Consider the following 144,179-nt stretch of genomic DNA (forward strand, 5'->3'; position numbering starts at 1 on the left):
TGGGACCCCACGGAGGTCAGGGGTCACCAGTAAGGTGAGGGCAAAACAAACCCCACCCCCAGGCGGCACAGCTGCACTTTTATGGAAGTTGAGTCGGTTCAGCACTGGGAGACCAGAGGTAAAATCTTGCAATTCAGTGCATCTATTGGAAAATAGCAGAAAGACCTCTTCAGAAATAAATGCCTAAGGAAACGAGGACAGCAAACACCATGAAGAACCGCAGTACTGAAGATGGCCAGAAAGAAGATGAAAAATACCCAGAGAGCAGGGTGGACTCTTGAGAATATGTGATATAAGTGACAGAGATTTCAAGACTGCAGTTCTGAAAATACTCAGTGAGACGTGAGAAAATACAAACAGGCAATTCAGTGCACTTAAGAAACAAATCAATGAACAAAACAAGGAAATTGAAACTTTAAAAAAGAGCCAATCAAAAATCCTGGAAATGAAGCATGCAATTAAGGAGATTAAGAGTGAACTACTGAGCAATAGCGATCAGACAAGAAGAAATAAAAGGCATCCAAATTGGAAAAGAAGTAAAACTTCTTTTATTATTCCCAGATGACATGATATTGTTCATAGAAAGCCCTAAAGACTCCACCAAAAAAGTACTAGACTTAATAAATGAATTCAGCAATGGTGCAGGATACAAAATTAATACCAGAAATCTATGGCTTTTTTATACACCAATAATGAGCTGACACAGAAAGAAACTAAAAACACAATCCCATTTATCATTGCACAAAAAATTTAAGATACCTAGGAATAAACTTAACCAAGGAGGTAAAAGACCTATACTAGGAAAACTATAGGACATTGAAAAAAGCGATAGAGGAAAACATAAACAAATGGAAGAACATACCGTGTTCATGGATTGGTAGAATCAACACCATTAAAATATTCATAATACCCAAAGCAATCTATAGATTCAATGCACTCCCCATCAAAATACCAACAGCATATTCACAGACCTAGAAAGAACTCTCCAAAAACTCATCTGGAATAAAAAAATACCCCGAATAGCCACAGCAATCCTGAGAAAGAAGAACAAAGTAGGAGGGATCTCAATACCAGATTTCAAGCTGTATTACAAAGCCACAGTTCTCAAAACTGCCTGGTACTGGCACAAGAACAGATATATAGACCAACCGAATAGAATAGAGAACCCAGAAATGGACCCAAGCCATTATGCTCAATTAATATTTGACAAAGGAGGCAAAAGCATACAATGGATTCAAAACAGCCTCTTTACTAAATGGTGTTGGGAAATTTGGTCAGATACATGCAAAAAAATGAAACTAGACCACCAACTTACACCATACACAAAAACAAACTCAAAATGGCTAAAGGACTTGAATGTAAGATGGGAAACCATAAAAATCCTACAAGAGTTCATAGGCAGTAAAATTGCAGACATATGTCGTAGCAATATCTTTACAGACACAAATCCTAGGGCAAGAGAGACTAAGAAGAAAATAAACAAATGGGACTACATCAAAATAAAAAGCTTCTGCACAGAAGAGAAACCATCAACAAAACAACAAGAAAGCCCACTGCATGGGAGAACATATTTGCCAATGTTATCTCCAATAAGGGCCTAATCTCCAAAATTTACAGGGAACTCATACAACTTAACAAAAGGAAGATTAACAACCCAATCAAAAAATGGGCAAAGGACCTAAATAGACACTTTTTAAAAGAGGACATTCAGAAGGCCAGGAGACTCATGAAAACATGCTCAAAGTCACTAATCATCCGAGAGATGCAAATTAAAACGACAATGCGGTACCATCTCACACCTGTCAGAATGGCTATCATCAACAAATCAACAAACGAAAAAGGAACCCTCTTGCACTGCTGGTGAGAATGCAGACTGGGGCAGCCACTGTGGAGAACAGTATGGACTTTCCTCAAAAAACTAAAAATGGAACTCGCATTTGACCCAGTGATTCCACTTCTAGGAATATATCCCAAGAAACCTGAAACACCAATCAGAAAGGATATATGCACCCCTATGTTCATAGCAGCACAATTCACCATAGCTAAAATTTGGAAACAGCCTAAATGTCCATCAGCAGATGAGTGGATTAGAAAACTGTGGTACATCTACGCTGCGGTAAAAAAGAAGGAATTTTTACCATTTGCAACAGCCTGGATGGAACTGGAGAGCATTAAGCTAAGTGAAATAAGCCAGGCAATGAAAGAAAAATACCACATGGTCTCACTTATTTGTGGAATACAAAGAACATTATAAACTGTTGAACAAAAATAGATAAGAGGCAAAGAAGCATCGAACAGACTGTCAAACTACAGCAGGAAGGTAGGGGGGTGGCTAAGAGATCAACCGAAGGACTTGTATGCATGCATATAAACACAACTAACAGAGGTAAGACACTGGGTGGGGGGTGAGGGCAAGTGCTGGGGCGTAGGGGAGGCTGGAGGGGGGTCAATGATGGGGGGGGGAGACATACGTACTACTATCTGTTAAACCATAAAATAAAATTTAAAAAAGAAAAATGTGAGATGCATGCACAGATTTGAGAGCTACAAACAGGAAGCTGATAGTTGAAACCAGAGAGAGTATAAATTCCCTTCCTTAGAATCATGTCTACTGCTATGATTTTATCCTTTTTATGGGATTTGTGCAATCATGTGTGGTCTATGTTTTAGATAGTTGCTGTGACCTGAATGGCCAGGAGTCCCTTGTGAAAGAAGCCCCAATGGGCTCCTCAGTATGCACCTGAGGACACAGCAGGAAGTCTGCTCCGGGAAAAAGGCCCTCTCCCAATCATGCTGGCGACCTGGCCTGGAAGCCAGCCTCCAGAATTCCTGTTGTTTATACGCCACCCAGACTGTGGTCTTCGTTATGGCAGCCCAATGAACTAAGTATATTTCTATGTTTGTAAATCACAAATCTTAACTTCCACAGTTGATTCCTTTTTATTATTTTTTATTTGTTTAACAGAGAGAGGGAGAGAGAAACATCCATCAGCTACCTCTCCCACATCCTCACTCTGACCAGGGATCGAACTCACAACCTGATATGTGCTCTGACCTGGAATTGAACCCCCTACCCTTCAGTGCATGGGATGATGCTCCAACCACCTGAGTCACACCGCCCAGGGTCTTTTACTGAAAGTCTTTTTAAAAGAAAGCGTTTATTGAGCCATGTGCTAGCAAGAAAAAAAGAACAGGGTTCTGGGACGTGAAGTCTAAGCCACCAGCAGCAGCAGCACTGGGTGCAAAGGCAACATGCCGGCCTTCCTGGAGGTGAGGGCTCTCTCTAAGTACAGGTACCAGGAAGAAAGTTCTAATCTGTCTTGAGAGAATTTACGTCGGCTGCAGATAAGGAGGCGGGAAAGACGAAGCAGGGCTGTTCTAGGGCAGCGCCCTCTGAAGGAACAGTTACTGCCTCTGCCTGGTTACAGACAAGCATCAGTGCGTTCGTGTGTGTGGGACGCACTGCCCTTGAGCGGTGTGGATCCAAAGCCTGACGCTCAGGAAGGGGCCCACCGTCAGTATCACCTGGTCCACTCTCCGCCTCTCTCTCACTATCCAGCTGCTGTAATTTAGTTTAGACCCAGGATGTTATATTGCAGCCCAGCCAATATAACAGTATGTAAGAACATTTTAATAAAAATTTCATAACTTAATGTTTACAATATCCCGTTACACATAATTATTAAAATAAATGACAATGTTCGGTAATGACTACGATAATCGTGTTGCATTCATTTCTCTTATGCGCAGGCGAACTATTTCTCTCCACTAACACCAGCAGTGAATATTTTAGCAGCCGATGGCCACATCATTAGTTTTGTTTGGTGTGCGCAATAGGAAATATTTTGCTTCCGTAGAACAAGAAAAATAGGTTTACTTGCATTATGCTTATTAATTTGTGCAGTTATTCAGTGTCTGGTAAGTTACTATTTAAGAAAAAATATTAATTTTTATTAAAATGTTCTATTATTTTATGTTAACAATTACTTGTTTATTTCAGCCCTTTGGATTCAAATGTCTCTATCGAAATCAAGTGGTAGTAAAAATAAACGAAAAATTGCTGATGAACATCGAAATTTCCAAGAAAAGTGGGAATTGGAGTATTTTTGCTGTGAAGTAAAAAATAAAATAATCTGCTTGATATGTAATAATGCTGTTGGTGTACCAAAGTTATACAACATCCATTGTCACTATGAACAACATAAATCAAAATATGATAATTACGAGGGATTAATGAGACAAGAAAAGTTGAAAGAGCTCAAGTTGGGACTGAAAACACAACAGTGCATGGTTACTACAGCATCACAAGAAAGGGGAGCGGGGGTGCACGCGAGCTACGTCTTGTCGGCGTGGATAGATAAACACCCGAAACCTTTTACTGACGGTGGTTTCATCGAGGAATGTCTAATCAAAGCTGCAGAAATTGTTCTGGAAATGTGAAGTCTTTTCAAACAATCTCTTTGTCTCGAAATACAGTTGCGGGAAAAGTTACTGATTTGGCCCACAATTTAAGTGTTCAGATCAAAGCAAAATCATCTAGTTTCAAAGCTTTTCCATTGGCTGGGACGAGAGTATGGACATTGGAGGCGTAGCTCAGTTAGCTGTGTTTCTTCGTGCTTGCGACACGGATTTCAACATGTTTGAGGAGTTATTGGAACTAGTACCGATACATAACACCAGCACAGGACAAGATGTATTTAATTATGTTTTTAAACTTCTGCAAAAATACAGTCTACCTCTCTCAAAACTAACTTCTGTAGCTACAGATGGAGCTCCTTCAATGACCGGAAAAAACAACGGTTTCGTGGCATTACTGCAAAAAAAAAAAGTGAAATTTATGATGAATCCAAGATTCATCATAGGCATTGCATTTATACATCAAGATTTATTATGCGTGAAGATAATAAACATGGAAAATGTGATGACATATACCAAAAAAATTATCAATTTCATAAGATCTCCAAGTTTAAATCAGCGACAGTTCTCTGCTTTCTTAAGCGAATTAGCGAGTATTCCGGCTTGTCCTACTCCAAGGTAGGGTGGCTATCCTGCTCCAAGGTTCTTACACAATTCTGGGACTTGGAAGAAGAAATATGTCAGTCCTTAATAACTAAAAATCAAGACACAAGCCTGTTTTTTGACTCTATATGGTTTCAAGATTTATCCTTCACGGTTGAGATAATAAACCACTTATACAAAATAAACTTAAAACTGCAAGGAAAAGATCAGATTATTTACAAATATGTGTGACCAAGTCAAAGCATTCAGATGTAAGCTAGTTCCTTGGGGAAAGCAATTGAAAAATGAAGATTTAATACACTTTCCGACATGCAACATGAACAAATTAAATTTAGGTGAAATCGTATCAAAAATACGCAGAAAAAAATTTAAGTCATAGAACCGAATTTGAAACAAGGTTGCAGATTTTTAAATTTCTGGAAAACAAGTCTTCTTCAATTTTTTCAATAAATATAGAATCAGTACCAAATCAAATGCAAATGGAGGTCATTGAAATCCAGTGCGATTCAGATTTAAAGGCAAAATTCAGTGAAGTTGGCATGCCTGAATCTTACAAATATTTACCTGCTAGGTTTGAAAATACTAGAAAATTCACATATGAAATTATTTCCATGTTTGGAAGTACTTATCGGTGTGAGCAGTTATTACAATTATGAAAGGAAATAAGCCTCCTGTCAGGTCCAGGATTACTGACGCTCACCTGGGTCCGTTTGGAAGGGAATCTCTGCGAACAAGATTTCCGCCCAAGTGGGAAAGACAGTCGCAGAGAAGACACGCCGAGCGTCAGGAAGAGAACATTAATTTTATCACTGCTCTTGTCCTTTTTGTTTCTACAGAGTACTTTTTGTATTTTGTATACTTTTGTTTTCTTGCAGCCCACATAAACTTAAACCTTGTCTACTTGGCCCGCTAGCCTTCGAGTTAGCCCAGCTTGGCTTAGACGGTCCCGGGATTTTTCTTGTCACATCACCGCAGGGATGCAGTGCAATAAACCACACGAAAACCGAGCTCCCTAAAAGAAAAAATGAAGGTCTATGTCATAGGTTTCAGAATGCTTATGAGCAATAATTAACAAAATTTAAAGGTACCGTTTTAATTAGAACAGCAAAGAAGACAGCTTTGGGCCGGGGTGACTAAGTCCCTCCCCGGCCACCAGGAGGCGCAGCGCTCGGCCCGGCCGCCGCCGGTGCGGGATCCCGCGGAGCAGCTCGGAGGGCACCTGCGTCCCGCAGCCTTCTGCTCCCCAGTGCGGTCGGGCGGGCCGTCACAGGGGGTTCCGATGCCGTGCTTCACAGCCGGCGGCCCTCTCACGGCTGCACTCCGAGGCGCCGGAGGCAGGTGGAGTGCACGGACAGCTAACCGGCTGCCCTCCAGCCCCGGTCACGCAGGGCCTGGGATAATCTGATGAACAAACCGCCACCTCTCCGGGGACGCTCCCGAACTTAGGCGGGGCGATTGGAAAAGGCAGGCTCAGCCGCCAGCCAGGACCCGCCCGGCTATCGCGAGAGCACCCTCAGCCTTTCCCACACAAAACGCAGTGGGACTCGAACTCTCGCGAGAGCAGCCTCTAAAGCGGAGCGCGGTGACGGAGAGAAATCTCGCGAGAGCGAGTGCGACACAACCCCCCCCCCCCCACCCACCCACCCACGAGGGTATTTGGTGCCCGGGAGTCGAGAAACATGGCGCGGCCGGAGCCGTCCTGGCGCCGGCTGAACCCGCACCTGGAGCGCGACGTGCGGGAGCTCGTGCGCCACGTGGCGGGCCTCCGGGACGATGCGGACCCCAACTTCCAGCTCTGCCTGCACTTCGCCTGGTCCAACTTCAGGTGCGGGGCGCGGGGCGCGGGCGCGGGCGCGGGCTGTGCGGTGTTCGCTCCTCGCGGCATCGGCAGCAGAACGGTTCCTGCCGCAGGCGCTGCGTCACCTGAGGCACTAGCACAGCTTCCGGATTTATCTAGTTTAAACACTTCAATGAAGTCAGAGCTCCTAGTGTCCTTTCTGGAAGATGTAAATTAGACAATACTGTTAGGATTATTATCTGTGATGGAATTTTATTACTAAAAGAATGTCAGTGTTAACATACCAGATTAATTTCAATAGAAATCTTGAATACCGAACAGTTTTTCAAAATCAGTGATCTTGAGTTCAACCTTAATGATCATACATGAAGTTCCTACTTGATTTACAATGAGAATAGACAACGAGGTAGAAGCCCGCCAAGTTTCTAAAATAATAAACTCAGTTCTTAAATGTAATTTAGTAGAATGTTTTTTTCTACAGATTGAATGAATTATTTTTTATTTTCTTTTTCTTATTTTTTATTGAGCGTATTGGGGTGACATTAGTTAATAAAATAATGTAGGTGTCAGGTGTACAATTCTATACTACACCACCCCAAGTCAATCTCCTTCCATCACCGTTTATTTCCCCTATACCCTCTTCTTCCTCCCCCAACTTATTTTTATTTTTCAGTTACACGTGACATTCAATATTATTTTATTAGTTTCAAGTGTACAGCATACTAGTAGTGATTAAAGTGATCTCCCTGTAAGTTTAGTGCCCACCTAGCACCATACATAGTTATTGACTGTACTAGAGGCCCAGACCCGTAGGGGCCCCTCAGCCAGACCTGCGCCCTCTCACAGCCTGGGAGCCCTCAGGGGATGTCTGACCTTCGCAGCTGGGGAGGCGGGAGAGGCTCCTGCCACTGCCAGTAAGCCTGGCATCCATGAGCCTGGCTCCTGCATTGAGCATCTGCCCCCTGGTGGACAGTCAACGTAATAGCAACCGGTTGTTGGGCCATTCGGTTGATTTGCATATTAACCTTTTATTATATACGATTCCTATGCAGTACTTTACATCCCCGAGACTATTTCATAGCTGCCAATTTGTGCTTCTTAATCTCTTTCACCTTTTTCACCCAGTCCCCCTCTGGCAAACATCAGTTTGTTCTCTCTGTCTGAGTTTGTTTCTATTTTATTTGTTCATTTTGCTCTTTAGATCCCAAATATAAGTGAAATCATATGGTATTTGTCTTTCTCTGTCTGACTTTTTCACTTTGAATAATACATTCTAGGTCCGTCGCTATTGTCACAAACGGTAAGATTTCATTCTTTTATTTTATTGATTTTTTTTAAGAGAGAGAAACATTGCTTTGTTGTCCCTCTTATTTATGCATTTACTGGTTGCTTCTTATATGTGATTGGAGATTGAACTCACAACCTTGCTCTAACTAACTGAGCTACCTGGCCAGGGCAAGGTTTCATTCTCTTTATGGCAGAGTAATATTCCATTTTATATATGTATTACATCTTTCTCTAATCATCTACTCATGGGCACTTGGGTTGCTTCCATATCTTGGCTACTGTAAATAACACTGCAAGGACAGAAACTAAAATGTGTATTTAAAGTAATTTTTCTTTTCTTTTCTTTTTTTTATATTTTATTGATTTTTCACAGAGAGGAAGGGAGAGGGATAGAGAGCTAGAAACATCGATGAGAGAGAAACATCGACCAGCTGCCTCCTGCACGCCCCCTACCGGGGATGTGCCCGCAACCAATGTACATGCCCTCGACCGGAATCGAACCTGGGACCTTCCAGTCCGCAGACCGACGCCCTATCCACTGAGCCAAACCGGTTTCGGCTAAATTAATTTTTCTATTAATCTTTTTAAATGGCAGTAAGTAGATGGACAACATCATTTTAGAGTTGGAAAAGGACTAAGAAGTTACTGCCTCCTTTTATACAGTGAGCAACTAAATTATAATAGGTGAATTAGTGTTCCAATAAGCCATTTAGGGGGTAGAATTAATGTTATTTAGTAGTGCAATTGACTTCAAAGTTCATATTGTTGGCTTTGATACAAAAAAAAAAATGGAAAACAAGAGCCAATGAGCTATGCTATCTATATCCTCCTATTTAATAAAAGAGTAATATGCAAATTGACTGTCACTCCAACACACAAGATGGCCTCCCCCATGTGGACAAAGATGGCTGCCCCCATGTAGACACAAGATGGCCACCATAAGATGGCCTGCAGGGGAAGGCAGTTGTGGGTGATCAGGCCAGCAGGAGAGGGCAGTTGGGGGTGACCGGGCCAGCAGAGGAGGGCAGTTGCGGGGGACCAGGCCTGGAGAAGAAGGCAGTTGGGGGGAACCAGGCCAGCAGGGGAGGACAGTTAGAGGTGACCGGGCCGGCAGGGGAGGGCAGTTAGGGGCAATTGGGCCGGTAGGGGAGCAGTTAGGTGTTGATCAGGCTGGCAGGGGAGTGGTTAGGGGGTGGTCAGGCTGGCAGGCAGAAGTGGTTAGGGGCAATCAGGCAGGCAATCAGGCGAGCGGTTGGGAGCCAGCAGTCCTGGATTGTGAGAGGGATGTCTGACTGCCCATTTAGGCCTGATCCAGTCAGACATCCTTCAAGGGGTCACAGATTGGAGAGGGTGCAGGCTGGGCTGAGGGACACCACCCCCCCTCTTGCACGAATTTCGTGCACCGGGCCTCTAATATATATATAAAAATCTAAGCAACTGGCCTACTAGCTGGCAGGTATGATGTGCACTGACCACCAGGGGGCAGATGCTCGACACAGGAGCTGCCAAGCAACAGCAGTTTTGCGGAGTGCCCTCTTACACTCCAGGACCCCTCGGGGGATGTCGGACTGCCAGTTTTGGCTCAATCCCCGCAGGCCAGGCTGAGGGACCCCACCTGCTGGAGGGATCCTGCTCACTCTGCAGACACCCTTTGAGCCGTGGCCCCAGGTGTGGCCGGCCGGGAAGGGACCACGGGAGGTTGGCTCCAGGGCATGTCCAACCCTCCTCAACCCTCCAGCCCCCTTCTAATTAATTTCCTTTCAATGTGCACAGATATGTGCACTGGGCCTCTAGTAATTTTAAGATGCTTTAATCTATCAGAAAAATGAACAATTTGCATTTGCTTTTTTAGAATTGTGGCCATGTTGTAGGCCCTAGAAGTTCAGAGAGAGGTGAAATGTGGTCTTTGTCCTTAAGGAAGAAAGATATGAAAGTTAATTATATATGATGATAATAGGGGTTCTTAACATTAGGCCTGAAGATAGAATTCAGGTGTTCTAAATATGGACAAGAAAAAGTTAACACTAACCTTTAACTAAAAGGTAGCATTTCTTTCCATTATGAATGAAAGCAACAAGCAATATTAGCTTACCTATGAGTGTGTCACTATTAGAAATCACATTTCACATCCTATGTAATGAAAGAGTAATATGCAAATTGACCATACCTCTGCTACACCCACCAGCCAATCAGGAACGAGTATGCAAATTAACCCAGCCAAGATGGCTGCGGCCACAGAGCAAGCAGGAGGCTTGGGTTTCCCCAGCAATGGAGGAAGCCAAACTTCCTGCACACCATGGCTGGCCCTGGCCTCCACTTAAGGCTACAAAGTTTCAATTATAGAAGACAAATAAATCCCAACAAAAATGGCTACGGCCACGTACCAAGCAGGAGGCTTGGCTCCGCTCCAGGCTACAAAGTTTCAATTATAGAAGATAAATAAATCCCAGATACCAGGGCCTCCGCTTGGGTCGCCAGGGGGCGTGGCTGGCTTGCAAACCACCACAGGCCCCTCACTCAGGCCACCCCACGCCTCAATGGAATCCCCACCCTGATCCGGGACACACTTCAGGGCAAACCAGCCGGCCCCCACCCATACACCAGACCTCTATTCCTACCTAATAAAAGAGTAATATGCAAATTGACCATCACTCCAACACACAAGATGGCTGCCCCCATGTGGTCAAAAATGGCTTCTCCCATGTGGACACAAGATGGCCGCCACAAGATGGCCAGCAGGGGAGGGCAGTTGGGAGGGACCATGCCTGTAAGGAAGGGCAGTTGGGGGCGATCAAGCCTGGAAGGGAGGGCAGTTGGGGGGAACCCAGGCCTGCAGGAGAGAGCAGTTAGGGGTGACCAGGCCTGCAGGGGAGGGCAGTTAGGGGCAAACAGGCTGGCAGGGAAGCAGTTAGGCATCAATCAGGCTGGCATGGGAGTAGTTAGGGGGTGATCAGGCTGGCAGGCAGAAGCAGTTAGGGGCAATCAGGCAGCCAGGCAGGTAAGCAGCTGGGAGCCAGCAGTCCTGGATTGTGAGAGGGATGTCCCAGATTGGAGAGGGTGCAGGCTGGACTGTGGGATACACACACACACACACACACACACACACACACACAAACACACCCTGTTCACGAATTTCATGCACCGGGCCTCTAGTCATATTATAGTTGCAGATATTGCTAATATTGTTTATGTCTCACTTTAATGGTAGTTATGGACCCACTGCTAGATCTTAACCCTTTGCACTCACTTGTTTTTTTCTCGATTCCTTTATTCTACTCGGGATTTAATTTTTTAAATACCCCAGATTTTACAAAGTGCGGCAATAGAATAAAAAACTGGAGTTTCTTTTCATACAAACTTATTTATTTGGATTTTTTTATATCTCAAATTGTTGATACATTCGAAGAGTAATTTTAATCTCGATGCTAACCGTGTCGAGTCACACTCGACATCCGAGTGCAAAAGGTTAATGCTTTAAAAATGTTTCTTACTTATCACAAACTTAACAATACTTCACAACTGTATTTCAGTATACTTGGTTTCCTTTGTATTTCATTTTATGATTTAAGAGAGGGGATCCTGACTTCACTGGGCTTCATTATGCCATAATAAAAAAATTAGGAAAAGTATAGGATGTGCTATGCTGGGCTTAAATACAGGCCATTATGGGAAGACAGAGGGTCCAGAGGACAGGTGGGGGTGGCTTGGGATGGCCTGCGTCCTGAAAGGCCCTTTGAGCACTCCCTGAGACGCGAGGTGGTTTGCCTGGATGACGGGGTGAAAGAGCGAGAGGTGCGCTCTGAGCATGGCTGAGTGTAGGGTGTTCGGAGACATGGAGGGCAGTGATACTGGTCTGCTGAGCTAGATGACAAGGTTGATGTAAGGATTGCCTTTTGTCTTCTAGATTTCATCGTTTCTTGGATGTCAACAGTCACAAAGTAGAAAAGACAGTAGAAGGGTAAGTTAGTTTATATGTGTGTGTGTCTATGTACATATTCAAAATATGTGTGTTTTTATAGATCTTTTTGTTAATTTAACTTTCTATCAGTACTTTTTTTAAATATGTTTTAGAATTTATGAAAAATTCATCATTCATTCTGATCTCGGTAAAGCTGCCAGTTGGAAGAGATTAACTGAGGAATTTCTAAATGCATCGCTCCCGAACATACAGGAAATAAAGGTAGGCGTTTTATTGTGAGAGCTCTGTTGTGTATTTTGCTATTTTCAGTCTGATTATTGTCAACTACTTTCTGTTAATTAAACATTAATTCTCTTAGTATTGTTCACGGGCTAGAGCAGAATACTCTGGAAACTGACATAAGTATCGCCATGAAGCCCAGTGTGCTTCAGGCTCGAAATGAAGGAACTTCAGCATGTGCTTGTTGAGTCAACTCAGCCCCAGGTTGCTGTGAAAATTGAGAGAAGAGCCCTGGCCGGTTTGGCTCAGTCGATAGAGCGTCAGCCTGCGGACTGAAGGGTCCCAGGTTCGATTCCAGCCAGGGGCACGTGCCTGGGTTGCGGGCTCGATCCCCCCTAGTAGGGGATGTGCAGGAGGCAGCTGATCAATGATTCTCTCTCATCATTGATGTTTCTATCTCTCCATCTCCCTTCCTCTCTGAAATCAATAAATAATATATTTTTTAGAAAATGAAAAGAAAATTGAGATAAGAAATTGACATAAATAATAGCACTCTCTAGCTATCTCAGGTCTTTTAAATGGCTTCTCAGCACTTGGCAATGGGAACTCCCTGTAGAATGCTCATTAGATGCCAGGTGCTGTTGTGAGCACTTTCAGTCATGGGTCCCCAAGATCACCTTTAGGCTTGATGATGCTCTAGAGAAATTCACAAAACTAAAAACAGCTGCTCTCCTCATGGTTACAGTTTATTACGTGAAAGGATCCAGTCAGCGATGAGCAAAGGGGAAGATGCCCAAGGTGAGGCCCAGGAGATACCAACCACAAGCTTGAACATATTCCTTTCCAGTGAGTTAAATGGGAATGCCCTTAATCCACCCGGTGGCTGTGTGACAACACATGCAAAGTGTGCAGACCAGGGAAGCTCACCTGAGCCTTGGTGTCCAGGGTTTATATTGGGGTGACTTGTTGCATGGATGTGCAGTGCCCATGAGGCTGACCTTAGCAACTCAATCTCCAGCCCCACAGCAGTCAAACTGAGACCTCTGGCATAGGAAAACAGGCATGTGCCATAACTCCCATTGTTAGCATACATGGTCTGGTGTATGGCCCAAAGCCTCTAGCATACAAAAACCCTCTTCTCCACAGGATAGTCCAAGGGCTCGGGTACTCTCTCAGGAGCCAGTCGAAAGCCAGTCCTGCAGACCTTTGAGGTGTTCACAGTTTGGCCAGTCTATGCCTCCTGAGTTAACTTGTTTAATCTTCGTGGTAACCTCTGTTATTATTGTTTTTAATATATTTTTTATTGATTTCAGAGAGGAAGGGAAAGAGATATAGAAACATCAATGATGAGAGAGAATCACGGATTGGCTGCCTCCTGCATGACCCCTACTGGGGATTGAGCCCGCAACCGAGACGTGCCCTTGACCGGAATCGAACCGTGACCCTTCAGTCCCCAGGCCGACACTATGTACTGAGCCAAACCGGCTAGGGCAGTACCCTCTATTGATACTGATAGGCTTTCCCTTTGTCTGCACAAAGGTGTGGAATTGGTGTCCTAAGAAAGAGGGCTTTAGACATTTTAAGGAAGGGCTATGAAGGTATTTCTGGAAAAGAGAGCTGCAGCCTCTGAGTCCATGCCGTGAGGGTGAGCGGCACACCCCATGTATTGTTCCTGCAAAAGCAGAAGGCACATCTTTTTTTTTTTTTTTAATAAATCTTTATTGTTCAGATTATTACTACAATTGTTTCTCCTTTTTTCCCCCCATATCTCCCCATTACCCGGTTCCCTCCCCCCCGTTGTCCTTATCCATAGGTGTATGATTTTTGTCCAGTCTCTTCCCATACCCCCCACACAGACACCCATTTCCCCTTGAGAATTATCAATCCACTCCCATTCTATGCCTCTGATTCTGTTATGTTCACCAGTTTATTCTGTTCCTCAGATTTTTAATTCACTTGATTTTTAGAATCACTTGTTGATAGATATTTGTTGTTCATAATTTTTATCTTTACTTTTTTCTTCTTTTTCCTCTTTTTAAAGAATACCTTTCAGCATTTCATATAATACTGGTTTGGTGGTGATGAACTCCTTTAGCTTTTTCTTCTCTGTGGAGCTCTTTATCTGCCCTTCAATTCTGAATGATAACTTTGCTGGGTAGAGTAGTCTTGGTTGTAGGTTCTTGCTATTCATCACTTTGAATATTTCTTGCCATTCCCGTCTGGCCTGCATAGTTTCTGTTGAGAAATCAGCTGACAGTCATATGGGTGCTCCCTTGTAGGTAATTAACTGTTTTTCTCTTGCTGCTTGTAAGATTCTCTCTTTGTCTTTTGCCCTTGGCATTTTAATTATGATGTGTCTTGGTGTGGTCCTCTTTGGATTCCTCTTGTTTGGAGTTCTGTGCGCTTCCTGAACTTGTAAGTCCATTTCTTTCACCAGGTGGGGGAAGTTTTCTGTCATTATTTCTTCAAATAGGTTTTCAGTATCTTGCTCTCTCTCTTCTGGCACCCCAAAAATTCGGATATTGGTACGCTTAAAGACATCCTGGAGGCTCCTTATGCTATCCTCACACTTTTGGATTCTTCTTTCTTTCTGCCTCTCTGGTTGGGTGTTTTTTTCTTCCTCATATTCCAGCTCTTTGGTTTGACTCTTCGGGTGCGGTGGTCTACTCTGTATATTCTTTATTTCAGACAGTGTATGCATAATTTCTGACTGGTCCTTTTCCATTTTTTTGGTATTCTCATTAAGGTCCTTGAAGGTCTCTTCAAGTTTCTCAGCAGTTTTTAGAAGATTCTTGAGTAACCTTATAAATATGGTTCTGAACACTGTGTCGTCCATTAGTTTGCTTTCATCTATTTTTCCTACTTGTGACATACTTCGATGTCTCCACATTTTGGCTGCCTCCCTGTGTTGATGGAGTGGCTTTGTGTGGTCGGTGACCTATAGGGGCCGGTAGCTCAGCTTCCCCAATCACCCTAGGTGGTCGCTCTTGGTACTCCCCTTTGTGGGCTGAGTGGAAAGTCTTGGTGTAGTTAAAAGCCCTGATTGCTGTTGGGAGGAATTGACCTCCGGTCCAATTGGTTGTGAGGGCCTGCTGTATCTATAACGGAAGAATTGCTGTGCTGGAGACACAGTAGGGCTTTGGTGCTCACTGAGTCTGCCTCTTGAATGTGTCCCTTATGAGAGTGGTTGAAATCTGGTTTCGTCCACACCGACATGAAAGTCACTCTCACTCTCCGACCGACCGAGAGTCCCTCCCGTAGGCGTCTGGGTCTCCCGCGTGTCCACAGAAACGAGTTCAGAGTGGTTGGGATTGTTGGTATCACTGGCGGGAATTGATCTCCAAGCCAGTTGGCTGTGAGGATCAGCAGTGTCTCTGCTGGGAGAGCTTCTGTGCTCAGCTTGGATGGGGCGGAGTCTCAGGGTGGCACAGACAAGCTTTGGTTTCCCGTCTGCTCCGCCCTAAGAGGGGCGGTTTCTCCGTGCCCGAATTAATGGCTGCGCGCCTCTGAGAGAAGGCAGCTTCCGAGCCTCTCCCGCTGCCTAACAGACCAGTTTCTCCCCAGCTGGGGCTGGATTTCAGTGCAGACCGGAGGTTTTGTTTTTCTTCCAAATGAGAAATCCAGTCACTGGGAGAGCCTTGCTCAGCTTGGATGGGGTGGAGTCTCAGGGTGGCGCAGACAAACTTGGTTTCCGTCCGCGCCGCCCTAAGAGGGCCGGTTCCTCCGTGCCCGAATTAATGGCTGCGCACCTCTGAGATAAGGCCGCTCTCAAGCCTCGTCCGCTGCCAAACAGCCCAGTTTCTCCCCGACCGCAGCTGGACCTCAGTGCAGTCGGGCGACCCTGCTTTTCTCCCAAACGAGAAAGCTAGCCACACAGCATCAGCTGCCCTCCCTCTCCGCGCGCACACCGCGAGCAAGCCTGCCGCGTATTCAGCCGCCCGCCCTTTCCGCGCTCACGGATCTCCGCACCTCCACAGCTCCTGAGGCTCAGCGTCCCCCTCTCTGTTTTTCTCTAGTTGTAGGTTTTCCACTCTGCCAGCTTTCCGGTGGTTCTGGACGGTGTGCATTCTGTTTTCCAGTTGTAGTTTCAAAATTGTTGTGGTAGGCAACAGTTAGGTGTTTACCTTATGCCGCCATCTTGGTTTCCGGCACATCTTTTTTATATCTCTTGATTCATTTTGGATAGCTTTCTGGTAGCCTGTAAAATTTAATAAACAGACCCTATGACACCATAATAGTAATAATAAAAATAACGCAAATGTTTTTACAGCACTTATTACATGCCAGGCACTGTTACTCCCATCACCACCACAATCAATAGATACTGTTAAAGGACTCATTTTGGGAAGGCAAATGCTTTATAGAACCTCAGTTTCATCTATGCCAATGAAGATACCTGTGTTTTGCAAATAATTAAAGGAAACAGTGAGTGTCACTTGTGAGTTTTTACCTTGACCTTTTCATGGTCATCCCCGGTCATCCTTCTGTGTGCCCAGCAGTCGGGCTCCCTGCAGTGGCACATCCTGGGTGCTGCCCTGCAGTGCCCTTCCCCTCCTCTCCTGGTGAGCCACCCCACCCTTTCATATTAATCCTAGGCACCTGGAACAAAGAAGATAATCAATATTTGTTGAATAAATAAATCTGTGTGATCCTTTCTGCCCCACTGTCCCTCTCTGCCCCCGTTACACAGGCAGAATTGGTTCCCTTTCTCCCTTCCTGTGGCACCTTTGACACATCTGTGGTAGTATAGCAATAACTTACCAGTACATGCCATAAAATCCACCCATTGTGAATGTACAGATTACCAATGTTCAGTAAACATGTAGTTATACAGCAGCAGTTCGGTTTTAGAACGGTTTCTGTTACCCAGAAGTTCCCCTCAGGCCCATGTGAAGTCAGTGCTGCTTCCATTGCAACACGAGAACTCCTGATGTGCTTGCTGTGTTTATGAATTTGCCTTTCTGGTCATTTCATAAATGAGGTCATATACAGTTCTTGTGTCTGCTTTTTTTCATGATGTTTTTGAGGTTTATCCATATTCTATTTCTTTTAAAAGCTGAATAGTGTGGCATTTTCTGAATATGCCACATTTTTCTTCACCTGTGGGTGATATTTGGATTAGGCTCTACAGCAGCGGTTCTCAACCTGTGGGTCGAGACTCACAGGTTGAGAACCGCTAGCAGGGTCGCCTAAGACCATCAGAAAACACAGATCTTTACATTACGATTCATAACAGCAGCAAAATTACAGTTATGAAGTAGCAACGAAAATAATTTTATGGTTGGGGGTCACCACAACGTGAGGAACTGTATTAAAGGGTCGCGGCATTAGGAAGGTTGAGAACCACTGTCCTAGAGAGTATCTCATTGTGGTTTTGATTTATGTTTCCCTAATGACTGATGATGTTGGGTGTTTCTTTCATGTATTTTTTAGCCACTGATATGTCTTCTATGATGTCCATTCAAGTCTTTCATCTATTTTTAAATGGGATTTTTTTTTTTAAGTACAGACCACGTTTTTAATCCATATACTTAAATACCAATCTTGGCAACAGCAAAATGAGAAGCCTACATACTCAAAAAATATTTTTGTAGACAACCAGGACATTTTGAATACATGAATGAAAAGCTTGTCGTTATATCCTTAGATACTAGACCTTGAATTTAAAAACTTTTCATTGTTTCCTGTTTTCTCTGTTCCTGACTTTCCTTTATCATAATGTTATTTCTTTCTTTTGGCCAGTCTACAGCTAAATTAAAATTTACAGTCAGATTTACTGAGCCTGTCTAAGAAATTTTAGCTGTCCCCCACCCACACTATATACGCATCACAGAGATTTACCATTGTGATTCAAAATAACTGAATATTCTAAAGTTTCTTTATTCCAAAAAAATAAATTATATAGCTCTTTTAGGCTTAGGTGTTTTCAATACTAAATGTTAATATCACCCATCCTGTCCACCATAGGACTGCTCTGAAGAGGAAAAAAAACAACAAGAGAGCAACCTGAAAGGGGCACCCAAGTTCTCTGTGCGCCCCTGTGCACCAACACACAGACACACACACCTCTCATAATATGTCCACGATTTGGGGGAAGTTGTGAGGGGCGTTCTAGAAAGTTCAGTGACCCTACATTAAAATGAGCTCACAAAAGAAAAGGCCAAACACGCAGATCAGTGAGATCTTGAGTTGAAATCATGAAGTGTATACATGATCGAAAATGTGAAGACTGACCACCCTATACATTTCTGTGTTTAATCAAAGAAGTTCTGCATTAAAAAACCAGATACACACGAAACCTTCCAGATCAGTGATATTTCCACTTCTGAGAATGATTCAGTCCAATTTGAGAATTTCATTTCTGGGAGTACGCTGTACAATCCAGCTTAGGAATTCACTCTGTACAGATGAGAATACATCTGCATTCTAGGCTTTTCCTGCAGGCCACTTGGAAGGTGATACTGTCTGGCTAAGTTGCAGTGTCTCAAATTTATATTTTTATCTATAAAAACATGTCCTATTAGTTAGCACCTTAGGCTTAAGTGAAGTTTTTTGGCACAGAATTCTCGAGTCTTCCTATATAATCTGATAATTCTGATGTCCTTGCCAGAAAATTATGCATCAAAGTACATTTTGAAAATCCTGGTATCATTTACATCTTTGAATGAGTCCATTCTTTGGAATGGTATTTTTCTTCTTATTGAGTCATCAGTTACTTATATATTCCTCATACAAGTTCTTCATCAGAATAGTGATTGACAAAAATATTCCTCCAGTTTCTATTTTATCTTCTCAGTAAAATGTTTTTTAATATTTATTGGGGTCAATGTTACAGATGTCCCCCATTCCCAGGCCTTCCCCACACTATTGTCTATGTCCATGGGCTATGCATATTTGCATATTCTAACACTAGAGGCCCAGTGCACGAAATTCGTGCATGGGAGGGGGAGTGTCCCTCAGCCCAGCCTGCACCCTCTCCAATCTGGGACGCCTTGAGGGATGTCTGACTGCCCGTTTAGGCCCAATCACAATCCAGGACTGCTGGCTTCCAACTGCTCGCCTGCCTCTGCCTGATTGCCCCTAACCGTTTCTACCTGCCAGCCTGATCACCCCAAACCACTCCCCTGCCATCCTGATCAACACCTAACTTCTCCCCAGCCAGCCCGATTGCCCCTAACTGCCATATGCTGCTGGCCTGGTCACCCATAACTGCCTTCCCCTGCCAGTCTGGTCACCCCTAATTGTCCTCCCCTGCTGGCCTGATCACCCATAACTGCCTTCCCCTTGCTGGCCTGGTCTCCCCCAACTGCCCTCCTTTGCCAGCCTGGTCACACCCAACTGCCCTCCTCTGCTGGCCTGGTCACCCCTAAATGCTCACAACTGCCCTCCCCTGCAGGTGATCTTGTGTCCACATGGGGGCAGCCATCTTTGACCTCATGGGGGCGGCCATCTTGTGTCTTGGAGTGATGGTCAATTTGCATATTACTCTTATTAAATAGGATATTCTTTAGTTATCTCTTCCCTTCTACCTCCTCCTACTCTTGAGTCATTCTGTTCCATGTTTCCATGCCACTGGATATATATTATTCATCAGTTTACTTTGTTTGCTAAATTCCACGTATTAGTGAGATTGTGTGGTATTTGTCTTTTTCTAACTGGCTTATTTCACTTAGCATAATATTCTCCAGGTCCATCCATGTTGTCATTAAGGGTAAGAGCTCCTTTTGTACATTCGCATAGTATTCTATTGTGTAAATGTACCACAGCTTTCTTACCCATTTATCTACTGACTACAAGCCCGGTGCATGAAATTCATGCATAGGTAGGGTTCCTAGGCCTGGCCAGCAATCAGGGCCGGCCAGGACCTTCCTTGGTGGTCAGGGAATGTCATAGCAAGCGATCGAACTCTCGGTCGAACTCCCAAGGGGACACTTTGCACATTAGCCTTTCATATATAGATAGATATAGATATAGATGGGCACTTGGGCTGTTTCTAGATCTTAGCTATTGTAATTAATGCTTCTATGAACATAAGGTTGCATATTCTTTCTGATTGTGTTTTGGGATTTTTAGGATATATTCATAGAAGTGGGGTTGCTATGTCAACAGGCAGTTCCATTTTTAATTTTTTGAGTAAACTCCATACTTTTTTCCATAGTGGCTGCACCAGTCTGCATTCCCATCAACAGTGTACTAAGGCTACCTTTTCTCCACATCCTCACCAGCACTTGTGGCTTGTTAGTTTATTGATGATAGCCATTCTGGCAGGTGTGGGGTGATATATTATTGTAGTTTTGATTTACATCTCTCTGATGATTAGTAACATTGAGCATCTTTTCATAATTCTATTGGCCATCTGTATGTTGTCTTTGAAAAAGAGTCTATTCAGATCTTTTGCCCAATTTTAATTGCATTGTTTGTCTTCCTGGTGTTGAGTTGTGTGAGTTCTTTGTATATTCTGGAAATTAACCCCTTATCATATGTATCATTGGCAAATATGTTCTCCCATAATTAAGTTCCCTTTTAATTTTGTTGGTGGTTTGTTTTGCTGTGTAGAAGCTTTTTAGTTTGCTGTGGTCCCATTTGTTTTTTTTTTTTTTCTTTTGTTTCTCTAGTGATAGGAGATATATCAGTGAAAATACCGCTATGTGAGATGTCTTAGATTTTTAAGGTTTTGTGACACATTTAAGTCGTTTATTCATTTTGAGTTTATTCTTGTGTATGATTAAAGTTGGTGATCTACTTTCACTTTTTTTTTTGCATGTGTCTGACCAATTTTCCTAACACCATTTATCGAAAAGATTATCTTTACTCCATTGTATTCTCTTGACTCTGTTGTCAAATACTAATTGATATTCATCTTGGTTCATTTCTGAGGTCTCTTTTCTGTTCCATTGATCTACATGCCAGTTCTTGTGCCAATACTGTTTTGATTACAATGGCTTTGTAATATAGTTTGATATCCAATATTGTGACCCTCCAACTTTGTTCTTCTTTCTCAAAATTGCTATGACTATATGGGGTCTTTTTTGGTTTCATATAAATTTTTGGAATACATTTTCTAGATCTGTGAAACATGCCATTGGTATTTTAATAGAGATTGCATTGGATCTGTAATATTGCTTTGGTAGTATGGACATTTTAATGATACTAATTCTTCCAATCCATGAACACAGTATTTGCTTCCACTTGTTTGTATCTTCCTCTATTTCCTTTTTTCAGTGTCCTATTGTTTTCCCAGTACTGGTCCTTTACCACCTTGTTTATTTCCACATATCTTATTTTTTTGTTGAAATGGTATACATATAAGATTGTTCATCTTAGTTTCTCTCTCTGAGAGTTCATTATTGGTGCATAAAAATGCCATGGATTTGGGGGTGTTAATTTTGTATTCATAGGTTCTGAATTCATTTATTAAATCTGGTAGGTTTTATGGAGTCTTTAGGGTTTTCTGTGTATAGTATCATGTGAATAATGAGTTTTTCTTCCTCCTTCCAATTTGGATACCTTCTATTTCTTCTTATGTTTGATCGCTATCACTAGGACTTGCAGTACTATCCTATATAATAAAAGGCCAGGGACCATAAGTGGAACAACCGGTTGCCACGAGGTGCATTGACCACCTCTCGGTCCCGTGGCCCGTGAGCGGCGGCAGGGAGGGACTGGGGACTGGCAAGTGGGCTGAACGGCTGACCTCTTGGTCCCTCCCCCCAGCCCGCAGGCTTCGATGGATCAGCGATGGTGAACAGGGGAGCCGGGGTGGGTGGCGAGAGGACCAGGCTGGCTGTCAGGCCGTTGGGATCCCCAGCTCATCCCTGGCTGCTCCGGGGCTCAGGCCGGCGGGAAAGCACCGACTTCACCTCCATGCGCGTGCGCCAGGCCAGCCGCTGATGGAACACGCTGCCTGCTCGGGGCCGCTCACGGAGGCAGCACCGCTGCTGCTGGGGCTTGCAGCGCTGACGGAAGCTGTGGGGCGCACCCGCGACCTACCCACCCCGGTGGTGGAGGCCTGGGGACTGGCCAACAGTCAGAAGATGGTCCTGATCACAGGCTATGCCTAGGGACCCTACCCACACAATTCCGTGCGCTGGGCCTCTGGTGTTGAACAAGAGTACTGAAAGAGGGCATCCCTGTTTTGTTCTTGTTCTTAGGGGAAATGGTTTTCGTTTTTGCCCATTTAGTGGGAGTGTTGTTGGCTGTGGTATATGGTTTCTATTATGTTGAGGTATGAACCTTCTATTCCCCCTTTTCTGAGAGTTTTTATCAAAAAAGCGTGTTGGATTTTGTCGAATGCATTTTCTGCATCTATTGATATGATCATGTGATTTTTGTCTTGCAATATGTTTATGTGCTCTGTTATGTTTATTGATTCATGAATATTGTACCAGATTTGCATTCCTGGAATAAATCCCACTTGTAATGCCGGGGTCTTAATCCAGCATCTAGAAGGGTTCAGGAATCTGAAGAAGGCGCTGTATGTAAATTGATAAAGAGTCTAGAGACTAAACATAATTTTGGAAGGCATTTTGTGGAGCCAGAGAAAACTTAGCTAAAGAAACCAAGTTCTCCTGTCTCTCTAGACCTCTTGCCTTTTTTTTTTTTTTTTTGCAATTTTTTTTTATATTTTATTGATTTTTCAGAGAGGAAGAGAGAGGGATAGAGAGTAGAAACATCGATGACAGAGAAACATCGATCAGCTGCCTCTTGCACAACCCCCGCTGGGGATGTGCCCACAACCAAGGTACATGCCCTTGACCGGAATCGAACCCAGGACCCTCCAGTCCGCAGGCCGACGCTCTATCCACTGAGCCAAACCGGTTTCGGCAAGACCTCTTGCTTTTTATTAACACAAACTAGCTGCCCAATTGCAGGAATATTCCTGCAAGAATAGGGCTTCCTGCAGCCTGAGCGAAGCTCCCTCCTGTCTCCGCGGCCTCGCTCCCTCCTGTCTCCTCTGCCTGCTCCCTCCCGTCTCCTCTGCCTCGCTCCCTCCCTCCCGTCTCCGCTGCCTCGCTCCCTCCCGTCTCCGCTGCCTCGCTCCCTCCCGTCTCCTCTGCCTGCTCCCTCCCGTCTCCTCTGCCTCGCTCCCTCCCGTCTCCTCTGCCTCGCTCCCTCCCGCCTCCGCTGCCTCGCTCCCTCCCGCCTCCTCTGCCTCGCTCCCTCCCGTCTCCTCAGCCTCGCTCCCTCCCGCCTCTGCTGCCTCGCTCCCTCCCGCCTCCACTGCCTCGCTCACTCCCTTCTCCCCTGGCCCCGCCTGCTTCCCTCTTTTCTCCGCCGCCTCGCTTGCTTACTTCTCTGCAGCTTTGCTCCCTTCTGCAGTGCTTGGCTTTCTTCTCCACTGTCTTCAGTCTTCCCTCTGCGTATGGATATGCAAGTTAACCGCCATCTTGGTTGGGTTAATTTGCATGTCGCTCTTGATTGGCTGGTGGGCGTGGCTTGTGGGTGTGAGCAGAGTAATATGGTAATTTGCATATTACTCTTTTATTAGATAGGATTGTCCTAAGGCAAGGTAGATATACACATCAAAGGCCAAGGTTTAGTATACAGAATCCATTGTCAAATTGGGGAAACTGCATTTGGCTGTTCAGGTGTTTGGCCAGCAGGAGACAATAACGTGTAGATTGAAATGCTCTCAGCTATCTGGCAGCAAGCAATCATTTATGCATCCTTTTCAGGTTTGGGGAAGTGCCCTCAGCCATTTCCAACAGGCAATAATATGTATTTTCCATATTGCTGAAGGCTCAAGGTCCACCAACCTTTTGATGAACTTCTTGAATTTATGACCTGCTGGAATTAGCTTCTGGAACACTTGGTCGTGGTGTATGATCTTTTTAATATATTTTGTGTTCGATTTGCTACAATTTTTTTGTGAATTTTAGCATCTGTGTTCATCAGGGATATTGGCCTGTTGTTCTCTTTCTTTGTCTGAGTTTTGGAAGGTTGTATTTTTCTAGGAATATGTCCAATTTGTCCCATTTGTTGAAATAGAAGTTGTTCTTAGTATTGTTGTTTTTACGATCCTTTATATTTCTGTGGGGTCACTTGTTACTTCACCTTTTTCGCTTCTGATTTTGTTTATTTGGGTCCTCTCTCTTTGTTTCCTTATGAGTCTGGCTAGAGATTCATCAATCTTGTTTATCCTTTTTGAAGAACCAGTTCTTGGTTTAATTGATCTTTTGTGTTTGTTTTTTTATTTCTATGTCATTTATTTTCACTCTGATCTTTATTATATCCTTCCTTCTACTTCTTCTGGGATTTTCTTATTGCTTTGTTGTTTTTTTTTCCCTAATTCTTTAAGTTGTTATGTTAGATAACTTATTACCAGTTTTTCTTGTTTTTTTGTTTTGTTTCTTGAGGTAGGCCTGTACTGTTATGAACTTCCCTCTCAGTACTGTTTTCACTGTATTCCATAGATTTTGGATTGTTGTGTGTTCATTTTTATTTGTTTCCATGATGGTTTTTTTAAAAATATATTTTATTGATTTTTTACAGAGAGGAAGGGAAACATCGATGAGCTGCCTCCTGCACACCCCCTACTGGGGATGTGCCCACAACCAAGGTACATGCCCTTGACTGGAATTGAACCTGGGACCCTCTATCCACTGAGCCAAACCATACAGCTCCCTTAGTCTTTTTTTTTTTTTTTTTTTTTTTTTTTTGGTCTGCAAAGCTCCTGATTTCACCTTCAATTTTGAATGATAGCCTTTCTCTGACCCATTAACTTCTGGTGATTCATAGAGTATTCTTGGATTCAGTCCCTTGCTTTTCATCACTTTGTAACTTCATGCCATTCTCTTCTGGCCTGATGTGTTTCTGTTGAGAAATTAGTTGATAATCTAATGGGAGATCCCTTGTAGGTGGTTTTCTGTCTCTCTCTTGTAGTCTTTCTTTGTCTTTTACATTTGCCAATTTAATTATGATATGTCTTAGAGTAAGTCTTTTTGGGTTCATCTTGATTGGGACTCTGTACTTCCTGGACTTGTGTGACTTTTTTCTTCACAAAGTTAGGGAAATTTTCTGTCATTATTTCTTTAGACAGGTTTCCTATTTCTTGCTCAGCTTCCTCTCCTTCTGGCACCCCTTTGGTGAAGATGTTGTTTTGATTTGTGTTGTACCAAAGCTCCTTTAAACTCTCTGGCTTTAAACATTTTTTTTTTTCAGTTGCTGCTCTGCTTGGTGTCTTTTTCTACCTTGTCTTCTAACTTGCTAATTCGGTCCTGAACTTCTTCTAGTCTACTGTTGAAACCTTCCATCATGGTCTTTATTGCCTGCATTCTTCATTTCCTCTGGATTCTTTTCATGTTGGTGTATTTCTCATTCCGCTGTTTGTGCATCCTTATAACCATTCCTCTGAATTCTTTCTCTGACCCATTAACTTCTGGTGATTCTTCCTTATTTCATTTACAAGTTGTTTCTTTGTCTCTCCGTTTTTACTGTTCCTTTGTATTTGTTTCTATGTATTAGATCAAGCTGCTATGCCACCCAGATGTTTGGTGTTGGTCAAATGTTTTTTGGGACCGGTGGTGCAGTATCTCAGTCTCCTGGCCTCCTGAGCTGGGATTCCCCCCCCCCCCCCCCCCCCCCACTCAAGATATTTGGGTTGCCCTGTTGTGGTTGTGTCTTGAATGTTGTTGTCCATTTGTGGATGGAGTCTCCTCTCAGGGTGTCTGATTATGTGTCTCATTTCCTACCATGTCGTGCCAGCTGTTGAGGAGATGCTGTCTGAACAGCACAAAATACAACAAGACACAACACAGAAGGACGAGAACAAGAATATATACATGACCATATAGCCCCATGACCACCAGAGAAAAGATAACTAAGAAAGAAAAAAGAGAGCAAGAATGATGGAACAAAAAGAAAAAATATGTGGAGGAACACAACAAAAGAAAAACAAACAAAGCAAAAAGCACAAAAAACACCCAGAAAAGGTGGGTGGGGGCAGAATCTGTAGATATAGAGCTTAAATAAAAAAATATTAAAGAATTAGAGGAATAGGGGAAGGACCATGGTTTAGAATAAAGGGGTGGGGGGCAGGAATGAGAAGACAAGGAAAAAATTTAGATAGGAGAATAGAGCAGATAGACCTAAATTTAGGATATGAAACAAATTAAGAAATTAGAAGAAGAAAAGAAAGAGAAAAAATTTAAAAATTGAGTAGTTAAATGAAAAGAGAAAGGAAGAGGACATTAGATATATGAATACAACAGTAGAGACTAGAATAATAGCAAATCAATATAGCAGATAGGTAAAGAATATTTTTAAAAGTGTTAAAAAGAAAGAAGAAAAATGGGAGTAAAACAAGAGGAGAAGAAGAAAGGGGTGCAAAAAATAAGATAAAGTAAGTAAAAAATACAGTGAAGTCTCATTCCCTTCAGCCGAGTTTAGTGCCCAGGGAGCTGGCTGAGGACCCCTCTCTTCCGTTCTGTGTGCGGGTCCTGGGCTTCCTGTGAGGACTTAGTGTAACCACTGTCAGGCCCTGTCTTTTGCCTGTTGGCTCCCTGCTTGGAGCTCCAAGCGATCCACCAGTCCATGCTTGTGTCTGTCTCCATAGGCCTTGGCCGCCAGCAGGCAGGGCCAGTCTGCTCTTTCTGTCTGTCCACCAGCTGTCAGTCTTCATCTCTCAAGAGTCTGTTTCTGGCAGGGCTTTAGGGGGGGGAAGTGCTGTTTCGCTTCCAGGGAATAGGATGGGTGTGTTTCCTGTGTCAGAACTCCTCCTCCACGAGTGGCCCAAAACGTTTCTCTGCCCTCGGCTGGACAGATCTTGTACGGAGACCAATGAGGTCAGCTGCAACCCTGGAGTTTTTGTCAGTCTGGTTCTCAGAATAGTGGAGAGGTGGCTCCTCTTCCAGTCCGATCACTCGGGGCTCCTTGAGACTGCTCCAGCTTGTGAGCTTGGCCTCTGCCCTTGTTTCCTCAGGAAAGCTCCCAGTGCAGGTGTGGCAGGCTGTCCACGGGGAGCAGGGTTCTCCCCTTCACCTGCTCTCGGGGTGTTGGGAGCGGGTAGCTCCTCCCAGGGAACATGGCCTTTGGGTTTGGAAGCCCATGAACGACCCAGTGCAGGACTCCTGGCTACTGCTTTTCCGGTCACCCTGCCGGCTTCCCTCCCCGCCTCTCCTCAGGCACCTCACGTCCACACCGCCTTCCTGCGCCAGTGCCTGGGTGTGTAGCTGCAAATGAAGACCCCTGTGCTCTGGCTTAGAGGAAAAAAGGGCAATCGAAACGGCTGCGCTCTCCCCCGCTGGCTCTGGTCTGCTGGGTCTAGACTGCTGCTGCCAGCTGTCCTGCTCCCTCTCGTAGCTGCTTGGACGACATGGCGCAGCGAGTCACACCGCCTCAGGTTGGGAAGCCCCGCCAGTCAGGTCAGCGGCACTGCCACCACAGGTGGTGTGTGGGGCCCTCCTGTGCCCCGGAACAGTTCTCCCCGTAGCTCAGCACCCTCCTCTCTGGGCTCCCCACCTCTAGATCGCGCCCTTTCTACAGATCTCCAAGTGCCTTCTTTCTTCCTTGTTGTAAGTCACTCTTCAGCTGGACCACACTTGGAAATTCCAGGTGTATGTTCTCCAATTTAGTGGTATTTCCAGCCTGGCGCTGTGACGAGGTGCCCGACAGGTCTGCCTCTTCAGCCGCCATTTTCTCCTGCCATTATTTCTTCAAACAGGTTCTCGATTCCTTTCTTAGATTCTGCTCCTTCTGGTACACCGTAATGCGAATGTTATGACATTTCATGTTGTTCCAAAGCTTAGACTCTCCTGCTTTTCAATTTTTCTCTGCATGCACTGCTCTGAATGGCTGTTTTTTTCTACCTTGTCTTGTAATCCACTGATCTGGTCCTCAGCCTCTTCTGGTCCACTGTTGAATCCTGCCAGGTGTTCTTTATTTCAGCTGTGTCATTCCTCACTTCCAACCTATTCTCATTCACTGTTCCAACCTTTTTCATGTTGGTGTAGCTCTCTTTAAGACCTGTAGAATACTCATTGAGTTGCTTGTAGTTCTCACTGAATTGTTTGAGCACCCTTGTTACCATTACTCTGAATTCTTTATCTGACAAATGGTTCACTTCCATTCCATTTAGTTCATCTTCTGGTGATTCCTCCTTTACTTTCATTTGGGGGTTGTTTTTTATCTCCTTATTTTTGCTGTCCCTTTGATTTTGTTTCTGTATATTAGATGAGACTGCTATGCCTCCCAGATTTAGTGGGGTGGTTTTATGTAGCAGGTGCTTTGTGGAGCCCAGTGGCGCAGTCTTAGTTCTCCTGAGCTGGGTGCTCTAGAAAGCCCCCCTACTTGAGTTATTTGGGTTCTCCTGTTGTAGTGGGGTCTTGAATGTTGTAGGCCTGTCATGGATGGAGTCTCCTCTCAGGCTGGCTGACTATGTGGCTCACCCACAACCACACTGTGAGAGCTGTTGTGAAAGTGCTGCCCAAACAGAACAAAATACAACACGACAAAACATAAATTAGAAGAAACAAAACAGCTCAGACCGGTTTGGCTCAGTGGATAGAGCATCAGCCTGCGGACTGAAGGGTCCTAGGTTCGATTCCGGTGAAAGGCACGTACCGTGGTTGCGGGCACATCCCCATTGAGTGGGTGTGCAGGAGGCAACTGATCAATGTTTCTCTCATTGATGTTTCTAGCTCTCTATCCCTCTCCCTTCCTCTCAGTAAAGAATCAATAAAATATATTAAAAAAAATAAAATTCACTAACACACATGTAGATACATGTGGATGGATACACATTTCTTAAAAAAAGAAGAAACAAAACAAAAACATACACAAGACCCCTACAGCACCAACAAAAGCAATCACCAGAGAAAAGAGAATTAGGACAGAGGAAAGAGAGTAAGAGTAATAGAAAAAAAGATGGGAAAAGCACGAGGAGAAAACAAAAGCACAAACACAAAACCACAAGAAAAGGAGGGGACAGAATATATAGGTGCAGACCTGAAATAAAGAAAATAAGAATAAAGAATGAAAGGATATAGGGGAAGAAAAATGGTTTAAAATAAAGGAGGGAGAAAAGAAAAAACAAGAAAAAAAGTTGAAAGGGAAAATAGAGTAAAAAGCAGATATTCCCAAAATAAGAGAAAGAAAAAAGATGAGAAAGCAGTAGAAAACGAAGAGAGAGGGGAAAAAATTGAGTAATGAAAAATGGGGGGAAAGGTAGGAAAAGGGAAGTGTAAAGTTAGATGTATAAGTGAAACAACAGAATAGAATAATCTATACTGATAAAAGGGTAATATGCTAATTAGACCAGACGTCTTCCGGACGTCCGTCCAGACAAAGCCACAGCAGCTGCGAGCCGGCGGCATGGAAGAGGCACTGCTGCAGGAGAGGAGATGTCACCGCCGCCACCACCCCTCCCACAGAGGCCGCGGGAGAGGGGGCTGCGCGGTCCGGTCCCAGTGCTGCCCCTTCTGCAGAGGCAGCCACAGAGACAACACCCTCCACAGAGGCTGGACAGGGTGCGACCTGCTGTGCCCCAACCTCCCACAGCCCCTCCCCCAGCCGACCTGGCCCCAGATTGCCCCCCACCCACCGTGGGCAGGGGGTGGGGGACGGGGCAAGCGCTAAGAAGTGAGGGCCATGGCCCAAAGCCACCTCGGCCAGCAGTGGCAGCAGCAGGGTGATGGGGGCGGTGCCTTCCCATGATCAGCCCGGTCGCCGCCTGCAGAAGGAGGCCACACTGTGGCTTAGGCCTGCTCCCCTCGGGGCTCCCAGACTGTGAGAAGGGGCAGGCCGGGCTGAGGGACCCCCCCAATGCACAAATTTTCATGCACCGGGCCTCTAGTAAATCAATAAAACCGTTAGATAAGGTAAACTTTGGGAAAAAAAGAAAGGAAAGAGAAAAAAAAAGGGAGAGGAAAAAAGTAAAAGTGAAGTGGCATTTGTTTCAGCCGAGTTTGGACCTCGCTCTTCTGTTCTGTCTGCAGATTCTGGGCTTCCTGTTAGTGCGTAGGTACTGGCCACTGCCAGACCCTGTCCTTTGGCTTTCAGCACCTGCTGGAGGTTCTCCGGCTCCACAGGCCGTAGCTGCCAGCAGGGGGCCAGTCTGCCCTCTGAAGCAGGTTTGTTAGCAGCAGGGCACCCAGGGTTGGCCAGCACTTCCCCTGGTTCCTCAGGCCCCGCCTCTGCCTGTCAGCCAGCTGTCAATCTTTTTTTTTTTAATATGTTGATTTTTTACAAAGGAATGGAGAGGGATAGAGGGTTAGAAACATCGATGAGAGAGAAACATCGATCAGCTGCCTCCTGCACACCCCCCACTGGGGATGTGCCTGCAACCAAGATACATGCCCTTGACCGGAATCGAACCCGGGACCCTTCAGTCCGCAGACCGACGCTCTATCCACTGACCCACACCGGTTAGGGCTAGCTGTCAATCTTAATTACTCAGAAGTCTGTTTCTGGAAGGGCGTTAGGCAGGGAGGTGCTGGTTCGCTTTCAGGGAATGTGGTGGGCGTGTGTCCCTGTCCCAGAGCTGCTCCTCCGCGAGTGGCCTCGGCTGGACGGGGGTCCCTGCATGGCGACCAGCGGCGTGGGCTGGAAGCCTGCAGTTTTTATCGGTTCTCCCTGCGGGCAGTGACCGGCTGGTTCCCGGGATAGCGTGGCGGACGGCCTCGCCCCAACGCAGGCACTGATGCTCTGCAGACGGCTCAGCCCTGGCTCGGCTCTGCCTTTTCCTCTGAGAGCTCCTGCGGGGGCTGTGTCCCCAGAGCGGGGTTCCCCTTTGCCTGCCCTGTGGCTGCTGGCAGCGGCCCGCTCCTCGGAATCACGGCCGTTTGGGTTTGGGGGCCTTTGCCCCAACGCTGCCTGCCGCTGCTTTTGCAGGTCCCCCGCAGTGCTCCCACCCCGCCCCTCCTCAGGCACCTCCGTCCACGACTCCCACAGCTCGGTGGGGAGCTGCGAATGGAGACTCCTGTGCTCTGGTTAAAAAGAAAGGAGAGAAGCGGGCTTTCTTCCTGACGGCTCCAGCAGCCCCGCCGCCGTCAGGGCTGGTGTTGCCGGGGCTGCGGGGCTGGCCCTCGTGCTCCCTCCCGACCTGCAGCCATCCCGGCTCGGGCCTCCCCCCGCCCCCGCCCCCGCCCCAGGGAACAGCCCTCCCGCAGCCCAGCCTCCCTCCCCTCGGGCTGGGAGCTGGCTCAGCCTCTCGCGGCCTCGCCTTCCTACTGGCTCCAGGTGCTCGGTGTGTCCTCGGCGGGCCTCCGGGTAATCCCAGGTGAGTGTTCTCCCTCTCAGTTCCATTTCCGGTCTGGCCTAGGACGAGGTGCACGACAGGCCTGCTATTCGGCCTCAGTTTTCACACCCACGTTGTCTTTATTGGTGTAGCTTTACAGTAAGTTTTGGAATCAGGTAGTCTAAGTCCTTTAACTTTTTCTTTTTCAAAATTGTTTTGTCCATTATGAACCCTTTGAATTTCCAGACACATTTTAGGATCAGCTAAATTTCTGTAAAAAGCCTCCTGGTGTTTTGGCAGGCTTTGTGCTGAATCTGTAGATATGGGGGGGGGGGGCGGAATATTGCTTTGGTTGGCATGAACTCTGTCCCCCCAAAAATAGGTTCAAGTTCTGTCTCCTGCTACCTGTGAACGTGACCTTACCAGGTCCTTCACAATGTGAGCGAGTCAGCATGAAGTCATGCTGGAGCAGGACAGTGGACTGGTGTCCCTATCAGAAAACAAACATTTGAACCCTGCCACGCTGAGTCAGACACTGGAGCGGGAGGAGCGGTGCGGCCGCGGGAGAATCACCAGCGATTGCCAGCATCAGCAGGAGCTGGGAGGGGAGGCATCCTCTCCCTCAGCTTCAGAAGGGCCTGAAACTGCCATCCTTCCCCGAGGACATGTTCATTCCTTGTTAGAGACAGAGGGGAAGGGAGAGAGAGACATCAATCAGTTGCATCCCACATGCGTCCCAACCACAGCCAGGGATTGAACCTGCAACCCAAGTGTATGCTCTGACCAGGAATCAAATCTGCGACCTTCAGTGTATGGGATGACATGCCAATTTAACTGAGCCACACCAGCCCGGGCTGAGATGCCAACATCTTGATCTTAGACTTCAGACTCCCATATGTGAGAGAGTAAATGTATTTCAAGCCATTAAAATTTATTTTAAGCTTGTGGTATTTTCTTGTGGCAACCCAGGGAAACTAATACACACTCTTGTCAATATTAAGTCTAATCCGTGAATGTGACTGCCTCCTTTTAATGTGATAGATCATCTTTAATTGTTGCTTAGCAATTTTATTTTTCCAGGTATATATCTTGCATTTCTTTTATGTTTATTCCTAAATATTTTATTCTGTTTGGTGCTATTATGAAGGGAATTGTCTTCTTAATTTCATTTGCAGATTCCTTATTGCTAGCATATAAAAATATTGATTTTTATATACTTAGACTTGATAATAGCTTTATTCTTGCAAATTTCTTCTGGATTGCTTAGTATCCTATATAATAAAAGGCTAATATGCAAATAGACCGAATGGCAGAACAACCAAACAACTGGTCGCTCTGATGTGCTATGACCACCAGGGGGCGTGTGTGGAAAGTAGTGGGCCTTGGCCATGGCGGGATGGTGGAACAGGTGAGCGGGGGCGCCAGACCAAGGCGGGGTGCCAGTCACTGTCATTGGCGCAAGCCTCTGGTGGTTACTGAAAATTCTTTGCTCCCGCACACCACGGCCCCACCTGGTACTCACACCCGCCGGCATTGGAGATACTGCTAGCACCCACTTCCAGCACCGGCCCTGCTCACAGCTGGCACCAGAGCTGCCTCTCGCACCCACTGCCGGTGCCCGGTGCCAGTCCCAATCACTTGGCGCCATCAGCAAGTGCAAGTGGTGGCTGCTGGCCCTGATCACCCCTGAGGGCTTCTCCACTTTCCCCTGCTCCTGAGGGGCAATTACGGCAGCAGCCGCCACTTGCACCCACTGCGGGCGCCAGCCCCAATTGCTCTGTGCCATCAGTGGGTGCAAGCAGGACAGCGCCATCAGCGCATGGGAGCAGCGGTGGGAACAGGGCTGCCAGCAGTCAGAACCGAGGGCTGCGGCAGGAGGGGCTGGGCGGGGGCACAGATGATGAGCCACTACTACTCCTGTGCCTACTGCAACCTCACAACCCACAGTTCCTTTCAAGGTGCACAAATTCATGCACTGGGCGCCTAGTCTATATATATATATGGGCTAATATGCTAAGGCTAATATGCTAAGTGTCTGTCCAGGTAATGACATCACATAGCAACACCCAGCTTCCTCTCCCTAGCAACTACCCTCCTTGTAGTTTCTTCATCCCAGGAACAAGACTTGCTTTATAGCCAGATGGAAACATTTACACTTTAACCAATATCTGTGAAGTGTTTTCCCATGCCTCATCTCATTTGATCCTCACAAAAGTCCTGGAGTAGGTAGATAGGAGATACGATGGAATCCTATTTTCTTTCTTTCTTTTTTTATTTCTTTATTGATTAAGATATTACATATGTGTCCTTATTCCCCCATTAACCCTCTCCTCCCATTCATACCCCCACCCCCCTATTGTCTGTGTCCATTGGTTAGGCCTATATGCATGCATATAAGTCCTTTGGTTGACCTTTCCCCCTTACTCCCACCCTCCCCTACCTTCCCTGAGGTTTGACATTCTGGTTAATGTTTCTCTGTCTCTGGATCTATTTTTGTTCATCAGTTTATGTTGTTCATTATATTCCACAAATGAGTGAGATCATGTGATATTTATCTTGCTCTGCCTAACTTATTTCACTTAGCATAATGCTCTCCAGGTCCATCCATGCTGCTGCAAATGGTAAGAATTCCTTCTTTTTTATGGCAGCGTAGTATTCCATTCTGTAGATGTACCAGAGTTTATTAATCCACTCATCTGCTGATGGACACTTAGGCTGTTTCCAAATCGTAGCTATTGTAAATTGTGCTACTATGAACATAGGGGTGCATATATCCTTTCTGATTCATGTTTCTAGCTTCTTGGGATATATTCCTAGAAATGGGATCACTGGGTCAAATGGCAGTTCCATTTTTAGTTTTTTGAGGAAACTCCATACTGTTCTCCACAGTGGCTGCACCAGTCTGCATTCCCACCAGCAGCAGTACATGAGAGTTCCCTTTTCTCTGCATCCTCGCCAGCACTTATCATCTGTTGATTTGTTGGTAATAGCCATTCTGACAGGTATGAGATGGTACCTCGTTGTTTTGATTTGCATCTCTCTGATGATTAGTGGCTTTGAGCATGTTTTCATATGTCTTTGGCCTTCCTTCTGTCTTCTTTCAAAAAGTGTCTAGATCAGTAGCCCATTTTTTGATTGGGTTGTTTATCTTTTTTTTGTTAAGCTGCATGAGTTCCCTGTAAATGTTGGAGATTAAAATCTTTATTGTTGATACCATTGGCAAATATGTTCTCCCATACAGTGGGCTTTCTTGTTGTTTTATTCATGGTTTCCTTTGCTGTGCAGAAGCTTTTTATTTTGATGTAGTCCCATTTCTTTATTTTCTCTTTAGTTTCCATTGCCCTAGGAACAGTATCAGTGAAGAAATTGTTTCGGCATATGTCAGATTTTTCTGCCTGTGGATTCCGCTAGTATTTTTATGGTTTCTCATTGTATGTTTAAGTCCTTGATCCATTTTGAGTTTATTTTTGTGTATGGTGTAAATTGGTGGTCTAGTTTCATTTTTTTGCATCTATCTGTCCAATTTTCCCAACATCATTTATTGAAGAGACTGTCTTGACTCCATTGTATGTTCATGCCTCCTTTGTCAAATATTAATTGAGCATAGTGATTTGGGTCGATTTCTGGGTTCTCTATTCTATTCCATTGATCTATATGTCTGTTCTTATGCCAGTACCAGGCTGGTTTGAGAACAGTGACTTTGTAATACAGCTTGAAATCTGGTATTGAGATCCCACCTACTTGGTTCTTCTTTCTCAGGATTGCTGTGGCTATTCGGGGTCTTTTTTTATTCCAATGAATTTTTGGAGAGTTCTTTCTAGGTCTGTGAAATATGCTGTTGGTATTTTAATGGGGAGTGCATTGAATCTATAGATTGCTTTGGGTAGTATGGACATTTTAATGATGTTGATTCTACCAATCCATGAACATGGTATGTTCTTCCATCTGTTTACATCTTCCTCTATCTCTTTTTTCAGTGTCCTGTAGTTTTCCGCGTATAGGTCTTTTACCTCCTGAGTTAAGTTTATTCCTAGGTATCTTAAATTTTTTTGGTGCGATGGTCAATGGGATTGCTTTTTTAGTCTCTCTTTCTGTAAGTTCACTATTGGTGTATAGAAAGGCCATAGATTTCTTGGTGTTAATTTTGTATCCTGCTACATTGCCGAATTCATTTATTAAGTCTATTAGTTTTTTTGATGGAGTCTTTTGGGTTTTTATGTACAATATCATGTCATCTGCAAATAAGGACAGCTTTACTTCTTTTTTTCCAATTTGGATGCTTCTTATTTCTTCTTCTTGTCTAGTTGCAATGGCTAATACTTCCAGTACTATGTCAAACAGGAGTGGTGAGAGTGGGCATCCCTGTCTTGTTCCTGTTCTTAGGGGAAATGGTTTTAGTTTTTGCCCATTGATTATAATGTTGGCTGTGGGTTTATCATATATAGCTTTTATTATGTTGAGGTATGATCCTTCTATTCCCACCTTGTTTATAGTTTTTTATCAAGAAAGGGTGTTGGATTTTGTCAAATGCTTTTTCTGCATCAATTGATATGACTATGTGGTTTTTATCTCATTTTGTTTATGTGATGTATCACGTTTATTGATTTGCGGATATTGTACCATCCTTGCATTCCCAGGATAAATCCTACTTGGTCATGGTATATGATCTTTCTGATGTAATGCTGGATCTGATTTGCTAGGATTTTGTTGAGGATTTTGGCATGTATGTTCATGAGGGATATTGGCCTGTAATTCTCTTTCATTGTGTTGTCTTTATCTGGTTTTGGTATTAGGGTGATGCTGTCTTCATAGAAGGAGCTTGGAAGTGTTCCTTCCTCTTGAATTTTTTGGAATAGTCTGAGGAGGATAGGTTTTAGTTCTTCCTTGAATGTTTGGTAAAACTCTCTGTGAAGCAGTCTGGCCCCGGGGTTTTGTTTGCTGGAAGCTTTTTGATGACTACTTCATGCTGGAGCCTGCTGGCATTAGTCGAACAGTACCTGCAAGGGGGGTGAGGATGAGAAATGACAGACAGAGAACAGGATGGGATTGGGAGGATGGAAGCACTTCCCGCTTGCCATCCTGAGTTTATTTTTCTCCACACTTTTATACAGGGTCAGTTACATACCATACATTACATCATTCCTATAATGTAAGCGTGATTATACCCCTTTGTTTAAGGTTTCCTACTGACCTTTACAAAAAGCTCCTTATCTTATCTAAGATCCTAACGGCTATACCTATGCATACACCCCCGACACCACCTAAATTCCTTTCCATCATATAATCTAGCCATGCTTCTTGCTGAAAGGTAATTATGCTTATACATTAACTGTGCTTAAAGGTTAACTAAGCTTTAGGGGGCTGAATGTGTGATTACTAACTATTGTGCTTAGGGGTCTCTAAGCCTAAGAGGGGGGGCAGGATGTATGACTAACCTTGGGAACAGGCAGGCCACTTTGTGAAACCTGCCCTCTCAGGACTTTGTCAACTGAGGTCGCTCCCGAAAACTTCAATTTCTTCATAGTCATTGGCCTATTGAGATGTTTAGATTCTTCCTGATTGAGTTTTGGAAAGTTATATTTTTTCTAGGAATATGTCCATTTCCTCCAGGTTGTTCAGTTTGATGGAATAGAGTTGTTCATAGTATTTTTTAACAATCCTTTGTATTTTGGCGGGGCCTGTTGTTATTTCACCTCTTTCATTTCTGATTTTGTTATTTGGGTCCTCTCTCTTTGCTTCTTGGTGAGCCTGGCTAGAGGTTCATCAATCTTGTTTATCCTCTCAAAGAACCAGCTCTTGGTTTTGTTGATCTTTTGTATTGCTTTTTTGGTCTCAATGTCGTTTATCTCGGTTCTGATCTTTATTATTTCCTTCCTTCTGCTTACACTGGGCTTTTCTTGTTGCTCTCTCTCTAACTCTTTGAGTTGTTGGGTTAAGTAATTTATTACCATTGTTTCTTGTTTTTTGCAATAGGCTTGTAGAGCTATGAACTTCCCTCTCAGGACTGCTTTCGCTGTGACCCATAGATTTTGGATTGTTGTGTTTTCATTGTCATTTTTTGCTATGATGTTTTTTATTTCTTCCTTGATCTCTCTGGTAACCCAGTCATTGTTCAATAGCATGCTGTTTAGTCTCCATGTATTTGATTTTTTTGGATTGTTTTTATTGTAGTTGATTTCCAGTTTTATGTCACTGTGATCTGAGAAGATGCTTGATATGATTTCTATCTTCTTGAATTTGAAGAGACTTTGCCTATGACCCAACATATAGTCTATCTTTGAAAATGACCCATGTGCACTTGAGAAGAATATACATTCTGTGGCTTTGGAGGGAAATGTTCTGAAGATGTCAATTAATTCCATCTGATCTAGTGAGTCATTTAGGATTGATGTTTCTTTGCTGATTTTTTGTTTAGAGGATTTGTCCAATGGTGATAGTGGGGTATTAAAGTCTCCTACTATGATTGTATTGCTGTCAGTCTCTCCCTTGATATCCCCCAGGAGTTTCTTTTTTTATGTATTTGGGTGCTCCTGTATTGGATGCGTATAAGTTTACCGGAGTTATTTCTTCTTGTTGGATTGCTCCCTCTAGTATTATGAAGCGGCCTTCCTTATCTCTTTTTATGTCCTTCACTTTGAGATCTAATTTGTCAGATATATGTATTGCTACCCCAGCCTTTTTTTCATTTCCATTCGCCTGGAAAACCTTTTTCCATCCCTTCACCCTCAGTCTGTGAGCATCTTTTTTTCTGAGGTGGGTTTCAGATATATGGGTCGTGTTTTCTTATCCAATCCGTTACCCTATGTCTTTTGATTGGAGCATTTAATCCATTTACATTTAAAGCTATTATTGAGCCCTAACTGGTTTGGCTCAGTGGGTAGAGCGTCGGCCTGGGGACTGAAGGATCCCAGGTTCGATTCCGGTCAAGGGCATATACCTTGGTTGCAGGTACATCCCCAGAGGGGGTGTGCAGCAGGCAGCTGATCGATATTTTTCTCTCATTGATGTTTCTAGCTCTCTATCCCTCTACCTTCCTTTTTGTAAAAAATCAATAAAATGTATTAAGAAAACAAATAAATAAAAATGACGTTATTATTGATAATAACGTATCAATAATAAGGTACTTATTTGTCGCCATTTTTATTCTTTACCCCTGTGTTCTTTCTTCACTTTCTATTTCTTTTTTTTTTTACAGCAGACCCTTTAGCATTTCTTGCATTGCTGGTTTGGTTGTGATAAGCTCCCTTAGTCCTTTTTTGTCTGTGAAGCTCCTGATTTCACCCTCAATTTTGATTGTTAGCCTTGGTGTGTACAGGATTCTTGGATTCAGACCCTTCCTTTGCATAACTTTGTATATATCATTCCATTCCTTTCTGAACTGATGAGTTTCTGTTGAGAAATCAGTCACTAGTCTGATGGGGGATCTTTTGTTGGTAACTTTCTGTCTCTCTCTGACCGCTTTTAAGCTTCTTTGTTTTTGGTGTTTGCCAATTTACTTGTAATGTGCCTTGGCGTCGGTCTTTTGGGGTTCCTTTTGCTTGGGACTCTGTGAGCTTCTTGGATTTGTGTGGGTTTTTTCTTCCCTGTATCAGGGAAGTTTTCTGTCACTATTTCTTCAAATAGGTTTTCTATTCCTTGCTCAGTTTCCTCTCCTTCTGGCACCCCTATAATGCAGATGTTGTTTTGTTCCGTGTTGTCCCAAAGTTCCCTTAGGCTCTCCTCATGCTTTCTAATTTTTGTTTCTAGAAGCTACTCTACTTGGGTGTTTTTTTCCATCTTGTCTTCTAGCTCACTGATGCGGTCCTCTGCTTCTTCTAGTCTACTGGTGCTTTCTATTGAGTTCTTTACAGCAGCGATGTCATTTTTCATTTCTTCTTGGTTCTTCTTTATTTCCTCTTGGTTCTTACTCATATTGTCGAATTTTTCTTCCATCCTTTTCAGCCACCTTATGACCATTTCCCTGAATTCTTTCTCTGACAGGTTGCTTGCCTCCATTTCATTCACTTTCTTTTCTGGTGATGCCTGCTTTTCTTTCATATGCGGGCTTTTTCTTTGTCTCCCCATGGTCTCTCTTCTCTGGATATCTGGTTATATAGTTCTCTCTCTCTGCGTTGATTTAAAAATACAACACAACCAGGTACAACACACAAGGCACTGAACAGAAATGTATTCACGATATTAATAACCCCAAATAAAATGACCACCATCGAAAGATAAATTAGGGGATAGGAGAGAAAGAAGAGGAAAGAAAAACCAAAACAAAAAAGAAAGGAGTGCCAAAATGAAGTTGGGAAAAGGGGAAAAAAAGTAAGAGAGAAAAGAAAGAGAATAAGAAAGAAAAGGGGAACAAGCTATATATATATATGGAGAAAACTCCAATAGAACAGCCACTAATCCCAGCAGATGCCAGCAAAAAGTACCTGGAGATGAATACAAATTACAAACAACTAATATCAATCGCGTTGAGGGAAAACAAGAAGCAAAAAAACAAACAAAGCAAACAAACAAACAAAAATAAAGAATACGCAAAACAATCTCACAAATAAGCATAAATAATTGATATAATCAACATTCAGGCAAACAACAACAAAAGGACAGAGAGAAAAACAATTTTTGGATAGAGAAGACAGAGAAGAGAGGTGTGTATGGACTTGGAGCAGGGGATTGGAAATTAGATATATAAGTAGGGTGAAATTTTAACAGGGGGTATAAAGAAAGAATAGGGAATATCTAAAGCAGGAAAAGGGTAAGAAAAACAGGACAACAAAAGGGGAAAAGTTAGGAAGAGAGTGATGGCATAAAGGTAGAGTTGAGATAGAGTAGAATGATGCTAAAGGAAATATGAAAATAGAATGTAGGACACTTATCTCAAAGTAAAATAAAGAGAAAATAAAATGACACTTTTTAAAAAACGTAAAATAGTAGTAGTAATAATACTTATTGGAAATAAAAATGTAATAATTAAAAAGGTAAAATCAAGTGAGGAAAAAAAGAGAAAAAAATAGTTTCTTAAGTAAAAGCTGAAAAAAAGCCCTGACAGGTTTGGCTCAGTGGATAGAGCGTTGACCTATGGACTCAAGGGTCCCAGGTTCGATTCCAGTCAAGGGCATGTACCTTGGTTGCGGGCACATCCCCAGAAGGGGGTGTGCAGGAGGCAGCTGATCGATGTTTCTTCTCTCATCGATGTTTCTAACTCTCTATCCCTCTCCCTTCCTCTCTGTGAAAAATCAATAAAATATATTAAAAGCTGAAAAATAATAAAAATAAAATGTGCAGTAGTGAAGGTCATTCACTTCCTCTACTGTTCTGTGTGGCTCGCCTGTTTCCCAGTCAGGACAGTATTGCAGTTCCCTATGTTCCCCTGCTCCTCAGTGTTGTAAGCCAGTCCTGATTTTTAAGCAGGCAGTGTCTTAATTTCTCGTATTCCTTTATTTGTGATTACACAAGAGTCAATTTGTGATTAGCCCCTGGGTGGCAGTGTTTCTGGATTGACCTCCGGGTCTATAGGTCCTCTCTAGCCTGTGCTTAGATCCTGCTTTCCCTGTGGCACTCAATACCGGTTTGTGGGAATGGGCTGCCCCAGAGCTGGCTCTCTGACGGTCATTCCCCGCTCTGATCCCCAGGTTCCAGAAAAACAACTTACCCCTGCAGTCTCCTAGGGTGTCCAACTGGGCGATCTCATGCATTGGGCCTAGCATTCAGAAGCAAGGATTCAAAGAGGAAAAAGCACAAGTGTGCGAACTCCGGAGCCACGCGCAAGTCTGCACAGTCCCCTTTTCCCCACTGTGTCCAAGCAGCCGGCACATTTCCAAAACCTTCAGGCTGTCCTTCTGCATCAGATCAAAATGGGTTGCTTTTTAGAGATCCCCTCTGTTAGCAGCTCTAAGAACCCCCTTCCACATTCCCGGATCACGCCAGCCCCAACAGCCACGGATTTTTCTAGGTGCAGACTTCCCCCCGGTCCTCCAGCTCCCACAGTGCGCACCTTTCTCTGTCCTGCCAGGACCAGAGACCTCACCTTATCCGAGGCGAAATCTGACCTTTCCGAGGTGGAGTGTAGAGCTCCTCTGAATCCGCGCGTCTGCGCCAATTGGGGACCGGTGCTTTGGGGTCCGCAGCTGTTTGGTGGGTGCCGCAGTTGTAGATTTTTAGGCTTCCGATAACATCCACTTTCCCCTTCAAGATGGCGCGGTCTCTGCGTCTGAGCCGGTGGCTCCGGGAGGGAACCCAGCAGCAGTGGGGGCTGCCTGGTCAGGGGAGCCCCGTCCAGCAGTCCCCCACATTCTCCTGGAGTATAGCTGTCCCTTAACTCACCAACAGACACTCCCCATGAGACCCTCAGCTTTTCTTTCTATCTGCTCCAGGACAAGGCTCGGAACACATCTGTCTCTTCCGCCGCCACTTTTTCTCTCAGAATCCTATTTTCTTTTCATTAGCTGGAAAACGGAGATTTAGAAAGCTTAGAAACTTAACTCAGCTGAAAAGAATAAGAAATGGTGGACCTAGAAAATGACTTCAGGCTTTTTTGTCACTGCGCAGAATATAGTCAAACACTGCTACAGTTAAATATTGTACTCTTTGTTCTCTCTGTGTGATCTACAATAATAATCTGCTTCATGTTGATATTTACTGCTGTGTTGCTGACAATTACCTCAAAGAGAAGTTGGGGTGCTTCACTGGGCTGGGAAAAGTTTAGCTACATCAGAAAGCAGCTTTAATTAAGCAAGTTCATTCTATACGTATAAAAGACTAAGTTCATTCGCAAATGTGTGGTACATATAAAGCTCTCGCTGGCAACAATCGCATGCATGTGTTTTGATCTGTCATTGTCGATCATGAATTTGGTTGATACTTCTATTATAGAGACAGGGTGAATAGTGATATTAAAATATGTCTTCTAATTAATTTCCTTTCAGTGTGCATGAATTCGTGCACCAGGCCACTAATCCTACCTAATAAAAGAGTAATATGCAAATTAACTATCACTCCGCTACACCCACAAGCCATGCCCACCAGCAAATCAGAGCAACTATGCAAATTAACCCCAACCAAGATGGCTGCGGCCACAGAGAGCAAGAGGGAGGCTTGGGTTTCCCTGGCAATGGAAGAAGCCAAGCTTTCTGCACACCCTGGCGGGCCCAGGCCTCCACTCAAGGGTACAAAGTTTCAATTATAGAAGGTAAGTAAATTCCAACAGAAATGGCGGCATCCACGGAGCTGGAAGAGCAGGAGGCTAGGGTTGCCCCCGGCAATGGAGGAAGCCAAGCTTCTGCAGCCCTGGCCGGCCTAGGCCTCCACTCCAGGCTACAAAGTTTCATTTATAGAAGATAAATAAATCCCAACACAAATGGCTGCGGGCCTCAGAGGGAGCCCCAGGCTTGGCTCCACTCCAGGCTACAAAGTTTCAATTGTAGAAGATAAATAAATTCCAGATACCAGGGCCTCCGCTTTGGTTGCCGGGGAGCGTGGCTGGCCTGCAAACCACCACAGGCCCCTCGCCTAGACCGCCCTACGCCCCAAGGGAACCCCCACCCTGATCCGGCACACCCTTCAGGGCAAACCAGCTGGCCCCCACCCATGCACAAGGCCTCTATCCTATCTAATAAAAGAGTAATATGCAGATTGACCATCACTCCAACACACAGGATGGCTGCCCCCATGTGGTCAAAGATCCTGCCCCCATGTGGACACAAGATGGCCACCACAAGATGGCCATCAGGGGAGGGCAGTTAGGGGTGACCAGGCCAGCAGAGGAGGGAAGTTGGAGGCAAACAGGCTGGCAGGGGAGCAGTTAGACATTAATCAGGCTGGCATAGGAGTGGTTAGGGGGTGATCAGGCTGGAAGACAGAAGCGGTTAGGGCCAATCAGGAAGGCAGGCAGGCAAGCAGTTGGGAGCCAGCAGTCCTGGGTTGTGAGAGGGGACCCAGATTGGAGAGGGTGCAGGCTGGACTGAGGGACACCCCACCCCTCCCACCCCCCGTGCATGAATTTCATGCACTGGGCCTCTAGTTTTCTATGATCATGTCATCGCTGATTAAAGTCACTCCTTCCTTTCTGGTGTAGTTTTTGTTTTTCAGCTTACTGTACTTGCTGGAAACTTTTAAAAAATGCTGAACAAAAGCCAGAGTGCACATCTGTGCCTTGTTACCAGCCTTAGAGGGGAAGCTTCAGTTCTGGCCATTAATTATGATGTTAGTTGTAGGTTTCCACTGAATCCCCTTCAGCACATTGTGCATGCTCCCTTTTATTCCCAGTGTGTTGGGTTTTTGTCAGATATCTTTCTGCATCTTTGAGATGATAATGTTTTTTGGCCTTGTATTTTATTAATGTGATGTCTTGTTCAGCTGGAGCTGCCATAACAAAATACCACAGACTTAAAAACAGAAATTTCTTTTCTCAAGTTGAGGAGGCTAGAAGGTCTAAGGCAGGCATCCTCAAACTACGGCCCGCGGGCCACATGCGGGTGTTTTTGCCGTTTTGTTTTTTTACTTCAAAATAAGATATGTGTAGTGTGCATAGGAATTTGTTCATAGTTTTTTTAAAACTATAGTCTGGCCCTCCCATGGTCTGAGGGACAGTGAACTGGCCCCTGTTTAAAAAGTTTGAGGACCCCTGGTAAGGTCAGGGTGCCGGCCAGTTTGGTTGCTGGTAAGGACCCCACCTGACTGGTAAAAGGCCGGCTTCTCTCCAAGTCCTCACATGGCCGAGAGAGCTCTTTGGTATCTCCTTTTGTTGTTGCTGTTCATTCTCACCTGAGGATATTTTTCCCGTCGAGTTTTAGAAAGAATGGAAGGGAGGGAAGGAGAAGAGAGAGAGAGAGAGAGAAAAAACATCGAAGTTTCTTGATTGATTGCCTCCTGCACGTACCCTGACAGGGTCCGAGGATCAAACCTGCAACCCAGGCATGTGCCCTTGAACTGGAATCATACCTGTGACCCTTTGGTGCGTGGGCTTACTACTGAGCCACACTGGCCAGGGCTCTGGTATCTCTTTTTATCCCATCGGACCAGGGCTCCAACCTCATGACCTAATTATTACTTTCCCAAAGACCTTCTCCAAATACCATCAAATTGGGGGTTCAAGTTTAAACATGTGAATTGACATTCAGTCCGTGACATATGGGTTATATTACTTCAAATGATTTTGGATATTAATCTGCTTTGTTTGTGTGTGGACTGAGAAGTCATGCATACTTAAGGCCATTCTCAAGTCTGTCCTGGCTTTGTTGGTTCTCATCTCCTCTGAGATGGGCTCCACTCCCTTGGCCAACAATGTGTGAGTGGCGTGGGTCCACTTGGCCTGCTGTGCATATCACAGCCTCTAGTCGATCCCAGACATGTGGAGAGCTTAGCAATCCCCCTTTGGCTGTCTGGCCCCCAGGAGCTGCTTGGGGAACACTCAGCTGTCCTGCCGGCCCACTACTTGCTCCACACGGCCGGCAGTCACTGGCTCCCCTGCTCACTTGCCACTGCAGTTGCCACTTTAACGGACAGCTCTCAGGTTCCAGTAAACCTCCTTGGAGAACAGCAACAAGGCTGCTTGTTTTCACTCCCTGTCCAGTCCTGGTTGAACTGCCACTCTGATGGAGCTGGAGGGAGGCGGGGAGATGGCCCCAGGCAAAGGTGCCACAAACTCACACTATTTGTTATCAGACCCAGTGGCCCAATCAAACGTGATCAGGAGTTTGCATCCAAGAAAGAGAGGGTTTATTAGTTCAGGAAATGGTGCCAAGCCCAGAGTCGTAAGTAAGCAATGCTCAAAGACCTGGCTCCTTGATGGCTTCCAGGGACTGGGTTATATGGGGGACAATCATTAATCATGGTATGGTGGCTAACAGCGTTGGGATCATGCACTCTGCTGATTGGTTGGGACCAGAGGAGGAAGTAGTTGGTTCTTATATCATGTCCTGATACAACCATAGCATTGTTATGTCTGGTTTCTTGAGGATGTGGCCCATGGGGTTATTCAGGGTTTCATGGGTCTGGGACTGAAATACAACTGAAGTTATGGTGTTATCTCTGCCTTGATGGAAACTGTTTCTGAGGTCCACAGACCTGAGGCTTGTTCTTAAGACAGTTTTTTTTAAATATATATATATATTATTGATTTTTTACAGAGAGGAAGGGAGAGGGATAGAGAGTTAGAAACATCGATGAGAGAGAAACATCAATCAGCTACCTCCTACACACCCCCTACTGGGGATGTGCCCGAAACCATGGTATATGCCCTTGACTGGAATCAAACCTCGCACCCTTCAGTCCGCAGGCTGACGCTCTGTCCACTGAGCCAGACTGATGTCCTAAGAGAGAGTGGACGGGACAGAAAAGCGAATGGGTCATGTTTAAGAAATGGAGTTTCTGAGTGGTCACAAGGTCATTTTTATGGATTAACACTTCCTGTGCTTGAAGCAGAACACTGAAATGGTTGTCTTGGCAATTTTGTGCAGCTCTATAATTAGTTTTTGGGGACAGGGTTTTAAGACCACCTCCCTCCATTATGCCATGCTCCGCACATCTTTCCTCTTTCACTGGTAAGTTTCACCTCTTTCAGGTGCACAAAACCCTCCACACACACACCCCAAATCCAATCTGACAGTAATTGTTAATAAATAATAGATTCATATAGTGAGAGTTATTTTCTTCAAGTGCAGTTGACCGCTTGAACAATGGGGGTTTAACCTGCATGGATCCAGTTATATGCAGTGACCCACTTCAGTTGAGCCACGCTGTTCAAACCCAAGTCGTTCAAGGGTCAGCTGTCAGTTGGGAATCTGCGTATGTACATTTTTCATTGTGTGCATGGTCAGCATCTCGAATCCCTGCATTGTTCAAGGGTCAACTGTATTTCCATTTTAGATTACTTTTCTCTGGGGAATAAAAATTCTTTGTGAAGGAATCTCACACATTTTTAAGCAGATGAGAAATTACCAATAAAAAGGAAGCCCTTGCAACCTTATTAGTGAGCTTTATGTTTCAGGAAAGTTTACCAAGTTTGTATTCTATCTCTAGCATCATACTAAGTGGTGGAAATACAGAGTGAAAAAGACATGGTACCACCAAATAGTTATCTTATTATGATTACTAGAGGCCTGGTGCATGAAATTCGTGCACGGGTAAGGAGCCTAGGCCTGGCCAGTGAACAGGGCCGAACTGTGGGGCTATCAGAGGGGTCCCCTGCTGGCACCCGCCTTGGCTGGCCTGGGGCTGTGGGCTGGGACAGCTCCTGAATTGAGCATCTTCCCCCTGTTGGTCAGTGCACGTCATAGTGACCGGTCGTTCTGCCGTTGGGTCGATTTGCATATTAAGCTTTTATTATATAGGGTGATTAACACAATGGAGATGGACAGTAGGTGCTCTGGACTACAGAATAGGGAGAGTTGGTCCCTATTCTATAGGTATTAGGGTCTATAATTAGATCTTCCCATTCCTTCCTTGAATTTAACCCACCTCTCCTTTCCATGCATAGTTTTGATTTTTAGCAAATTTGGAGTGTTTTTATTTTGATAACTTTTAAAATATAATTTAAGTTTTAAAGAAATATAAAGAAAAGTTAAAGAATAGTAAAAGGAACTCATGCTCCCTTGCTCAGGTTCAGAATTGTGTCTAATCTGGAATAGACGCCTTTCTTTTTCTTGACCTGCACAGGCCAATTATTTGGTAACTTGTCTCTCAGTTTAGGTGTGTCTGATGATTCCTCATTATGATTTAGGTAATGCATTTTTGACAGGTTCCTTATGTATGCACATTTGAAGTATAAAATATAGAGTGGTACATATATGATGGACTAGTCCATGGCCACTGAAAGCATGAACTCTTACCATTCACAACCACCTGGATGGACCTAAAGGGTGTTATGCTGAGTGAAATAAGTCAGGCAGAGAAAGACGAATGCCATCTTATTTCACTTGTACGTGGAGTCTAAAGGACAAAACAAACAAAAAAAAACAGAAACAACCTCATAGATACAGAGAAGAGACTGGTGGTTGCCAGAGGAGATGGGGTTTAAAGGACCAGGTGAAAAAGGTGAAGGGATTAAGAAGTGCAAATTGGCAGTTACAGAATAGTCAGGGATAAAAGGATGGCACAGGGAATGTAGTCAATAATATTGTAATAAGTATGTATGGGGCCAGGTGGGTAATTGAAATATTGGAGGGAATCACTTTATACCTGAAACTAATACAAAATAATATCGAATGTAAACTGTAATTGAAAAATAAAATTTCAAAGGATAGTTTAGAGGTTAGATTTTATTTAGGTAACTAGTGGGCCGGTGCACTGATTCGTGCACACTGAAAGGAAAGTAATTAGAAGAAATATTTTAAAATTGCAACTTGCCATTTCTCCCTCAGCACCTGGGAGCAGGGTGGTGGCCCCACTCCCTACCAACCCTGTTGGTCACTGCCTGCAGGGGCCCGATCGCCCTGCCAATCATGCCACTGCCTGGTTCCCAGGCACTGAAGGAGCCTGACAGCACCCCACCCCCCACCACTGCCGCTGGTCACCACCTGCGGGACCTGATCACCCCACCGATCGCCCCAGTGCCACCCGGCTCCCAGGTGCTGAGGGAGCAGGGCAGCGGCTCCATCCCCACTGCCCTGGCTGGTCACCGCCTGCAGGGGCCCGATCACCCCAGTGATCCAATCGCAGGGTGACTAGTGGTGGCGAAGCAGTCGGCCCCCGCCCAGTGACGAGTGGTTCGCACCTGCCTTGGCCTGGTGCCACTCACTCACCTCTCCACCATCCCGCCCTGGTCCTGCTCTTGTTAGGGCCCATCGGGGCCTGCAGCGCCTGCACTGCTGCCCACTGCCAGCACCATGTTGCCAACACCCACCATGTTCTGCTCCGCCCCCTGGTGGTTAGCGTACATCATAGCAAGTGGTCGAACTCCCAGCAGAACTCCCACTTGAGGGGACAATTTGCATATTAGGCTTTTATTATATATGATAATTCATGTTTTCTCAAACTAGAAAAAAATCAAGTACATAACAGTCAAGAGATTATCTTTTCTTTACTCAAACTAATTTTAAAAAGCTCTTACCAACCTCAGTGGCTCATACCCTTCTTTTTTTTTTTTTTATTTTAAAGACGGATGTGCATTATTCCATACTGTCACTTCTCCTATGTCTTTCTGACTCTCCTTCAAACAGCAATTACGTGGAAATACCAAGAGATAAAGAAGTGGGTACGTTATCAGATACTCTAATATATAACAAAGAAATTATTTTTAATGCTTAATTGATTTTTATAAACTTTGTAAAAATTTATGAAACTAAAATATTTCTGTTGCCTTGTATACAATTACAATTGCAAATTTTCATTTAAAATATGAATTCTGACTTTGTAAGTTGAACTAATCTCAATTATATGAAGAGAAAAATTACTTTTGATAAAGAAATTTAAATGTATTAGAAATATTTCCAAGTGCATTTTATTTTGAGTTTTGGTAGACTTTTTCCCTATAGGTTTGGGTGGATTTTTTCCCCACACATATTTGATAAAACTGATAAGATTCTTCTGTTACATTTTAGAAAAGAAAGATGATTTTGACTGGGGGAAATACTTGATGGAAGGTGAAGAAATTGACCTTAGTCCGAATATAGACACACCGGTAAGTGTCAGTAGTTTTCCTATTGAAAATACAAATCCCTTCCAAGTGATATATATGACTTTTATGGGTCCTTCTGTCTTGCAGCAACTTCACTCTTCAATGAACTAGAGTAGTTTATTATGGGGGAGTCATTAAGATTTTATACCAAATCATTACTACTAGGAAATTGAATGCAAAGTATGCTTTAAAGAACTGTGACTTGGGATTTTTGCCACCAAAAATAAGTCCATCCATTCAAGACATTTAGAAAAAGTTTCATTTGATATAGTTGCGGCTTTTCCTCTGAAATTTTCCTAATCTTTTAATATAAGTAGCTTCCGTTGTTACACCTTTCTTCATCAGAATTGGTCTGAAGAGAGCGAGGATGAAGATGATCCTCAGCCCTGGAGCAGAGAGGACTCTGGGATTCAGGTGGATAGGACACCATTAGAGGAACAAGATCACAACAGAAACCCGGGGCCATGTGTTAGCTGGAAAGGTATTGTGTTCTTGGATGTCGGCATCTTTCTCTAATGGAAGAATTCTCTAGAAGGAAAGACCAGCTTTGAGACTCATACCCATGTCATTTAAATTATTGGCAAGCTCTGCCATCCTTATAAAACAGATCTTTTCATCATTAGGTCTATAATTGTCTAAACAGGGGTCTTTTTAAACAGGGGGCCCGTTCACTGTCCCTCAGACCGTTGGAGGGCCGGACTATAGTTTAAAAAAAACTATGAACAAATTCCTACGCACACTGCACATATCTTATTTTGAAGTAAAAAAACAAAATGGCAAAAACACCTGCATGTGGCCCGCGGCCCGTAGTTTGAGGACGCCTGGTCTAAGAAGTAGCGCTATTAGAATTAATGTTGAAGGGGATTTAGACTGCAATTTTGTTCTCTTCTTATTGTTCTGAGAATTGTGTTAGTCCTGAATATTCTTAGTTTATTTTTTATTGGAGAAGTATTTCCTTTGCTAAAGTTGGTAACTAAAAGGAAAAGATCTATACCATTTAATTTTCAATTTGGGTGTCTGCTTTTTAGTGTTCATTGAAGAACTATGAACTCGTAACTAGAAAGAGCTGGAAACAACCTTATAGGTTAGGTCATCGAATCCATTTTGTAGATGAGGAAGCAGCAGCCTGGTTACAGTGGTTTTCCCATGGCTGCACGGCTGAGACACCAGTCCCCGAGGCTGGTCTGTGCCCAGGCCCTGTGCGCTGTACTTGAACCTTGCCCGATGGACACAATGGAGTTAAAGCTGATTTTAGCTTCCTAATGACTTTCTCTTTTCTTCCCTTGCTTTCTAATTCTGATGGGGACGTTCAGGGCAGAGCGCAGATTGAAGAGCACGCCGCCACTGGTGTGTCCAGGGCCCTCTGCGTATTCCTTCCCTTTGGGTCTTTCATTCTCCCTTGTCCCCCGTTATAGGCCCCTGTTCTGATGGAGTGGGTGTGTGTGTTCCCGCACATGTTAACTTCTTATAAAGTACATTGTGTTGGTCAGTGGGTTCTGATTTTCAACTATATACGACTGTGATACTGTGTGTAAACTTTGTTCCTCTTTGCTTTGAACTCTGGGTGAAATTTGCCCATATCACTCTGTGAACATTTCTTCTGTTGCTCCCAACAGTTCTGGGGGATGCTGTGCTTTGTACCCCCGCATTTTTGTTAGTGGTGTCCTGGGCTGCCTGGCCTCCTCTGCCTAGTACCCACCCATCATGACCTGGTCCTACTTTATAAGGTCCTCTTCTCTGTTTGGAGTCTATTTTCATTTGCAATTGTGTGAGGGTACAAGATGAGTGTTTGTGATTCCTAAGGCCCCTCTGTATAGCCCCTTCTATGACATCTTTTACTTGTTTTTCTTTTTCAGTTACAGTTTACATTCAGTATTATATTGTATTAGTTTCAGGTGTACAGCATACCAGTTAGACAATCATATACTTTACAAAGTGGTCCCATCTGATTTTTCTAGTACCACCTGGCACTGTACATAGTTATTACAATACTAGAGGCCCAGTGCATGATTGAATCATGCACGTGTAGGGCCCCCTACACGCTTTCGCTTTTCGCGGTGGAGCTGGGTGCCTGTCCGCTGGTGCACCAGGCCTTTCGGAAGCCTCTGGCTCGGCGGAGGCTTCTGAAAGGCCTGGTGCCGGAGCAGACAGGCACCCAGCTCCCCCACTTTTGATGGTCCGCAGCCGCTGACGGGAGCTACCCTGCTGTTGAGAGGCGCAGGGGTCGGGAGTCCCGCCCCCTGCGCCTCTCAACGGCCGCTGAGGGGAGCTGCCGCGGACACCAGGCTACCCTGCCGTTCAGAGGCGCAGCTGGGTGTCCGCGGCAGGCCCCCTCAGCGGCCGCGGATTTGGCCGTTGAGAGGCCCCTCAGTGGCAGCGGATCCGTGCCTCTCAATGGCCGGATAGGCCACCCCGAGTCCCACCCCACAGCCTCCCACCGCCCAATTGTGGGCGTAGCGGAGTGATGGTAATTTACATGTTACTCTATTATTAGATAGGATTATTGACTCCTTTGCTTGTTTTTTTTAGTATTATGTCCTGTCTGCCCAACCTGACCCTTCAGACCTTTTTGGATGTCTAGATACTAATTCCTAAGTTTTAGACATTACAATGATCTTTTCTTAGTCACCTGATATTAACATTTTGCATGGTATCCTTCAAATAATGTCCTTTTTTATTGATTTTTTACAGAGAGGAAGGGAGAGAGATAGAGAGTTAGAAACATCGATGAGAGAGAAACATCGATCGGCTGCCTCCTGCACACTCCCTACTTGGGATATGCCTGCAACCAAGGTACATGCCCTAGACAGAATCGAACCTGGCACCCTTGAGTCCGCAGGCCAACGCTCTATCCACTGAGCCAAACTGTTTAGGGCCAAATAATGTCAATTTTAAATATTATATTGGTTTCAAACCTGTGACTTTTTTCATGGTGTGATTAGTATTTGGTCTTGATATTTTTCTCTGTATTCTCCCTCTGTTTTCTTTTGTAGGTTAGATTTAGGTGTCTAGTGACTGCCAGGCCGACTGTTACCTATGAAGTGAGGTTAAAGAGTCCAGCTGATTTTCCTTCATGTCCTGTGCCAGTTTTCCCCAAAGCATCTAGTCAGTAGTCCATCCTTTCCACATTGCTCTGTGGTTCTACCATTATCATATATCAACTAGAGGCCCAGTGCAGGAAATTCGTGCACTGGGGGGGTGTCCCTCAGCCCAGCCTGCACCCTCTGCAATCTGGGACCCCTTGGGAGATGTCCGACTGCCCGTTTAGGCCCGATCCTTGTGGGATCGGGCAGTCGGACATCCCTCTCACAATCCAGGACTGCTGTCTCCCAACCACTTGCCTGCCTGCCTGCCTGCCTGATCACCCCCTAACCACTCCCCTGCCAGCCTGATTAACGCCTAACTGCTCCCCTGCTGGCCCGATTGCCCCCAACTGCCCTCTCCTGCAGGCCTGGTCCCCCCCAACTGCCCTCCCCTGCAGGCTCAGTCGCCCAACTGCCCTCCCTTGATGGCCTGATCACCCAAAACTATCCTCCCTTGCCGGCCAACTTGTGGCAGCCATCTTTGACCACCTATGAGCGACCATCTAGTGCGAGGTTGTGAGGGTCAATTTGCATAGTGCCTCTTTATTATATAGGATTATATAGGATATGTGTATTTATTTGTGAACATTCCCTTCTCGTCCTTTAATTCGAGTTGCTGAGGAACAAATGATTTTAGTTATATGTCTCAACACATAGAAAACAAGTTTCCCCTGGCCTCCTTTACTCTTCACCAAAATTGGCTTCGCTTTCTCTGGACTTTTATTCTTCTATAGACATTTTAGAAGTACAATAAGTTTCATTTTTTAAATCTAGTTGGAATTTTTATTGGTATTATATTGAATTTATAGGTTTACTTAGGGAAGATTTGACATCTTTACTTTGAAAATATCTACATTTCTTCTAATTTTTTAATGTCTTATTAGAGTTTGGAAAATTTCTTTATAGAAATCTTTATCTGTTAATTTCTACAAATGTTATCAGTTTTTGTTGTGAGGGGCATCTTTTTGGCGGTGTAGAACATTGTTGCTTTTGTATGTGTGTTTCTTTGTTTTTAAAATGTATTTTATTGATTTTTTTACACAGAGGAAGGGAGAGGGATAAAGAGTTAGAAACATCGATGAGAGAGAAACATCGATCAGCTGCCTCCTGCACAACCCCCACTGGGGATGTGCTCACAACCAAGGTACATGTCCTTGACTGGAATCAAACCTGGGACCCTTCAGTCTGCAGGCCGACGCTCTATCCACTGAGCCAAACTGGGTTTTGTAAATTGTTCTTATATCCAACATTGCTGGACTCTCATCTGTCATAATAATAAAAGGCCAGAGGCGTCACTACTGAAATGACCAAACGACCAGTCACCATGAGGTTCATGGAACACCTCTTGGGCCCTCCCCCCACCCCCGCCTTTAGGCGCCGGCAGCATCTGCGGAGTGTCGGCAGTGTTGGCGGAGCATTGTGGGGTGCCAGCAGCATCCGCGGAGTGTCGCGGGCACCAGCAGCATCAGTGGATCATCACGGGGCGCCGGCAGCATCGCCGAGTGTGCAAGGTGTCGTGGGGCAGCAGAAATAGCCTTGATGGCAGCTAGGCCTACGGGACCCTACACGTGCATGATGCTGGGCCTCTAGTCCTATATAATAAAAGCCCAGTGACCATAATGGCAGAACGACTGCTCGACCAATCACTATGAGGTGCACTGACCACCTTTCAGTCCCTTTCCCTGACCGGCTGGCTCCCATCTGATGGCAAACGGGGACCTGGGGTTGGGTAGCGGGGGATGTAGGAAGCACCAAGAAAAGGCCCCCGCCCTGCCGGTCACCCCACACACAGAGGGCGACCCGTAGCGGGGCAGAGCCACAAGCAGGCGGGACCGGCTGACCTCTCGGTCCCTCCTCCCCTGGCCTTCAGGCTCCAATCTCCCAGTAGCAAACTGGGAACCAGGGTGGGTGGCAGCAGGGGAGGGGAGACCAAATGCCGGCAGCTGGGGAAGATGGCCCTGATCATAGACTAGGCTGAGGGATAGTACCCGTGCATGAATTTTATGCACTGGGCCTCTAATCCTATATAATAAAGAGGTAATATGCAAATTGAACATCACACCCTCACACAAGATGACCGAGATGGCTGCCACCATGCGATCACAAGATGGCCGCCACAGATGGCCAGCAGGGGAGGGCAGTTGGGGGTGACCGGGCCAGCAGGGGAGGTAGGGCAGTTGGGGGGAACCAGACCTGCAGGGGAGGGCAGTGGGGGAGACCAGGCCTGCAGGAGAGTGCAGTGGGGGGGACCAGGCCTGTAGGAGAGGACAGTGGGGGGGACCAGGCCTGCAGGAGAGGGCAGTGGGGGGGACCAGGCCTGCAGGGGAGGGCAGTTGGGGGGACCAGGCCTGCAGGAGAGGGCAGTGGGGGGGACCAGGCCTGCAGGGGAGGGCAGTTGGGGGGACCAGGCCTGCAGGAGAGGGCAGTTGGGGGGACCAAGCCTGCAGGGGAGGGCAGTTAGGCATTGATCAGGCTGAAAGGGGAGTGGTCAGGGGGTGATCAGGCTGGCAGGCAGAAGCGATTAGGGGCAATCAGGCAGGCAGGCAGGCAAACATTTGGGAGCTAGCAGTCCCAATTGTGAGAGGGATGTCTGACTGCCGGTTTAGGCCCGATCCCACAGGCTAACTGGCAGTCGGACATCCCCCGAGGGGTCCCAGATTGAAGAGGTGCTGGTCTGAGGAACAATCCCCACCCCCCGCAGTGCATGAATTTCATGCACTGGGCCTCTAGTATATAAATAAAAGCCTAAGCAACCGAACAACCAGTCGCTATGACACACACTGAGCACCAGGGGCCAGACGATGAATGCAGGAGCGCCACTCAGCTGACTGGCAGGCGCCAGACACTGGGCTCACAGCTGGCAAGCACAGCTGCAGCAGCATGAGCCTCTCCCACCTCCACATTAGCATGCTACTAAGCAGCAGCAGTAGCAGCAGGCGCAGCAGAGCCAGGATGAGTGGGAGCAGCACGGTGCTCACACCCAGTACTACATCTTCCAAGGGGTCCTGGATTGAGAGAGGGAACAGGCCAAGCTGAGGGACCCCACCGGTGCACACCGCCTGCAAATACTGACAGTTTTATCTCCTGCTGGTTCTTATATGTTATGTCTTCTTCAAGACATGTTAACAGCCCAGCTGGTGTCGCTCAGTGGTTGAGCATTGATCCATGAAGCAAGAGGTCGCTGGTTTGATTCCTGGGCAGGACACATGCTTGAGTTGCTTGCTCGATCCCCAGTAGGGGTTGTGCAGGAGATGACTGATCAGTGATTCTCTCTCATTGTTTCTATCTCTCCCTCCTTCTCCCTTCCTCTCTTTCTCAAATCAATAAAAACAAAACAAAAAAGACATGTTAAGTGTCTTTTTTCTGGCCAGCCCTCTAGTCTGCAGAGGAAGCAAGGGCAGTGGAAGTTGGTGGGTTTCATCCTTAAGAGGGTTGCACCTGAAATTCCTTCATGAAGTGTAATGGGCTTGGGTGGTAGGTTCTGGGTATGGGACCTTTATCAAATTGAGACAGTTTCCTTCTATTTCTGTTTTTTCTATACATCTTTAATCATGAATAGATATTGAGCTCTATCAAATGCTATTCTTTATTTGAGAGATAATCCTATAATTTTTCTCTTTTACTTTACTATTGCATTGATAGATTTTTTGATAGTGAATCGTCCTTGAATTCCTGAGCTATAATTCCTTGATCATGCTGTTTGTTTTTACTTCATTATTGGATTGGGTTAGCTGTTCAAAGTTCTGTTTTTCAGGTATATAGCATAGTGGTTAGACATGTATATAACTTGTATAGAGATCCCCCATACGGTTTTTTAAAATCTTTATTGTTGAGAGTATTACAGGTGTCTCCCAATTTACCCCCATTGCCCCACTCTGCCTGGTTCCCACCCTGTCCCAGGCCTTCATCACCCTTTTTGTCTGTGTCAATAGGTAATGCATATCCTATATAATAAAAGCCTAATATGCTAAGTGTCCGGTCATCCGTTCACCCAATTAAAGCGTAATATGCTAATGATATGCTAAGGTCACTCAACCACTCACTATGACATGCTTGCTATGATGACCTCCAGGGGGTAGATAGTTGACTATTCCCTATGACATGCACTGACCACCAGGGGCAGATGCTCCAACCTGTAGGTTAGCTTGCTGCTGGGGTCTAGCCAATCAGGACTGAGCAACACGGTCCAGACATGCCCTGGAGTCCTCCTGCAGTCTCTCCTCAGCTGGCCAACCTCCTGTATCCCTTCCCGGCCCCAATCGTGCACCAGTACCCTCTCGTAATCTAGGCTTAGGGCCCCCTCCGACCGCGAGTGCACGAATTTTGTGCACCAGGCCTCTAATCCTATTTAATAAAGAGTTAATATGCAAATTGACCATCACTCCAACACATAAGATGGCCAGTAAGGGAGGGCAGTTGTGGGTGATCAGGCCAGCAGGGGAAGACAGTTGGGGGGACCTAGGCCAGCAGGGGAGGGCAGTTAGGGGTGGGTGACCGGGCCATCAGGGGAGGGCAGTTGGGAGCAACCAGGCCTGCAGGAGAGGGCAGTTAGGGGTGACCAGGCCTGCAGGGGAGGGTAGTTAGGGGTGACCAGGCTGGCAGGGGAGGGCAGTTGGGAGGGACCAGGCCTGCAGGGGAGGGTAGTTAGGGGTGACCAGGGCAGTTGGAGGCAACCAGGCCTGCAGGGAGGACAGTTAGGGGCGACCAGGTCGGCAGGGTAGGGCAGTTAGGGGCAACCAGGCTGGCAGGGGAGGGCAGTTTGGGGCGACCAGGCTGGCAAGGGGGGACAGTTAGGAGTGACCAGGCCTGCAGGGGAGGACAGTTAGGGGCGAGCAGGCTGGCAGGGGAGGACTGTTAGGGGTGACCAAGCCAGCAGGGGAGGGCAGTTAGAGGTAAAAAGCCGGCAGGGGAGGGCAGTTTGGGGCGGCCAGGCTAGCAAGGGAGGGCATTTAGGGGTGACCAGGCCAGCAGGTGAGGCCAGTTGGGATTGACCAAGCCTGCAGGGGAGCAGTTAGGCATTGATCAGGCTGGCAGGGGATTGGTTAGGGGGTGATCAGGCAGGCAGGCAGGCGAGCGGTTGGGAGCCAGCAGTCCTGGATTGTGAGAGGGATGTCTGACTGCCCGTTTAGGCCCGATTCTAAACAGGCAGTTGGACATCCCTCAAGGGGTCCCAGATTGGAGAGGGTACGGGCTGGGCTGAGGGACACCATCCATGCATGAATTTCGTGCACCGGGCCTCTAGTATACATATAAAATCTTTGATTAATCTCTCCCTAACTCCCCTCCCTTCTTCCCTCTGAATTTTGTCATTCCATTCCATGTTCCCATGCCTCTGCTTCTATTTTATTCATCAGTTTACTTTTTCCATTAGCTTTCTTGTTTCTATATTTTGATTTTTAGATTCAATTGTTGATAGATATGTATTTATTATCATCTTATTGTTCATATTTTTCTGCTTCTTTTGTCTCTCTCCTTTCTTCTTTCTTCAATACCCTTCAACATTTCATGAAATACTGGTTTGGTGGTGATGAACTCCTTTAGCTTTTTCTTGTCTGTGAAGCTCTTCATCTGGCCTTCAGTCTAAATGAGAGTTTTGCTGGGTAGAATAATCTTGTTTGTAGGTCCTTTCCTATTCATCACTTTGAATATTTCTTGCCACTCCCTCTGGCCTGCATAGTTTCTGCTGAGAAATCAGCTGACAGTTGTACGGGAGCTCCCTTGTAGGTAATTAACTGCTTCTCTCTTTGTCTTTAGCCCTTGGCATTTTAATTATGATGTGTCTTGGTGTGGGCCTCTTTTGGGTTCCTCTTGTTAGGGACTTTCTGCACTTCCTGGACTTGTAAGTCTATTTCGTTTCCCAGATAAGGGAAGTTTTCTGTCATTATTTCTTCAAATATATTTTCAGTATCTTTCTCTCTCTTCTCTCTTCTCTTCTCTTCTCTTCTCTTCTCTCTCTCTCTCTCTCTCTCTCTCTCTCTCTCTCTCTCTCTCTCTCTTTCCCTCCCTCCCTCCATCCCTCCATCTCTCCCTCCCTTCCTTTCTCTCCCCTCCTTCTGGCACCCCTATTAATGTGAATATTGGTATGCTTGAAGTTGTCCTAGAGGCTCCTTATACTATCCTCATACTTTTTTATTCTTGATGTTCTGATTGGGTGTTTTTTGGTTCTTCATATTCCAAATTATTGATTTGATTCTGAGAATCCTCTACTGTTGATTCCTTGCAAATGATTCGTTATTAGCGCTATGTCATTCTTCATAGTTACGATATCTTTTCTCATGCTGTTGAGCATCTTTGCCATCATTATTCTGAACTCTATGATACATTTCTTATTTCCATTTCATTTAGCTCTTCTTCTGGAGAATTCTCTTGTTCTTTCATTTGGGGCTTGTTTTTTATCTCCCCATTTTGGCTGCCTGTTTGGGTTTGTGTCTGTGTATTAGGTAGACCTGCTACGCCTCCCAATCTCTAGTGCAGGACAGGGTCAGACGCTGTTTGTGACTGTCCCTTAGGCCCCTGTTTGGAGCTACCAGCAATCCACAGCTTGTGGCTCCTCTGCTGGGGCTGGGTGCCTTTGGCAAGGACCAAGACGTACATGAAGGTCTGGTTTTCCGAGCCCCGAGTCCAAAAGCAGATCAGGCAAAAACTCAATCCTTCAGAGACCTGCCTCGGCCTGTAGTCTGGTTGTATTCACTCTTGATTAACCTTAGGCTATGGATCACAGGTCGGGGCCAAGATGTCTTCCTGACAGGGTGGGGCAATTGCTTCTGCCTGCATGCTGATTGTTATTCTTAGTCTCATAATGGGCCTCAGAAACTCCACAGAGTGGGGCAAAGGGTTTTCCAATAGGTGGGACAACTGCCTTCCCACCCACCACCACCCCCCCCAGGCAAAAACTGCCTGGATAGCAAAGGTCACCAGAGAAAGGTGTCTGCAATGTGAAGGAATGACTCAGCACAGGAAACCGGGGTGTCTGCCTTCTGAGGTCTAGCCACATAGCCCCCAACCCTGGATTCTGCTCACTCAGCTCCAGTCCACTCTGCCCTCCCTCTGCCAGAGCCCAAGGTGAGTGGCTGCACACAGGATTTTGTGTGTTGGCCCTTTAAGAGGGTGCCTGCATTTCTAGCCGTCCCTCCCTGGCAGACAGCAACTCCGCTGCTTTTCACAGTCAGATGTTATGTGCACCTTTCTCATGTGGTGCTCTGCGCCAGAGAGCCCAGCTTAGGGTCTAGACCCCAGAGTTCTCAGTGGCAACCCCTCTCCCCCAGCTGATCTCTCTCCAGGCCTTCAGCTGCTGTCTGTGGGAGCCCGGCCAGCCCCGCCCCTCCTGCCGTCTCTGTGGTCTCCACTCTGTCCTTGGTGACCAGGGTTCTCTCCAGCTGGTCCTCAGTTAATTATTCAGGAAGGTTTCCTGTATTTTAGTTGTAATTCCAGTTTGGTCCTGGGAGCATGTCCATGAGCATTCACTTACTCTGCTGCCATTTTAGAAGCTGTCCCTCATAGTTTTGAACACATCTGACACCATACATAGTCAATACAATAATTTTTACTATATTTCCTATGCTGTGCTTTACATTCCCCCAACTGTTTTGTACCTGCTAATTTCTACTTCTTAATCCCTTCCCATCTGGCTACCATCACCCTATTCTCTGTATCTATTAGTCTAGTTTTTGTTTTGTTCATTTACTTTGTTTTCTAGATTCCACATATAAGTGAAATCATATGGTATTTGTATGACTTACTTCGTTTAGCATATTGCCTTTAAGGCCCACCCATGTTGTCAAAAATGGTAATATTTCATTCTTTTTTTATGGCTGAGAACATTTCATATCTGTACCACTTCTTTTTTTTTTAATATATTTTATTGATTTTGTACAGAGAGGAAGGGAGAGGGATAGAGAGCCTGAAACATCGATGAGAGAGAAACATTGATCAGCTGCCTCCTGCACACCTCCTACTGGAGATGTGCCCGCAACCAAGTACATGCCCTTGACCGGAATCGAACCCGGGACCCTTCAGTCCACAGGCCGACACTCTATCCACTGAGCCAAACCGGTAGGGCATCTGTACCACTTCTTTATCCAGTTGTCTATCAGTGGACAACTAAGGGTGCTTCTGTATCTTGGCAAATGAGTCTATGCATAGGTTCTTTAAGTGGGGGCCTTGGATTCTAGCAGGTTCTCGTCTCACCTGGATGGACAGAATCCCCGCTAGTTTTCATAGCCAGACATTGTTAGGTCTCCTCTTCCTGGCGCTGGAACCCTGGGCTGGGAAGGCTGGATGGGGGTTGGGACTCCTTGACCTCAGGGGGGACCTCTGCCTCTGAGATATACCGTGATTTTCATATCCTCGAGGGTCTCATTAAATTTATCGGCCTTTTCCATGAAATTCTTGAAAAACCTTATAACCGTGGTTTTGAACTCTTATGTCCATTTGTTTGTTCTCCTCCATTTTTTTCGTTTGTGATCTGTTTCCTTCCTTCCTCATTTTCGCTGCTTCCCTGAGTTGGTAGGGTAGCTTTGTGTACTAGGTGTCCTATTGGTTCAACGGGTCAGCCTCACAGTTACCTGAGGTGGACATTCTCGGTGCACTCCTTTGTGGGCTGTGTGCACAGCCTTGTTGTAGTTAACCTTTTGCACTCGGATGTCGAGTGTGACTCGACACCGTTAGCATTAGAATAAAGGAATCGAGAAAAAAGCAAGCGAGTGCAAAGGGTTAAGTCTTGATTGTTGTTGGTGTCACTGGGAGGAATTGACCTCCAGGCCAATTGGCTGTGAGGACCCGCTGTGTCTATAACGGAAGAATTGCTGTGCTGGAGACACGTTTATGGGGCAGGACTTGTTCCAGTAGGGCTTTGGTGCTCACTGAGTCTGCCTCTTGAATGTGTCCCTTATGAGAGTGGTTGAAATCTGGTGTCATCTCACACTGACCACTAGATACACTAGTGTCTGGATCTCCAATGGTGTGCAGGTCAGATACTGTCTGAGGCCCCCCAGCAGGAGCTACAGCAAGAACTACACTTTTCTCCTCTTTGCTTGGGTGGTTTTGGAGCAGTCTGACTGGAGCTGCAGTTAATTTGGTTAAGCTTCCACAGGGCAGGCCATTTATATGCAAAAGCTGCTGTGTGGAGCCTGGGCGGGTTTGTAGAATGTGCGGGGTGGGGTCTCAGGGCGGGGCGGGGTCTCAGGGCATCACTAGGCTAGGGCGTGGCAAACAGCGATGGCTGCAGTCAGGTGTCTCTGCCTTTCCCCACGTCTCCGCATTTCCAAGTCCCCGCATCCTACGCTCCAGCGCAGTAAACAATGATTGCTGGGCGCATCTCTGCAAAAAAGTCACTTCACTCTCCAACCAGATGGCCGAGAATCCAGCTTCTCCCCGTAGGCATCTGGGTCCCCCGCGTGTCCCCAGAAACTGGATTTCAGAGTGACCGGGAGCTTGTCTCCCTGCGGGTTGAAGAAAAGCAGTGCGCCCAGTCGCCCGCCACCAGCCCAATTCACGCGCCTCCGTACCTCAGCTTTTCAGCGTTTGTGCTCCTTTCTCTTCTTAGTTGTAAATCTTCCACTCAGCCAGCTTTCCCATGGTTCTGGGTGGAAGACGTTTTGTCTTTTAGTTGTAGTTTTGAAATTGTTGTGCGAGGCGGCAGTTGAATTGTTTAACTTTGCCTCCATCTTGGTTCCTCCTGCTCTTGCCAGTCTTGATGTGACTTCTTCTTTCTTAGGACTTCTGTTCCTTTAGATGTCAGGTGGTTCTCAATGATGGCTGTTCTGTATGTTTAGTTGTAATTTTGATGTGGTTGTGGGAGGACATTAAGCACAGTGTTTACTACTCCGCCATCTTGACCTGAACTTGGGTTAGCATTATTTTAATATATATGGTTTTAAATAAATAATTATATATATAAATGTCAGGTAGCTGCTATTTTTTTGTCGCCTGAGAATATGTTTTATTGGTTTTGGAGAGAAGGAGGGAGGGAGGAGGAGAGAGAGAGAGAGGGAGAGAAAAGGAGAAACATCAATGTGAGAGAGATACATTGATCCGTTGCCTCCCGTACGACCTTGTCTGTTAAGATTGAACCCACAGCCTAGGTATGTGCTTTGACTGGGAATCGAGCCTGCAATCTCGACAGCCAGGGTGGTAGCTGTTATTTTAAAGAGCCTCTTTCTGTTGAATATTTGAAGGGACTTGTAAGTTCAGATATTGTGGCAAAGTTGATCAAGTGTTGTTGTTGTTTTGTTACTCAAAACTTAAATATATTACATTTCCTTTAGTGGACGGGCCCGATGCCCGAAGCTGGCTGGAGCAGCATGTGGTGTATCAGTACTGGACAGCTCAGTCCTCGAGGTTTCCTCATAGTTTGCATTTGCACTCCAATTTAGCTGCTGTCTGGTAAGAAACTCGATTTTTCATTTAATGTGTTAATAGAAGAAATTTTGGTTATGGACTGCCAGAATTAAATTTCTGTTGCTATCCAGTTTGGGCCTAGGTTGGAATTGGCACAGCAAAGATGCAGAAGGAGCCACACCTTCGCTCACGTCCCCTGGAACCTTCTCCCTAACACATCCCCTGTACTGAGTGGCCTTTGGAGTCTGCATGGTAGCGGTCAGATGGGGCACTCCTGCCCGAGGCCCCAGCCTAAGTGGCTGCAGCTGAGCTGGCTCCCTCTGGCTTTTCAAGGCCCTCGTGCTGCCCCAGTGAAGGCTTCTGCTCCACTGCAGTGCACTCAGGCCAGTGACTGACCTCACCTGGGAGGGGACAGAGGCATTCTAGTGGCTTCCAGTCAGATGCTGTTGAATTGTGGGAGCTGGATGCGTAGGAGACACTCACTGTCAACAGGTTCTGCGAGCATGCGTACGATGGTATCGTGCTCCTGTGCCTGTCCTAGCTCCGGCACACACGCTGGCAGGGTGGCGAAGACTTCTGTATCAAGGCTTGGCACCTCGCTCGGCAGATGGCACTGAATTCATGCCCCGCTCACTCTGGGCTTATCATCTGTTGCTGCCTCTCCCAGAGGACTCTGTATTTCTTCCGTGCCGTGAGGACAGTAGGGTTTTGCTCTGGGATATCCCGTCCTGAGCCAGCATCTCAGAGGGGCTGGACTGCCTCTGGATACCTTCCTGCCTCACTGGCTGGCACCCTCAGCAGAGCGAAGTCTTTTTCTCTGGGGATAGGAATGGGGCTGTGTTGTGCCCTCAGCTCCTGGGCTGATGTTCTGCAGACACAGTGCTCCCTTCCGGGCCGGGCCGTCAGCACTGCCCCTCCTGGGCTGCTCCAGGCTTTGCGGGGCTTTGAGAAGCTGCGCCCACAGAGACTTTGTGAGAAAAGCTTCTTGTCCCCACTCAATCGCTCCCTCTTGCCACAGGGGGCGGGGCAGAACCTGGACCTAACAGTGTGGCCCATTAGGTTGGATTTCAAACAAAAAGCCAATCCCCATTGAGTAGCCACCCTTTTCCCCTGCCTTCTCTGTCTGTGAGACAGCACAGAAGCTTTATATGTGTTGCTGCGCCAGGTCTGTGCAGTGTCAGGACTGTCTCAGCCTGGGGTGGCTGCATTCTGAGGTTCTGTGGTCATGGGCAAGAAAATTTTCTTGAAAATAGACATGTCTGTGTGTCTAAGTGTGTGTGTAGATACATAGTTTTTGCTGGTGAGAAATAAAAAATCCATCGCACAACTTTCCCAAGTTCCTCCTTCAAAGAGTTCACAAAGGGTTTTGTGCTTCCCATGTAGCTGTACATGAGGAGCTGGCCGTGTGGAAGAGCTGTGTGTGTAGGACTTCCTGGATTCCAGGAACAGCTCACATACCACTAAGGGAGGGAGGAGTTTTTGATAGAGCTTAATTCACCTTGATCATGTGCAACACCTCCACTCACAAATATCCAGCCCAGCTTACCCTGAGGGGGACCCAGGACACTCTCATCACAGGTTTGTGCATCTTCTTGCCATTCACTGAGACAGAAATCCATTCTCTGGCTGAATAAGAAGTTTGGCCAGCCCTGGCTGGTATGGCTCAATTGGTTGAGCATCATCCCACGCATTAAAAGGTCGCAGGTTTCATTTCCGGTCAAGGCACATGTGCCCAGGTTGTGGGCTCAATCTCTAGTCAGTGTGCACACAAGAGGCAGCCAATTGATGTCTCTCTCTTCCTCTCTCTCTCTCTTACTCACTCCCCCCCTTCCTTTCTCTAAAGAAATAGGTAGGTAGGTAGTAGGTAGGTAGATAGATAGATAGATAGATAGATAGATAGATAGATAGATAGATTTATGAGTAAATAAATAACAATCAATTTAAAAAGAAGAAGCTTGGCTAGTGCCTATATAACAGACTAGCAAAGAAATGTATCAGCACATAGCCTGAGGCTGACCTCTGCTCCCTCTGTTCCCTGGCAGAAGGAAGTCTCCATGCCATTTGTGTGGGCCTCGAAGATTTTAAATTGCAGCATCGGGCTGGCTGGTGAAATAAAAAGTTTAGGCTTTGTTGGCCTGTCTTTTGGAAAATAATTTTTTTAAAAGTTTTGATGTTAAAAAAAAGTACCATTTCCATTTTGACCAAAAACCCCCACAAACGATACATACTTTAAATATTTGCTTGAATCAACAATAAACATAACAATTGGGATTGCTCTGAAAGTGCTTCTTCAGGAGTATTTTAGTTGATTTGTGAAAATTAATATGGAGGGCATTTACAGCTTGTAATGTGTTTACTTGTTTATTGATCACTGGTTAAATTACCACTAAATTGCATATATTCTTTGAGAGGTAATTTTACGAAATGAGAAACTTTTTCATTGACATTTGCTATTTGCTTTCTAACAGGGACCAGCACTTGTACAGCAGTGACCCGTTGTATGTTCCAGAGGACAGAGTTTTTGTTACTGAGACACAGGTCATTCGGGAAACCCTGTGGTGAGTCCTGCTCACCCAGTTAATAGTCTAGAAGACTTCATTAGTGAGAAGCAAAATGTTGCATTTTTAAAGAAAAGTGTTTCGGGTTTTTTCATCTGTGACCTAGAAACAGGCCGTTAGGTATGAATCCTAAAGAGTCCCCACTGGACACCTGAACTCAGGAAGCCCACACTGCATTTTCAGCCACGGAGAAGATGGTTTTGATGTATTTACTTCTTTTTTATTTTGAATAGCTTACTATCTGATTTAATTAGGGTAAGCCATCACTTTTCTAATATCGGAGTTCAAAGCAAGGTTCCTAGTTTGCTGCTTACTGCTTGTAACAGGCAGAGTGTATCAGTGAAAGCTCGCCTGTGCCTCAGGCCTGCACACCAGGAATCCGAGAAATCCGAGAGTGTCACACCGAACGAACGAGATGGACGCTCAGCAGGTAGCGCAGTCCCTGCGGAGATCTCCGGTTCTGCTCTCTCTGCGAAAGGGGGATGCTGGCCTCAAAGCAGGAAGCGGGTGGGACCCTCTCCTCCGGGAGGAAAGGCTTTGAGAACAGTTTTGAACTTCTCTCTAGGACAGTATTGAGATTATCTTGAGTGACAAGGTAATCAGATTAAAAGATTGATGTCTTCTGTTTTCGAGTTATCTGACCTCTGCCTCCCCCACCCAATTCTGAGTCTTTTGTTAAATTTTCTTATTATTACTGTAGTGCAGGGCTGGGGAACCGCTGTCTGCAGGCCATATAAGGCCTGAGAAATCATTGGGTCTGGCCCTACCTAGGCATTAAGGAAGAGCTAATTAAATGTTTGACCAAATAGAACAGGCTAATGTTTAAGGAGATAATTATATATGGCTGCAAATCATGTTATAAATATCCAAATGGCCCCAGGCTGAAGGAAGGTCCACCACCCTGCAGGAGTGAATATTTTTCTAGACTAAAATACACTCATTTTTTTATTTCATTTCAGGTTACTTTCAGGGGTCAAAAAGCTCTTTATATTTCAGTTGATAGATGGGAAGGTAACTGTGAGAAACAATATAATAGTGACCCATTTGACACATGTAAGTGATTTGTATTTGTTATAGTTACAATTAAATGATAGGATTTATGTAGATCATCTTTATATAACTTTAGAACATTTTTCATTATTAAAACTACTAAATATATTTAAGATCTTAAAGGCAAAATTAAGTGCATCTTAACAGTGCTTAGAGAATTCTTTAGTATTGTTTGTGATATTACATTTAGTTTTAATTTGTGTTTTCTCTTTTATTTGTCATTGTGTATTGGGAAAGCTGTATACTGTAATTTTTTTGTTGGTGTTGCCTGTAGTGCATTTACCAGAAATGTGTTTTTTGGGTTTTTTTAATATATTTTATTGATTTTTTACAGAGAGGAAGAGAGAGGGATAGAGAGTTAGAAACATCGATCAGCTGCCTCTTGCACACCCCCTACTGGGGATGTGCCCGCAACCAAGGTACATGCCCTTGACCGGAATCAAGCCTGGGACCTTTCAGTCCGCAGGCCGACGCTCTATCCACTGAGCCAAACCGGTTTTGGCAAGAAATGTGTTTTTAAAAAGTAGGAGCCATAATTCTATATTCTGTAGAAATTAATGCTTACAGTATCCTTTGAATCTAAATATTTACTTTATTAGTTTGTCATCTCCTAAGCATACTGTTCAAAATAGTCATGAAAGAAATATTTTACAGTGAGGGGCATATGAATTTGAATGCTTACAGAGACTGACTTTAGTAATTGCCGTTTTTAATTCTCATTGCCTCTGACCACAGAGCTGTTTGCGGTCAGTGCTGGAGCAGATAGCAGCGTATGGCCAGGCTGTGTTCCGACTCCAGGAGTTCATCGATGACGTCATGGGGCATAGCTCCGAGCACACGCTTCCTGGGAATGGACCCGTCCTTAAGAAGCTGACAGAAGCTCCCTTCCGGACTTACCAGGCTTTCATGTGGGCCCTATACAAATACTTTATTACTTTCAAAGAAGAACTTACAGAAATTGAGAAGTGTATCATCAATAACGGTATTTAAATGTTCTTCCCTTTGACACACAATATACTTTGAATGTCATTTAAGTTGTTAATTGATATAAAGTTTGAAAATTACATGGAAAATAAATAATTGTTATGAGTACATTCATTTTTTAAATTATCTTACATTTATATTTAAGCTGTTCATATCTTTAAAAATACAAACAGTAACGAAAGACTGAAGATTTTTCCTCCTGCTCCAATTGTCCAGATGAGTACTCAGTTCCTCTCCCCAGAGGCAGCCAAGTGATCAGTGTCTGGTGCACCCTCCCTGAAAGAACTTAGACACATGCAGTCCATGCCTGTTCGTATGTTTATACCTAGACGTCTATTAACTGCCCCCTTCAAATTATTTCTTATTTAAATTTTTAGGGTTGCTACCTTATGCCCAGCCAGCGTGACTCAGTGGTTGAGCATTGACCTATGAACCAGGAGGTCACAGTTCGATTCCCAGTCAGGGCACATGCCCAGGTTGTGGGTTTGATCCCATTAAGGGGAGTGCAGGAAGAAGCCAATGATTCTCTCTCATCATTGATGTTTCTATCTTTCTCCCCCTCCCTTCCTCTCTCTGAAATAAAAAAATATATATATTAAAAAAAAAGATTACTACCTTATCTATCCTATCTAAACAGGCAGTCAGACATCCCTTGAGGGGTCTCACATTGGAGAGGGTGCAGGCTGGGCTGAGGGACACACACCCTCCCATGCACGAATTTCATGCACCAGGCCTCTAGTATGTATATAAAAGCCTAAGTGACCGGCCAACCATTCAACTAATAGCTATGATGCACACTGACCACCAGAAGACAGACACTCAACGCAGAAGCTGCCGAGCTGCAGTGACTTGGTAGCTGCAGTTCTCGGGTGACACACTCAGAACCAGAGAAGAGAGAGCCCGATTCCAGGGTGCATCACCCGAGAACTGCCCTCTCACAACCCGGGACCCCTCGAGGGATGTTGGAGAGCTGGTTTCGGCCCAATCCCCACCTGCCAGGCCGAGAGACCCCACCTGTGCATGAATCCGTGCCCTGGGCCTCTAATAAGTATATAAAGAGCCTCCTCATTTTTATTTATTTATTTTTTTTAATATATTGATTTGAGAGAGAGGGAGGGGAAGGGAAAGAGAGAGAGAGGAACATTGATTTGTTGTTGTACACACTCATGCATTTGTTGGTTGCTTCTTGTATATGCCCTGACCGGAGATCAAACCTCAATGTTGGTGTATCAGGACAATGCTCTAACCAACTGAGCTACTAGCCAAGGCCCCTTTTGGTGGGCATTTAGGTTGTTTCTGATCTTTTGCTATTGCCAACTGCTGCAGTGATAACCTCTTAGCTGTACATCACAGTGCACGTGTGCAGCAAGTTATCTATAGCATAAGTTCTTAATGCATTGCAGACGGATCACGGAAATTCTCGTGTTTTCATATTACACAGTGTTTTACAAAGTATTATACTTGAAAAAGATATTAGCTTGTAAGAACATGTAATCAATAACTTCAAAATGCAATGGGTATTTAATTTTTTAAAGCTTGCCTTTAACATTTATGTAAAACTAGAGGCCCGGTGCATGAAATTCATGCATGGGGGGAGAGTCCCTCAGCCCGGCCTGCACTGACTCCTAACTGCTTGCCTGCCTGCCTGCCTGATTGCCCCTAACCACCTCTGCCTGCCTGACTGATCCCCCTACCGGCCTGATCACCCCTAACTGCTCCCCTGCTGACCTGATCACCCCTAACCACCTCTGCCTCGCCCCACACCTGGGACCCAGGCTTCTCTCCCTCTGGCCGGCTTCAGGCACCCAGGCTTGCTTCACCCAGCCCGGGCCACAGCCAGGGCCGCGGGATGGGCTGCTTGTTCCCTTCCCAGGATGCAGGCTGGCTGGTCCCCATTCCTCTCTCGCAAGCTCATTAGTGCCTGGCTAGTCCCCATTCTGCTCTCCCCAGCTCATTTGTGCGTGGCTGGTCCCCAATCCTCTCTCCCCAGTGTTAAGTGTCTGAGCACGAGGGCGTGAAGGTATGATGACCATTTGCATATTAGCTCTTTATTATATAGGATGTTTTTTGTACTCGTTCAGTAGAAACTTATCTGGCCACTAGGTAAAGCTAGCAATAAAACTACTGGTCCACAATGTGTAAGAGTGGAAGTGCTGGGCCGAGGAGGTGTTATGGCATGTGTAATTTTGATAGATTCCGCCACATTGTTCAATAGGTACAGATAAGCAACTTCATTCTTGCAGGCAGTGTAAATGAATACCTGTTTCCTCATAGTCTTGCCAAAAGTGTATTCTCAAACTTTTTGATACTGACAGGTGTGAAATGGTGACCCAACCCAGTGTTGGTTTCCTCCTCAATTTTACTTACAGCTACTGCACAAAGTAATGCTGAATCCTGTGTTCCCATCACCCCACATCCCCAATGAGTTACATAGCTACATCTGTTACCAAACTAGGAAATTGACATGGCATATTGATTAACTAGTCTACAGACCTGATGTGGGTTTCACCAGTTTTGCAGGTACTTCTCTTTTGTTGGGAGGGGGAGGGGGAGGGGGCAAGTAATACCTGTGTGCAGTTAGGTGACATTTTGTCACATGTGCAGATTCACAAAATCACCTCCATGTTGGGGACTCAGATTTGTGCCATTCCCCACAGAGGGACTTGCTCTTGCTCCCCCTTTGTAGTCAGTCAGCCCCCCTCCCCTCACTGAAATAGTAGCCCATTGTACTCTGGGATTTTTTTCCCCACAATGTAGTTTTAATTTGCATTATTTTATTACAAGTGAGATCGAGTATCTTTCTATATGTTTAGGAATCACTTGTGTTTCTTTTTCTGTCAGTTCCTTTATACATTATTTTTCTGCTTTTTTTCCCCTTTAGGAAGTACTTTCTTTAGGAATATGAATCCTTTGTGATATAAGATGAAAACCCAGTATCCTCTGTTGGCTCTGCCTTACCATAAGTGGCTGAACACATTTGAAAGCATATTTTTCCTTGGCTAATGAGTTTGATTTCTTGATATTTGCAGATACGACAATAACTCTTGCCATAGTAGTGGACAAGTTGTCACCTCGACTGGCTCAGCTGAAGGTTCTGCACAAAGTCTTTAGCACTGGGATAGCAGAAGTCCCACCAGACACTCGGAATGTCGTGCGGGCATCTCACCTGCTTAACACCCTGTACAAGGCCATTCTTGAATATGACGATGTTGGAGAAGCCTCTGAGCAAACCGTAAGTGGGCCCTCATCTAGTCTAAAGTGTGGGGCTCCATTCTGCCCAGCTAAAGGAGTGGTGCACAGCTGTCCTAGCTTTTGTAAAAATAGTGTTTAAGTCATGCTATGTCAGACACTGCAGGGTTTTTAAATGAGCTTCTAAATTGTAATTGCCATGATCACCAAAAAGGTGAGGAAAGGAAAAAGCAAAACATAAAGCAAGATGTGAAAAATACCTAGCTAACTTACTTCGATATTTGCAATAACCCTTTCTTTTTTCATTTTTATTGTTGAAAGTATTACATGTCCCCTTTTTTCCCTCATTGACCCCCTCCAGGCCACCCCTGTCCCTCACCCCAGGCCTTCACCACTCTATTGTCTGTGTCCATGAGCCATGCATATATGCATACAAGGTCCTTGGTTGATTACCTTCCACCCACCTACCCTCCTCCGCCTTCCCTCTGAGATTCTGCACTCTGTTCCCTGCTTCCATGTCTCTGGATCCACTCTGTTCACTTTATTTTGTTCATTAGATTTCACATGTGAATGAGATCTTGGGATACTTGCCTTTCTCTGACAGACCTATTCTCTTAGCATAATATTCTCCAGGTCCCTCCACGCTGTCTCAAAGAATAGGAGATCCTTCTTTTTTACTGCTGCACAGTATTCCATGGTATAAGTGTATTACAGCTTTTTATCCACTCGTCTACTGATGGGCACTTGAGCTGTTCCCAGATCTTCGCTATTGTAAATTGTGCTACTGTGAACATAGGGGTGCATACGTTCTTTCTGATTGGTGTTTCCGGTTTCTTAGGATATATTTCTAGAAGTGGGATCACTGGGTCAAATGGCAGTTTCATTTTTAATTATCTGAAGAAATGCCATACTGTTTTTCATAATGGCTGCACCAGACTGCATTCTCATCAGCAGTGCACGAGAGTTCCCTTTTTCTCCGTATCCTCGCCAGCACTTGTTTGTTGAAGATAGCCTTCTGACAGGTGTGAGGTGATACCTCATTGTCATTTTAATTTGCATCTTTCTGATGATCAGTGACTTTGAGCATTTTTTCATGTTTCTGACCATCTGTATGTCCACTTTGGAGAAGTATCTATTTAGATCCTTTGCCGATTTTTTTTATTTTTATTTTTTTATTTATTTCAGAGAGGGATGGAGAGGCAGAGAGAGATAGAAACATCAATGATGAGAGAGAATCACTGATAGGCTGCCTCCTGCACGCCCCCTACTGGGAATCGAGCCCACAACCTGGGCATGTGCCCTTGACCAGAATCGAACCCGGGACCTTTCAGTCCACAGACCGATGCTCCATCCACTGAGCCAAACCAGCTAGGTCCTTTGCCCATTTTTTTATTGGATTGTTTGTCTTCCTTTTGTTGGTTGTGTGAGTTCCTTATGTATTTTGGATATTAACCCTTTATCAGATGTATCATTGCTAAGTATGTTCTCCCATACAGTGGGCTCTCTTCGTTTTATTGATGGTTTCTTTTGCTGTGCAGAAGCTTTTTATTTTGATGTAGTCCCATTTGTTTATTTTCTCCTTAGTTTCCTTTACCAAGGAGATGTATCCATAACCATATTGCTACAAGAGATGTTAGAGATTTTGCTGCCTATGGTTTCTTTTAGGATTTTTATGGTTTTCCGCCTTACATTTAAGTCTTTTATCCATTTTGAGGTTATTGTTGTGTATGGTGTAAGTTGATGGTCCAGTTTCTTTTTCTTTTTTGCATGTATCTGTCCAATTTTCCCAACACCATTCATTGAACAGACTGTCTTGACTCCATTGTATGCCCTTGCCTCCTTTGTCAAATATTAATTGAGCATAATGGCTGGATTGATTTCTGGGGTTTCTGTTCTCTTCCATTGATCAATATGCCTGTTCTTGTGCCAGTACCAGGCTCTTTGGAGCACAGTAGCTTTAGAGTAAAACTTGAAATCTGGTATTGTGATTCCTCCAACTTTGTTCTTTCTGAAGATTGCTGCAGCTATTTGAGGTCTTTCTTAGTTTCATATAAATGTTTTAAGTGTTTATTCTAGATCTGTGAAATATGCTGTTGTTATTTTAGTAGGGATTGCATTGAATCTGTAGATTGCCGTGTGTAGTATGGACATTTTAATGTTAATTCTACCAATCTGTGGACACAGTATATTCTTCCACTTGTTTATATCTTCTCTGTCTCTTTTTTCAATGTCCTGTAGTTTTCTGAGTACAAGTCTTTTATCTCCTTGGTTAAGTTTATTCCTAAGTACCTTAATTTTTTAGTTTCTCTTTCTGGAAATTCCTTCTTCTTGTCTGATCATTGTGGCTAGGACTTCCAGTACTGTGTTGAACAGGAGTGGTGAAAGTGGGCATCCCTGTTCCTGTACTTATGGGAAATGGTTTTAGTTTTTGCCCATTGAGTATGCTATTGGCTGTTGGTTTGTCGTATATGGCCTTCATTATGTTGAGATATGATTCCTGTATTCCCACTTAGCTGAGTTTTTATCAAAAATGGTTGTTGGATTTTGACAAAAGCTTTTTCTGCATCTATTGATATGATCATGTGAATTTTATTTTTCATTTTGTTTATGTGATGTATCACATTTAGATTTGCGAATATTGTACCAGCCTTGTATCCCTGAAATAAATGCCACTAGTTCATGGTGTATGATCATTCTAATGTAATGCTGGATCTAATTTGCTAATATTTTGTTGAGGATTTTAGAGTCTATGTTTATCAGGGATATTGTCCTGTAATTCTCTTCCTTTGCAGTGTCTTTATCTGGTTTTGGAATTAGGAAAATGCTGGCCTCATAAAGAGTTTGGAAGTGTTCCTTCCTCTTGGATTTTCTGAAATAGTTTGAGGAGTACAGTTATCAGTTCTCTTTGAATGTTTGGTAAAACTCCCCTGTGAAGCATACAGACTTGGAATTCTGTTTGCTGGGAGTTTTTTAATTACCTCTTCTATTTCCTCAATTGTTATTGGCCTATTCAGGTTTTCTGATTCCTCCTGATTCAGTTTTGGGAGATTGTATTTTTCTAGGGATTTCTCCATTTCATCCATTGTCCAGCTTGTTGGCATTTAGTAGTTCATAGTGTTTGCTTACAATTATTTGTATTTCTGTGGTGTCAGTGTTTACCTCTTTTGTTTCTGATTTTATTTATTTGAGTCCTCGCTCTTCGTTTCTTGATGAGTCTGCTAACAGTTCATCAATCTTGGTTATCTTTTCAAAGAACCATCTCTTGGTTTCATTGATTTTTTTTTTTTTTTTGGGTATTGTTTTTTAAGTCTATATAATTTACTTCTGCTCTAATATTTATGATATCCTTCCTTCTACTTACTCTGGGCTGTTCTTATTGTTCTCTTTATAGTTCTTTAAGTTGTGCTATGAACTTCCCTCTCAGGACTGCTTTTTCTGTCCCAGAGGTTTTTGTTCGTTGTGTGTTTCCAGGAAGTTTTTTATTTCTTCGTTGATCTCATTGGCAACCCATTCATTGTTTAATAACATGCTATGTAGCCTCTTATGTTTGAATGTTTGGGGGTGTTTTTACTGTAGTTGATTTCTAATTTCATTCCCCAGTGATTTGAGAAGATGCTTGATATGATATCAATCTTCTTGAACTTACAGAGACTTGTTTTGTGTCCTAACATGTGGTTTTTGTGAATGATCCATGAGCACTTGAGAAGAATGTATATTCTGCTGCTTTGGGATGAAATGTTCTATAAGTGTCAGTTCAATCCATCTGGTCCAGTGTGTCCTTTAGAGTCACTATTTGCTTATTAATTTCTTGTCTGGAAGACAAAAATCCAGTGAAGTCAGTGGGGTGTTAAAGTCCCTTACTATGACTATATTATTATCAATTTCTCCCTTAAAGTCCTCTAGAAGTTTTTTTTTTTTTATGTATTTTGGTGCACATATGTTTACCAAGGTTATGTCCTCCTGTTGGATCTATCCCTTTAGTAACATGTAGTGACCTTTGTTGTCTCTTGTGATGGCCTTCATTTTGAAGTTTATTTTTTCATATATGAGTATTGCTACCCTGCTTTTTGTTTTGTTTTGTTTTGTTTTCATTTGCATGAAAATTTTTTCCCATTCCTTTACTCTTGTCCTGTATGAGTCTTTTGTTCTGAGGTAGGTCTCTTGTAAACAGCGTATAGTTGGGTCATGTTTTTTATCCATTCAGCTATCCAGTGTCTTTTGATTAGAGCATTGAATTCATTTTCATTTAAGGTTATCATGATAGATGCCATTTTTAATTCTGTATGCCTAGGTTTTTATTTCTTTTTCTCATTATAGCATTTCTTTTTTTTTTTTTTAAGGTCTCACACATTTATTACTGAACCAACCTACTATTGCAGGGGGAAAAAATCAGTAGAGCAAAATCACAAGTCCATTAATTTTCCAACTAAAATGCCCCAACTGTCCAAACAGTAGCATCTTTTCAATCATTTAAAGGTGTAGGCATAAATATGTGAGTCATCTCTCATGTGTGATTCCTCATAGGCCCAGTTTGGTTCTTCTTCAATGTCTCCTCTTTGAGTTGTACCTGATTTTATTACCAGTTTTCATCCAAATCCATTGAGGAATGGGCCGATTCTGCTTTTGTGTCTTGGCCAGGAACCTCTTGATCCTGAAAGTCTTGTGCGAAGACATGGTGAAGGAGAAGCGAACGCACACACCTCGATGGCAGAGAAAGAGAGAGCTTTAGGATTTCTTGTAATGCTGGCTTGGTGGTGATGAACTCCTTTAGCCTTTTTTTGTCTGGGAAGCTCTTTACTTTGCCATTTATTTTGAGTGATAGACTTGCTGGATATAGTAATCTTGGTTGCAGATCCTTGCTTTCCATTATCTTGAGTACTTCATGCAATTCTCTTTTGGCTGTAGAGTTTCTGAAGAGAAATCAGCTGACAGCCTTATACAGCAACTCCTTTGTAGGTATCAAATTGCTTTTCTATTACTGCCTTTAAAATTCTCTCTTTATCTTTAATTTTGGCATCTTCATTGTGCTATGTCTGGGCATGGTCCTGTTTGGGTTCTTTTTACTTGGGATTCTTTGTGCCTCCTTTTTTAAAAAAATAAATCTTTATTGTTCAGATTATTACAGTTGTTCCTCTTATTTCTCCCCATAGCTCCCTTCACCCGGTTCCCACCCCACCCTCTGCTCTTAGGCCCCCCCCCCCCACTATCCTCATCCATAGGTGTATGATTTTTGTCCAGACTCTTCCTGCACACCCCACACCGCTTTCCCCCCGAGGATTGTCAGTCCACTCCCTTTCTATGCCCCTGATTCTATTATATTCACCAGTTTATTCTGTTCATCAGATTTTTATTCACTTGATTTTTAGATTCACTTGTTGATAGATATGTATTTGTTGTTCATAATTTTTATCTTTACCTTTTTCATCTTCTTTAAGAATACCTTTCAGCATTTCATATAATACTGGTTTGGTGGTGATGAACTCATTTAGCTTTTTCTTATCTTGTGAAGCTCTTTATCTGACCTTCAATTCTGAATGATAGCTTTGTTGGGTAGAGTAATCTTGGTTGTAGGTTCTTGCTATTCATCACTTTGAATATTTCTTGCCACTCCCATCTGGACTTCATAGTTTCTGTTGAGAAATCAGCTGACAATCGTATGGGTATTCCCTTGTAGGTAACTAACTGTTTTTCTCTTGCTGCTTTTAATATTCTCTCTTTGTCTTTTGCTCTTGGCATTTTGATTATGATGTGTCTTGGTGTGCTTCCTGGACTTGTAAGTCTATTTCTTTCACCAGTTGGGGGAAGTTTTCTGTCATTATTTCTTCAAATAGGTTTTCAGCGTCTTGCTCTCTCTCTTCTTCTGGCACCCCCATAATTCTGACGTTGGTACGCTTGAAGTTGTCCCAGAGGCTCCTTACACTATCTTCATATTTTTGGATTCTTTTTTCTTTTTTCTCTTTTGGTTGAGTGTTTTTTGCTTCTTTGTATTTCAAATCTTTGACTTGATTCTTATGATCCTCTAGTCTGCTGTTGGATCTCTGTATATTATTCTTTATTTCAGTCAGTGTATGCTTAATTTCTAGTTGGTCCTTTTTCATATCCTCGAGGGTCTCACTAAATTTGTCGACCTTTTCTAGGAAATTCTTGAAAAACCTTATAACTGTGGTTTTAAACTCTATATCTAATAATTTGCTTTCCTCCATTTCTTTCATTTGTGACATGTTTCTTTGTCTCCACATTTTGGCTGCTTCCCTGTGTGGATAGAGTGAGTCAGCCTCCCCAGTTACCTGAGATGGACACTCTGGGTGCACCCCTTTGTGGGCTGTGTGCACAGTCTTTTTGTAGTTAATCCTTGATTGCTGTTGGTATCACTGGGAGGAATTGACCTCCAGGCCAACTGGCTGTGAGGATCAGCTATTTCTATGATGGGAGAACTTCTGTGCTGGAGACACCCTTATGGGGCAAGACTTGCTTCAGTGGGGCTTTGGTGCTCACTGATTCTGCCCCCAGAGTGTGTCCCTTATGGATCTGAGGAGTTGTAATCTAGATGGTCCCACTCTAACCACTGAGTACACTGGCTCTTGAATCTCCAAGGAGGTGCTAATTTAGCCTCTGCCTGAGGCCACCCAGCAGGAGCTACAGAGAGATCTGCAGATTCCTCTTCTTTGTTTGGGATTTGGAGGTGCCCAGATGAGGCCCAGCTGTGAAGCAATGCAAGCTGCTGCGGGGCCATGGGCCTTCTTTTGGATGTTCTGGGTTTCTTTGACTAAGTTGCAATTTGTTAGGTAATTTTAGATTTCAAAGGACCAGGCCATTCATATGCAAAATCCTCTGCGCACAGCTTGGGTGGGGCGGGGTCTCAGGGAATTAACAGGGCAAAGTGGTTGTGCGAGGCTGCAATTTCAGGTGTTTACCTATGCCGCCATCTTGGTTTCTCCCAGATAAGTTTCTTATCTCCATTTCATTTATCTCTTCTTCTGGAGAATTCTCTTATTCTTTCATTTGGGGGTTGTTTTTCCAGACCCCCCTATTTTGGCTGCCTGTTTAGGTTTGTGACTATGTATGAGGTACATCTGCTATGCCTCTCAGTCTCTTGTGCAGGACAGTGTCAGATGCTATTTCTGACTAATTAGATCAGGCAAAGATGCAAAGCCTCCAGAGACTCTTTTCTGCCTGCAGATTGATTGGGTTCAGTCTTGAGTAGCCCTCAGTCAGTTGTCCAGAGGTGGGGCGAGAGGTTTCCCAACAAGGTGGGGCAATTGCTTCTGCCTGGAGGCTTATTGTTATTTCAGTCTCATAATGGACCTCAGAAACTCCACACATGGTGCACGGTATTTTCCAATAGTGTAGGTCATCTCTTTTCCCTCCAAGCAAAACTGCCTGAATAGCAAAGGTTTGCTGGGAACAATGTCCTCCATAGCACGAGGGGATGACTCAGCACAGGAAACCAGGGTGTCTGCCTTCCAAGCTCTAACCCCTAAGCCCCCAACCCTGGCTTGTGCTCACACAGCTCTAATCTACTCTGACCTCCCTGTGCTGGAGCACAAGGTAAGTGGCTGCACATGGAATTTTGTGTGCTGGCCCTTTAAGAGGGTGCCTGCTATTCCAGCCATATCTCCCTCTCCAGCTGGTCTTCAGTTGATTATTCAGGGTGATTTTTTTTTACTTTAGTTGTAATTCCAGTATGGTCCTTGGAACATACCAGTGTAGCACCCACTTAACTCTGCCACCATTTTTTATCTTGCATAATCCTTTCTAAATAAAATTTCAGCCCAGCTCGCATGGCTCAATGGTTGAGCGTCAATCTATAAACCCGGAGGTCTTAGTTCAATTTCCGGTCAGAGTACCTGCCTGTGTTCTGGGCTCAATCCCTAGGCAGGGGCATGCAAGAGACAGCCAGTCAATGGCTCTTTCTCATCATTGATGTTTCTGTTTCTCTCTCCCTCTTCCTTCCTCTCTGAAATTATATTTTAAAAAATAATTTTTCAGAAATGCAAATTATCAGGCACCTAGAGCAGTCAGATTCTTAGAAACAGAAAGTAGGATGGTAGTACATATTTTAGGTATATTTCCTAGTTTGTTGGTGTACCGTTTTCTCAACATTTTTATGCTGCAGTTTAGTCCAAAGGCAGTTAATTTCTTTCTGCTATGCAATTTTTTGTATAGTAGAGTGAAATAATTTCATTTTTCATATATACATATACATACATATGTATTTTTTTAGTTGATTTCAGAGCATAAGGGAGAGGGAAGAGGGATAGAAACATCAATGATGAGAGAGGATCATCAATTGGCTGCCTCCTGCACGCCCCCTACTGGGGACTGAGCCCGAAACCCGGGCATGTGCCCTTGACTGGAATCGAACATGGGACCCTTCAGTCCACAAGCTGAGGCTCCATTCACGGAGCCAAACCAGCTAGGGCATTTCCTCATTTTTAATGGGCATCTTGCTAATTGCCCCATTTAGGTAGGGGAACTGTATCCCTATCATCCCTGGGTAACCATCACTCTCAGGAGGGTCCTGGTAGAGACTAGAGATATGTGCTCATCTCACATATAGGTGAGTTTTTTGTCAGGATCTTATAACATGTTTTGAATTTTGAATTTTTTGTTTCAAAAAATAGAAATCTGTTGATTTTAAAACCAGTGTTTCAGAAATGTTTGCAACTCATTTCATTCAGAGGTCAGTGTGAGCGGTGCACGCTGTCTCCACAGGTCTCACTGCTCTTCTCTCTCTGGGTGGAAACCGTGAGGCCGTACCTGCAGATTGTGGACGAGTGGATTGTGCACGGCCACCTGTGTGACTGCGCCCGGGAATTCATCATCCAGAGGTGACTGCAGCAATCGCAGGTTCAGCCCCAACCCCAAAATATATTTTTCCAAGTTTATGTCAGTTCACAGCTTTTCTTTGCAAATCACAATTTTGAGTAATAGTGTGTTCATGAAGGGCCGGGCTGGTAAATGCACACTGCTTTTCATAAAATGAGTTCAGGAAACAACCAGTAGGCTTCGGTCATTCCAATATAAGTCATCAGTAAGACAAAAGTATGGCAATATTACAGAATTGGCCTCTAATATATTTATTTCTCCAAATTAACTACCCTTCAATTAATTGGTTTTTCTAAATAGAATCTGCGATGTGGAACCGTCCGCATCTCAATTCTGAAGTTTGCACTGTGTTTAGGTTTGATTGACAGCTGTCCATTTACTTGGGCAGGAAGGGCAACCGTGATTCCTCAGTGCTCTGGAATGGTGGCCTGCTTCCAGCGCCAGGATAAAGGAGCAGCCTGTCCTCAGGTCCACCGCATGTCCCTCTGTCCTCTCTCATCTTTCTTACTTGACAGTTTTTGTAAAAATGGGATTCTGACTATTAGATGGTGATGAGTATCTATCATTTCATTATTAAAAGCCGTCCAGCCCTAGCCGGTTTGGCTCAGTGGATAGAGCATTGGCCTGTGGACTGCAGAGTCCTGGGTTTGATTCCGGTTAAGGGCCCGTACCTCCATTGCAGGCTTCCAGCTCTGGTCTGAGAGCCTGCAGGAGGCAACCAATTGATATGTCTCTCTCTCATCAGTGTATCTCTGTCTCTCCCACATCAATGTTTCTCTCTGTCTCTTCCCCTCTCCCTTCCATTTTCTCTAAAAAATCAATGGAAAATACTTCCTTGGGTGAGTATTTAAAAAATTTTTTTAAAGTTTAGTTAAGAATCTATGTAGGAAAAAAGATGTGGAATCTGAAGATTACCCTCACAGGAGATGAACAAATTCATCATAGTTTGTTTAATTTTAATTCAGGAAACTTTCTACTTAGTTATATTTTACCTCTGCCATTCAGTGTATTTATCCACTTTTCCATGTTAAACTGAAGTCAGATAAAATATCCCCTGTTATTCATGAACATTGCTTCGTTTTAGCTATAATTGCTGTTACTATGTTTTAGAACGTCTGGATGATATGACAAAGCTAGAACAGACATACTGTTGTTGTTGTTTTTTGGGGGGGAATTAACATTTAAATTATTTTGAATCTCCATAGAAATAAAAATGTTCCAGTAAATCACAGAGACTTTTGGTATGCAACATACACACTGTACAGTATATCAGAAAAGACAGAAAATGAAGAAAAAATGAGTGATAATGCCAGTGCAAGTTCTGGCAGTGACCAAGGGCCCTCCAGCCGACAGCACACCATGGTGTCCTTCCTCAGACCCGTCCTGAAGCAGATCATCATGGCTGGCAAGTCCATGCAGCTGCTTAAACACCTGCAGGTTGGGGACAGCACCATGTGCCAGGCCACGGCCAGAGGTGGGTCCCTTTCCTTGTGCCTCTCTTGCAGCATCGGGGTGATTGTTTTCTTGATTCTTGTCATCCGAGCTACATAATGGTGTAGTTTGAAAATCATCAAAGACTTCTAGTTACATGGAAATTTTCACCATGATCAAGTGAATGGATTATGCTACTCCTGATTGAAAAAAGTTTGTCCTCATTGGGAATTTTGTTGTTGTTGTTGTTGTTGTTGTTGTTGTTGTTGTTGTTGTTTTTAAATCTTTATTCTTGAGATAATTGTAGATGTCCCCGTTTTTACCCCATTGCCCTACTCCACCCAGTTCCCATCCTACCCCAGGCCTTCACCACACTACTGTCTATGTCCACAGGTAAAATCTTTGATAAATCTCTTCCCAAGCCCCCATTCCCTCTGAGATTTGTCAGTCTGTTCCATGCTTCCATGCCTGTGATTCTTTTTTATTCCCTAGTTTATTTTGTTCCTTAGATTTCTTGTTCATTTATTTTGATTTTTAGATTCAATTGTTGATAGATATGTATTTGTTGCCATTTTATTGTTCATATTTTTAATCTCTTCCTATTCTTCCTCCTTCTCTTCCTCTTCCTCTTCTTTTTTTTTTTTTTTAAATATGTTTTTATTGCTTTCAGAGAGGAAAGGAGAGTGATAGAGAGATAGAGACATCAATGATGAGAGAATCATTGGTCAGCTGCCTCCTACACGCCCCCCCAACACACACACACACACACACACACACACACACGCGCGCGGGATCAAGCCCACAACCCAGGCATATTCCCTGACCAGGAATCAACCATGACCTCCTAGTTCATAGGTCAATACTCAACCACTGAGCCATGCCAGCTGGGCTTATTCTTCCTCTTCTTAAAGAATATTTTTGGGCCCTAACCGGTTTGGCTCAGTGGATAGAGCGTCGGCCTGCAGACTGAGGGGTCCCAGGTTCAATTCCGGTCGAGGGCATGTACCTTGGTTGCAGGCACATCCCCGGTGGGGAGTGTGCAGGAGGCAGCTGGTCGATGTTTCTCTCTCATCGATGTTTCTAACTCTCTCTCCCTCTCCCTTCCTCCCTGTAAAAAAAATCAATAAAATATATTTTTTTTTTTAAAAAAAAAGAATATTTTTGGAAGGAACCAAGATGGCAGCACAGGTAAATGCCTTGTACTTGCTGCCTCCCACAACCACATAAAAATTACAACTAAAATACAGAACAACTATCATCCAGAACCGTGGCTAAGCAGAAGTACTACAACTATAGAGGTAAAGAAGAAAGCACACTGAGACTGGTAGGAGGTGCGGAGGCATGCAACGGGCTGGTTCAGCACCCGAGTGTGCTGCTTTTGTGTGTGTGTGTATGTGTGTGTGTGCGTGTGCCATTTTTTTAATTGGGAGGGAGATCGCCTCTGCAGAGGATGCCCGGACGAGCAAGGGGTCCCAGCCCCACACCAGCCCCCCAGCCCAGGCTTCCAGAGCTGAGAAAGAAGTCCCTGCAGGCAGTGAACTATGGACTGTGAAAACCAGGGATTGGGGCTGAGTGCCACGCAGGCTGCTGGAAACCCAGCTGCTCCTCATAAAAGGCCAGCACCGCAAACTGGATTTACAAGCTCCCACTTCCTCTGAGATCCAGTGCTGGGACAGGCTCTGGGGGACCCAGACAGATACGGGGAGAAACTGGACTATCTGGAATCGGGGCAGGACTTAGCGGTGGCTTTCTTCCAGATGGAGGTGCTCACAGTGGTTATTGTTCCTATGCTGCAACCTACCCAGTTGCAGGGCCGACTGGCAGCCATTTCTGTTTGCTCTGCCCTGGAGATTCCCTGAAACTCCCGCCCCACCCAATTTACCATCCCACCCAAGCTGTACACAGTGGCTTTTGCATATGAATTGCCTATCTTTTCTCAACCTAAAACCTGTCAAACAAGCTGCAGCTGCATCAGGGAGCCCCAAAGCTATCAATAAAAGGCTCAAGGCTGGCACCAGCACCAACCTGCCTTGCTTCACAGCTGGGCCTTGCATGGACACTTCCAAACCTGATACAAAGAAGAAGAATCTACAGGTCTTTCTGTAGCTCCTGCTCAATGGCCCCAGGCAGTGGCTGACTTTGCACCTCCTTGGAGATCCAAGAGTGTACCCAGTGGTCAGTGAGAAACCATACCAGATTACAACTCTTCATATCCATAAGTGACACACTCAAGGGGCAGACTCAGTGAGCACCAAAGCCCCACTGAAGCAAGTCCTGCCCCATAAGGGTGTCTCTTGCACAGAAGTTCACACAGTGTAGACACAGCTGATCCTCACAGCTAATTGGCCTGGAGATCAATTCCTCCCAGTGATACCAACAACAATCAAGGCTCAACTACAAGAATGTGCACACAGCCCACAAAGGGGTGCACCAAGAGTGTCTATCTCAAGTAACTGCAGAGGCTTAGCCACTGGGCCCTATAGGATACCTATTACACAAAGCCACTCTATCAACTCAAGGAGACTTAGCAGCTACCCAATACATAGAAACAAACACAGGGAAGCAGTCAAAATGTGGAGACAAAGAAACATGTCACAAATGAAAGAAATAGAAGAAAGCAAACTACTGGATATAGAAATCAAAACCATAGTTACAAGTATACTCAAGAATCATCTAGAAACCTCCAAGGAATTTAGGGAGACCTTCAAGGATCTTAGTGAGAATGCCAAAAAAATGGAAAAGGACCAGTAAGAAATTAAGCATATACTGACTAAAATAAAGAATAACATACAGGAATTCAACAGTAGACTAGAGGATCCTGAGAATCAAGTTGATGATTTGAAATGTGAGGAAGCAAAAAACACCCAACCAAAAGAGAAAAAAGAAAAAAGAGTCCAAAAATATGAAGATAGTGTAAGGAGCCTCTGGGACAACTTCAAGCATACCAATATCTGAATTATGGGGGTGCCAGAAGAAGTGAGAGAGCAAGACTTTGAAAACCTATTTGAAGAAATAATGACAGAAAATTTCTCCTCCTGGTTAAAGAAATAGACTTACAAGTCCAGGAAGCACAAAGAACCCCAAACAAGAGGAATTCATAGAGGACTACATTAAGACACATCATTATTAAAATGCCAAGGGCAAAAGATAAAGAGAGAATATTAAAAGCAGCAAGAGAAAAGCAGTTAGTTACCTACAGGGAATGCCCATATGACTGTCAGCTGATTTCTCAACAGAAACTATGCAAACCAGAAGGTATTGACAAGAAATATTCAAAGTGATGAATAGCAAGAACCTACAACCAAGATTACTCTACCCAGAAAAGCTATCATTTAGAGTTGAAGGTCAAATAAAGAGCTTCCCAGATAAGAAAAAGCTAAAGGAGTTCATCACCACCAAACCAGTATTATATGAAATGCTGAAGAGTATTCTATAAGAAGAGGAAGAAAAAGATAAAGATAAAAAAAAGTTATAACAACAAATACATAACAAGTGAGTTTAAAAATCAAATAAATAAAAAATTTGATGAACAGAATAAACTGGTGAATAGAATAGAATCAAGGGCATAGAAATGGAACAGACTAATGATTCTCAGAGGGAAGAGGGGCGGGATGTGGGGAGAGATTAGACATAGATCTTATATGTATTTATGGATACAGACAATAGGGTGGCGAGGGCCTGGGGTGGGTGGGAACTGGGTGGAGGGGAACTATTGGGGGGGGGGGAGAAGGACATCTGTAATAATCTCAACAATAAAGGTGTTTTTTTTCTCATTAAACTTTGTTATTTTAATGGGTCTCAAAATTCTGTGACAGATTTTTGGTCATGTTGTTTCCATTGAAAAGTACTGATTTTAAAAACTAATGACTTAAAAACTGCCACTCACAAAAGAACCAAATGGTCCACAAAACATTCTCCTTTCCTTCTGAAGGTTTTACGATGCACTGTAGCCATTAACCAGGCTTTTACTAGTAAACTTAAGTGGCCAATTGAGACAAACAGTTCTGAGACTGTTCTTCCACCACTCAGTAAGGCTGGGTGGCGGCAGGTATTGGGGTTAATGCTCATTTAGCTCCTGAGCTTTCTGGGCGGGCTTGGTGACGGCCAGCTCCCGCTGCCTTCTTGCCCACTGCTTTGTTAACACCCTCAGCAACTGCCTGTTTCGTGTCACGAACAGCGAAACGGCCCAGAGGAGGGCAGTCAGAGAAGCTCTCAACACACAGGGCCTTGCCAGGAATCATATCAATGATGGCGGCATCACCAGATTTCAAACACTTGGGGCCATCTTCCAGCTTTTCCCCAGAACAACAATCAATCTCCTATAGCTCAGCAAATTTGCAAGCAATGGGAGCTGAGTGACAACCAGCACAGGTGCATATCCAGCACTGACATGGCCTGGGGGCTTCGGGATAATCACCTGAGCTATGAAGCCAGCTGCTCCCATTAGTGGGTCATTTTTGCTGTCACCAGGCACATTGCCACGAACATCTTTGACAGACACGTTCTTGACGTTGAAGCCCACATTGTCCCCAGGAAGAGCTTCACTCAAAGCTTCATGGTGCATTTCCACGGACTTTACTTCAGTTGTAACATTGACTGGAGCAAAGGTGACCACCTGCCGGGTTTGAGAACACCAGTCTCCACTCTGCCCACAGGGGCAGTTCCAATACCACCAGTTTTGTAGACATCCTGGAGGGGCAGATGCAGGGCTTGTCAGTTGGACGAGTTGGTGGCAGGATGCAATCCAGAGCTTCAAGCAGCGTGATTCCACTGGCGTTGCCATATTTACGGGTGACCTTCCATCCCTTGAACCAAGGCCCATTAGCACATGGCTCCGGCATGTTGTCACCATTCCAACCAGAAATTGGCACAAATGCTACTGTGTCAGGGTTGTAGCCAATTTCCTAATGTAGGTGCTGACTTCTTTAACAATTTCCTCATATCTTCTGGCTGTAGGGTGGTGCAGTGGAATCCATTTTGTTAATACCAACAATCAGCTGTCGCACACCCAGTGTGTAGGCCAGGAGGGCATGCTCACGGGTCTGCCCATTCTTGGAGATGCCTGCTTCAAATTCACCAGCATCAGCAGCCACAATCAGGACAGCAGTCAGCCGGAGATGTGCCTGTAATCATGTTTTTGATGAAATCTCTGTGTCCTGGGGCATCAATGATGGTCACATAATACATGCTGGTCTCGAATTTCCACAGGAGATATCAGTGGTGATACCTCGCTCCCGTTCAGCTTTCAGTTTATCCAAGACCCAGGCATATTTGAAGAAGCCCTTCCCCCATCTCAGCAGCCTCCTTCTCAAATTTCTCGATGGTTCTTTTGTCGATCCCACCACATTTATAGGTCAGATAGCTAGTAGTGGTAGACTTCCCGGAATCTACGTGTCAAGTGACGACAATGTTGACGTGAGTCTTTTCCTTTCCCATCTTGGGTTTGAGTTAATGGTGGTTTTCACAACACCTGTGTTCTGTCGGCAAACCTGTTGCGAAAAAAAGAAGTTTGTTTTTTAAATAAGCTTCCACATTTTATGTAACTGGTTTGGTGGTGGTGAACTCCTTTAGTCTTTTCTTGTTTGTGAAGGAATTTATTTGACCCTCAATTATTTTTTATTTAATAAATCTTTATTGTTCAGATTAATACAATTGTTCCTTTTTCCCCCCATAGCTCCCCTCCACCCGGTTCCCACCCCACCCTCTGCCCTTACCCCCCACCACTGTCCTCATCCATAGGTGTACGATTTTTGTGCAGTCTCTTCCCGTACCTCCCAGACCCCTTTTCCCCTGAGAATTTTCAGTCCACTCCCTTTCTATGCCCCTGATTCTATTATATTCACCAGTTTATTTTGTACATCAGATTTTTAATTCACTTGATTTTTAGGTTCACTTGTTAATAGATATGTATTTGTTGTTCATAATTTTTATCTTTACCTTTTTCATCTTCTTCCTCTTCTTAAAGAATACCTTTCAGCATTTCATATAATACAGGTTTGGTGGTGGTGAACTCCTTTAGCTTTTTCTTATCTGGGAAGCTCTTTATCTGCCTTTCAATTCTGAATGATAGTTTTGCTGAGTAGAGTAATCTTGGTTGTAGGTTCTTGCTATTCATCACTTTGAATATTTCTTGCCACTCCCATCTAGCCTGCATAGTTTCTCTTGAGAAATCAGCTGACAATCATATGGGTGCTCCCTTGTAGGTAATAACTGTTTTTCTCTTGCTGCTTTTAAGATTCTCTCTTTGTCTTTTGCTCTTGGCATTTTAATTATGATGTGTCTTGGTGTGGTCCTTTTTGGATTCCTTTTGTTTGGGGTTCTGTGCGCTTCCTGGACTTGTAAGTCTATTTCTTTCACCAGGTGGGGGAAGTTTTCAGTCATTATTTCTTCAGATAGGTTTTCAGTATCTTGCTCTCTCTTCTTCTGCACCCTCCTAATTCTGATGTTGGTTCGCTTGAAGTTGTCCCAGAGGCTTCTTACACTATGTTCAACTTTTTGGATTCTTTTTTCTTTTTTGCTTTTCCAGTTGAGTGTTTTTTGCTTCTTTGTATTTCAAATCTTTGACTTGATTCTTGCGTTCCTCTAGTCTGCTGTTGGGTCTCTGTATAATATTTTTTACTTCAGTCAGTGTATGTTTAATTTCTAGTTGGTCCTTTTTCATATCCTTGAGGGTCTCGCTAAATTTGTTGGCCTTTTCTAGGAAATTCTTGAAAAACCTTATAACCGTGGTTTTGAACTCTATAGCCAGTTGTTTGTTCTCCTCCATTTCTTTCGTTTGTGATCTGTTTCTTTGTCTCCACATTTTTGCTGCTTCCGTGAGTTGGTAGGGTAGCTTTTTGTGCTAGGTTTCCTATATGGCCCAGTGGGTCAGCCTCCCCAGTTACCTGAGATGGACACTCTTGGTGCACCCCTTTGTGGGCTGTGTGCACAGCCTTGTTGTAGTTAAGTCTTGATTGTTGTTGGTATCACTAGGAGGAATTGACCACCAGGCTAATTGGCTGTGAGGATCAGCTGTGTCTACACCGGGAGAACTTCTGTGATGGAGACAGCCTTATGAGACAAGACTTGCACAATTGCAAAAGCCTCTGTGCTCAGCTTGGATGGGGCGGAGTCTCAGGGCTGAGCAGACAGTCTTGACTTCCCGTCAGCCCTGCCCTATGAGGCCCCTGTGTCTCAGTGTCCCTCGGTAATTGTTGCAAGCACCTCTAAGAGTAAGCCGCCCTCGAGTTTCGCCCGCTGCCAGACAGTCCAGTTTCTCCCCCAATGAATCTGGATTCCCATATTCTCGCCCGGAACAGGAGTTCAGCGTAGTGGAGAGCTTCCGTTTCCCACCCACTATAGAAAGCCAGCGCCGCATTCAGCAGTCAGTCCTCTCTGCGCGCACTCACGCGTGCCTCAAGACCTCTGCCTTTTGCGGCTCTCCTGAGTTTCCGCCTGACAGTCCTGATTCCCCCCGTATAAGCCTGGGTCCCCAGTGTCTCGCCCGGAACTGGGGTTCAGTGCAGTCAGAACTGGGGTTCAGTGCAGTTGGGAGCTTTTGTCTCCTTCCCGCTAGAGAAAGCCAGCCAGGCACTCAGCCGTTCGCATGCGTCTCCGTACCTCAGCCTTTTGCAGCTCCTCTGATTCTCTGTGTGCTTTCCTCTTTCCTTCTAGTTGTAGAATTTCCACTCAGCCAGCTTTCCTGTGGTTCTGGATGATGTTTGTTTTGTCTTTTAGTTGTAATTTTTGAAATTGTTGTGCAAGGCAGCAGTTCGGGTGTTTACCTATGCCGCCATCTTGGTTTCTTCTTTTGACCCTCAATTCTAAATGAGAGTTTTGCTGGGTAGAGTAATCTTGGTTGTTGGTCCTTACTGTTCATCACTTTGAATATCTCTTGCCACTCTCTCCGGCCTGCAAAGTTTCTTTTTTTTCTTTTTTTTAATATATTTTATTGATTTTTTTACAGAGAGGAAGAGAGAGGGATAGAGAGTTAGAAACATCGATGATAGAGAAACATCAATCAGCTGCCTCCTGCCCACCCCCTACTGGGGATATGCCCGCAACCAAGGTACATGCCCTTGACCGGAATCGAACCTGGGACCTTTCAGTCCGCAGGCCGATGCTCTATCCACTGAGCCAAACCAGTTTCGGCCTGCAAAGTTTCTGTTGAGAAATCAGCAGAGAGTGTTATGGGAGCTCCCTTGTAGGAAACTAACTGATTTTCTCTTCCTGCTTTTAAGGTTTTCTCTGTCTTTAACCCTTGGCATTATAATTATGATGTTTCTTGGTGTGGTCCTCTTTGGGTTCCTCTTGTTTGGGACTCTGCTTCCTAGACTTGTATTTTTTTTTTTTTACCAGGTGGGGGAAGTTTTCTGTCATTTCTTCAAATAGGTTTTCAATATCTTGCTCTCTCTCATCTTCTCGCACCCCCTTGTGTGAATGTTGGTAGGCTTGAAGTTGTCCCACGGGCTCTTTAACACTATCTTCATATTTTTGGATTCTTTTTTTTTTTTCTCTCTCTTTTGATTGGGAGTTTTTGCTTCCTCATATTCCAAATCGTTTATTTGATTCTTGGAATCTTCTTCTCTACTGTTGAATCCATGTAAATTATTCTTTATTTCAGTGAGTGTATGCTTCATTTCTGATTGGTCCTTTTTCATGTCTTTGACATTCTCACTAAGATCCTTGAAAGTCTCATAAAAATCCTTGACTAACCTTATAACCGTGGTTTTGAACTCTGTATTCAGTAAGTTGCTTGCTTTTGTTACATGTTTCTTTGTCTCCACATTTTGGCTGCTTCCCTGTGTTTGTTTTTATGTATTGGGTAGAGCTGCTATGTCTCCTGGAACTGGTGGAGTGGTCGTGTGTAGTAGATGTCCTGTAGGGCCCAGTGGCTCAGCCTCCCCCATCACCTGAGCTGGGCACTCCCTGTAGTTGAGCCTTGATTGTTGTTGGCATCACTGGAAGGAGTTGACCTCCATCCAGGCCTATAGGCTCTGAGGACCAGCTGCAACTACAGTGGGAGAGCTGCTGTGTAGGAGGCACCCTATGGAGCAGGACTTGCTTCAGTGGGGCTTTGCTGCTCACTGAGTCTGCCCCTTGAGTGTATCACTCGTAGATGTGTAGAATTGTAATCTGCTATGGTCTGAAGCTGTCCACTGTAGGGTGCACTGGCTCTGGGCCTCCAGGGAGGTGCAAAGTCAGCTACTGCCTATGCTCTGCCTAGGACCACCTGACATGAGCTATGGAGTGATCTGCAGATGGCTGCTAGTGCCAGGCCTGGGCCCTCTTATTGAGAGGTATGGGACATGCTGAGGCCAGCTGCTGCTTGTTTGAGAGATTTTAGCAAAGTCTGAGCCAAGAGAGCCTATTCATATGGTAAGACCACTGCAAAAGCTTGGATTCAGACTGCAAATTGTGTGGGGTCAGATCTCAAGGAGTCACCAGAGTGGGACAAAGAGTGTGAGCCAGATTGATGGAGACTCAGATATGGCACCTGTCTGCGGGCTCTGTGCGGGAAGGTCTCAGCAAAGGAACAATGACAGTACCCCTGTCTAGGAGAATGCTGCCCCCCAGTTCTCACCCTGATGCCAAACAATTCAGTTTCTCCCCACATACCCTGTACCTTTCAAGCTACTGCCCCAGCACTGGAGCTCAGAGGCAGCAAGTCGGTATAAGTTCATGTGCTGAACCTTTAAGAGGAACACCTGTGATACCAGCAACCTCTGTGTCACTCAGCCACAATCCCCATTGGTTTTTATTTTACAGCCTGAAGTTACAGGGATGCTCTTCCCAGCTCTGGAACCCTTGGCTGAGGGCCCTGGTGTGGGGCTGGGACACCTTGCTTCTCACATAGACCTCCACAACCAAGCTATCCCTCCTGATTAAAAGAATACCACACATGGGTATCAGACCACTCTGTTCTGTGGCTCTGCCCCTCCTACCAGCCTCAGTGTGCTTTCTTCTTTAGTCCTCTAGTTGTAGGACTTCCATTCAGCCAGATTTCAGGTGGTTCTGAATGATGGTGGTTCTGTATTTAGTTGTAATTTTTATGTGTTGTGGGAGGCAGCAAGTACTGCATTTACCAGCACCTTGACCAGAAATCTCATATCTTTTATGTGCTTTAATAATATTTTCACTTTATAATATTTCTCTTTTGAATGAATAGTAAAATGTCTGGAGCTTTTCAGGGTCACTGTTAGAAGTGTTTTTTCCAGTGAAATTAAGACTTCCCTGCCGAAACCGGTTTGGCTCAGTGGATAGAGCGTCGGCCTGCGGACTGGAAGGTCCCAGGTTCGATTCCGGTCAAGGGCATATACCTTGGTTGCGGGCACATCCCCAGTAGGGGGTGTGCGGGAGGCAGCTGGTTGATGTTTCTCTCCCATCGACGTTTCTAACTCTCTCTCCCTCTCCCTTCCTCCCTGTAAAAATCAATAAAATATATTTTAAAAAAAGACTTCCCTTAGTGTTATTATCAAAGTGCTGTATGGTATTATGGTAACTTAACTATCAGGCATCCTGCTTAGGGTTATTACCTTGTTCAGAAAAAAGTTAGGTTACACTTTAATGTTTCACCATGAATTTTGCAGTTGTCTGACAGGATGTAAAAATGTTTAGTGGCACTGTATTTGAAAGGTAACGAAACAGGAATAGACCCTCATAATCCAAAGGAAAAATACCAGGCTATATTTAGATAAAATTACATAATAATTCTGAATGCTACTCAATATTATTTACTAGAACATGGCTAATAACATTAAGTAACTTGACATATTTCGTTGTTTTAGATGCAGGAAGAAAAGGCTTGTATAGCCTCTTTCTGGAATCTGTGCAGTCACGCCTTCGACATGGAGAAGAAGCGCGTACACAGCCCCTCACCAAGCAGCAGGCAGCCCGAGGGACCCTCATTAGGATGCAGTCCATTGCGGAGAGACACCTGGAGCTGGACGATGCTCACGACCCCCTGCTGGCAGTCAACTTTGCCAGGTGAAATCCACTGCAGTATCTTCGATGGTAGAAGCAGCAGAATCGATGCAGTATTCAGTAATGTTTATTTCTGCCAGGTGGGGCTTTCCCGCCTTAAAAATAAAAACTTTGTAGCCTCTCCTACCTCATGAATGGAATGCAGGATACTGTGTTCACTTATTTCAGGTGTCTTATTTGGCCTCCATGTTGGTGCAAGTCCACAGATTCTCACGTGCCCTGGGCCGAAGGGAGTGCTGCCACTGGAACCGGAGAAGCTCTAAAACGTCGGGGCTCTGCCTGGCGGGTGGCTCAGTTGATTGAGCATCGTACTGTGCACAGAGAGGCTGCTGGTTCGATTCCCAGTCAGGGCATGTTTGGAAGGCAACCCATTGATGTTTCTCTCACATCAATGTTTCCCTCCCACTCCCTTCCACTATGCATGTCCTCGGGTAAGGATTAAATTAATTTTTTTTAATATGGGTTATGGACGGACATCAGACCTATTGAGTCAGGCCTTCCTTATGTGCAGAATGCACCCTGACCCTTTGAAGCATTTAGGTACTAAACCATCACAGTGCCCCTCACCATCTGATGGCCGTCACTCACTACCAGCTGCCAAATGGCTGCATGTACTTGATCCTAACGACAAAAGTGACTGTGAGAACTGATCCACCCAAAGCATTTCACTTTGTTTTGTTTATCCTCACCCGAGGACATTTTTCCCGTTGATTTTTTCTTTTCTTTTAGAGAGAGAGTGGAAGGGACGGGGAGAGAGAGAAAAACATGGATGTGAGAAAGACACATTGGTTGCCTCCCGTACAAGTCTGGATCAGGGCCGGGGATCGAGCCCACAACTGAGGCACGTGCCTTTGACTGGAATCGAACCTGCAACTCTTCAGTCCATGGGCCCACGCTCTAACCATTGAGCTACCAGCTAGGGCCACTCAAAGTATATTTTGAGGAAAAAGATTTTCTCTTTCTGTAATAGTTGGTGATTTAAAGACTTAACAGTTAAAATGGTACTCTGGAATTTAAGAGAATTCTGTTGACAGCAGCTCTTAAAAAGAAGGCTCATTTTTGTGTGTGTGTAAAGGTTGTATTTGGAACAGAGTGACTTTCACGAGAAGTTTGCTGGTGGAGAGGTGTGTATGGCTAGATCATCGGAATCTGTGACGTGCCAGACGTTTGAGTTAACGCTGAGATCTTGCCTCTACCCCCATATTGACAAGCAGTATCTAGATTGCTGTGGAGACCTCATGCAAACACTGAAAACAGATTACAGGTATGAAGGAGTTCAGTTCGGAAGTAGTCTGTAGTTTATTGTACTTAAGAACAGTTGAGACTATTTTAAAACCTGTATTTCAAGTTAAGTTCTATTAGAGTTGGAAATAATTATGCAGTAAACAATTTTCTTTTGAAAGAATCAATTAACCATTAATGTTTTCTTAACCATGTTGTGAAACTTAATTTTTTGTTTCTGAGATGCTATCCCAAAAGAAAGACAGATAAAGTTTGTTGCACAAAATGCCCATCACAAAATTTGCTATCAGAGTGAAAAACATGAAATTACCAGTTCTTTAAATTATGGCATATCTATAAATATGCCATATTCATATCATGTGTGAATTTTGTAAAGTTCATACAAATAATGTTTATAAAGAGTATTAAATAACATATTTTGTTCTTAAAACTTAAAAAGCAGGATATCTATAATAATAAAAGTGTAATATGCAAATCAACCAAATGGCCAAACAGCAAAATGTCTGGACCACCTTCTGGACGAAACCGGGGCTGCGAGCGCCTCCTCTTGCACGAATTTCGTGCATCGGGCCTCTGGAGTTATAGAATAAGGGCTATATTTTTTTAATGCACAGAAAAAAGACTGGGAAGAAACACCCCAAATATTAACAGTGGGAATTCACTATCAATAGTAGGATTTGGATTCCCTTTTTTTTTTTTTTTTTTTTTTAATCCTCACCCAAGAATATGTTTTCATTGATTTTTTAGAAGATGAGGGAGGGAGAGAGAAAGACAGAAAGAGAGAGAAACATTGATTGGTTGCCTCCTGTATGTGCCCCAACTGGCGATCAAACCTGCATTCTTTCAGTGTATGGGATGATGCCACACCAGCCAGGGCTGGACTCACTATTTCTTATTACACTTTTGTGACTGCCGAGTGTTCTACGTGATGGAAAAATAACTTTCTGATCATTAAAATAAAGCACATGCTATTTTTAGTATTAACAATGTACTTAAGAAGTGTTAGTGTTTCTCATTTTAGTCATTGTGGGATGTAAGCCTGTTTCACTGGAAATGGTAGCGTACAAACCTGTTTCTGATGGAGAATCCTGGCTCAAGTTGCTTATTTTCTCTCCATTCAGGTTGGTGGAGTACTTGCAGGCCATGAGGAATTTTTTTTTAATGGAGGGTGGAGATACCATGTATGACTTCTACACATCAATTTTTGACAAAATAAGAGAAAAGGAAACCTGGCAAAATGTGTCTTTTCTTAACGTCCAGCTCCAAGAAGCAGTAGGACAGCGTTATCCTGAAGACAGCTCACGGTAAAGTATGGGCGGCACTTTCATTTTCAGTGTGACCAAGTAAACCACGTGCCGTGCACCCTTCTGTGAATTTTTGTGTGTTACTTAATCCTCACACGAAGCCTGTGGATTTTGCTGCTGTTATTTTACATATTGGAAAAGCAAGGCAGCAGGAAGCTAAGTGACTTGCCCACTAAACAAACGGGGATGACAAGATGGGCTGTTCGGCTGTCAGGCTGTGCCGAGTGGCTGTCCCTCCAGCAGCTGCCCTGGCCTCCTCCGTGACAGTCGGGGTCTGTGGGAGCTCCGGCCTCGTGGGCCCTCACTCCTGCCACATGCTGCTCAGACCCAGTCACAGGCAGCCCGGCTCAGGAGTGAGAAGGAGATGCAGAGTTGTATGTTTCAGCTCTTCCTTCCTGCGGAGCAGCTGGGCCAGGTCTGGGGGTCGGTGCCGCCAAGTCTTCGTAGCACAGGGATCCCACCCACCCCATCGTGCTCAGTCCCTTCCTCACTCTCCTTTGAAATAAATAACGCTAATGGTTTTAAGGCATTATTTTTTTCACAGCCATGCTGGTTACTGACCATCTATTGCTGGTAGTAGATGGAATAATTCCTTTTGTTTTTATTTCATTCTCTTATTACCTTTGATTCTTCCATAAAAAACAGAATTTCATCAGTAATGTAGTTAGTAAAAGCAGGGTAACCGCTCCGTTCTTTTCCAGATGAGAAATTAGTGCCCAGCATCCCAGAGGGGCCAGAGAAGTTTATGTTTTTCAATATCAGTAGAAACCCATGAATTTTGCTATTTTTTATAAGTTTTCATCTATGACATTCATTTTTTTTAATATTTTTAGACAGGAAGGAAGAAGAAGAGAGAAACATCCATGTTAGAGCGAAACATTGACCCTGCACACCCCCTGCGGGGATCGAGCTCCACACCGGGCCTGTGCCCTGGTATGGGGAGCCGCCCGGCCAGCTGAGCCCCACCGGCCAGGCCGCAGTCCGTCTCTGCTTGCTGCTGCCTGTCCAGGCTCGCCCTGAGCTCGTCCTGCGCTCGCCCTGCCCAGACCCAGTGCCTCTCAGCGCTCGGCTGTTGGGAGGCTCCGAAGTCTCAGCTGGGCTGGAGCACACCCGCCGGCCTGGGTGGTCACCACTTCGGGGCTCGGTGTGGACAGAGCTAGGAGACGTGGAGAGAGAGAAGCTCTTACCGGTATTTCCAGTGGATGTTAACGATGACAGGTTTCATTTCTATCTTCCTTTGAATGTCAGTAACACATTACGGTCACAGGCCTTGGTTTTGTTCTGTAATAAATAGTAATAGTTCCAAAGTACCAACAAGCCCCCCAAAACATGCTTGGGATTGTTTTCTTGTACTTCTGGTCATCTGCATTCCAAGGTCAATTGGAATAGCTCTTCCTGTGATTAGACCAGCATTGACAAAGGGTTACAGTTTATTTCTACTTCCAGGAATTGCTTCCTCCCACCTTAGTTCCTTTTTTTGTTTTTGTTAATTCTCACCCGAGGATATTTTTTTTTTAATATATTTTATTGATTTTTTCACAGAGAGGAAGGGAGAGGGATAGAGAGCTAGAAACATCGATGAGAGAGAATCATCGACCAGCTGCCTCCTGCACACCCCCTACCGGGGATGTGCCCGCAGCCAATGTACATGCCCTTGACCAGAATCGAACCTGGGACCTTTCAGTCCGCAGACCGACGCTCTATCCATTGAGCCAAACTGGTTTCGGCTAAGGATATTTTTTTCATTGATATTTAGAGCGAGTGGAAAGGAGGGAGAAGGGTAGGCGGGGAGAGAGAGAAAGAAACATTCATGTAGAGATACATCAATTGGTTGCCTCCCACATGCTCCCCGACCAGGGCCGGGAATCAAACCTGCAACACAGGTATGTGCCCATCGCTGGGAATCAAACCGGTGACCCTTCGGTGTGTATGCCGGCACTCTAACCATTGAGCAGCACCAGCCAGGGCAGTTCCATTTTGTTTTTGAATTAGGTAAAACAGCTGTGCGTTCTTAAATTGAAATCACTGGTACAAAGGTACTTTTAGGGACACCTGGCTTCTGTTTTACCTTCCCTGTAGGTAATCATGTTTATTAGATTTTGTTTTATCCTTGTTATGTTTACTTTTTGGACCAAAAACGTGTGTATGTGTTCCTTTTCCTCTTTGCATGTTACATGAAAGGCAGCACAGTCCACACCCTCCACACCTGCTTAGCAGGGCGTCCTTTCCCAGCGACTGATTTCTGGTTTCTCGTATCCATCAGCTCCTGCGCCATAGGGGCCACCGGTTCTGATTCTCGCTGTGCGTGTGCGGGGCTGGCCTTGCACAGTTCACCTCACTGTGACTCGAAGTAGATTTCTAGAATGGGATTGCAGCGAAGAGTAAACATGTGTGTGATTCTGCTGGGTCCCACCAGACCCTCCTCCCACAGGCTGTATCCCCTCTGAATCCCGGGACCCTCCTCCCACAGGCTGTATCCCCTCTGATTCCCGGGACCCTCCTCCCACAGGCTGTGTCCCCTCTGTTCCCGGGACCCTCCTCCCACAGGCTGTATCCCCTCTGAATCCCGGGACCCTCCTCCCACAGGCTGTATCCCCTCTGTTCCCGGGACCCTCCTCCCACAGGCTGTATCCCCTCTGTTCCCGGGACCCTCCTCCCACAGGCTGTATCCCCTCTGTTCCCAGCAGTGCTGGGTCCCACCAGACCCTCCTCCCACAGGCTGTATCCCCTCTGTTGCCAGCAGTGCTGGGTCCCACCAGACCCTCCTCCCACAGGCTGGGTCCCCTCTGTTCCCAGCCGTGCGCAGAGTGGCTTTGCCCACAGCTTCGCCCCCACAATGTGTTGTCAAACTTGGATTTTTGCCATCTGACTGTGAGAAATGGTATCTCAGTGTAATTTTAATTCCCATTTTTAAAATATGAGTGAGCTTTGTCATCTTTCCAAATGTTTGTTTTTGCGTTTCTCTTAGAACAGCTGTTCATGTCTTGGACACGATTTCTATCAGCATCAGGTTGTCGGTCTTTATCATCTTTTTCTATGTTTCGGAGCTCTTGAGTTTGGTCTCCCACTTTGACATTGGTCTTTTTGTTCTGCTTGTCATATAATCATTTTTGTTGCGTATAGTCATGCAGATTTTTTTTTAGTTTTATAATGTAACAGTCTTTCTCTTATTACCCCTGGATTTTGAGTCATAGTTAAGAAGGTTTTACTCCCTTCCAGTTATATTTAAATTCACCCTGTTCCAATGTTTGAATTGATGTTTTACATTTATATATTGATTCGTTTGGAATTTATCCAGCTAAATAGGAGAAATAGATCCAGCTTAATCTTTTTCCAAATGACTGGTTGGTTCTCATCACTTTAAAAAAACAAAAAAAAACAAAATATATCTTTCCCTCATTTATTTAAGACTAGATGCCCGGTGCACGAAATTCGTGCACTGGGGAGGGTGTCCCTCAGCCTAGCCTGCACCCTCTCCAATATGGGACCCCTAAAGAGATGTCCGACTGCCCGTTTAGGCCCGAAATCAAGCCTAAACCTGCAGTTGGACATCCCTCTCACAATCTGGGACCCCTGGCTCCTAACCGCTCACCTACCTGCCTGATTGTCCCCTAACTGCTCCCTTGCTGGCCGGATTGTCCCCAAATACCCTCCCCTGCTGGCCTGATCACCCCCAAGGCTTTTATTAGTATAGATATGACCCTGCACAGAAAATTTTACTAACCCTGCTTTACAATAAGGGCTTGACGATTGAATCATTAGGACCAGACACCAAGATTTCCTTTCTTTGAATAGTGGAGGGGATACTTATCTTGTCTTTAAGTTGCCCGGAAATTAAAATGAGATAATGACTTAGAAAAGTATAAAAGTATAAAAGCACCATATAAAGACAACTATCTTTTTAATGAAGTGGTAAAATGAAAAACACTATTTTTATTCTCCCCTTCCTTCCTTTACAGCTTTTATTTAAACTTTGAAATTTATAAAAATTTCACTCCAATTTTCATTTCTTTACATTCAATATTATTTTGTATTGGTTTCAGGTTTTACATTAGTTACAGAATAGTGGTTAGACAATCATACACTTTACAAAGTGTTCCCCGATATTTCTAGTACCCACCTGGCATCATACCATCATTACAACACTATTGACTATATTCCCTATTTAAGTGACAATGGGTTTACAGGTTCCTTTCAGTCTTTCTTTTGTGTTGCTCGTCCTTTTCTTTCTCACTTCTTCCCTCATTTTCTTCATATAGTATCTCAATTGGCCATCAAAGCTCAGTGAAGGCACTGGGACACGATTCATCCATTTTACAGACCAGGAAACTGAGGCCAATTCCAGTTGGCTGTGGAACTTGACTCAGCACACAGGAAGCCCTCAGAGCCATGCTCTCTGCGCTTCCTAAGGGGCAGCCGCCCAGCAAACAGAACAAACCTTCCCATTAGGCTTCTGAGCCTCTTTCTCGAGCACCTCTTCATTGCGGATGCTCCACATTCTTTCCTCTCCCCGTCCCCTGCCCCCCATTCTTTACTGCCCCCACTTCTCCGAAGCAGGTGGAAGGCTTCGCACTCACTGCCTAGGCATGCTCTGCCATGGGGCAGGGCACCGCAGGCTTGCTTTTGGGTCAAGGCAGGAGCAGGAGTCACTGCCTCTGAAGTGTGAAGGCCGCCTGAGCGAGGCCCATTAGCACTGGGAGCTTCTCTGAATCACATCAGTCAGTCCAGTACCCTGCAGTGTGGCACCCCTCCACTGAGGTGGCACCACCCCTCAACCCCCGTCTCAGGGGTGAGGGTCCTTGCCCCTCTGCTCGGGAGTCCTTCCATGCCCCTTGATCCCTGGCTGGGCCCACCCACGTCTTGGGGGCACTGCAGAACCTCTGTCTCTCTGCAGATGAGGCAGATCCCTGCCCTCGGTCTCCATGAAGCTATGAATCTCAGCAACCCCATGCCTGCAATGTGCCCAGGGACCCCTGGAGCGGCTAGGGTCCGGCCTTGCCTCCCCTGGGCAGCGATCTTCCCAGGGACCCATGGGAGTGGCTAGGCGGGTCCGGCTTCACCTCCCCTGGGCGGCGATCTTCCCAAGGACCCATGGGAGTGGCTAGGTGGGTCCGGCTTCACCTCCCCTGGGCGGCGATCTTCCCAGGGACCCCCAGGGAGTGGCTAGGCAGGCGCTGCCCCTCCAGGGGCCTGTAATGGACCCGGACCCCTCCTGTGCCATCTGGCGCTGCCCACCCCACCGCCTCCCAGGCCATGGATCGGTATCTTGTGGTCGGTGTCTGGCGCTGCCCGCAGGGCCTCCTCCGCCCCATGGACCCATACCCCCGGAAGCAGGCCATGGTGCTGCCCGCTCTGCCTTCATATGCAAATTAACCGCCATATTTGGTGAGTTAATTTGCATACTCACTCTGATTGGCTGTGGGCATAGCCAAGGTACGGTCAATTTACATTTTTGTCTATTATTAGGTAAGATGCCACTATATCTTTAAATTTTCATATGTATTTGGGCCTCTTTCTAGATTTTTCATTCTATTTCATTGTTCTTTTTATTTGTGTGCCCGTTGCATTTTGTTTTAATAGGGTTTTCCTGGCTATTCTTGCTTATTTATTTTTCTAAATGCACTTTATCTTCAAGTGTCCGGCTCTACAAAAACATAAACCTAGATGCCATTTCTTTTTTAAATATATTTTATTGATTTTTTACAGAGAGGAAGGGAGAGGGATAGAGAGTTAGAAACATCGATCAGCTGCCTCTTGCACACCCCCCACTGGGGATGTGCCCGCAACCAATGTACATGCCCTTGACTGGAATCAAATCTGGGACGCTTCAGTCCAAAGGCCGACGCTCTATCCACTGAGCCAAACCGGTCAGGGCTAGATGCCATTTTTTTTAATTGATTTCAGAGAGGAAGGGAGAGGGAGAAACATCAATGATGAGATAGAATCATTGATTGGCTGCCTCCTGCACACCCCCTACTGGGGAGCCTGCAACGTGGGCATGTGCCCTTGACCGGAATCAAACCTGGGACCCTTCAGTGTGCAGGCCGATGCTCTATCCACTGAGCCACACCGGCCAGGGCATTTTTTCTTTTTCTGAGATTGCATTCATCCATAGGTTACCTCAGGGCCAGGCGCCGCCCACCCCTCCTGCCATGGCTTCCATGCGCTCTGCACATCTGTCTGCCCCTCAGGCTTCCGGAGTCCCAGGGAGAATCTCCTGGGCTCAGCATCAAGGCCAAGGCGGTTCCCGACCTTGCACTCCTCCCCAGCCCCCCGGAGACCCCTTGCCCTCCTCCCTCAGCACTCGTTCCTGGGCAAGTCCCTTCCCTACTGATGGCTTCTTCGACCCCTGATGACCTGGAAATCAGTGGTTTGGCCCAAGAGCCTGCACAGCCAACACCTTTGACTGCTCGAATGTCACATATCCCTGTGTCTTCAGTGCTGCTCATCTGAAAGCTCCTCTCTGATGCCTCCTGACAGCTCTTAGCTTCTCCCCTTTCTTGACCCCACAAGCCACCAGTTACTGCGTAAGCCAGCAGCACCTGCACCCTCACACGCAGGCCCCTCCCTGTGTCCTCGGGACAGATGTGTGGGGCTTCTCTGGGGAAGGAGCGGTTCTTGCTGCAACTCGAAAGCCACATTCGAACCAGTGTTAGGGACGAGTGGATAAAATGAGCTTTAGGATCAGACCCCACTTCACACACACACACATACACACTCAGGGTGAGCAGAGGTTTGCTTCTGAGCCCGTTGCCTGCATTTTTTCAGAATTAAGCACCCTGCCTTCGTCTCTTCCTAACTAACCTACTGCCACTGTGAAGTGTCTCTTCTCTTTTATAGCTAAACCCCGTATTTGAAAACTTTTCCCTCTTATTTCCAAAGCCAAATTCCTATTCTGGAATATATGTCAGAAAATATCCCTTTCTTGGAATATTTGCACTCCTTTTATGAAATACTGTGTCTTTTTTTGGAATACAATGTAAATAAAATAAGTGTTAAAGTGATAAGGGTTTTCTTAAAGAGCATTTTTATATGAGCATAATATTCTCACAAACTAAAACTAAATTTCTTTTATCTAGTCTGTCTATATCTTTTGAAAATGTGGACACAACTAAGAAGAAACTCCCCGTTAACATTTTAGACGGCCTGACTCTGAGCTATAAGGTAGTGCTGGCCCTCCTTGTGAGAACATTGCTGTCTGTTAATGAGAATGCGCCTCATCAGAACACTTTCTGTCCTGATTTCCTGTTCTTGTTTTCACAGGTCCCATGGCCTGTGGACATTGTTATAAGTTCAGAATGTCAAAAAATTTATAATCAGGTGTTCCTTCTCTTACTGCAAATAAAATGGGCAAAATACAGTCTGGATGTTTTACTATTTGGTGGTAAGATTTGTTTTCAGCAGATAAATTATCATTTAATTTTAGCCCTGAAAAGAGGTTGGTATATACAAGTACCAAAATGATATGTATTCATAGCAGCATTTTTACAGATGTCAGAATTAATGTCCCTGAATGAAATACCAGACATATATACAGTTAACCTGAAATACAACAATTTGATTTGGAATTTAACCAGAATAATAGCTCATCTTAGGTAATGTGAAAATTCTAATGACAAGTTCATGGGACTTTGCATGTGCATTTTTGATAACAGCAATCATTCAGATGATAGGGAAACTTCTCAGAGCTTAACTTCCAGAGACTCTGAGGGGGGTCCCTGCCGTGCACATGATAACCACGGGCCAAGGCCCTGCCCTGAGCAGGAGGGTCAGCTCAGAGTGGAGCCGTCCCCCACTGCTCTCTGAATCCTTTACAGAACTAGCTGGACAGCCACCACTGCAGGACGGGCTTTTGTGTGGACAGGAAATGGCTGCCCAGTTTGGACCACAGAAGAAACCAGTGAGGCAGCAGATTCATCGCATGTTCCTCTTGCGCGTGAAGCTTATGCACTTTGTAAACAGCTTACACAACTACATCATGACCAGGGTTCGTATCTGTTTATAGAGAACTACAGGCCTGCTGCACGACATTTGTGCACAGAGGGGGAGGGGGTCTCTCAGCCCGGTCTGCACTCTTTCACAGTCTGGGAACCCTCAGGGGATGTCCGACTGATGGCTTAGGCCCGCTCCACACAGTTGAACATCCTTAGCACTGCCATGGAGGCAGGCTGCTGCACTCTTCAGTCATCAGCCCAGCTTGTGGCTGAGGAGTGCACTGACCACCAGGGGGTAACTCCTGCGTTGAGCATCTGCCCTCTGGTGGTCAGTGTGTGTCAATAGCAACCAGTCTTTCCGCCGTTCAGTCAATTTGCATATTACCCTTTTATCACATAGGACTAGAGGCCCATTGCACGAAGAGATTTTTGCAATAGGCCTTCCTTCCCTTGGCTTCCAGCACCGGTTTTCCTCCGGCACCCGGGACCCAGGCCTTCATTCCAGCTGGAGTCTGCCTTCTTCGCTGCAGACTCCAGCTGGAGTCTGCAGTCTTGTGTTTGCTGCGGCACTCCGCTCCTGTAGATCCCTCCGCCCCCCACCCTCCCTCTCATAGCAGGTGTCCTGCCCGGCCTGGACACTCCGTGCCTGGAGCAGCTGGGCAGACGCCATCTTTGGTCTTCTAATTTGCATACTCATTCTGATTGGCTGTGGGCATAACCGAGATACGGTCAATTTACATGTTTGTCTATTATTAGGTAAGATTCCTTCCAACAGTCATACACCCAGAGGAGCCCCCCACGTACTCCTAGACTGTAAATGTGAAAATAGCCCCTAGAAAAACTTTGGTCATGAAACTGTGGCAGTGGGGTAGGGAGGGGCTGTTTTTGAGACGTGTGTCCCGTCAGCCCTCCTGTCCCCCAGGACGGGCACAGCCAGCGCCCTCTTTGGGAGTTGCCTCCTACCTGCTGTGGAAGCCTCTGAACTTGACAGTGTTGACAGTGGCCCCTGGAAACCGCTTCACCTTTGGATAGCAGCCAGAAGCTGTCAGGCCAGTGTGGAGTGTCAGGGGGAAGAAACCACCAGATCACATCCTCTTTTCTTTTCTTCAGAACAAGAAACTTAGTTACAGTGCAAGTGTTTCTTACACATCTTAGAGCCAGCTCAAGGGAAAGTGCTGAGCGAGGCGCTCAGCTGTGTGAATGATGGCTGTGTTACTGGAGGGCAGGACTCGCTGGGAGTTTCAGGTGGTTGCCAAAAACACTTCTAGTCACACTCTCTCTAGTTCTGAACCCACTCTGGGGAAGTGAGTCCTCCCGCCTCCGTGTCAGACCTGCTGCGCTCTGCCTCCTGGCCTGCAGCGCGGCCTTCCGAGCGCTGGCCTCAGCCTCCGTGCGGAGGAAGCGGCCGGAGGATCAGGTGTGCAGTTTGAGTACAGGAAGCAGTTTATTTCTGTATTATTGATTAATTATTATAGCATTTCTTTGTATTACAACTGTAAACTTACTTTGCCCACCTCTATATAGACAATGGAACTTAGAAAAACTTGTTCAATTTACCGATAAATTTTTTAATTTTTATATTTCAAAAAAATTAGTGCATCCCTAGCCAACTTTGACGGTGGATAGAGTATCGCACTGAAGGGTCCCAGGTTCAATTTCAGTTAAGGGCATGTGTCCAGGTTGCAGGCTTGATCCCCAATGTGGGGCGTGTAGGAGGTAGCCGATCTAGGAATCTCATCACTGATGTTTCTCTCCCTTTCCCTTCTTCTCTGAAATCAATAATAATATTTTTTAAATAAAATAAAAGAAAGTTTTGTGTGGGGTTACACAAGTTCTCCAACAAGAAATCTGATTATACTTTCATTTTTCTCTTCCAAGATTCTTCACAGTACAGGGTTGGAATTTCAACATCAAATCGAGGAAGCCAAGGATTTAGATCAATTGATTAAAATTCACTATAGATATTTGTCAACCATCCATGATCGATGTCTGCTGAGAGAAAAGGTACGTGAGACGGGACATCACCAGTAATATTGTCCCCTAGGCGGGAACGAAGCTGGGAAGGGAGGTTGCCTCTGGGCTTTGGAATGTTCTAGTTATTAGGTTTCTGTTCTGTAGAATATTCTTTAAGGAAAGACCAGACCACATGAGGTTACAAATTTAGAGAAACCGTGAGAATTCTGTTGCCAGCCCGGCCTCACCTGCTCTGCGCGTAGTCAGTTGGGAATGTTGGTCTGCACCTGTGACATAAGAGTGCTGTTTGGGAAGTGCGCCCACCTTAGTGTGACTGGGGGTGAAGTCCTCTTACAGCCATTGGAAATGCTTGCCTCGTTTCGATGGTGAATTTCAGTGACTGTCCCTGGAGAGGGGTCGGATTGTGCTGCCGCCGCCTGTGCTACGGGCGCCGTGTGTGTGTGTGTGTGTGTGTGTGTGTGTGTGTGTGTGTGTGTGTGTGTGTGTGGCCGGGCCCCGTGCGCAGTCCGAGCCAGGCGCCCTTCTGCGCAGCACGCAGCCGTCGTGCTGAGGGACTTGCTTGGTGACTGAGTGAGGTAAAAGCTTTGGTGTCCGTGTCCAAACGTAGGTACCAAGACGGTGATCTGTCCGTCTTTGATCTGCAGGTCAGCTTTGTGAAGGAAGCCATCATGAAGGTGTTGAACTTGGCGCTCATGTTTGCAGATGGCTGGCAGGCCGGCCTTGGGGCGTGGCAGTAAGTATGTGGCTTATGGAGCCTCTGTGCTGCAAGTGTTTTCATTGGCTCCATCCTGAGAGTTTGTTTTCATCTTGGCAACACATCACATACCACATATTTAAGGAAAAAATTGAAGAATCTGCTCACCTAATCTAGACAACATCAGGACTGTGCGATTCTTTTGTGAGCAGTAAAATAATAAAAACTTGACGTCTTTTAATGAGGACAAATATCCTTATATTACATTCATGTTTTGTTGTGTAGGTTTGTTAAATGTTTATTTTCGATGCATAAAGCATACATAGAAGTAGAGAAAAAAGGACAGAACGGACCCAAGGCACCCTCACTCCGCCTCAGCAGGCGCCAGCTTTAACTAGTTCTGCTTACTCACCACTCTCTGAATGGATCTTAAAGCAAATTCTAGAAGCCATGCTACACTGTAGTCCCAAGTTGTATTTGAGATGAGCCCTAGAAGAAGGATTCTGTATTCGATGTGTGGGGTGCTCATGACTCACGGCAGCACAGGGAGGGTAAGCGCCCTGCCGGCAAAGGGCGTGAGGACCAGGAGTCGCCTGCCTGAGCACCCTGCCACGTCCTCACTGTGAGCTCACATGTACAGCTGAGCAGTGAGTTTTTCTCTGCCTTACTCATAAAATCAGTGTAATGCTGCAATTTCTTATTTTTCAATTACAGTTGGCCTTCAACATTATATTAGTTTCAGGTGTACAGCATAATGGTTAGACATTTGTATACCTTATAAATTGACCACCCCCAATGTAATGCTGCCGCCGTTACTTCCCTCAATGAAAAGTGCAAGTCCCATTGCCTGGTTGTTGTGATAACAGCTTGTCCTTAACTTGTGAGATGAGAGGTTGTTGTAGTGCTCATCCATTTTAAATCTTGGCCTGTGGCTATATCAGAATACTTTGGCTATACAAACTAAGATAGCAAGTAAAATCCATGATTGCAGGAATGGAAATGGAAGTCTTACTGGCTTCATTATTGCCATCTCAGAGTATGTAAAGCATATTTCTCTTTCTATGTAACTGGGGTGGAGAAAAAATAACACTGCTGCATATGCTTTACTTAAAATTGAACAGTTTCCATTTCTTCAACCAGCCGATTATAAGAAAAAAACAGAGGTGCCCTGGCCGGGTGGCTCAGTTGGGACACCATACAAGAGGGACCTTATCGATGTTCACTCATTTGCGTGCGCTCTCTCTCTCTCTCTCTTTCTCTCTCTCTCTCCTCCCCTCCCTCCCTCCCTCCCCCTCACCTCTCTCTCTTTCCCTCTCTCTCCCCCTTTCTCTTGGGCCTGGCTGGTGTGACTCAGTGGTTGAGCACCAACCTATGAACCACTAGGTCACAGTTCAATCCCTGGTCAGGGCACATGTCCTGGTTGTGGGCTCGATCCCCAGTAGGGGACATCAGGAGGCAGCCAATCAATGATTCTCTCTCGTTTATGTTTCTAACTCTTTCTCCCTCTCTCTTCCTTTCTGAAATCAATTTTTTTAAAAAGAGTAGTATTAGTTTCAGATCCCAGCTTTTCATTACTTTGAATACTTTATGTTGTTCCCTTCTGGCCTGTAGTGTTTCTGTTGAGAAATCAGCAAGGGCACATGTCCGGAGTGCAGGCCTATAGTGTTTCTGTTGAGATCCCCCTTATAAGTAACTGTCTCTCTTCCTGACCTTAAGATTCTCTTTGTCTTTTTTTCTTTAATATGTTTTTATTGATTTCAGAGACAGAAAAGGAGAGGGAGAAAGAGACAGAAACATCAATGATGAGAGAGACTCATTGATTGGCCTCCTCCTGCAAGCCCCACACTGGGGATCGAGCCCACAACCCAGGCATGTGCCCTGACCGGGAATGGAGCTGTGACCTCCTGGTTCCTGGGTCCACACACAACCACTGAGCCACATTGACCAGGCTGGGCATTGTTTCTGTGTCTCACCATGTTAGTTACCTTTTGTGTGTATTTCTGTTTATTAAATAGAACTCCTCTGATTCCGTCTTTATGATGTGGCCTTGTGCAGTAAATGTCCTGCAGGACCCGGTGATGTGGTCTCCTTGACTCCTGAACTGGATGCTGGGGTGCCCTTTTGTGTGCTATTTGGGCTCTCGTATTGTAATTGGGTCTTGATGTCTCATTCATGGGTCAGATCTCCTTTCAGGCTGGCTGACTACAAGGCTCACCCCTGACCATGTTGTGTGAGCTGTTGTACAGTGCTCTCAACACAAAAGAAAACATAAGTTTGCTCTAACTAGTTTGGCTCAATGGATAGAGCGTCGGCTTGTGGACTGAGGGTCCCAGGTTCGATTCCGATCAGGGGTAAATGCCTGTGTTGTGGGCTCGATTTCCAATAGGAGGCATGCAGGAGGCAGCCAATCAATGATTCCCTCTCATCATTGATGTTTCCATGTCTCTCTTTCTCCCTTCCTCTCTGAAATCAATAAAAATGTTTAAAAAATAAAAATTAAAATAAAATAAAATAAATAAAAACATTAAAAAAGAAAAGCCCTATCTGGTTTGGCCCAGTGGATAGAGTGTCAGCCTGCGGACTTAAAGGTCCCAGGTTTGATTCCAGTCAAGAGCACATGCCCAGGTTGCAGGCTCGATCCCCAGGAGAGGATGTGCAAGAGGCAGTCAATCAATGATTCTCTCTCATCATTGATGTTTCTATCTCTCTCTCCCTCTCCTTTCCTCTCTGAAATCAATAAAAATATACTTAAAATATATGCAAAACTAAAACACACAAAAGTACCCAACAATAACAGCAAAATTAACCACAAAAGAAGGGGAATTAGGAAAGAGAAAAAGGAACAATAATAATAAAAGAAAATATATATATATAATAGTAAAATAAAAAGAATACTAGAAGACAATAGGGGAAGAGAAAAATTATGAAAGTAAAAAAGGAGCCTGGCTGGTGTTGCTCAGTGGTTAAGCATCAAACTATGAACCAGGAGGTCACGGTTCAATTCTCAGTCAAGGGCACATGTCCGGAGTGCAGGGTCACCCCTCAGTAGGGGGCATGCAGGAGATAACCTGTCAATGATTCTCTCTAATCATTGATAGAGTTAAGAAAGGGAAGAGAAAAATAAGAAATGTGAAAGAAACAAGAGAGAAAATCCTATATAATAAAACCCTATAATGCAAATTGACCAAACAGCAGAATGGCCGGTCGCTATGACACACACTAACCACCAGGGGTAAGACACTCAACACAGAAGCTGCCCCCTGGTGGTCAGTTTATTCCCACAGGCGGAGCGCCTCTCAGCCAGAAGCTGGGCTCACAGGCTGGTGAGCACAGTGGCAGTGACAGGAGCCTCTCCCGCCTCCACGAAAGCGCTAAGGATGTCCGACTGACAGCTGAGGCGGGGAGCAGGCCTAAGCCATCAGTCAGATATCCTCCGAGGGCTCCCAGACTGTGAGAGGATGCAGACCTGGCTGAGGGTCCCCTTTCCTGAGTGCACAAATTTCATGCACCGGGCCTCTGGTAAAATAATTAAAAAGCATTAAAAAAGAGAAAATAATGGAAAATAAAAATAAAATAGTTGGAATTCATCTCAGTAGACTTTAGTGCCTGCTAGGATTTCCCTTTGGATCCTCCCCTTATGTTGGGTAAGGCTGTTTTGTATGCCAATTTCAGGCCTCCTGAGCGGTACTTTTGTGCTAGCCAATGACAGAAGCTGTCAACATTTGGGTCTCAGCATCCGATTCAAAGTTTGATGCAATCCACAGCATGTTGCTGCCTCCACTGGGCTTGTCTGCCCTCAGGAAGGGCCAAGCTGAGCTTCTAGGCCAGCATTGTAGCAGCACAAAGCCAGTGGTGGGTCAGCACACGTTCAGACTTCAGAGAAGATGGTGGGTGTGTTCCCGCCATCTGAGTCTGTCCTGGAATATTTCCCTACTTCAGCAGGGTGGAGCCTCTTAGCCAGGCTGGGGGATCTGCCAGAAGCCAGGAGTTTCAGCTCTCCTGTGAGAGGGAAGCATCAGCCAGGTTCCCAGAAATGTGGGGGCAATGGCCCCACCCCAAAGCCAGTCACTGTTCCTCCCTGAGCCTGGTGCCTCCTCAGCAGGGGTTGAGATGCAGGGTGGGACAAGCTGGACTTGAGAAAGTGGGAGGAGCTGGGTTTCTTAGGGTGGGACATTTGCCTTTCCCTAGACTTCTGCTGCTGGGAGGGTGAGGGGGCTTGCACCTCTCAGGAAAAATGATTGCTGTGACCCAGCACAGGTATCCTGATCCCCCGTGACTCTCCCCAATTCCTTCCACCCCAGGCCCTCCTCAGGCATCTCCAGTCCACATTGCCCTCCCTACACCAAAACCTGGGGTGAGTGGCTGGGAACGAAAAATCCTGTGTGCCAGCCCTTTAAAGAAATTGCATTGCCCTAACCCAGTGGTCGGCAAACTGCGGCTCGCGAGCCACATGCAGCTCTTTGACCTCTTGAGTGTGGCTCTTCCACAAAATACCACGGCCTGGGTGAGTCTATTTTGAAGAAGTGGCTTTAGAAGAAGTGTAAGTTTAAAAAATTTAGCTCTCAAAAGAAATTTCAATCATTGTACTGTTGATATTTGGCTCTGTTAACTAATGAGTTTGCCGACCACTGCCCTAACCAGTTTGGCTCAGTGGCTAGAGCGTCAGCCTATGGACTGAAGGGTCCCAGGTTCAATTCCGGCCAAGAGCATGTACATTGGTTGTGGGCACATCCCCAGTAGGGGTGTGCAGGAAGCAGCTGATCGATGTTTCTAACTCAATCCCTCTCCCTTCCTCTCTGTAAAAAATCAATAAAATACTTTTTTTTTAAAAAAAAGAAATTGCGCCCTAGCCGGTTTGGTTCAGTGGATAGAGCATCAGCCTGCAGACTAAAGGGTCCCAGGTTAGATTCCGGCCAAGGGCACATACCCGGGTTGCGGGCTCTATTCCCCCCCAGTAGGGGACAAGCAGGAGGCAGCCAATCAGTGATTCTCTCTTATCATTGATGTTTCTATCTCTCTCCCTTCCTCTCTGAAATCAATAAAAATATATATTAAAAAAAAAAAGAAAAGAAAGAAAGAAAGAAATTGCATTGTCTCCAGGAGGCTCAGCTCCCCCAGGCAGATAGAAGCCCTGCTGTGGGATGCAGCATGGATGGCTGTTCCCCGCTTTGGCTGTCCATGCTGGGGAGCCCTGCCTAGAGTCTAGGCCTCTCTCCTCTCAGGGGAGCCCTTGGCAGCCAAGATAACCCTCCTTACTTTTGGCCTGCCTCTTCTGGGAGCTGGGCCAGCCCCTCTCTTGACCCCGCCCTTCCAGTCTCTAGGTGGTTTCTGCTCTTAAGTTGTTAAATCATTTTTAAATTTAGGATTTTATATCTTTAATGTGTTATTTCAAAAGGAAGCTATGCTTGTGAAAAGTCAAAATAGAGAAGTGAATAATAGGAAAAGGAATTTCCTGTGCCCTCAGATCTAGAACTTGGTAGTACCATCCTGAAACACGATTTATGTGAAGCCCGGCAGGAGTGGCTCAGTGATTGAACATTGACCCATGAACCAGAGGTCACGAGTTCAATTCCCAGTCAGAGTACGGGTTGCAGGCTCCATCCCTAGTAGGGAGCGTGCAGGAGGCAGTTAATCAATGGTTCTCTCTCACCATTGATGTTTCTAAATCTTTTCCCCTCTCCCTTCCTCTCTGAAATCAATAAAAATATATTTAAAAATCAACAACGTGCCCTAACTGGTTTGGCTCAGTGGATAGAGCATCAGCCCAGGGTTCAATTCTGATCAAGGACATGGACCTTGGTTGCAGGCTCAATCCCCAGTAGGGTCCATGCAGGAGGCAGCTGATTGATGTTTCTCTCTCATCGATGTTTCTAACACTCTATCCCTCTCCCTTCCTCTCTGTAAAATCAATAAAATATATTTTTTAAAAACAACAGCAACAAGATTTATGTAGAAATGATACCTTCAGACTGTTTGGAAATTTTATTTTAGAGAAGGGCAGGAGGACTTCCTGTCAAGATGGCAGCATAGGTAAATGCATTATTCGAACCCTCCCACAACCACATCAAAATTACAACTCAACTACGGAAGAGCCATCATTCAAAACTGCTCAAAATATAGCTGAATGGAAGCCCTGCAACTCAGGACTTAAAGAAGAAGCCACACTGAGGCTGGTAGGAGGGGAAGAGACAAAGAACAGACTGGTCCCACACACATGGTGGCAGATAAAAACCGAGGGTTCCTCGGCTGCTGACACCCCCCCACCCCACCCTATCCTCCCCTGAAGAGCCAGAATTCACAGCCCCACACTAGGCCCCACAGCCCAGGGAAGAAGAGTCTCCATAACTTCTGGTTGTGAAAACCAGCAGGGAGTGTGGCTGTGTGAGACAGAGACCCCACCCAATTTCTGGGCCCATCCAAGCTGTTTCCAGTGGCTTTTCTTTTTTGTTGTTAATCCTCACCCAAGGATACTTTTCCATTGATTTTTAGAGGTCGTAGAAGGAAGGAGAGACAGAGAGAAACATTGATGTTAAAGACACATCTGTTGGTTGCCTCCTGCATGTGCCCCGACCAGGGCCAGGGATTGAGCCTGCAATTGAGGTATGTGCCCTTAACCTAAATCGAACTTGGGACCCTTCAGTCCAAAGGCCGACACTCTATCCATTGAGCCAAACAATCAGTGGCTTTTCTGTACTGCCTGTCAGTATTGGCTCCTGCTGCAGACTTTATTGAAATTTCTCAAAGGTTCACAAATTGCAAACAAGCAGCATTTGGGCTCAGCGTGCCCCAAACCTCTCGTTAAGTGGCCCCAGGCACAGCCCTAGTGGCAGCCGGCCTTGGTTTGCACCTTGGCCTCTCCTGAGCACCTCCAAACCCAGCACAAATGGCAGCCATCTGCAGATTGCTCTGTAGCTCCTGCTAGGTGACCCCAGGTGGGGCACAGGTGGTGACTGACCTTGCAATTCCTGGGAGTTTCCAGAGCCAATGCACCTAGTCAACAGCTTCAGACCTTGCCAGATTACAACACTACCATCTCCATGAGTGACAGTCAAGGGCAGACTCGGTGAGCACCAAAGCCCCGCTGAAGTAAGTCCTGCTCCATAAGGGTGTCTCCTACACAGCAGCTCCTCCACTGTAGTCTCAGTTGCTCCTCACTGCCAATTGGGCCTGGGTGTCAATCTCTCCCAGTGACACCAACAGCAGTTAAAGCTCAACTACAACAGGGCAGTGCATACAGGGATGTACCTGGAATGCCCAGCTCAGGTGACTGGAGAGGCTGAGCCACTGGGCCCTACAGGACACCTACTACACAAGGCCACTCTACCAATTTCGGGAGACATAACAGCTCTACCTAATACATAGAAACAAACACAGGGAAGCAGCCAAAATGTGGAGACAAAGAAACAAAACATGTCCCAAATGAAACATGAGAAAGCTCCAGAAAAAAAGAACTAAATGAAATTCAGGCAAGCAAACTAGCAAATACAGAGTTCAAAACAATGGTTATAAAAATGCTCAAGGAACTCGGTGAGGACTTCAACAACATGAAAAAAGGTCATAGAAGCCATAAAAGGAACCAATCAGAGATGAAGCACACACTAACTGAAATGAATAATTTACAGGGAGTCAACAGAGTAGATGAAGCTGAGAATCAAATCAGTGATTTGGAATTAAGGAAGCAAAAACACCCAATCAGAAAGCAGAAAGAAAAAGGAGTTAAAAAAAATGAAGATAGTGTAAGGAGCCTCTGGGACAACTTCAGGCATACCAACATTTGCATCATGTGGATGCCACATGGAGAATGGAGAGCAAGAAATTGAAAACCTATTTGAAAATATAAGAAGAAACTTCCCTAACCTGGTAAAGGAAATAAACACACAAGCCCAGAAAGCACAGAGAGTCCCAAACAAGACAAACCCAGAGGCCCACACCAAGACACATCATAATTAAAATGCCAAAGACATTTAATTAAAGACAAAGAATCTTAAAAGCAAAGAAAAGCAGTTAGTTACCTACAAGGGAGCACCCATACAATTGTTGATTGATTTTCAACAGAAACTTTTCAGGCCAGAGGGAGTGGCAGAGAATATGCAAAGTGGTGAAAAGCAGGACCTACAAGGAAGATTATTCAGCACGGCTCTTTCAGAACTGAAGGACAGACAAAAGAGCTTCCCAGACAAGAAAAAGCTAAAGTGGTTCATCACTATCAAACCAGTATCATATGAAATATGAAAGGGTCTTCTTTAAGGAGGATAAGAAAAAAATAGGTTAAAAATGTGAACAATAAAATGACAATAAATTCATATCAACAATTGAATCTAAAAATCAAAATAAATGAACAAGTGGAACAGAAACAGACTCAGAGAAACAGAACATTTTGACAGTTGCTTGATGGGGTTGGGGATCTGGACGGAAAAAGTAAAAGGATTAGAAGTATGAATGGGTTGGAGAGCCATGGAGTAACGGACAGCATAGGGAATACAGTCAGTATTCTAAGGTGTTGTGTCAGATGGGTACAAGACTTACCGGGATGACCACTTAGTTCTAAAATGTCTAATCACTGGACTGTACATCTGAAACATACAACATTGTATGTCAACTGTAATTGAAAAATAAAAAAGGATTAAATGGCCAAAAAAAAGTAAAAATATTTTTTAAAAAGTGAGGCAAGAAATTTTATATTTTGTCTTTATACTTGGGATTCTAAATAATTAAACTGAGGTACTTTTGAAATTATTCCAGATGCAATTACTTAAGTTGAAATGTACTTTCTTTCCTAGGATGGAATCTATAGAGAAAATGGAGTCTGATTTTAAAAACTGCCATATGTTTCTTGTCACTATTTTAAACAAAGCCGTCTGTAGGGGGTCCTTTCCGCATCGTGAGTATACATGCTAAAATCTTACTGCTTTTCTGTTTCCTTGTACAAAGGCTGCACGTTCCTATTTTGATACTGATCTCATGACAAATTATTTCAACCTGGAAAGTCTGTCAGCAGCTGGACCATGCTTTGAATTGTGGTGTGTGTGTGTGTGTGTGTGTGTGTGTGTGTGTGTGTGTGTGTGTGTGTTTTAGTTTTGTTTTGTTTTCAGAATTACTGTGGGATGAATGAATATCAAAGATAAAACACGGTTACTAAAGATTTTGCTTTCTAGTATGTCATTTGTTACACTAGTGGATTCTGAAACTATTGCTTAGAAAACCAGAAGGCAAAATAGATTTCAGTCACACTTTTCTTTTTTTAATTAATTTTTCTTGATTTCAGAGAGGAAGGGAGAAAGAGAGAGAGATAGAAACATCAATAATGAGAGAGAATCCTTGCTTGGCTGCTTCCTGCACACCCTTCCCTGGGGATTAAGCTCTCAACCCAGGCAAGTGCCCTGACCGGGAATCAAACCATGATCTCCTGGTTCATAAGTTGATGCTCAACCACTGAGCCCCACCGGCTGGGCTCAGTAACTTTCGATCATGTGCAGCTGTTGTAACTATTCCTTTTCAAAAGATGGAGGCGGGGGGATTCTTTAACAATTTAAAACTTCTGACAAACACTGAAGCAGGCGGAAGTCTGAAGGGTGCGTCGGGGAGGAGAGTGATGTTTAATTTGCAGAAACAAAGGACTAAGTCGTATTTCTTTGCGCAGCTTTTTTGGGAAAATATGCAGGGTTAATCTCGTCCCTGTTTCTGCATATTCAAATTGTGATCTATTCATTAAGAATAGCTGAACTGCCTGGCCCTTTTGGCTTAGTGGTTGAGCGTCAACCTATGAACCAGGAGTCATGGTTTGATTCCTGGTCAGAGCACATGCCCGAGTTATTAACTTGATCCCCAGTAGGGAGCGTGAAAGAGGCAGCCAATCAATGATTCATCACTGATGTTTCTCTCTCTTCCTCCCTCTCTGAAATAAATAAGGATAAGTTTTTTTAAAAATGTCTTAATTTTTGGAATATCTGCATAATTTAGTATATTTTTTAAAAAGAACAGCTGGACATTTTTTAAAACACTGTGTTAGAAATATTGATGCATTTGTCCATTTTCTTTAAATATATTTTTATTTATCTCAAAGAGGAACTGAGACAGAGAAAGAAACATCAGTGATGAGAATCATTGATCAGCTGCCTCCTGCACACCCACACTGGGGATCAAGCCCACAACCCTGGTTCATAGGTCAATGCTCAACCACTGAGCCACACCAGCTGGGCCATTTGTCTATTTTTTAATTCGGTGGCTGTAGGTTAGAACTTGGCATTTTGTTATGAACAGACTCCAGAGTTTCTGACATGTGGAACAAATACGATTTATTTCATGAAATGTCCAGATTTGTTTGTTTTCAAAATTAAAATGAAGTGAATAAAAATAAATCATACTTTTATAATTTGTATTTAATAAATGAAGATTATCTTTATTATACATTAAAAATAATCACCATTGCCCTGGCCGGTTTGGCTCAGTGGATAGAGCGTTGGCCTGCGGACGTAAGGGTCCCGGGTTCGATTCCGGTCGAGGGCACATGCCTGGGTTGTGGGCTCAGTCCAACGTGCAGGAGGCAGCCAATCAATGATTCTCTCTCATCATTGATGTTTCTACCTCTCTCTTCCTCTCCCTTCCTCTCTAAAATCAATAAAAATATACTTAAAAATCTTTAAAAATAAATAATAATCACCATTTTAGTTAAAAATGGAAAATGTGGCCCTGGCAGGTTTGGCTCAGTGGATAGTGTCAGCCTGCAGACTGAAGGGGCCTGGGTTCTATTCGGGTCTAGAGCATATGCCTGGGTTGCAGGCTCCATCCCCAGTAGCGGGTGTGCAGGAGGCAGCCAATAATTCTCTCTCATCATTGATGTTTCTATCTCTCTCTCCCTCTACCTTCCTCTCTGAAATCAATAAAAATGGAAAATGTTTTTAAATACTTCTCAGTTTTGAATTGATTAAAGCCTTACTCATACATTTTCAGATATTTAAACCAATTTTTTAACTTTATTCTTCGCACAGTGGAGTCTCTAGCACTGTCCCTCATGGCTGGCATGGAGCAAAGTTAAATACCTTCATGTGATAAATACCTCGGACTTCGTCTCCATCACATGCAGCTGAGAAATAAGAATCATTTGTTTTTGTCTCTTTAAAAAACTCTTCTCTGCTGTCCATCCAAGTGGGTTTGTAGGTGTTTTCGCTGAAGCTTATTGGGTAGTGTATAGGGTTATCTGTATAAAATTGTATCAATAGTGCAAAGTGTACATAGGCTATTTACACCTATATTTCCTACTGTAAGCGATAGATTTATGGCATTGTTACCTTTAGATGTGAATGATATTTTTGAAAATGTAATTGTTAATATTAAAAATACAGCATTTTACATTTTTTATTCTTCTTTTACTGTCAGTTTTTTTGTGTAGAGTTTTACATGTTGTCTTCCCTAAAGCTTGTGTGAGATTTAGCTGTCTAAAAATGTATTTTTATGTGCCTCAGAAGTTCCAAAATGGAAAATAGCTTCAACAAATATCAGTAATGTAAAGGCCAACTTCACGTAGGAGCAGCTGTTGGTCCATACTATCATTTGGCCTTTCTGAGCCTTTTTAGCCAGGTAAGTCATGCTTACCATTCCATTCCCGTTTCCTTCTTGTGCTCCCAGTATATCTCTAGCATTTATGACTGAGCACCACATTTACTGCTTAGTTTTTTACAAACAACCACTAACTCCAAACTGCCTCAGAGCTGAGTGCCAGGATGTCCTTGCCCTCAGACACTGGGACAGGCACCCTGCAGCAGACAGCAGTGTCTGGAAACAGCTCTTCCTGGGAGCCAGGCGCCTGGCTCCGAGGCTTTCCTCCAAAATTGGAAGAAATTCACTGTGCAATCTTCAAACGCCAGGGGCTGGACAGCTACTTCCAAGGCTGAAGAAAATGCAGCGTGACCTCACCACTAAGAGCAGCCTCTGGGACCGTCCTGCACGGCAGGCCTGTGGCCATTGATGGGAGCTCGGGCACCATCAGCCATCGTGGAGGAGTCGGCATACAGTTCTTTATGTATCACAAAACTCATCACGTCCAGCATACAAAACATACCTCTTTCATTAGCTGAATTCGCCTCTGACACCTACAGCTTAGCTAATGGTACAAGTCTTAGCTCATACCCAAATAAACCTAAAATGTCACACTGAAGGCCTGTTACCTCAGTTCCTTTTACTCAGTAAGTTCATCATGTCCACCTTTTAACAAAAAAAATTCACAGTGTACTAAAAGACAAAAAAAATCAGAGCAATCATCAGACATAGACTGGGCAGCAATGTTGGAATTACCAGGCTGGGAATTTAAACAACTAGGATTAATCTACAAGGTCTCTAATGTAGACAGGACACATGAGAGAACAGCTGGGCGATGTGAGCAGAGACAGAAGCTCAGCAAGGACATGATTGAACTGAACATCAAATTGACATTCCTAAATTATTTCAAAGTGTATGCCTCAAGCTTACAGAACATTCCTGAAGATAGGCCACATTTTTAGGCGATAAAACACACCTTGACAATTTCTTAAAGATGGGAGTCATACAAAGTATGCTCTCAGACCACAGGTGCTGGGAGGCGGGCGGGGGCAGGCTTGTGACCAGAAGCTGGAGTAAGCTCTGGTTTCCACAGGAGGATGTGATTGGCTTGCTTGGGGAATGCCGAGGGCCGGCAGGAGGACAACCTGTGAGGTGAGGATGTTTGGGGAATTGCTGTTTGCTCCGCCCTGAGACCCCCACCCCACCCAAGCTGTGCACAGAGGTTTTTGCATATGAATGGCCTGGTCCTTTGAAATCTAAACTTACCTAGCGGGATGGGGGCAAATGTAACCTATACAACAAACATTCCTGGTGCACTATGTGCAGGTGACGAGTGAGACTATGTCACCGGGTACCACTATATGCCTACTGTGTAAGTCCACCCTATTAAGGCTAGCAGATCTACCTAATACACAGCAACAGCAAAACAGAGGCAGCCAAAATGGGGAGACTGATAAACATGCCCCAAATCAAATAGCAAAAAATCTCCAGAAAAAAAAACTAAATGTAAAGGAAGCAAGCTATCTACCAGAGAGTTCAAAGCAATGGTTATAAGCATGCTCAAAAAACTTAATGAGAATTCCAATAGCATGTAAAAGGACATAGATACCATAAAGAAAGAACCAAAAATAAAGAATACAATATCCACTCTAACAGGTTTGGCTCAGTGAATAGAGCCTTGACCCACAGACTGAAGGATTGCAGGTTCAATTTCAGTCAAGGGCACATACCTTGGTTTCAGGCTCAATCCCCAGCCCTGTTCAGGGTGCATACAGGAGGCAACAAGTTGATGTGCCTCTCTCGCATCGATGTTTCTCTCTGTCTCACTCTCCACTCTCTCTAAAAATCAATGGACAGAGAGAAACCAAGATGGCAGCAGAGGTAAAGACCTGAAATTGCTGCCTCGCTCAACCACTTCAAAACTAAAAGACAAAACAGACATCATCCCAAACCACAGGAAGGCTGGCTGAGTGGAAATTCTACAACTAGAAGGAAAGAGAAAAGCACACTGAGACTCAGGAGCTGCGGAAGTAAAGTGCAGAGTTACGGAGGCACACACAAGAAGGCTGGCAACTGAATATGCATGCGGCTGTCTTTTTCAATCGAGAAGGAGACACAAGTTCCCAACTGCTCTGAACTCCAGTTCCGGCCAAGACTCTGGGGACTAAGACTCATTCAGGGAGAAAATGGACTGTCTGGCATTGGGCGGAACTCAAGGGCAGCTTTATCTCAGAGGTGCTTGCAGCGATTACCGAGGGACACTGAGACCCAGGGGCCTCTTAGGGCAGGGCAGACGGCCAGCCATTGCTGTTTGCTCCGCCCTGAGAGATCCCCACCCCACCCAAGCTGTGCACAGAGGTTTTTGCATATGAATGGCCTGGTCCTTTGAAATCTAAACTTACCTAACAAACTGCAGCTGAGTCAGAGAGACCCAGAACATCCAAAAGAAGGCCCAAGGCCCCACAGCAGCTTGCATTACTTCACAGCTGGGCCTCAACTGGGCACCTCCAAACCCCAAACAAAGAAGAGGAATCTGCAGATCTCTCCGTAGCTCCTGCTGGGTGGCCTCAGGCAGAGCTAACTTAGCACCTCTTTGGAGATCCAAGAGCCAGTGTACCCAGTGATCAGAATGGGGCCATCCAGATTACAACTGCTCAGATCCATAAGGGACACATTTAGGGGGCAAACTCAGTGAGCACTAAAGCCCCACTGAAGCAAGTCTTGCCCCATAAGGGTGTCTCCAGCACAGAAGTTCTCCCATCGTAGACACAGCTGATCCTCACAGCAACTTGGCCTAGAGGTCAATTCCTCCCAGTAATACCAACAACAATCAAGGCTTAACTACAATAAGACTGTGCACACAGCCCACAAAGGGGTGCACTCAGAGTGTCCATCTCAGGTAACTGGGAGGCTGAGCCACTGGGCCCTATAGGACACCTAGCACACAAAGCCACTCTACCAACTCAGGGAAGCAGCCAAAATGCAGAGACAAAAGAAACATCACAAATGAAAGAAATGGAGGAAAGCAAACTACTGCATATAGAGTTTAAAACCACGGTTATAAGGTTTTTCAAGAATTTTCTAGAAACGGCCAATAAATTTAGTGAGACCCTCGAGGATATGAAAAAGGAACAACTAGAGCCCTAACCAGTTTGGCCCAATGAATAGAGCGTCGGCCTGTGGACTGAAGGGTCCCAGGTTCGATTCCGGTTAAGGGCATGTGCCCTGGTTGTGAGCACATCCCCAGTGGGGGGGGGTGTGCAGGAGGCAGCTGATGTTTCTCTCTCATCGATGTTTCTAAGTCTCTTATCCCTCTCCCTTCCTCTCTATAAAAAATCAATAAAATAACATTTTTTTAAAAAGGACCAACTAGAGCCGAAACCGGTTTGGCTCAGTGGAGAGAGCGTCGGCCTGCGGACTGAATGGTCCCAGGTTCGATTCCGGTCAAGGGCATGTACCTTGATTGCGGGCACATCCCCAGTAGGGGGTGTGCAAGAGGCAGCTGATTGATGTTTCTCTATCATCAATGTTTCTAACTCTCTATCCCTCTCTCTTCCTTTCTATAAAAAAATCAATAAAATATATTTTTTAAAAAAGGACCAACTAGAAATTAAGTATACACTGACTAAAATAAAGAATAATATACAGAGATCCAACAGCAGACTAGAGGATCATAAAAATCAAGTCAAAGATTTGAAATACAAAGAAGCAAACACCCAACAAAAAGAGCAAAAAGAAAAAAGAATCCAAAAATATGAAGATAGTGTAAGGAGCCTCTGTGACAACTTCCAGCGTACCAACATCAGAATTATGGGGGTGCCAGAAGAAGACAGAGAGCAAGATACTGAAAACCTATTTGAAGAAATAATGACAGAAAACTTCCTCCACCTGGTGAAAGAAATAGACTTACAAGTCCAGAAAGCGCACAGAACCCCAAACAAAAGGAATCCAAAGAGAACCACACCAAGATACATCACAATTAAAATGCCAAGAGCAAAAGACAAAGAGAGAATCTTAAAAGCAGCAAGAGAAAAACAGTTAATTACCTACAAGGGACCACCCATACGATTGTCAGCTGATTTCTCAACAGAAACTATGCAGGCCAGACTGGAGTGGCAAGAAATATTCAAAGTGATGAATAGCAAGAACCTACAACCAAGATTACTCTACCCATCAAAGCTATCATTCAGAATGAAGGTCAGATAAAAAGCTTAACAGATAAGAAAAAGCTAAAGGAGTTCATCACCACCAAACCAGTATTATATGAAATGCTGAAAGGTATTCTTTAAGAAGAGGAAGAAAGCCGAATCGGGTTGGCTCAGTGGATAGAGTGTCGTCCTGCGGACTGAAAGGTCCCAGGTTCAATTCCGGTCAAGGGCATGTACCTTGGTTGTGGGCACATCCCCAGTAGGGGGTGTGCAAGAGGCAGCTGATCGGTGTTTCTCTCTCATTGATGTTTCTAACTCTCTATCCCTCTCTCTTCCTCTCTGTAAAAAAAAAAATCAATAAAATATATTTTTTTAAAAGAAGAGGAAGAAGAAAAAGGTAAAGATAAAAATTATGAACAACAAATACTTATCTATCAACAAGTGAATCTAAAAATCAAGTGAATAAAAAAAATCTGATGAACAGAATAAACTGGTGGATATAATAGAATCAGAGGCATAGAAAGGGAGTGGACTGACAATCCTTGGGGGGAAATAGGGGTGGGGGTGCAGGAAGAGACTGGACAAAAATCGTACACCTATGGATGAGGACAGTGGGCGGGGGGGTAAGGGCAGAGGGTGGGGTGAGAACTGGGTGGAGGGGAGCTGTGGGGAGAAAAAGAGGAACAACTGTAATAATCAACAATAAAGATTTATTAAAAAATAAATAAAATCTCCCTTTCTGTAAGAAATCAAAAAATATTAAATAATAAAAATCAATGGAAAAATATCTTCAGTTGAGGACTAACCAAACAAATAATAATAAGTACATATAATAATACAATATCTGAAATAAAGAATACATTGCAAAAATAAACTGTAGGTTTGATTAAGCATAAAGTTGAATCAGCGATTTGGAAGTCTAGCTAGCAGAAAAGACCCAATCAGAGTAGCAATATAAAAATAAGAAATTAGGGTAGTTTAAGGAACATATGAGACAACATCAACATCATGAGGTTATAAGAATGAGAAAAGATAGAGCAAGAGATTGATAACTTATTTGAAGAAACTGTGACTGAAAATTTTCCAAACTTGGTGAAGGAAAAAGACACACAAGTCAAGAAGTCCAAAACATGATGCTAGACCAGATGGATTTAATCGATATTTTCAAAGCATTTAATCTAAAGCAGCAAAAATAATTCTTTTCACCTGCATATAAAACATTTCCTAGTATACACAACATGTTAAGATACAAAACAAATCTCAATAAATTTAAGAAGATTGAATGTAGGGAGCGTTTATAGGTTTAAGCCTAGGACAAGACCTGTTGGCAAAGCCACAAACAAGTCCCAGCTTAAAGGGCACAGCCCTCTTAGCATAATTAATCTTGACCTTATGATGCTCCCTAGATCCTTCCTGGGTACCTAATGGGCTGTGGGAGGTGCAGCAAGTGCTGCCAAAACAAGTGAAACTCACAAGAACATTGTAACTATGGTGACCACTCTGGATCTTTTCTGTGGTCTCAACCAGCACAGAAGATCCACCCAGACACAGCTTATTCTCTTTGTCTTTTCTTCATCCTTCACCGGCCCTGCTCAGGCTCGCCGAACCCTTGGCTGTGCTGGTGCAGCACAAGTGGTGCCCAACGTGGGGCTGAGTTTGGCCCAAGTGGCACTCAATGCGGGCCTGAGTGTGAGGGAACTGCAATTGTCAGGTGAAAGGACGCTCCAGTGAAGCACGTGCAGAAAGCAAAAAGGAAGGTAAGGAGCGCAGTTTAGTACTAGCTAGGTGTAAAACATGGGAAATTCAGGATCGCAGGGAAAGGATGTATGGGTACCTATGCTTAAGGCTATGCTCCAAGCAAGGAGCTGTTCTGTGAGGTATGAACAGCTTTTTGATTTGTTGGATTTTGTGAGTAAAACCTGCCCATGGTTTTCTGAGGAAGGAGAGGTAAATATAGAGGCATGGGAGAAGGTAGGAAACAACTTCGAGAACATTATATAGCTGAAGGTCCAGAGGAAATGCCTGCCTCTACTTTCAGTCTGTGGTCCCTGATTCAGGACTGCCTTTACAATTGTAACTCCTTTACAATTTCTCTCAGTTACTACCTTTACCTTCGCTCCAGAAAGGGAGTGGATGAATGTGGCAGGGGAATCAAGACAGATGGGGGAAGGCTGCCAGAGACTTCCAACTCCACTATCGGCGCCTCCGCTGCCTCCTCCAGTCCCTGGGGCTACAGCTCCTGTGGGAGAGAGTCCTCCAGACGATGTGCTTTCTTCCAAATATGAGCGAGGATTGGAGGAAGCAAGATGGGGGTGGAGATATGCTAAAGTATTGCCTCAGGGCATGGCCAATAGTCCTACCTTATGTCAGGTTTTTGTGGCTCCAGCCATACATCCTATAAGGAAAAAAATATCCCAAGGCTTGTATTATTCATTATATGGATGACATTCTTTTAGCTCATGAAAATGAAACGCATCTAAATATCTATATAGATTTGCAGGATTCCCTGCATTATGCTGGATTATGCATAGCACCCAAAAACGTTCAAAGGGCATTTCCTTTTTCTTATCTTAGCAGCATTATTGAGGGAAAACCAATAAAACCTCAGAAAATTCAAATTCGAACTGACACTTTACTTACATTAAGTGACTTCCAAAAATTATTAGGAGACATTAACTGGGTTCGACCTGCTTTAAAATTAACCACTGCTGCCGAAACCGGTTTGGCTCAGTGGATAGAGCGTCGGCCTGCGGACTGAAGGGTCCCAGGTTCGATTCCGGTCAAGGGCATGTACCTTGGTTGCGGGCACATCCCCAGTGGGGGGTGTGCAAGAGGCAGCTGATCGATGTTTCTCTCTCATCAATGTTTCTAACTCTCTATCCCTCTCTCTTCCTCTCTGTGAAAAATCAATAAAAATATATATATAAAATAAAATAAAATTAACCACTGCTGACTTAAGCCTTTGTTTCATATACTAAGGGGAGGTTCATCTCCGTCATCCCCACGCTGCTTGACAGAGGAAGCCAGGACAGCCTTACGTAAAGTTGAGGCTGCCTTAAGTTCAGCACGACTTACTAGAATTGAGTACTCCCTTCCCTTACAGGTTTTAATTTTCCCTACGACACATACACCCTCTGGGGTCAGTTGGCAAGCTCCTGGAGGTGTTGAATGGCTATATTTGGCTCATTCTCCAACGGAGGTATTAACTCCCTTCCATGATTCGGTTTCCCAGCTAATAGCTCAAGCCCGCCTTCGATCAGGCCAGTTAGTGGGCCGAGACCCTGACCTCATTGTAGTGCCATTTACTGCTATTCAGCAAGACCGGCTCTGGCAGCGATCAACAAGTTGGCAAGTTGCACTTGCTAATTTCTCCGGACAGGTTGGTAACCATTATCCAGCAAATAAGGTTTTACAATTTCTCTCAGTTACTACCTTTACCTTCCCAAAGACAGTGAAGTCACAACCTATATCTCAGGCACTAACCATTTTTGCAGGTGGATCCAGTTCTGGAAAGGCTGGATCTACTGCAGCAGGGGAGCAAGGGTCCTTCAAACTCCTTATATTTCAGCACAACGGGTAGAAATACAAGCTCTTTATGCCTTGACAGACTTTGCTACAGAGCCCATCAACCTATATAGTGATAGTGCCTATGTGGTAAGTATGGCCAAACTAATTGAAACGGCTACTATAGGGCACACTAATTCGGAGGAACTCTTTAATTTATTTTTCAACCTTCAAAAAGTCATTAGAGAACGACAGTTTCCCTGCTTTATTGGTCATATCCAGTCTCATTCAGGTCTCCCTGGTCCATTAGCTATTGATCGCCTCCTTGCTGTGATGCAAGAGGCTACCCCATTTTCTCTTGCCCAGTCCTCCCATGCTTTGCATCATCAAAATGCTGCTGCCTTACCCAAACAATTCCATATTTCTTGGGAGCAAGCTCGTCAAATTGTTGAGCAGTGCCCTCAGTGTGTAATTAATTCATTGCCCTGTGCAATCATTGGGGGTTAATCCTAATCAAGGTCTTAAACCTAATCAAATCTGGCAAATGGATGTCACCCATGTCCCGGAGTTTGGTGACCATAGATGGGTGCGTGTTAATGTAGATACCTGCTCCCGCTTTATCTTTGCGACTCCGCAAATGGGAGAGAGTGCCAAGCATGTAATTAATCACTGCCTAGCTGCCTTTACGGTACTAGGTCCTCCCTTAGAGCTAAAGACAGACAATGGACCCGCATACACTAGTTCCGCTTTTCAACATTTTTGCCAGCAGTATCAAATTTGTCCTAAAACTGGTATCCCTTACAACCCTCAAGGTCAAGCAATAGTGGAAAGAGCAAATCGTACTCTTAAAATGCAATTACTAAAACAGAAAGGGGGAGACGGATGTTATGTGTTACCTCAAAACAAACTCAGTCATTCTCTTTATACTTTAAATTTTTTGAATTGCAATGCAGAGGGTCATACAGCAGCCGAAAGGCATTGGGCCTCCTGTACAATAGCCTCCGTGGGGTTAGCCCGATGGAAGGATGCACAAACTGGACAGTGGTTTGGACCAGATCCAGTAATGATGTGGGGAAGAGGTTGTGTTTGTACCTTTCCAGAAGGAGCAGCACAGCCAATTTGGGTGCCAGAGCTTTACATGCGTCACCACAATGGACCCAGAGAAGCTCCTTGTTCCTTCATTCAAAAGACTGAGAGTTTCCCCAATGACAGTAAAGCGGAAAAGGAAGACAACGAAGGCTACAACATGGGGTCAGCTGAAGAAGTTAACAACTGAGGCCCAGCAGATGGCAGAAAGCAGGAAGTGGAAACTACTCCCTCAATCATGTTTCTGGCCATGCTAGCATTGGTTAGCTGCCAGTCTTCTGTAAATCCTTACGCAGCCAAGTCCAAGGACTCTGAGTAAATCAGCAAAAGAAACTTTCTTTTTTTCTTTTTTTTTAATTTCTTTATTGATTAAGGTATCACATATTTGTCCTCATCCCCCCATTCCCAGCCCACACTCCTCCCCACACATGCCCCCACCCCCCTGTTGTCTTTAACCGCTGGTTAGGCTCATATGCTTGCACACAAGTCCTTTGGTTGGTCTCTCCCCTTTACCCCCACCCCCCTCTACCCTCCCTCTGAGGCCCGACAGTCTGATCCATGCCTCCTTGAAGAAACTTCCATTTAGTAGAAAAATGTTACTGTAGTTTGATTTCTCTATTATTGTTGTGTTGCATTGGCATTGTTTTATTAATAGCTATGTCTGGGTTTTGCATTGGCATTGTTTTGTTATTGGGTTTTTCATTGGCATTGTTTTGTTAATATTTTAATAGTCAAAAGTTTGTTCTTGATGTTTAAGTTTTACTTCCATTATAGTAGCTTAAAAATAAAAGGGCGGGATGTAGGGAGCAGGTATAGGGTCAAGCCTTGGACTGACCTGCTGGCAAAGCCATAAACAAGTCCCAGCTTAGAGGGCACAGCCCCCTTAGCATAATTAAGCTCAACCTTATGATGCTCCCCAGATCGTTCCTGGGTACCTAATGGGCTATAAGAGGTACAGCAAGTGCTGCCAAAACAAGTGAAACTCACAAGAACATTGTAACTATGGTGACCACTACCTTGTTTACCACTGACTATAAAATAAAGGCTCAGCTTGCTGTCTGGATCTGTTCTGTGGTCTCAGCCAGGCATAGGAGATCCACCTAGACCCAGCTTATTCTCTTTGTCTGTCTTTTCTTCATCCTTCACCGGCCCTCCCTCAGGCTCGCTGAACCCTTGGCTGTGCTGGCGTAGCACAATTGAATTCATATAGGCATCTTCTCTGATAACCATGGTATGATATGATACTAGAAATTAATTACCAGAAAGAAAAAAAAAAACACCTGAAAAACAAATTCGTGAAAGCTCAATAACATGTTATAAACAATGAGTGGGTTAGCAATGAGGTCAAGGAAAAAAAATCAAAGATACTTTGAGACAAATGAAAATGAGAAAACTGCCCTAGCCAGTTGTGCTCAGTGGATAGAGCATCGGCCTGTGGACTGAAGGGTCCCAGGTTTGATTCTGGTCAAGGGCACATGCCTGGGTTGTGAGCTCCATCCCCGGTAGGGGGCATGCAGGAGGCAGCTGATCCATGATTCCCATCATTGAAGTTTCCCTCTCCCTTCCTCTCTGAAATCAATAAAAAATATTAATAAAAAATAAAAAGAGGCCGAAACCGGTTTGGCTCAGTGGATAGAGCGTCAGCCTGCGAACTGAAAGGTCCCAGGTTCGATTCTGGTCAAGGGCATGTACCTTGGTTGCGGGCACATCTGTGCAGGAGGCAGCTGATCGATGTTTCTCTCACATTGATGTTTCTGACTCTCTATCTCTCTCCCTTCCTCTCTGTAAGAAATTAATAAAATATATTTTTAAAAAATAAAATAAAAAGAGGACCTGGAAAAAATTTTTAAAAATGAGAAAACAACTCAAAATCTATGGGACACAGTGGGACACAGTAGAAGCAGAGTTAAAAGGAATTCAAAGCATTTTAGGCCTACTTTAAGAAACAAAAAACATCTTCAGAAAATAATCTAACCTTATACTTAAAGGAACTAGAAAAAGAACAACAAACAAAGCCCAAAGTAAGTAGAAGAAAGAATATAATAAAGGTCAGAGTGGAAATAAATAGAACCTAAAACACACTCCCTAGCCAGTTTAGCTCGTTGGATAGAGCATCGGCCTATGGACTGAAGGGTCCCAGGTTTGATTCTGATCAAGGGCACATGCCTGGATTGTGGACACGATCCCCAGGAGGGGGCATGCAGGAAGCAGCTGATCCATGATTCTTTCTCATCATTGATGTTTCTGTCTCTCACCCTGCCTCTCTGAAATCAATAAAAATATATTTTAAAAAATTAAACACAACACAAAGGATAAATGAAACCAAGAGCTGTTTCCTTGAAATGATAAGACTGATAAACATTTTAAGCAGACTTATCTAGAAAATAAGAGAAAGTACCCAAATAAAATCAGAAATAACAAATTGCACTACAGAGATACAAAAGATTATAAGAAAACTAGTAGTGGCCTAACTGGTTTGGCTCAGTGGATAGAGCATCAGCCTGCAGACTGAACGGTCCCAGGTTCGATTACCGTCAAGGGCATGTACCTTGGTTGCGGGTACATCCCAGTACAGGGTGTGCAGGAGGCAGCTGATTGATGTTTCTCTCTCATTGATGTTTCTAACTCTCTCTCCCTTTCCCTTCCTCTCTGTAAAAAATCAATAAAATATATTTAAATTTTTTAAAAAAGAAAGAAAACTAGTAGCCCTGCACACAAATTTGTGCACCAGTAGCTCTCTGCAGGGCCTGGCTACTCCACACCCACTTCCCAAAGTCTCTCCACGGCCCAGAGGCCCATCCGGGGCCAGGTGCAAAACGCTTGCCTCGTTGCCGGGGCGACGACACAAGTGTTTTGTGCCCCAACCTAGCCAGACACCCATCCACGGCCGGGTATGGAAGGCCACTCATGCTGCCCGCTCTCAGCGGCTGTGGCCCGCCCCACCCCCCCACCGGGACTGGGGGACTCTGGCGGGGCTGAGAGAACTGGGTGCCACCATCTTGTGGCTATGGGGAGCCATCTTTTGTGGTGGAGTGATGGTTAATTTGCATATTACCCTGTTATTAGATAGGATATCACAAACAAATATATGCCAACTGATTGGATAATCTGAAAGAAATGGATAAATTCCTAGGACTTACAACCTTCCAAAACTGAATCATGAAACAGAAAATCTGAACAGACATGGGATGTAAAGTACAGCATAGGGAATATTGTCAATATTATAAGGCAGATGAGATTCCTGCCTCATAAGTTCAGTCATTCCTGATAACATGCAAGTCCCTTGATTTCCACTGCTCATCTCTGCAACATTCACTTAAATGCCACTTAAATCCCCCTTTTCTGCAAGAATTCTTTTTTCTTCTTTTTTTCTTTCTTATTATATACACTAGAGGCCCAGGGCATGAAATTCGTGCACAGGGATAGGGGGGTCCCCTCCACCCAGCCTGCACCCTCTGCAATCCAGGACCCCTTGGGGATGTCCAACTACTGGTTTTGGCTTGATCCTGGGGATCAGGCATAAACTGGCAGTCAGACATCCCTCTCACAATCCGGGACCACTGGCTCCTAACTGCTCACCTGCCTGCCTGCCTGCCTGATTGCCCCTAACTGCCCCCTCTGCTGGCCAGTCACCCCCAATTTTCTCCCCCTCCTGCTGGCCTCGTCACCCCTAAATGCACTCCCTACCAGCCTGGTCATCCCCAACTGCCCCCACTGCTGGCCTGGTCGCCCCCAATTGCCCCCCCTGCCAGCCTGGTCACCCCTCACTGTCCCCCTCTGCCAGCCTGGTCACCCCTCACTGTCCCCCCTGCGGCCTGGTTGCCCCCAACTGTTCCCACTGCTGGACTAGTCGCCCCACACAGCCTGGTTGGCCGTCTGTTTGGTTGTAATGGTCACTTAGGCTTTTATATTATAGACTAGGGGCCCGGTGCATGAAATTTGTGCACTGGGGGTCAGGGGTCCCTCAGCCCAACCTGTCCCCTCTCACATACTGGGAGCCCTCAGGGCATGTCCTACTGATGGCTTAGGCCCGCTCCCCGTGGGGAGCGGGCCTAAGCCACAGTCTGGCCTCCCTTTGTGGGAGGCAACTGGGCTGATCAGGGGAAGGCACCAGCCCCATTACCCCGCTGCTACAGCCACTGTCAGTCACCGTAGCCACCAAGGTGTTTTCATCAACACAGACTCCAGTCCCTTCACCAAGAAAAAATGACAACTTTCTTTAGGCATTTTCAAGATGTGTCTTTCATAGGATATGGATTTCTTTATTTATTTTTTATCCTCACCTGAGGATATGTTTCCATTGACTTTTAGAGAATGTGGAAGAGAAATGGAAAGACAGAGAGAAACATCAAAGTGAGAGGAACACTTTGATTGGTTGCCTCCTGCATGAGCCCTGACCTGGGCCCCGGCCAGGGAGGAGCCTGCAACCTAGGTACATGCCCTTGATCAGAATTGAACCCAGACCCTACAGTCTGCAGGCCGAGTCATTATCCACTGAGTCAAACCGGCTAGAGCAGGATATAACATTTCTTGGCCTTCCAGCAGTGGACCTTCGTTTTTTTCTCCAGAAGTGTGGTGGAAAAACCTTAGATCACCTTTTTGGATTCTTATTACCCAAGTTACTAAGAATATTACCAGTGGCATACAGGAAGCTTAGTCAATGTGCAGTCAGAAAAGGTGTTTTCTCTATAGTTCACACCAATGGAGGGCTGGGCCCTGCCCAGGCCTAAAGCCTCTGGCCAAAGCTTTAGGCCTGGGCAGGCCTCTCCAGCTCCCTCTGATCACCGGCTCAGCCCCTGCCCAGGCCTGCCCAGACCGAAAGCCTCTTGGGCAGGAGCAGACCCCCAACTCCCTACAATCAATTGCAGGGGGTCCACTCCTGCCCAGGCCGAAAGCAGACCCCCAGCTCCCTGGAATCGATTGCAGGGGGTCCGCTCGTGCACCAGGCCAAAGCAACCCCCAGCTCCCTGCAATCGATGTCAGGGGTCTGCTCTGGCACCAGGCTGAAAGCCTCCCCTGGAGGCTTTCAGCCTGGTGCCAGAGCGGACACCCAGCTCCCTGCGATTCGTTGCAGGGGGTCCACTCAGGGCACCTATGTATGCAAATTAACCGCCATCTTGGTTGGGTTAATTTGCATACTCACCCTGATTGGCTGGTGGGCGTAGTGAAGGTGCAGTCAATTTGCATATTACTCTTTTCTTAGGTAGGATTTTCTCAAAGTAATCACTTTTATGGCCATGGCTTCCATTACTTTTTAAAATATATATATTTTATTGATCTTTTACAGAGAGGAAGAGAGAGGGATAGAGAGTTAGAAACATCGATGAGAGAGAAACATCGATCAGCTGCCTCCTGCACACTCCCTACTGGGTATGTGCCTGCAACCAATGTACATGCCCTTGACCGGAATTGAACCTGGGACCCTTCAGTCTGCAGGCTGACTCTCTATCCACAGAGCCAAACCGGTCAGGGTGCTTCCATTACTTTTTACTTTTTAAAATATATTTGTATTGATTTCAGAGAGGAAGGGAGAGGGAGAGAGATACAAACATCAGTGATGAAAGAGAATCATCAATTGACTGCCTCCTGCATGCCCCACACTGGAGACCAAGCCCGAAACTCAGGCATGTGCCCTGACCAGGAATCAAACCGTGACATCCTGGTTCATCAGTCAATGCTCAACCACCAAGCCACACCAGCTGGGGTTCAATTACTTTTTATAAAATGTAATGACAATACAATTTTAAATGTTTTTATTAACAGTTTTGTTCTTACATAGGATGCCTCATTTAATAAACCATAGATTCCATGTTGCCCCATGAAATCAATTACAAAAAAAAATGTGATATTCTTAGCACGTGAACTTCAAGAAATTTTCCTAATCACTTTCTTTGGTTTGATCTAATGTGTGCTATTTTCAAAAATATAAGTTGTAATATCACAAAATGAACATAGCCAACTTTCAACCAGAGAGTTCCATTTTGATATTTCACTTAACAGAGACAATATCCTCTGCAAACCTATTCCTCCTCCTGTATTCTCTATCTCTAGCTACCTACTCAATCCCCATGTCATAAACCTAATGGCAATTTTGGCCTCACCTCTTCACTTCTCTCTCCACATCTAGTCACCAAGTAATTCTATTCTACTTCCCAGATGGCCCCAAATCCTTTCCTTTATTTCAGTCACTGCCACTGCCTATAGTTTGAAACCTTGCTTCCTCAAATCTTTCTATTGTCCAAAGTGACCTCTTAACAAACCATCTGATAGTGACACCTTGATCTTCCATCATTCAGTTGCTGTGTTCCCAGGATAAAATTCAAACTCTTTACCCCAGAATCTACTTTGGGGTCAGATAGATCTAGGGTTGACTCCCGGTTTAATCACTTTCCAACAGTGTAACCTCATACAATGGGGCTCTTTATTTTTATTTATTTTTTTATTGATTTTTTGCAGAGAGGAAGAGAAAGGGATAGAGAGTTAGAAACATCAATGAGAGAGAAACATCGATCAACTGCCTCCTGCACACCCCCTCCTGGGGATGTGCCCGCAACCAAGGTACATGCCCTTGACCGGAATCGAACCCGGGACCCTTGAGTCCGCAGGCCGATGCTCTATCCACTGAGCCAAACCGGTTTCGGCACAATGGGGCTCTTTAAATCTTTTTCTCATTTGCCTGAGCTCACTGAGGGCAGGTGTGTCTAACACATACATATACTAGTAGTGTCTGGCAAGACAAGTGATGCCTTTATCTGATAACACATTGAATTCCCTAGCATGCTGCCAATCCCTTGTGTTCAATAAAGATATAAGTATTTAAAAAAAAAATTTAAAAAAAAAGACAAGTGATGCCACCCAGCTCTACGTCCTCAATCAGCAGGAAGTAGATAAGGAAGCTGACCATCGTTCCTCAAACCCCAAAAGCATTTGGATGATATCACACGAGGGGGGAATGTTAGGCAGGAGACATAGCTGCAAGGGCAGGTGGAGGGGAAAGGGGAAAGAAGTCAGCAGTCAGGGACTTGCCAAGATAAAATCAACAGATGTTCTCATAAATTCTGGGAAAAGCCACTACAATGTAAAAAGGGGACCTTGAAATCTAGTCTATCCAGCAAAGGAACCTTGAAACCTGTAGGGGGAAAAGAAGCCAAATGGGGCACTCAGACTAGCTGAGATGCCCACTTGTGCTTTATGCCAAGTGTATTCTTTAAAATTTTTAAATATATTTTTATTGATTTGAGAAGGAAGGGAGAGGGAGAGATAGAAACATCAATGATGAGAGTGAATCATTGATCAGCTGCCTCCTGCACGACCTCCCCTGGGGATGGCGCTGGCCAGTGTGGCTGAGTTGGTTGGGCATAGTCTCATGCACTGAAAGGTTGCCAGTTTGATTCCAGGTCAAGACACAGGCTCGGTAGGGGTGTCCAGGAGGCAGCTGATCGATGTTTTGCTCTCACATCGATCAGTGTTTCTCTCTTTCTACCTAATGCCCTCTCCTTCTAAAAATCAATTTAAAAAATCTTTTTTTAAAGAGGCAGTTGTTGGAAGCCACCCATTGTCCTCTGATTGAGACATTGGTAGCTGAAGCAACTTCCACCTGTCAATCTTATGTAAATCCTTGCTGATTGGCTATTACTGGCTATGGGTGGATCCCAAACCTTAATAAAAGGCCAAAGTGAGGAGTAGTCCTCCCCCTAGAGGTGGCCTCCCACCTGGCCCCCAATATTCCCAAATTAATACTTTTCTAGTCTCTTTCATTTGTGTGCAGCCTCCTTCAGAACCAGAACCCTGAACCTGAACCCTGGACCACGCGGAACGTGGAAGGGGTTCCCGCAGGCAGTGGATGAAGCTGGCTAGCAAACACAAAGACAAAGGGTGTCCACCCTTTTCCTTTCCTTCTTTAACCTTCTCATGTTTTTTCAGCTCACAGAAGTTGACATTACCAACGTCATTCATCAGTAATGTCAACTTCTGTGAGCTAAAAAATCATTTATGATATCGTCACAGGGTGGTCCCTCTGCAGAAGAGAGAGGCCTTATGTTGACGGACATGGAGCGAGCTCCAGAACACATTAAGGTCAAAACCAAGTGCAGAGCAAGCTTACCACGAGCTGCCGTTTATTTTACAAAGAGGCTGGGAGGATACACACTCCCTCACACACAAGGGCTGTGCATGCATAGGTGCTCTGTTGAAAAAAGGGTTTCTTTTCTCTCCTTATGAAGGAAAAAATTTATACTTAAGGTACATGGGATGTTTTATCAAATAAGAAATCATAACCACATTAAAATGTTCTAGAGATTAGCCGAAACTGGTTTGGCTCAGTGGATAGAGCGTCGGCCTGCGGACTGAAGGGTCCCAGGTTTGATTCCGGTCAAGGGCATGTACCTTGGTTGCGGGCACATCCCCGGTGGGGAGTTGTGCAGGAGGCAGCTGATCGATGTTTCTCTCTCATTGATGTTTCTAGCTCTCTATCCCTCTCCCTTCCTCTCTGTGGAAAATCAATAAAATATATATTTTTAAAAATGTTCTCGAGATTATATAAAAATCTCCAAGAGTCTATAAATTCTGATACTTTCGTTTATAACTGATTGTTATTCTGGAATGTTGTCTCTTACAGAAAGGACGTGGTTAGATGTCAATTACATTATAATCCTATAAATTAAAGGCTAATATGCAAATTGACCAAAGGGTGAAAAAAACCAGTCGCTATGACACGCACTGACCACCAGGGGGCAGATGCTCAATGCAGGAGCTGCCCCCTGGTGGTCCATGCGCTCCCTCGGTGGGGGCGGCGGGGGGGAAGTGCTGCTCAGCCACAAGCCAGGCTGATGACTGGCAAGCACAGTGGTGGTGGCAGGAGCCTCTCACGCCTCCGCAGCAGCACTGAGGATGTCTGCCTGCGATTTAGGCCTGCTCCATGGGCAGCGGACCTAAGCTGTTAGTCAGACATCCCCCAAGGGCTCCCAGACTACCAGAGGGCACAGGCCGGGCTGAGGGACCCACCGTGCCCCCCAACACCCTCTAGTTAGATCTGTAACTATTACAGGATTCCAGGGTAGGAGGAATAGGGAAACTGAGGCAGGAAAGTTAAGACAAGGCCACACAGGGTGGGCCATTTGCAGCCAGCTTGTAACTAAGAGCCATTTTCTTCCCCAGCCCAGGACACAGCAAAGGGTTAAAAGCTTCCCTGAGGAGAGGATGCAGGGGAGGAGGGGGCGGGGGAGGGAGGGAAAGGGGCAGCTTTCCTCCCTAAGCGGAGAAGCCCGGAGAAGCCACAGTCTCAGGCCCGACAAGGTAAAGTTGCCAGGTGCCTCTCAGTGCTCGGGGAGGGCCTCAGCAAAGTGAACAGGGGTCTTGAGAGTGACTCAAAGGAATTCTGAGACCTATAGACCCGAGGGCACAGAGCGCCCAGACCCCACCCAGCCTGCTCCTCCCAGGAGCCAGGTGCATAGGTTTTCTGCTTTGCTTTTTCAATGAAGGTGCATGCTCAGCTGCTTTAACACACGGGCTTCCCAATGCAGGCACGGCCTACTCTAGCCTATAAGCTCACTCACAGGCGAAGCCATGGGTCAGGGTGGGGGACGGCCCCCTCCGGCTCAGGGGCTGTCCTGTCCCGGAACGGAACACCTCTCTGCTGTCCTGAGCGGTGCCTGTAACTAACCATGTCATTGTAAGGGTGTTTGTTTGTTTTCTCATTTAGAGACATTCACTATTTTGTTATAATACATTTATTAAAATATTACATCTTCTGAGAGATCCCTGGAAAGGCTTTATTTTAAATTATACATCTCAGAAAAAATATTTCAGATCATCCCCTTAACTGGATTAAGATTACTAGAACTCTAAAAAATACCTGAATTTATGGAACCTCTGGTGAATAATTAGGAGAAACAAAGATTGATTATAGGACTGAATTAACTGAAGATGACTGTAATTTTTGGAACTTTTTGTTTAAAGTATTGCTGATTTAAAAAAAAAACAATAAAGTATTGCTGATTTTTTTATTTTTATCTTTATTTTAAAAAATAATTTTTATTGATTTCAGAGAGGAAGGGGAGGGATGTTGTAGTGTACCCCGAATCTCACAAAGGACGCCTCAAGAAGTCGAATTATGGAGTCATTTATTAAAGGCCAGTGGCATACAAGGGGCAAAAGTGCTCCAGATCTCACAGTGCCTTAAAGCTCGCCACATCTGGCTTATATTGGCAGAATATCACAAAGGTATCGATTACATATTTGGGTCTGGAATGAAGAACTTGATTTGCACAAAGCAGTTACAGAAGTGAAATTGAGCAAGTTAATTATCTAAAGTATAGTTTTGGGTCTACGGATCACTGAATCAACAGAAACATTATCTGGGGCCACCAGGGCAATTTAGAATAATTGTGCTGTTCTGATTCCGGGACCACTGAGTCAACCGGAACTCAGTGTCTGTAGCTACTGAGACACTTTAGGGTAATTAAGCTGTCCTGGTTCCCAGGCACAGAAGAATGTGCTTCGATAACAAGTGAGATCACAATCAATGGGACATTCAAACCATCATCAATGGAGTATTCAATTGATTGGGGTAGCATACATAAGTTGAGAAAATCAAAATAACTTTTCTATTGTTTTAGCAAGCACATGAGTACAGAACCCAAACAGTAGGGTTAAACTATTAAACAGCAATTTTTATCCAAATATGGTTGCTACCATGCTTCAGGGAGAGAAAGAAACACTAAGGATGAGAGACAATCATTGATTGGCTGCCTTCTGCACACCCCACACTGGGATTGAGCTTGCAACCTGGGCCTGTGCCCTGACCAGGAACCTGTAACTATTACAGGGTTCCAGGGCAGAAGGAATAGAACCGTGACCTACTGGTTCATAGGTTGACTCTCAACCACTGTGTCACACCCAACTTTAGAACAACCTGTCTTCAATTCTATCTTACCAAAACCCTGTCATTTCTTTCCAATTTAATTATAACTTTTAACTCTTAGAAACCTTAAATTTTAGTGACAACAAAAAGCATTGATTTCTAAAAATCTTTTTGTTTTCTAGACACAAGGAAACAAAATTTAAAGCAATTTGATAAATTAAACCTTAATAAGCAATATTAAAGCGTTTATATTTTCCTCCCTACCTGATCCCTCTAGAATATGAAAACTTTTTTTTTTTAAATACATTTTATTGATTTTTACAGAGAGGAAGGGAGAGGGATAGAGAGTTAGAAACATTGATGAGAGAGAAACATTGATCAGCTGCCTCCTGCACAGCCCCTACTGGGGATGTGCCTGAAACCACGGTACATGCCCTTGACCAGAATCGAACCCTGGGACCCTTGAGTCCTCAGGCCAACGCTCTATCCACTGAGCCACACCGGCTAGGGCGAATATGAAAAATCTTAATAAATATTATTTAATTATCATGGCAGTATGATTATTTGCATGAATTCAATAAGAACCTGCGGGAGCACAGGGCAGCTAAACAGGTCCAGGCCTTGGGTCCAGGCCCAGGCCCACCTGGGCAGTCGGCGCACACGGAACCCGGGAGGGGATGTCGTGGGCTCTCTGGCCGCAGCAGGGGAGGTGCTGCATCCCAAAGGGCTTCGGCCCCAAGTACGGGAAGGGGCTGCAGAGAGCACAGCCTAACAGAAGCAGCTGCACGCCGCCTGCCACACCCGCGAGCGGGAGCCCACGCGGGAAGCCCAGGCGGCTGCGAGTCCCACCCGCGGAGTCTGAGCCGCACAGACGCCCCCTGGAATGAGATGGAGGGTTTCCCTGCAGCAGAGACGTGTCCGTTCACGGCCTCTCTCGGCCAGGAACTGCAGGTGCTGTTAGGGACAGGCACCTTCATATCAGAGGCGGTCCCGGTGCCGCCCGAGGCCTGGTGCGCACGGGCCAGGCAGAGGGCAGCTCCTGACGGCATGTGCAGGCCTGGACAGTCAGTAACAAGCCCCTGTGGGCTGGCACCTGCACCGTGGTTCAGACTAAGGAGGTGGCCCTGTATCATGACACAGGACACCAACCGTGACAACGTCAGGGAATGGTGAAGCAAATACGCTTCCCGGCCTTCGAGGGCTAGAAGAGACCCAAGCAGAGACGCGGCTTCACGGGAAAATGGAGCGTACGGGCAGAACGCCCTGTGAGCAACAGGGAAAGCCCAGGGCCTCCCACTGGCACTGACTGGCATCATGAGAGCGTGGCCACGGCGTTCTGTGTATGGGGCCATGTCCACGTCCATTGTCAGCAACAGCAAGACATCCTGTGCGAGCAAGACCAGCTGAGCCACCACACTGAGCGGCCACCGCAGCGCCTTACAATCCCCAGGAGCGGGGCTGACTGACATTGTCATGTTCCTTTATCTGTTGAAAACGCTGACAACTGAGGGAAGGTCGTACTATTTTTTTAAAAATATATTTTATTGATTTTTTACAGAGAGGAAGGGAGAGAGACAGAGAGTTAGAAACATCGATCAGCTGCCTCCTGCACACCCACCACTGGGGATGTGCCCGGAACCAAGGGACCGGAATCGAACCCGGGACCTCTCAGTCCGCAGGCTGACGCTCCATCCACTGAGCCACACCGGTTTCGGCACAGGCCATACCAGTACTATTAACCATGAATACAAAGCCCCAACCAGACGGACCTGCTCACTGGATTCCTCATCAGCCGTGTGCTTCCCACGGACGGTGCAGATCCAAAAGCAGATGCTGAGACTTCGTGGGGGCGGAGACTGGCTGTTGTTGCCCGCACCCCAGGACACGCCGGGAGCTGGCCTTTAACCGGCCTGGGAAACACACTTGGTGCGGGTCCTGCCCAGGGCTTGCATATACAGCCTGTCATACTGGTACATGGCGGATCTTGTCCCTCCCCTCACAGCTCTGTGCTAGGCCGGAGGGGCCATCACCCGTCAGAAGGTGTAGCATCGGAGGCCACGGAGACCCCCTCAACCAGCCACTGTGCTTACACTGGGCACAGCAACGGCCCATACACTCCCTGTAGGAACCACGCCAATGAGAGCACAGAGCCTTGTTATTCGAACGCCAAGATATTCAAGGCTGTTCTGGCATGAGCCTCAACAGGATGTCCAAGGACTCTGAGCTGGGAATCATAATCAGGCTAAGTACCGAGCTGGTACAAGGACACACGGTACACTGTGCCCTTCTGTAGCCAAAGTATGATTGATGTCACTGTTGGCAACCAGCCTTCTTTATCTCTGGAGTGATAGACAGGCTACTGACCAGTTAGTAGGTGAGACAGCTCGGCTGTGAAGAAGTGAAGAGTAGAGCAGTGAGCTTGGAGGGAGCTGGCACTGCCCAACGGGAGGCTAAGAGCTCACAGGGAGCTCAGCTGTAGCTGCCATGTGGCCCGGCCAGTGTGCTGCGCGGGGAGACGGAGAAGCTGCTGAGCCGGAGAGCTCAGGGGCCGCGACCGCGTGAGGCGGTGAGTCTGGGGGCAGCGGGCGGCTGCTCAGGTAGCAGCGGTGGGGACGGAGATTGCTAACTGTGCAGGGAAGATGTCTTCACCAGCTGCGGTCCGGCTGCCTGCCGTATGGACTTGGCTGTAATGAATGGTCCTTGTCTGACGGCTGTGTGGCCACTGGCTTCTGCAGTAAGACTCATCCTTGTACACCCTCAACTTCTCATGCTTCTGTCTGCCCGCCGCTGAGAACTGACCCGTGTCTGTGAGCAGATGGAGGAGGAACGTGGACCAAGTTTCCGCAGTCAGCACCGTGGGCAGGGTGGGAGAAGGCCCAGCCCTGGCGTCGTCGGGAAGAATTGAGAAGATACATGGAGTCAGAGCTGAGCAGGCTCCGGCGGCTCTGACACTCCCCTGGGCTGATGGCCTGTTGGTGCCTAGTGCGTGTTTGTCCTGTGCCCCTCAGCTCAGCGTAGGCCAACAGCGGTGGGAGACGGCTGAAGGACGGCTCCCGGGTCCCACGTTTCAGACAGCGGGCGTGTTAGAAGATGCCCCTCTCTGCGGGGCTGCCTTGGAAAACAGATCCAGTCAACCCAACAGAAGGGTCCACTCTCAACATGCTTTGGAAACTCTTCTCGGGAAGGGTGTTCTGCTTTAATACTCCGGTACGAAAGGAAACGTCAGAGCAGTTCGTGGAGGAGCTGCGCCCCCCGCTGGCCTGTAGCCGGCAATCTGAACAGAACACTCACAAGAGCCAACCTTGTCTCCGCTCAGTGGGGACAGGCAGTCAAGGACCCTTATGTTCAGAATGAGGGGCACCAGGGCAGACCACAAACCCTCTGTTATTGTTATTAAACTTGGACTATTAACTATCCTGTACCCACCTATGTAAAAGAATATGCGTTGCCCGGCCAGTATGGCTCAGTGTTTGAGCGTCAACCTGTGAACCAGGAGGTCACTGTTGATTCCCAGTCAGGGCACATGTCCGGGCTGTGGGCTTGAGCCCCAGTGTGGGGTGTACAAGAGGCAGCCGATCAATGATTCTCTCTCGTCTCTCGCTCTCCAGGTTGGCTGAGGAAAAAGGAGGACGCTCCTTCTTTCCTCCCCAACTTCCCGGTGGCCCTTCCCTCTGGTCATGGGGACCTCTCAGTCCAAAGCCCCTCTACACACCCTTAGGGTGTCTCCTCGCCAATCTCTCGACCCTTGGTCTTTCTGGCTACATCAAACCAAAGAAGCTCTACCTGGCCACAACATAAACTCGACAACGTCTCTCTGTGGCCCGAAAATGACACTTTCAATTCCAATATCCTCCAAGACCTAGATAATTTTTGCCACTGGACAGGGAGGCCTCAGAGATCCCTACGAACAGGCTTTCCCCCTCCCCCCCCCTGCCCCCCCCCCCACCGCCCCGCTCTTACCCCTCGCTTTACTCCTCATGTTCCACCCATCAGGTCCTCCTCACAAAGTCCTCCCTGCCCTCTCAAACCTGTGCTCAGTCCCTTTCTGTCTTCTGACTTTTTCTACCCAACCGATCATTCATCTCCATCTCGCCCGCACCCACCACTCCTTACAACCCTGCCGCAGAATCCGCACCCCAGGCTCTAACTCTGAGAACTCTAACTGCCTGCCTTCCCCTGTGCTCTCCGCTGAATCTCTGCCCCCGTGACTGCCAGCAACCAAATTCATATGTGGCTGGCCATTCCCTTCTCACTTTCTGATCTTCCTGAGAGCCCAAATCCTGAGAACATGAGCTCCAAAACAGCCTTTCCATCTAACACTCATTCTCAGGCCCAAAGACTGCCTTCCTCAACAGCCTCTTCTATTCCCGCGTCCACTCTACCCCTGAGGGCGGCAGCAGGAACTGAGGGCACACTCTTTGAGTCCACGTCCCATTCTCTATGTCCAGCCTCACAGATTGAGAGGCATCTCAGGTTTCCTTTTCCACTGACCTGACCACCTTTACTCCCCGACATACGCCGCAACTGCAGGTCCACAAACCCCTCAAAAAGACCTCGTTAACCTGACCTTTAAGGTCTTTAATAATAGAGACAAGGAGACCCAAATCCAAAATCAAAGGCGAGATCAGGCCAAGGCGGAGGCCCAGTAGGAGGCCTTCCAGCTCCTAGCCACCACTCTCACGAACCCCAAACGAAGTGCCGGTCCTCCAACCGCGGGTAAGTCAGGGGCTGAGCCTCCTCCGGGCCCATGCTTCTAATGCAGCAAGGAAGGACACTGGGCCAAGTCCTGCTCAAACCCGAGACCCCCGCCTGGGCCCTGCCCAAGGTGCGGAAGGGAAGGCCACTGGAACTCACTCAGACTGTAGTCTGGCTCCTCCGGGTCTGGCCTCAGCCAGTCCAGCAAGGCCACCCTCTGGATCCGGTTTGAAGCTCCCAGACCTCCTGGGACTGGCCACCGAAGAAGCTGCCCAGGCCCTGACAGGGCCCCACAGACTTCCATCACCAGACAGAGCCTCAGGCAATGATGTGGTGGCAGGTAAGCCCATCTCCTTTTTAACTGACACTGGGGCCACTTGTTCTGCCCTCCCCGAATTCACAGGGACCCTTGTCCCCTCCTCAGTCTCTATTATGGGGGTTGACAGATTAGTCTCACAGCCATTAGCCACCTCACGTCTACACTGCATCTTACTAAATTCCCCCTTTCACTCTTTTCTCATTCTACCTCGGTGCCCGGCCAGGGCTACCATGCATCCCCTCATAAAGCCCAGCTGTCCCGAACCACAGTCACCTACCTCGGTGTCACTCTCCACCCCCAAGGCTGAGCCATTCCTGGGACTGTAAACGACTTATCTCCTCTATGATCATCATCTCTAGGAAGAATGCGGTGGTTTGGGATTCAAGCTGATAGAGGCCTGGAAACAGGTGTTGGGCCTACTCCCTCCTCCTCCTACCTTTTCTCCAGCCTCATCTTCCACTGCTCCTTTCCTTCCCTTTCTCTCTTCCCTTGGATAACAGCCCATTCTAGCATTCCCTCCCACTTTCACGGCAATACAATCTCAATCACTCCATTCCCTCCCACTTTCACGGCAATACAATCTCAATCACTCATCTGTCACCCTTATTGGCAGCGCCATGGCGACTACCCTCTCAGCTTGGAGTGCGGAACTAGAAAAAGGGAATCTCATACCCTTTAGTCCAGCTCTTCTCCTTACACCTTTCAGCTTGTCTCCATGATCAGGGGTTTTTCTTCCCCTGTGGGGAAAACACATACATCTGTCTCCCCATCAGCTGGACAGGAGCCTGTACTCTCATCCATCTCTCACCCAATGTAGATGCAGCCCCAATAATCAGTCTTTACCTGTCCCCGTAACCCATCATATCCAACACAAAAGGGCAGTCCAGATCATCCCTCTCCTCCTAACCCTCAGCATCACAGCAGGGGTTGGAACTGCCAAAGGGAGCTTAACCACTGCTTTGAAACCCTGTCTCAGGACCTACAAGAAACACGTGGATGCCCAGCAAGGGGCAAAACTGGGAAAGCAAGAACCTCACCCCCAGGGTAACCTATTCTCCCCTTTCACATCACTAATAAGGCAACTGAGACCCCTACTCTTTTCCCCCTAAAAATAACATCTAGGTCTCTTGTATTTCAGCTCCAGGCCCAGAAAAGCAGCAAAACCAGACAAGTGACGCTGTGGCAGCCTCAGGACCAGCTTTTACCTCCCAAGTGACTCAACAGGATCGCTCTCAAGACTTCACCAACCAGTCTCTTGGGGAAATCATGCTGCTGCACCCCTCGTCCAGCACGGAAAAACTACCTGTTTTTCGCTCACTTACCCCATGGCTCCTCCCACTATTAGGCCCACTGGTATTTATTCTTTTAATTTTGCTCTTTGGCCCATCTCATGTGCTGTTTCACTAGTTTTTTACAGAATAGAATGCAGACGTTCGCCAACCAGAAGGTGGGAGAGATCTATCTGGCCTTGAATTCAGAACCTAGCACCAGAATCCTTGAGACCCCGGGTAGACGCACCTGACACCCCCTCTCAGCAGGAAGTAGCTATGGAAGACGGACCTTCACCCCCTGACCTTGCCCGGACTCTCAATTTTTTTTAATATTACCAAAAGCCTGGAATGATAGGTCCTCCCTTCCCCCAACTGATGAACGGAGTATGATGTAAACTGCACTGGCGGCCTGGACATTCCTGAGCACCTAACCAGGCACCTTATATGGACTGTATATTAAATCAACAATCAGCACCTGCCAAATACCCTAAGCCCCCGATTCCTAAGTCCCTAAGTGCCTAATCATGTGCCTTATATGAAACCACCAATCAGCACGTGCCGAGTACCCTAAGCCCCATCCCTTCCCTTTCCTCCCCTCAAAAGGCGCGTTCCCCTCTGCACGTGTTGCTACTCCCCCTTTCCGGGCAGCCTGGCAGGGTCCTTCTCCTCTAATAAAGCCTGTAGTCCTGGTTTTCGGCCTCTGTCTCATCTTTCACAGCCAATCAATGATTCTCTCTCGTCATTGATGTTTCTCTCTCCCTCTCCTTTCCTCTCTGAAATAAAAAATATGTATATTTTTTAAAAGTATGTTTCTATCATATTACCTTTTATCCAAACCCAGATGTCTCCCGCTTTGCTTTCTCCAACTTGCCTAATCCATCACCAATGGAGTTCTTGTAGCCCACTTAAGCCTCCTCTTTTTATTATAACGTGTAAAACAAGATGCAAAACTGCCATCCTCTGGAGCATTTTCTCAATCTGTTAAGATTTTGCTTCCTGGCAATTGTGGCCAGTTTGCCTCAAATAACTCATAAAAATTCTCTACAGGTTTGAATGTTTTTCATGTTGACACAATCTAAGAGGAAAGAGGTCAGTGCCCCCGACTTCGCTGTTTTAAACACCCCTGTGGCCTTCAGTGTGATTCCTGCGGCACAGCGGCCACTCGCTGCACTGGCCGAGTCACTTCTTGAAGTTGGTATCTGCAAAACAGGTTGTGGTGTCTCACAAGGTCCCTCTCAGCCAGTCCTCTCAGCACTATGGAGCCAGGATCAGTGTTGGCTGGTTTCCTACATCGTCACTGTTAATGTTCAAACCTATAAAGAATAACTGAGTTTATTTGAGACAAACTGTCGATAACTGCCTGGAAGCAGCAGAATCTTAACGTATTGAGATAATACCCCGGAGAATGCATTTTTTCACCTATTTTTACACATCACAATTGTGAACGGAAGGAGCCACATGCTAACCTGACAAGCTCAGGGGAGGCCTGTGTGGCAGTCTTGCAAACTCAGAGACCTGAAATAACCACAAAGGATGGTTTGAAAATTAAATATTTAACTACAAACAGGTTATAGTGGGTAGTCATGTCCTAGGCCGATATCTTCCCTGACAAAGGTCAACTTAGATCTTCTTTCCTGAGCCCATTTGCCTTTTTGCCTCTAAGATAACATATCTGTGAGATGTCTGGGTAACTTGTAACTTCCTCTTTCGCTGGAGCCCCTGGGGCACAACCAAATGTAGTAGGCGCCAGGACAGATACTTCAAATTCCTTCATTATCATGTTAATTGTTCCTGTACCCACCCAAGTATGTGTCCATCATTTTACTTTTTATCCAATCCCAGGGGTTTCCCACCGTTTGACTTTATCCCACCTCCTTAATCCGTCACCAATGAATTTCATGTAGCTCACCTATGTCCCTCCTTTGATGACAATGTATAAATACAGATGTAACCCTCCATTCTCTGGAGCATTATCTCAATTCATTGAGGTTCTGCTTCCCGGCATATGTCGACAGTTTGGCTCAAATAAACTCACTAAAATTCTTTACAGGTTTCAATGGTTTTTTTCGTTAACACAATCAAAGGAGGAGACATAAGTGAGTTACAGGAGCTCCACCTGTGATAGAAGGTTGGGAGAAAGCAAAGCAGGGAAACCTCTGGGATTGGG

At 45.2% G+C, this 144,179-nt stretch overlaps 2 protein-coding genes, 1 long non-coding RNA gene and 1 pseudogene across 3 annotated transcripts; 1 reads left to right on the plus strand and 3 right to left on the minus strand.

Moving 5' to 3' along the window:
- Window positions 1-4,244: 4,244 nt before the first annotated feature.
- LOC129151784 (uncharacterized) lies at window positions 4,245-6,531 on the minus strand. The gene is made up of 3 exons (XR_008558419.1): window positions 6,108-6,531; window positions 5,720-6,031; window positions 4,245-4,813 (listed from the first exon to the last, which is right to left on the minus strand). It is a non-coding gene; the product is annotated as an uncharacterized LOC129151784 (long non-coding RNA).
- Window positions 6,532-6,665: 134 nt separating this feature from the next.
- TUBGCP5 (tubulin gamma complex associated protein 5) lies at window positions 6,666-115,923 on the plus strand. The gene is made up of 23 exons (XM_008156876.3): window positions 6,666-6,844; window positions 12,009-12,062; window positions 12,176-12,284; window positions 48,502-48,598; window positions 48,945-49,024; window positions 49,367-49,502; window positions 62,370-62,487; window positions 64,911-65,000; window positions 65,960-66,053; window positions 66,786-67,032; window positions 70,064-70,266; window positions 78,939-79,054; window positions 80,258-80,526; window positions 91,250-91,448; window positions 92,521-92,709; window positions 93,809-93,991; window positions 101,071-101,155; window positions 101,255-101,375; window positions 101,809-101,978; window positions 103,804-103,929; window positions 104,544-104,632; window positions 113,374-113,474; window positions 115,582-115,923. Exons 1-23 carry the CDS (start codon window positions 6,699-6,701, stop codon window positions 115,626-115,628), a joined length of 3,069 nt encoding a protein of 1,022 aa, XP_008155098.2. The 5' UTR covers window positions 6,666-6,698; the 3' UTR covers window positions 115,629-115,923.
- On the minus strand, window positions 74,747-74,897 carry LOC103300017 (60S ribosomal protein L39-like). Its single transcript, XM_054727781.1, has one exon. It carries the CDS (start codon window positions 74,895-74,897, stop codon window positions 74,766-74,768), a length of 132 nt encoding a protein of 43 aa, XP_054583756.1. The 3' UTR covers window positions 74,747-74,765.
- LOC129151620 (elongation factor 1-alpha 1-like) lies at window positions 84,541-85,967 on the minus strand (annotated as a pseudogene).
- Window positions 115,924-144,179: the final 28,256 nt, after the last annotated feature.

The sequence above is a fragment of the Eptesicus fuscus genome, chromosome 15 (genome assembly GCF_027574615.1).
Source record: "Eptesicus fuscus isolate TK198812 chromosome 15, DD_ASM_mEF_20220401, whole genome shotgun sequence".
Lineage (NCBI taxonomy): Eukaryota > Metazoa > Chordata > Mammalia > Chiroptera > Vespertilionidae > Eptesicus > Eptesicus fuscus.

Bases quoted from the DNA above. Each gene is read 5' to 3' on its own strand.
- TUBGCP5 (XM_008156876.3), top strand. From the start codon at position 6,699: ATGGCGCGGCCGGAGCCGTCCTGGCGCCGGCTGAACCCGCACCTGGAG. The intron at 66,054-66,785 runs GTAAGTGATTTG...CTCTGACCACAG, and splicing joins TAGTGACCCATTTGACACAT to AGCTGTTTGCGGTCAGTGCT. The intron at 104,633-113,373 runs GTAAGTATGTGG...TTTCTTTCCTAG, and splicing joins GCCGGCCTTGGGGCGTGGCA to GATGGAATCTATAGAGAAAA.
- LOC103300017 (XM_054727781.1), bottom strand. From the start codon at position 74,897: ATGTCTTCGCACAAGACTTTCAGGATCAAGAGGTTCCTGGCCAAGACA.